The sequence below is a fragment of the Erythrolamprus reginae genome, chromosome 1 (genome assembly GCF_031021105.1).
Source record: "Erythrolamprus reginae isolate rEryReg1 chromosome 1, rEryReg1.hap1, whole genome shotgun sequence".
Taxonomy (NCBI): Eukaryota; Metazoa; Chordata; class Lepidosauria; order Squamata; family Dipsadidae; genus Erythrolamprus; species Erythrolamprus reginae.
Window position 1 is genome coordinate 326,745,706 of NC_091950.1, and position 143,681 is coordinate 326,889,386.

Sequence of the window (143,681 nt, forward strand, 5' to 3'; positions counted from 1 at the left end):
TATCAGAAACTACACAGATACTCAAAAAACAGCTCAAAGAGCCCAAAAAACAAAGATGAATCAAGTTATTATGAAATCTGGGGAAAAATTTATACTTGGGTGGATAGTAGGAGAGATAATAGCTGTAAATAAAAATGCTACATTCCTAGAAATAACTTTATTCATAAAATTATGACACATAGTAATAATGTGACCTTGGTTTTACTAAAAACTATAGAACAACCGTATAATAACCGCTGATGTTACAGGCCGTAAAAGTGAACAGTTTAGATAACAGTTCAAGTCGGAGGGGGGGTTGTGTTGGCTTATGTTGTGCTGTTTGTCTTATAAGAGGTAAGTACAATACTCAAACAAGTATGCTGTAAAAGGATGGATCATGTACTGTCTTAGAGGTAGATTGAGGATAAGTTTTATAGTAATAAAATGAGGCAGGTGTGACAAGGGATTCAACAAATTACCAACCATTAATCAAAAAATGTAAAAAGTGTTTCAGAGGGATTCAACACTTAAATTGCTAAGATATTGAAATGTGGTCACAGAACCATCAAACATTTTGTTACAAATAGACAACAGGGTTACAAGAAATGTGTTGAGAAAAAATGATGCATATTAACTGCCAAAGATTTGAGAAGACTCAAACGTGAAGCTACCAGGAACCTGTTATCCTCCAGTGCTATCATATACCAGAACTGTAACCTACCTGGAGTGCCCAGAAGTACAAGGTATTCAGTGCTCAGAGACCTGGCCAAGGTAAGGAAGGTTAAAACCTGACCATCACTGAACAAAGAACACATGAGTTGAAATGGCAAGCTGGGCCAAAAAATATCTGAAGATGGAATTTTCAAAGGATTTATGGACTGATGAGAGTGACTCTCGACAGACCAGATCAGTGGTGGGATTGAAAATTCTTTACTACTGGTTCTGTGGGTGTGGCAGGGGAAGGATACTACAAAATCCCCAATCCAGGAGAAGATTACTGCAAAATCCCCATTTCCTTTTAAGCAGCTGGGACTTGAGAGATAGAAAATAGATGGAGGTGGGGCCAGAGATATTTATTGGTTCTCCAAACTTCTCAAAATTTCCACTACCGGGTCTCCAAACTACTCAAAATTCCCACCACCTTCTCCAGAACTGATCAGAAAATGAGTGATTTTCCCTTTTTCCTTCCTGATCCAGTCACGGCAAGCAAGCCTGCTTCAGTTGCAGCATCTTTGTGGTTTTTGTTTTTTGTCTCTGTTTTTGCAGTTTGCTTTTGAGGGTGAAACAGGAATGCTAGTACTAATAGACAATATTTATAGGTCAGGATTAAACTGCAGACTTTAGTGCTCTTTATTTGATTAAGGAAAGGTCAGAGCACCAAATTTCCCCACAGGAATGCTAGTGCAGTCCATTTCTGTCTCAGTATTTTTGACTCTGGGCCATCTCATTAAAACAAATATTAAAATAAAAAGGGAAAAAGTAATGAACATGTCACTGTCAGGTGGCCAATAAACAAAAAGGTCACTGCGGTGCCAACCAAAAATAAAAGTTGTTGGTTCCCTGGCCAAGTGTGTTCTATTGTCTTGGTTAGTATAGATTTGAAGGATAAGTACTGTAATTACAATTAGTGCACAAACATGAGTTAGTGTGCATTAACAATATTACTGATCACGTTGGACAAAAGTATTTCCTCCATGTAATCCTTAGTATATCTGTCCTGCTAACCTTAAAAAAAAACAATTCTAGTTGATTATGAGAAATTTCTATATGTCATTAAATGGAACTCGATACATGCTATAGTGATAGTCCTAGACTTAGCACCATTCATTTAATGACTATTCAAAGTTACAATGGCACAGAAAAAAAGTGACCTGGCCAGTTTTCACACTTAAGATTGCTGCAGCATCCCTGTATTGTGATCAAACTTGGTGTGTTTGGTAACTACCATGTATTTACAATGATTCTGCATCTTGGGATTGTAATTACTGCATTACATGCTGCATTACAATTACTATTAGTCTTCTCATCGTTTGTATCACCCATCTCCTCCCACTTATGACTGCGTGATATTAACTTGTTGCTTGTGTCCTTACGATTTATATTAATATTTTTCCTGATTACTTATTTGTACCCATCGACAATCATAAAGTGTTATATCTCATGATTCTTGACAAATTTATCTTTTCTTTTATGTACACTGAGAGCATATGCACCAAAGACAAATTCTTTGTGTGTCCAGTCACACTTGGCCAATAAAAAATTCTATTCCATTCTATTCTATTCCAATTTGCAACATTCCTAGGAAGCTTTTGACACAAGGGGAAGCCATAATTGCTTATTGAGCATGTCTTGCTTAATGCGTGATTTGCTTAATCATGGCAAAAATTATTATAAAACAGGTTATGACTCCCTTGACTACATTGCTTAGCAATGGAATTTTTGGGTTCAATTGTGGTCATAAATAGAAGACTGCCTCTAAAATCCTTCAAGTGGCCTTAAATAGAGAATTAGCCATATTTACAAATCCTTTGAATTGGAAACACCTTAACCAGTAGTTTTGCACCAAGCACTAAGAGAACTACTGAATTAAAGAGTAATCCCAGGATATATAATTTGTAGCAACCACAAATCCTAAAATAATTTTTAACAAATTAAAACTTCAATGCTATGGGAGTGATTGATATTTCATTGAGTGCTGTGATTTATGCAATTTGTGATTTATAACTATGGTTTATTTTAAGATAGATTTTATACTGTTTTCCTTATCATTTAATAAACTATAGTAGCAGAGTTCTAATATACTTTAAAAATTCAGGGAGATACTCAGACATGTATCTGTCCAGAGAGTAGCCCATGTTGAACTGTATAGCACAGTAAAACATCAGTTGATCACAAGAAATGTTTTATGACCACAAGAAATGTTTGTGTTTTCATAAAATGCCTTATGATCATTTTTCTCTCATGAAATTTTTATAATTTTGCCAAACATCAATACCACAGGAGTCCTGAGTCCCGGATTTGGGATCCATTCTGTATGTTATCTCATTTTTAGTATCTTGATTAAAAATCTTTTAGCCTATGATGCACATATTTGCCCAAAGTTTATAGAGACAAGAATTTTAATAGATGTTCCAAAACTGCACTGTGGGGCTGTTGCCTATAAAGCAACTTTCCATTTCTGATATGTTAAACTACAATACAAACCTGATTTTCTCTGCAAATGTAAAAGCCTTCTTGGCCAGATGTTTTTTGGAGTTGATCTGGCACATCTAGAAGATATCAGATTGAAGAAGACTGGCCTAAAATCCTGCATATCCTATTCAGCATACCAAGAAACCATTTCTTCAAAGAAACTGTTTCCTATATTGAAAATTAGAATGGTTCCTATGGCAATCATTAAGTATTGTAACTCATGACTCTTGAGAGATGTATCTTTTCTTTTATATACACATTATGTACTCTAGTTTTACAGAGGAATCATTGAGTCTGTCATCTGCACCTCTATAACTGTATGGTTTGGTTTTGCAACCCAACAAGACCGACACAGACTTCAGAGGATAATCAGAACTGCAGAAAAAACAATTGCTACCAGCCTGCCTTCCATTGAGGACCTGTATAGTGCACGAGTCAGAAAGAGGGCTGTGAAAATATTTACTGACTCCTCACATCCAGGACATAAACTGTTTCAACTCCTACCCTCAAAATGTCGCTACAGAGCACCATGTACTAGAACAACTAGACACAAGAACTGGTTTTTTTAGTATTCTGCTAAATACTGTCAAACTATTTACTAAGTCTGTACTACTATTACCACTAGTTTTTTTCATCATTCCTATCATCCAAGTCCTCCCACTTATGACTGTATGACTGTAACTTTTTGTATCCTTAAGTTTTTTATTAATATTGATTGTTTCCTGATTGCTTATTTGACCACTATGACAATCATTAAGTGTTGTACTCCATGATTCTTGACAAATGTATCTTTTCTTTTATGTCCACTGAGAGCATATGCACCAAAGACAAATTCCTTGTGTGTCCAATCACACTTGGCCAATAAATTATTCTTTTCTATTTGTAGCTCTGTGGCATTTATCAACCCAAATAAGGCTTTTGTTGGAACTTATAGCCTGGGTTAAAAGCTGGAACCCAAAGAGGCCCAAGGATGTTCATGTAAATCTGAGGACAGAGACAAAAAACAACAACTATTTGCACTTAAAAAATGGAGGGGACGAGATGTGACCCTCAAAATAGTTACGTTGATATCTGTATGGAGTTCAAATAAGTTAGGCAATATTTATTCGTTCGTTCATTCATTCATTTATTCCGAACATATTACAGTACAAGTATAAATGGGTATACATGAAATGGATACGAATAAAAGGGAACATTAGGACAGGGACAGTAGGCACATTGGTGCATGTATGCATTCTCCTTGTAGACCTCTTAGGAATAAGTAATAATAAAAATAAAAAAAGAGTAAGGGGCATGCATGAGTGCACCAAAGTGCTTTCCATCCCCTATCCTAATGTTTCTGTTTTACTAGTATCATGTATATAAATATTATATCTTTGTATACCACCAATGCATATTTGACAAAACAAACAAACAAATAAATAATGGGGTGAGGGCAGCAGTAAACAATCTAAGGTTAAAGGTTTTTTTTTGGGGGGGGGGGGGGAATAGTATGCGTGTTGGAGGGAGAAAATATGCCAGGTAGGAAAACTGACATTAACGTTTAGGACGCTTGTCTGAGAACATATTTCATGGAGATAGATTTAACACCAGGCACTTTCTACTAGGGAAGGAGACAATCTAGCCCAGTGTTTCCCAACCTTGGCAAATTGAAGATATCTGGACTTCGACTCCCAGAATTCTGGGAGTTGAAGTCCAAATATCTTCAAGTTGCCAAGGTTGGGGAACACTGATCTAGCCTCCCCCAGGGCAAAATAGATGGTGGGTGACGCCCGGGGTTACCAATGAGAATTAGCGTGAGCCTGGCTACGTGAGTATAAAAGGGAGGCGCGAGACAGTTTGTACCTGCAGAGAGCGCGGCTTGCGGGAGCGAAGGTGTGTTCTGCCTCATGGATCGCGGGGACGATGTCGTCGTTTTCGTTGCCGCTGCAAGGACCCCGGTCGGTGAGTAGAAGTTATTCCTTGGGGTGGGGCTGCCTCCATCACGTGCTGCTCTCAAAGGGGTGTTTTCATGGACTGACATCCCGCTTGCGCTCCCAACCTTGAATGGGTCCATTCGTTCTGATGCCTATGGGAAATTTGCCTTCACCCTTTTTCAACTTTCATGCTGCCTGGTATAGGAGGAAATCCTGTACTTTTTCTGCCCGTGACAGAAAGGTAAGAAAAGGAGCCCAGCTGGATTGTGGTAGGCAAGCTTGGAATTGTATTGTGAATGTACTTGGGGTGGGTGGGTGGGTGGAGACTATAGAACTGTCGGGGTGGGGGTGGGAGGCATACAAATCTAATAAATTATTATTATTATTATTATTATTATTATTATTATTATTATTATTATTATTATTAATTATATAGGGCTTGTTAAATGCTTAGTTAACGTGCATAAATGCACCAGCGTGCCTTCTGTCCCCTGTCCTTACTGTTTCTTTATTTTTACTAGTTGCATGTACTGTATATGAATATTATTATTTCTAATGCTTTTTTTTTTCAAATTTTTGACCTTTACTACTATCATGTAAATATTATTATATCTTCAATCTTGGACTTCAACTCCCAGAATTCCCCAGCCAGCAAATGCTGGCTGGGGAATTCTGGGAATTGAAGTCCAGATATCTTCAAGTTGCCAAGGTTGGGAAACACTGATCTAGAGCACACATGTGCTCTGGAACCCAGAAGTTCAGGTTTTCCATAGCGTGGCCCTTATGAGTGTGTGCGACCTTTTCAGCACTAATTGCTGAAAAGGTTTACCATCACTAATATAGATATAACTTAACTCCTAAGTGTACCCATGAAAATGTTATACAGTGGTACCTCTACCTAAGAACATCTCTACTTAAGAACTTTTTTAGCTAAGAACCGGGTGTTCAAGATTTTTTGCCTCTGCTTAAGAACCATTTTCTACTTAAGAACCCGAACCAGAAAAATTTCCCAGGAAATTTGAGAGTGGCATGGAGGCCCGGCCAGTTTCCTGTCATTCCCCCTGGGTTTTTTCTCTCTGGCGCAGTGTATGGGAGGCAGCCTCGCGCCGGGTGTATGGGAGGCGCGTGCTCCTCCTAGCCACTTCAGAGTCCCTCTTTTTTTTTTTTTAAAGACTTAAAGTTTTGGATTTTTTTGATTCCCCTCACCTCACCTTCTTCCTTCAACAATGAGTGTCCTCCTCCTCTTCTTCCTCCTCCTCCTCCCACCCAAATTCCGAGCTTTAATTTCTTTCCTAATGGGTTTGCACGCATTATTTGCTTTTACATTGATTCCTATGAGAAAAATTGCTTCTACTTTTCTATTTAAGAACCTGGTCACGGAACGAATTACGTTCTTAAGTAGAGATACCACTGTGTTTGTTTTTCTGGAATTGTAATCTTTATGTGTTACCTAGAATGCTTAAAAGAAGAATAGAATGAAAGTAAAGAGGGAATAGAATAGAATTAAAACACACCTTTTTCTTATTTTTATATTTTATCTAGGATCCTTCAATGGTGCCTTGTCAACCCTGCATGCCCATGAATTGGCTTCAATAGTCATTAGGGAATTGTTGGGGAGGACAAAAATCGATCCTAAAGAAGTATCTGAAGTTATACTTGGACAAGTATTGGTTGCAGGTATGATCTTGATGAAACATTTATCCAGGATTTTGATCTGGATCCAATTGATGGCATCTTTTCTAGCATTTTTGTAATGTAGAAACTACACACACATAAAGAGAAAGAGAATATATTATAGCTCTTTAGTTTTACTTATTGGAAATTGTTCTTTCTTTCTTTCTTTCTTTCTTTCCATATCTTCAAGGTTTCAATCTTCCAAAGTACAGTAGCAATTTGTGTAGCAATGTCTAATGATCCTGGAAATAGCAGATAAAACAATTTTGACATTTCCTCCATATTCTTGCATTGATTCTCCTTTTGCAGTTCCCATTACTAGTTGTAAGAGAAGGGCTTCCATGTATGCACGCATAAATCAGAGAGAAGAGTGGGTGATGGCAAACAAGGACAGGAATGTAATGAAGATGTCATGGTTCTTCCTTTTCCCACAATTCTGGGATTGTTAAATAACCCACGTGATAGTTTGTTCTAACTGCCTGTATTGTTGCCCATACTTTTACTGCTTCAGATCCCTATTGGTCATCTCCCCTTCTAATTTAGTCTTCTCTGGTTTTATAACCTGCATATATGCTTCTCTGTGAGAGTCAGTATGGTGTAGTGATTAAGGTATTGCATTAAGAGTGAGGAGATCCACCTGACCTAGCCGTCAATTAGAAACAATATATTTGGGTGATGTTGATCCTATGAATGCAGACCAGCCTTAAAACAAACATTCACATCATGCCGAAAGTTAAAAAGAAAGACAAAACCATACACTACCTTCACTTGTCCAGAGCAGTGTTGGATATAGCCCAAAGGCAATGGAGGTCAACCTAAGAAAACAGTGAACTAAAGTAACTTGAGCAACTAAATCATGGTCATTGAAATGAAGAGTGAAACATTCATTTTTACAAAGCAGCACATGGAAACAACAAGTGGGTTGTCAATTTGAAATGAGTAAATAACATGGGCACCCATCTGTCTGTCATGAAATGAGGTGGAAGAATGAGGTTAAAACAATAGTCTTTCCTGTGTTTTTATTTCTGTAGGTGCTGGCCAGAATCCTGCTCGACAGGCCAGTGTCGGGGCAGGGATTCCATACGTGATACCAGCTTGGAGTTGTCAAATGATATGCGGATCAGGCCTGAAAGCCGTATGTCTCGGGGCTCAGTCTATTATGACAGGAGATTCCAGTATAGTGGTGGCTGGTGGTATGGAAAACATGAGCATGGTAAGGCTGATCTATGTTCCCAGAGTTTAAGGTTTGCTGCTCTAAGATGCTTATGCTGAAAAAGATTGGAAGGATGATTCCCATTGGAGAATCATAGCACTAAAGAATACACAAGCTGTACATTGAGCCTTTATGAAGAGCAACCTCTTCTTCATCAGCTACATCTGCAATAGTAGTGGGTTGCCCCCGATTTGTCCTGGTTCGGTGAACAAGTAGTGGCGACTTTGGGGGGTTCCACCCACCCACCTGGGATGCTTCTGTGCATAGGCAGAATCACTGCATGTGCACGAGCAAACCAGTAGCAACAGGATTTACAACCCACTACTTATTTGCAACCATAACAGCTTCAGCTTCAGTGTGCTGAGGCTTGGTCCCTTCTAAGTTGCCTCCAAATCCCATTATTCCATAATTGCACTGTGTCCAGCTCAGTTTGAGATGTTACACAGGACATGACTCGATGCCAAAAAACAAATCATACATGGACACCACCAATATCTAAAACTTTGAGTGATGGAATTGAGCGGCTCCATACAACACTAGGAGATTGAGTAATCATGCTTTCAACCAGGTAATTTCTTCAGAAGAATTAGCACTTTGTGCTAAAAGTTTGCTTAGCACTTTATGCTCACCCCAAAACAAGTAAGAACTCTTAGGGCTTTGGGTTACCTTATATTTATGGCAGAATGTCCAAAAAAACTCGTAGGGCAGGAGTAACATCATTTTACAGGAAAAACGGGTTATTGCTAAATCTTGAAGAGAAACTACATTGAAATAGATCCAAGTATTCATTATGGGAGCGAAAAGGGGATTGTGCAACTGGTTTAAATGACACTGAATAACATCATTTTACAGTGATGGCTTCTTCCAATTGCGTCAGCGGAATCCCACCCGGCCGCTCTGTTTAGGGTGATCCGCTCACTTCTTAACCAGGGGGGAGTTGGGGAGCCCTTACAGAGTAGTGCCGAGGATTTTAACACGTTTTTCGCTGATAAAATCGCTCGAATCCGAGCAGACCTCAACTCCAATTGGAAAACAGAGTCGACTGACAATATGTCAGTCGAGGTAACTGGGACCCGTACTTGTCCACCTGTCTGGGAAGAGTTTGATCTGGTGATACCTGATGAAGTGGACAAGGCCATTGGAGCTGTGAGTTCCGCCACCTGTTTACTGGATCCGTATCCCTCCTGGCTGGTTTCGGCCACCAGGGAGGTGACACGGAGCTGGGTCCAGGAGATTGTCAACGCTTCTCTGGGGAGGGGGTCCTTCCCAGCTCCCTACAAGGAGGCACTTGTGCGCCCCCTCCTCAAGAAGCCTTCCCTGGACCCAGCCATTCTCAATAACTATCGCCCAGTCTCCAACCTTCCCTTTATGGGGAAGGTTGTTGAGAAGGTGGTGGCGCTCCAACTCCAGCGGTCCTTGGATGAAGCCCTCTAGGCCCTCAACAGTCAGGATTCAGGCCCGGCTACAGCACGGAAACTGCTTTGGTAGTTCTGATGGATGATCTCTGGTGGGCTCGGGACAGGGGTTTATCCTCTGTCCTGGTGCTTCTTGACCTCTCAGCGGCTTTCGATACCATCGACCATGGTATCCTTCTGCACCGGCTGGAGGGGTTGAGAGTGGGAGGCACTGTTCTTCAGTGGTTCTCCTCCTAACTCTCCAGTCGGTCACAGTCGGTGTTAGTGGGAAGTCAGAGGTCGACCTCTAGGTTGCTCCCTTGTGGGGTGCCTCAGGGGTCGGTCCTCTCCCCCTTGCTATTTAACATCTACATGAAGCCGCTGGGTGAGATCATCCAAGGGCATGGGATGAGGTATCATCAGTATGCAGATGATACCCAGCTTTACATCTCCACCCCTTGTCCAGTCAGTGAAGCAGTGGAAGTGATGTGCCGGTGTCTGGAGGCTGTTGGGGTCTGGATGGGTGTCAACAGACTCAAACTCAACCCTGATAAGATGGAGTGGCTATGGGTTTTGCCTCCCAAGGACAATCCCATCTGTCCGTCCATTGCCCTGGGGGGGGGAATCACTTACCCCCTCGGAGAGGGTCCGCAACTTGGGCGTCCTCCTCGATCCACAGCTCACATTAGAGAAACATCTTTCAGCTGTGGCGAGGGGGGCATTTGCCCAGGTCTGCCTGGTGCACCAGTTGCGGCCCTATTTGGACCGGGAGTCACTGCTCACAATCACTCATGCCCTCATCACCTCGAGGTTCGACTTCTGTAATACTCTCTACATGGGGCTTCCTTTGAAAAGTGTTCGGAAACTACAGATTGTGCAGAATGCAGCTGCGAGAGCTATCATGGGCTTTCCTAAATATGCCCATGTCACACCAACACTCCTCAGTCTGCATTGGCTGCCAATCGGTTCCGGTCACAATTCAAAGTGTTGGTTATGACCTATAAAGCCCTTCATGGCATCGGACCAGAATACCTCCTGGACCGAATCCCAGCAACCAGTTAGGTCCTACAGAGTTGGCCTTCTCCGGGTCCCGTCGACTAACAATGTTGTTTGGCGGGACCCAGGGGAAGAGCCTTCTCTGTGGCAGCCCCGGCCCTCTGGAACCAACTTCCCCCAGATATCAGAGTTGCCCCCACCCTCCTTGCCTTTTGTAAGCTCCTTAAAACCCACCTCTGTCATCAGGCATGGGGGAATTGAGATATTCCCTTCCCCTAAGCTTATAAAAAAATTATGCATGGTATGTCTGTATGTATGATTGGTCTCTTAAATTGGGGTTTCTTTTTAAAAATTAACTTAAATATTAGATTTGTTTATATTGTTTTATTACTGTTGTTAGCTGCCCCGAGTTTGCGGAGAGGGGCGGCATACAAATTTGATAAATAGATAGATAGATAGATAGATAGATAGATAGATAGATAGATAGATAGATAGATAGATAGATAGATAGATAGATAGATAGATTAATAAAATAGATTATTGCTAAACCTTGAAGGAAAACTAAATTGAAATACAGTGAACCCTCGATCATCGCGAGGGTTCCGTTCCAGGACCCCACGCGATGATCGATTTTTAGCGAAGTAGCGGTGCGGAAGTAAAAACACCATCTGCGCGTGCGCAGATGGTGTTTTTGCTTCCACTGCCGCCCGCCCTTCGCCCGCCCACCCCATTGCTCGCGCCTGGGGTGCGCGCGCGCTTGGGGACTCCCTAGCTCCGCTTCCCAGCTGGGGAGCGGAGCTGGGATGTCCCCAAGCGCGCGCGCTTTCCCCAGCAACGCGCGCGCGGTGGGGACTCCCTAGATCCGCTTCCCAGCTGGGGAGCGGAGCTGGGATGTCCCCAAGCGCGCGCGCTTTCCCCAGCAACGCGCGCGCAGTGGGGACTCCCTAGATCCGCTTCCCAGCTGGGGAGCGGAGCTGGGATGTCCCCAAGCGCGCGCGCTTTCCCCAGCAACGCGCGCGCGGTGGGGACTCCCTAGATCCGCTTCCCAGCTGGGGAGCGGAGCTGGGATGTCCCCAAGCGCGCGCGCATTCCCCAGCAATGCGCACGCGGTGGGGACTCCCTAGATCCGCTTCCCAGCTGGGGAGCGGAGCTGGGATGTCCCCAAGCGCGCGCGCTTTCCCCAGCAACGCGCGCGCGGTGGGGACTCCCTAGCTCCGCTTCCCAGCTGGGGAGCGGAGCTGGGATGTCCCCAAGCGCGCGGGCACCGCCCGCCCGCCCACGCTGTTGCTGGGGCCGCTTCCCAGCTGGGGAGCGGAGCTGGGGTGTCCCAGGGAAGCCTCTGGGGGAAGGGGGAAGACCCAGGGAAGCCTCTGCCCGGCGGGGAAACTCCACCATCTATGCATGCGTGGAAGGGCACGCATGCGCAGATGGTGGAGTTTACTTCCGGGTTGAAAACTCGCGAAATAGCCCTTTCGCGATACTTGAGGACGCGAAACTCGAGGGTTCACTGTAGACCCAATAGACTACTGCCTGATGGGTTGAAGAAAACCTGTAGGGCAGGAGTAACATAATTTAACAGGGAAAAGGGGTTGAAGGAAAACAAAGTTGAAATAGACCCAAGTAGTCATTTTTGGAGGAGTAAAAGGGATTGTGCAGCTGTTATTTAAATCACACTGAATAACTAATACGTAGCTTGTTTGCTAGAGTCCTTCTGTTTTAAACTAATTTGAGTTATTCCAAACATGGTTTATCATGAATTGAACTTACTCACTCTCTCCTTTAAATCTCTAGTATATATGAGTTGAAGAAGTAGGGAAAATAGTTGGTCTTTTGAGACTGAAGGATGCCAGCGCAATATTCTTTCTTTCTTTCTTTCTTTCTTTCTTTCTTTCTTTCTTTCTTTCTTTCTGTATGTATGTATGTATGTATTTATGTATTTATTTATTTATGTATTTATTTATGTATTTATTTATTTATTTATTTATTTATTTATTTATTTATTTATTTATTTATTTATTTATTAGATTTGTGTGCCGCCCCTCCCCGTAGACTTGGGGCGGCTCACAGCAACAATAAAATGTACAACAAATCTAATAATTTAAAAAACACTAAAAACCCCATTATTAAAAGCAAACATACACACAAACATACCATGCATAAACTGTATAGGTCCGGGGAGATATCTCAATTCCCCCATGCCTGACGGCAGAGGTGGGTTTTAAAAAGTTTACGAAAGGCAAGGAGGGTGGGGGCAGTTCTAATCTCCGGGGGAAGCTGGTTCCAGAGGGTCAGGGGCACCACAGAGAATGCTCTTCCCCTGGGTCCCGCCAAACGACATTGTTTAGTCGACGGGACCCAGAGAAGGCCAACTCTATGGGACCTAACCGGTCGCTGGGATTCATGCGGCAGAAGGCGGTCCCGGAGATATTCTGGTCCGATGCCATGAAGGGGTTTATAGGTCATAACCAACCCTTTTGAATTGTGACCGGAAACTGATCGGCAACCAATGCAGCCTGCGGAGTGTCGGTGTAACATGGACATACCTAGGGAAGCCCATGATTGCTCTCGCAGCTGCATTCTGCATGATCTGAAGTTTCCAAACACTAGCCCCATATAGATAGCATTACAGTAGTCGAACCTCGAGGTGATGAGGGCATGAGTGACTGTGAGCAATGAGTCCCGCTCCAGATAGGGCTGCAACTGGTGCACCAGGGAGACCTGGACAAACGCCCCCCTCGCCACAGCTGAAATATGTTTCCCTAATGTGAGCTGTGGATTGAGGTCAATAATTACCCCCCCCCCCGGGGTTATGGACGGACAGATGGAATTGTCCCTGGGAGGCAGAACCCACAGCCCCTCCATCTTATCCAGGTGGAGTTTGAGTCTGTTGACACCCATCCAGACCTAACAGCCTCCAGGCACCAGCACATCACTTCCACTGCTTCGTTGACTGGACATAGGGTGGAGATGTACAGCTGGGTATCATCAGCATACTGATGATACCTCACCCCATGCCCTTGGATGATCTCACCCAGTGGTTTCATGTAGATATTGAACAGCAGGGGGGAGAGGACCGACTCCTGAGGCACCCCACAAGGGAGTAACCTTGAAGTCGACCTCTGACCCCCCACTAACACCGACTGCAACCGACCGGAGAGGTAGGAGGAGAACCACTGAAGAACAGTGCCTCCCACTCCCAACCCCTCCAGCCGGCGCAGAAGGATACCATGGTCGATGGTATCGAAAGCCACTGAGAGGTCAAGAAGCACCAGGACAGAGGATAAACCCCTGTCCCGGGCCCGGCAAAGATCATCCATCAACACAACCAAAGCAGTTTCCGTGCTGTAGCCGGGCCTGAATCCTGACTGTTGAGGGCCTAGAGGGCTTCCTCCAAGGACCGCTGGAGTTGGAGCGCCACCACCTTCTCAACAACCTTCCCCATAAAGGGAAGGTTGGAGACTGGCCGATAGTTGTTAAGAATGGCTGGGTCCAGGGAAGGCTTCTTGAGGAGGGGGCGCACAAGTGCCTCCTTGTAGGGACCCCCTCCTCAAAGAAGCGTTGACAATCTCCTGGACCCAGCTCCCTGCTAGATAAGAACCAAGTGTTCAAGATTATTTTGCCTCTTCTTAAGAAACATTTTCTACTTCAAAACCTGAGCCCGGAAAAATTTCCCAGGAAATTTGAGAGTGACACGAAGGCCCGGCCAGTTTCCTGCCATTCCCCCTTTAATCCCGGTCATCTTGGGCTTTTCTGGGCTGCCAGAGGAGCCTTTCAGTGGCGCTTAGGGAGGCTTTAACAGTCCAGAACAAACAAAGCATTTTCCTTTCTCTGGGCATTTGGAGATGGAATAAACCTCTGCCAGCGCCCAGAGGAAAAAAAAACACTCCCTTCGCTCTGCGCTGTGACTGTCCTCCTCCTCTTCTTCCTCCTCCTCCTCCCACCCAAATTCCAAGCTTTTACTTCTTTCCTTATTTGCTTTTACATTGATTCCTATGGGAAAAATTCCTTCTACTTACAAACTTTTCTACTTAAGAACCTAGTCATGGAATTAATTAAGTTCTTAAGTAGAGGTACCACTGTATATTTATATATATTATACGTGTGCGTGCGCATGCATGCACGCACGCACACACACACACACACACACACACATACAGTATTTTCACCTTCCTCCCAGCTAGAATACAGGAGGAAACAATATGGAAACTTATTTTTTCTTACATTTTTTTCTCATTCATAACTATCATGTCATTCTTCTAATGGGAAATATCAGGGATCAAAGCTGAGACCTCATGCACATAAAGCATTTGCCCCAAAACTGAATTGGGATACCTTCTCTATATTTACTTATGGCAGATGAATGGAAGGGTCATACAGTGAGAATGGACTGTTATTTCCATCCACCTCTAAAGAAAGTTGTTTTCAATATCCTAAATATGTTAAAATATTTTTACCCCCCCCAGGCTCCTCATGTCATTCATCTGCGTGGTGGGGTGAAGATGGGGGAAGCCTCTTTGCAAGACACTGTTATCATAGATGGCTTGACGGATGCCTTCCACCATTACAACATGGGTGTTACAGGTAAGCCGTGTGAAAATAGCATTTTCAAGATGATTGGATGAAAATGTGTCCCAGCTTTATTTCACAGAAAAAGGAAGAGTAGTCAGAAAACAAGAATTATAAGGATGGGAGGAAAACTATTGAGCAATGTGCAGGTTCAATGTTGGCTTGTCAGCTGTAATTGAAATGAATCCCTGTACCTGCAAATGCATGGAAATACCTGCTGACTGACAGCTGGCAACTGTTCAGCAATTTGATTCTTATCAGCTGGAGGTTTACACAGCTTTCCATCCTTCTGATGATGGTAAAGTAAGAATCAAGATTGTTGGGGCCAATATGCTGACTCTGCAAATTGCTTAGAGGGAATTGTAAAGCACTGTGAAACGGTATATGGTGTCTAACTGCTATTGCTATGTCCATACATGTATGATCTAGAAAAAAAGTAAAGATAAAGAAGCCATTTGCCAGGTAAATATCTTTTAAAAAAAAAAAATATTATACAAATAATACAAAATATAACATAATATACAAAACATAAAACAATGATCGTAACAATCAAGAACGATCGAATGGCATGTCGATTGACAAGATACAAATTATGAGCTAGGAAAGGGGAGGGGAAAAAGTAGATAGGGAGAGGGTAGAGAGAAAGAGGGAAAAAGATAGAAAGGACAGAGAACGTAGAAGGGATAGAAAGGGTAAAAGGTTGGCGAATGTCCGGGGGAGCTGTACTGAGAACGAGAACTGTTTCCTATTTCATTAGCTTGTTACCATGGTTCGGTTTATTTATCAAGATTGGTTAGTGCAGGTGTTGAGTTAATCAAATTAAAGAGATTTTAGAGAGCAATAGTAAAGATACTGTCAATATATATATAAAGTCTCTTAATATTATATTAAGTATAAAATAGTTATACACCAGATTTGTAACTGGTCGTGCTTATATCAAACATATCATTCTTATGGCGTGTTATTCTCATTCTTTTTTCCTATCCAATTATAAAAAGGATCCCAACAGTTATTAAATATTTATTGTCTCGTTTCTTACTATTATAGTTAATTTCGTCATCTCTGCGCAGTATGTAATTTTTTTTATTATTGCATCATTCGGAGGTATCTCCTCATTCTTCCACCACTGCGCAAAGGTTAGTCTGGCTGCTGTTGTTAAGTGGACAATTAATTGTATTTGGGGTTTAAGTAATTTTTGTCTAATAATGCCCAAAAGAAAACATTCAGGGGGTTTTTCTATTGTTATTTTAAGTATTTCGTCAATCCAAGTTCCAATTTTATTCCAATAGGTTTTAGCTTTTGAGCATTGCCACCATAAATGGAAATAGGTACCTATTTCTTGGTGACATTTCCAACAGTAAGGTGATAGTTTATTATTTAATTTTGTTAATTTAATCGGGGTAATATGCCACCTGTAAAACATTTTAACTAAATTCTCTTTATAGGATGTGGCAATAGTCAATTTATAATTTCTGCTCCAGAGTGTTTGCCACTCCTCTTCTTTAATTTCGTTTTTGAAATCCATATTCCATTGTTTTACATTGATTTTTGTGTTAATATTATCCAATTCATTATAGTTTAGGTAGCAATAGAATTTTTTAATTAATTGTTCTTGGGCTTCTGTACATAGTTTGTCTAACGGGGCATTTTTGATTATTCCAGGGTTACTTTTGTCCTTGTTAAATTTAGTTTGTATCTGTAAGTATTCCCACCACTCCGTTTTTTCACCTAAATTTTCCAATTCTATTCTTGATCTAATTTCCCAGTTGGGATTTAATATATCCTTGTACCTTATTATTTTTTTTTTAAATGAAAATTTGGATGGACATATGCTTCTAATGGGGCATACCATGTAGGGATTCCTTTATATAGTTTAAACTTAATTTTTTTCCAGGTAAGTATTAAAGATTTCCTAATCAGATGGTTAGTAAAATATTTATGGGTCCTCGGCTTCTCATCCCAAAGATAGTAGTGCCATCCTAAGTGAAGGTCGTGACCTTCTAAGTTAAGTAATCTGGTGTTAGCTAGGCTCATCCATTCTCTCATCCAAGTTAGTGAAGCGGCAATATAGTAGTCTTTCCAAATTGGGAGTGCCAGACCTCCTTCATCTTTCCTATCCTGTAGGTATTTTAGTCGAATTCGAGGACGCTTGTTCTGCCAAATGAAGTTACTAGTAATTTTGTTCAATTTTATAAAGAATTCCTGTTTCAACTGAATTGGGATTGTTTGAAATAGGAACAATATTTTGGGCAAAATGCTAAGTTTTATAGCCGCGATCCTCCCAAGTAAGGAGAGTTGTAAATTTTTCCATTTCAGCAAGTCGAGTTGTATTTTATCTATTAGTTTATTGTAGTTGTTTTCTTTTAAACTGGACACTTTATTTGTCAAATTAATGCCTAGATATTTGATTTTTTTAACTATTTGGATACTGTATTAAGTTTGGCTGTTAAGATAGCTTTCTGCGGTTCTCTCATATTTTTGGTTAAAATTTGAGTTTTAGTTTTGTTTATTTTAAGACCTGCTGCTGTGCCATATTCTTCTAGGACGGCTAGTAGTTTAGGTCCTGATGCTAAAGGTTCTTCAATGATAAATACCAGGTCGTCCGCGAAAGCGTGTAGCTTATAAGTTTCATTTTTGCATTTTAGCCCTTTTATGTCCTCCTTCTTTCTAATAATTCTAGTTAGAACTTCTAATGTTAGGATAAACAGTAGTGGGGACAGCCAGGTAAATATCTTGAGCTATTGTGAAAAGGTTTGATATGAATAATAAAATAGTAATAAATAACTAGAGTTTATTATATAATCAATATAATTTCTGTTGTATAGTTTTAGTTATATTAAAAGTATATTACATGTAATATGTAATAAACGCTGTGTTATAAATAATTTTCAAAGGCATTTCCCATTTTTGCAGCCATTTGCACCTCTTGCTCAGTTGATCTTCAGTAGCTTCTTCTGTCTGAATCACTAATCAAATAGGATCAACCTCAAAGGCTTTTAGCATTGCATTTCTTTGCCTGTGGTGTTTTGCACTCACTTATTCAGTGGAAGTACAAAGCCCAATTCAAGACTGGTGTGAATGTGTGAACCTTACATGCTAGAAATAATGCATTATCTTATCAGTATTAGGAGAATTAGTGTAATAAATATATAGTAATTAAATTCTGACCCATTGTGATTAGAGCATCTACTGTATTTTTTAAATTGTTTCAGCTGAAAATGTGGCCAAACAATGGAAAGTTACTCGAAAAGAACAAGACCAACAGGCTGTAATCTCACAGAACAAGGCTGAAAATGCCCAGAAGGCTGGATATTTTGATAAAGAGATTGTACCTGTAGTTGTATCTTCCAGAAGAGGTCAGTAAGAAATTTGATATATAGTGAACCCTCGAGTTTCGCGTCCTCAAGGATCGCGAAAGGGCTATTTCGCGAGTTTTCAACCCGGAAGTAAACTCCACCATCTACGCATGCGTGCCCTTCCACGCATGCGTAGATGGTGGAGTTTCCCCGCCGGGCAGAGGCTTCCCTGGGTCTTCCCCCTCTTGCCCCCGTAAGACCCCAGCGGCGGCGCGAGCAACGGCGTGGGCGGGCGGGCGGCACGCGCGGGGACACCCCAGCTCGGCTCCCCAGCTGGGAAGCGGCCCCAGCAACAGCGTGGGCGGGCGGGCGGTGCCCGCGCGCTTGGGGACATCGCAGCTCGCTCCCCAGCTGGGGAGCCGAGCTAGGGAGTCCCCAAGCGCGCGCGCTTTCCCCAGCAACGCGCGCGCGGTCCGGACTCCCTAGCTCGGCTCCCCAGCTGGGAAGCGGCCCCAGCAACAGCGTGGGCGGGCGGGCGGTGCCCGCGCGCTTGGGGACATCGCAGCTCGCTCCCCAGCTGGGGAGCCGAGCTAGGGAGTCCGGACCGCGCGCGCGTTGCTGGGGAAAGCGCGCGCGCTTGGGGAATCCCTAGCTCGGCTCCCCAGCTGGGGAGCGGAGCTAGGGATTCCCCAAGCGCGCGCGCTTTCCCCAGCAACGCGCGCGCGGTCCGGACTCCCTAGCTCGGCTCCCCAGCTGGGAAGCGGCCCCAGCAACAGCGTGGGCGGGCGGGCGGTGCCCGCGCGCTTGGGGACATCGCAGCTCGCTCCCCAGCTGGGGAGCCGAGCTAGGGAGTCCGGACCGCGCGCGCGTTGCTGGGGAAAGCGCGCGCGCTTGGGGAATCCCTAGCTCGGCTCCCCAGCTGGGGAGCGGAGCTAGGGATTCCCCAAGCGCGCGCGCTTTCCCCAGCAACGCGCGCGCGGTCCGGACTCCCTAGCTCGGCTCCCCAGCTGGGAAGCGGCCCCAGCAACAGCGTGAGCAATGGGGTGGGCGGGCGCGAGCAACGGGGTGGGCGGGCGAAGGGCGGGCGGCAGTGGAAGCAAAAACACCATCTGCGCAAGCGCAGATGGTGTTTTTACTTCCGCACCGCTACTTCGCTAAAAATCGATCATCGCGTGGGGTCCTGGAACGGAACCCTCGCGATGATCGAGGGTTCACTGTATAGTACTGGAGAAGGGGCTGGAATATGTTTCTAACTATAATGATTCATCTTTGTATTCATTTTCATTTGCTTCAATTCTTCCTCCCTCATGTGTTACAATAATTGGTGTATTGGGAAGGGAGAGACACTTAGTAACCTCAGGCATAATTAGTTAGTCTTTATTGTTAGCTAAATATACTGCTCAAAAAAATAAAGGGAACAGTCAAATAACACATCCTAGATCTGAATGAATGAAATATTCTCACTGAATACTTTGTTCTGTACAAAGTTGAATGTGCACAACAGCATGTGAAATAGATTGTCAATCAGTGTTGCTTCCTAAGTGGACAGTTTGATTTCACAAAAATTTGATTTACTTGGAATTATATTGTGTTGTTTAAGCGTTCCCTTTATTTTTTTGAGCAGCGTATAAAATTGTGAATGTAACCATTGTGTGCTGCCAATTATAAACATCTAGACTTTGAAAAGAAAAGAATAATTACAAATCTGGAAATAATGTCATCTATCATTCACTGCTGCCACAATGTCAGTTTTGAACTGCTTTTTAGATTGAACCAAAATTTCTTCCTATTTTAGTAACAGATATTTTGTTAAAAAAATAATTCCATGAATAGTAATTTAAATAATAATCCACAAAAATTTGTCGTGAGTTAATTTCAAGACATACTAAATCAATTTTTGGGATCTTATTATGAGTTTAATATATTTTTCTATGCTATAGTTAGTTTAATAGTTATCTGTTGAATGAATCACAACAGATGGACTTTACTTCTCACGCTAACCCAAAATCAACCAAACAACATAGATTGGGTTCATACTGTACCTAAACCCCAATGGTTAACTCTATGGCTTAATTATATAAACTCAGTTTATCGCTCCTAGACTAGAATACAGATAATTAGGGAGTGTGGAAAATTGCTGTCTAAAGTTGGCTAATAATCATTGTCATACAAAGAGAGAAATAAACACGCTACCACTTTTTAATAACAAGAAGCACATAGCTCATGAACTGAAATTTCAAGATCCAGGATAAAATGCTACTGCAGATGACCCTGCTACAACTTTCTTTTGAAGAGCAGTGCATTAAAAAAAAAATCAATGAAGAATAAAATGTAAGAAAGAGAAAATAAAGTAGGAAAGAAAAAGTCAAGGGAACAAATGACTTGCTACTTTCTTTGGTACAGATACAAATGTGACCAGTGTTCCCTCTAATTTTTTTTTTGGGGTGGGCGGAAAAGTATAGTGTCTGAGCGGCAGTCCCTTCGGGACTGGGCGGCACAGAAATAATAAATAAACAAACAAACAAACAAATAAAAAACCCACCCTGTTTTGCCTCAGAGAATTTCAAAATAAAATACTGTACTGTGTGTCTATAACAGTGAGCTCATAATAGGGCAACTCTATCAATATCAAAATGCCACTTAAATAGTTAAACTAGTTTCAAACTAGATTTTGATTTTCTTTCTCTCTTCCTTACTCCCATTCTTTTTCTTTCTCTTTTCCTTCCTCTCTTTTTTCTATCTGTTTCTCTCTCTTCCTCTCTTCCTCTCTCTGTCCTTCCCTCTCACTCTTTCCCTCTCGGCTTCTGGGCAGGTTTGGAAAACTCTGAGTTGATGATGATTTTTAAGTGAGCGATTGCTCACTGCTCAGCTTAGAGGGAACTATGAATGTGACATAGTGTGACCACTTACTCCAAGATTAACAGTAACACACACTATTTCTATAATCATAAACAGTTCTGATCATCAAATGCCAAAATCAAAGTTTCATTTGTCTTGGTTTCAAGCAAATAAATCCAAAAGTGCTTTCCAAGTAGAAACAACATTACATAACAGTCGTTTCTTCGATCAAAATATTTTGCCATCTTCACTCCATTCATTGATTACACCATCAGTTCTTCCGTTGCTCGTATCTGTCTTGCTGATGTTATCATTAATAAAAACGGACCCATTTCCCCCCCAAGACATACATCCATCAAGCCTAAGAGAAAAATATCTGGTTTCAATTCTGCGTTCCAAAAATTATCTGACTCAAGTACATATCTTAGGACCAGGTTACTTATGGGACTGTCTCCTGCCTCATGTATCCCGGTGACTGGTCAGGCCCCATAGAGTTGGCCTTCTCCAGGTCCTGTCGGCTAAGCAATGCCATCTGGCAGGACCTAGGGGTAGAGCCTTCCCTGTTGCAACTCCAGCCCTTTGGAATCAACTCCCCCCAGAGATTTATACTGCCCCCACTCTCCTGGCCTTTCATAAGGTTTTAAAAACTCACCTTTGCCGGCAAGCTTGGGGCTGTTGAGTATCGGCATCTTGCTCTGTCTGTATGTACAATTGTGATGGAATGAATGATGGACGATTGTTTTTTAATAACAGGGATTTTTAACTAGATTTAGAGGTGCTTTAACATTTGGGTTTCTTACATGTTCTGTTTGTATTATTCTTGTTTTGTAAGCCGTACTGAGTCTACGGAGAAGGGTGGCCAAGAAATCCAAATAATAAACAAATAAATGAACAAATAAACAAATAAACAAATAAATAAATAATATCTGGTCCCAGTATTACTTAACCTTTTTACATTTCTACCAAAGATGATAAAAATGGTACCTTCAGGCTTATTAGATTTCCAACATATGTTTGACACGTGCATATACATTTTTTGACTGTTTATCAGATGTTAAGATGCCATCGATAAGGGCAGTGCATATCATTGTTGAAAAAGCATGAGAAGTAGAATTGCTAATAGGGAAATTCCACCTTTCCTTTTTGGCACCAAGTATAAAATGTCTGCTGCTAAAATACTCGTTTTTGACAGGCCCCACAGAAATTAAAGCTGACGAACATCCTCGCCATGGGTGCAACATAGAAACAGTGGCAAAGTTGAAACCTTGCTTCATAACCGATGGGACAGGCACCGTGACTGCAGCAAATGCCTCAGGTTGGTTTGTTGAGCAATTGAAAGAGAAGCCATAAAATCAGATATGTTCCGGGTTTAGCAATCTGATTTTATTAAGGATGAAGAATTAAGGAGATGGGGCCATTTTTATAATTCAGTTGGTACGATTTGGACTTAGCAGAAGAAACATGAATTATTGGAGTGTGATGTTGTATGAGTAAGGTCTTGGATGAAGAATGCAAAGGACCAGATAGAAAGTACATTAAAAGAAAAACACAAAAAAAACATTCATGCTAAGTCCATCTGCCTCAAAATGGAGGAGGAGGAGAAAAGAAGAGAAACAATCATGCTACTGATCCTTAACTATAAGTGCAAAAGTTTTGATTTTGGTACTATGTACTCAATTAAATATGAATTTTCCATTTTAAAAAAAGCATCTATATACTGTATACAGTATATAAAACCTAAAAAGTTAAAGAATTGTTTCAGAGGTAAAACATGTTAGCTCAAGGGAGAAAATCTTAAGATCTTTTCCAGAAATTTCTTTTTCTCACATGCCTCATCCTGGCCAAATTGAAAAAATTCCACTGGAAATGATTGTTTTATTATGGAACTATCCATGAAGATATAACTGGGCAAAACTGATGTATCCGGAGAAATATCAAGCTTTGTCAAGACACTTTAAAGCGAGGTTTAGTTGTTTTTCTCTTCAGGTATAAATGATGGTGCTGCTGCTGTCATTCTTATGAAAAAATCAGAAGCAGTTAAAAGAAATCTCATTCCTTTGGCACGGATCGTGTCTTGGGCTCAAGTTGGCACTGATCCTTCAGTTATGGTATCAGCAGCCATCACGGCAATAAGAAAAGCTGTAAGTAGGAAACAGGATCCATTCCACAATCAATGTGTTAGTTCTGAAAATCAAACTCTTTTTTAAGCATAGAATATAATCAGATAGTAAGTATAGCCTGTTCCAGTTGTGTTGAATCATGGCAGCTTTGCTAATAAATGCTTCATTAACTCTCTCTGTTAATGATTTTTTTAAGATACATTTTTCTGGATATTAACTATGTTTGTGTGTGCTTTTATGGAAAAAAAAACAAATGCATTGGTCATTAGGGAAGATTGAACTCTCAAGAGTTAACTGAATTGTGCATTTTTATCATAGTTATTGGAGGGGATAATTCCAGCATCAGTGAAGACATTGGAATTGTATGCATTTGTGGCCCTACCCCCTTATGTGTGTTCAAATTCCAGATTATACTTTCTGTTAGTACCATATCTTAAATACTGATATGAGCATTGATTTTTTTTTTTTACAAACATTGTGTTTCTATATATGTTGTATCCTGAAATGGCTACCTTGTAACGCTGTAAATAGTTTGTTCCTCTTTTCCAGCGCTGTCTGAGCCCAAGCAGGAAGTCGCTCCTGATTGGCTCAGACGCGGCCGGCTCTCGCTTTGGCGGGAACCGCAAAAGTATAAAAGAAGCGGCTTCTCCCTGCAGAGCCAGTCGGTACTCGCTGAATCGTCACTTTACCTTGCTGAGCTGTCACTTATTCTCTGAGCTGAATAAAAGTACCGATTGCTCAAACCCTGTCTCTGGGTCTACTTCACTGGCGACGAACGAACGGAAGAACTTCGCGTGCAACATGGACAAAATCCAGATCGGCCAGGCTCCAGAACTTTTCGATGCCGAGAAAATGACTTGGGACGAGTACATGGCCACCTTCGAGATATTCCTCGAGGCGGCGGGAATGCAGGACGCCGGAGCCGATCGCAGACGGGCTATTTTTCTAAACTACTGCGGCGCAGAGATCCGTAGACTTGCCCAAACTCTCACCGAACCAGAACAAGCAAGAGCCACAGCGTGGGACGTCCTTCAACAGAAACTAGCGAGCCATTTTAAACCAACCAGACCAGCCGTGGTTTACCGGCATCAATTTCACATGATGGCTCAGAGAGAAACCGAGTCGATAAGCCAATTCACAACGCGGCTTCGAACGGTACTCGCTCAATGCAAGTTTCAAGATCCGGAAGCTCGCCTCACCGACGCCTTGATTTTCGGCATGAAGAACCACACAGTGAGAAGTAAACTCCTCACCGAAGATGAGCCGACTCTACAAACCGTAATCAAATTAGCGCAAACCGCGGAAGCAGCCGACGCAGCGGCAAGAGAATTAAAAGAGCACGGAAGGCGAGAAACCATTGCCAAAATCGACGCCGAGTCTCCCAGCGCCATGGGAACAGACGTCCGCGGCCAGCTAACTAGCAACGGGGACGACTGCCTCCTCCTGCAAGACCAACCGAGACACCCTAGAGCTACTCATCCAGCCCCCTGCGCGGGCTGCCGGGGAAATCACCAGCGCCATCGATGCCCGTTCCGCGACACCACTTGCCGCCGTTGCAACCGGAGAGGCCACATCGCCATCGCATGCAGGGCAACGGCACCAGAAGAAACTTTTGCCACACAACAATACCAGCGACCCCAAAACCACCCCCCCCAATCGCGAGAAAGGAGACCGTTCCGCAACTCGGGTCAAAGGAATTACCCCACCGCTAACCGAGACTACAATAGAGGTAACTCTCAATATTCCGTGAATAACACGGCAACCAAAAAGGGGGCTAAAATTGTTATCTCGTTGTTGCTAAATAACCAGCCTTGCTCAATGGAGCTAGATACGGGTTCGAGATATACCATCATGCCCTGGGAAAAATTTAAGCTATATATGCCTAATGTGTCTGAGGCTGACCTAATTCAAACCTCTTTGGTGATCAGAGACTTCCAAGGGGGGGTAATCTCGGTCCTGGGAACTGCAAATGTACCTATTGTATTTAAGAATGTCAAATGTACCCTTCCCATGCTTATTGTGACGGGGGCCAAACACTCCCTGCTAGGGCTAGCATGGATGGAACCGTTGGGGATTGAAATTTCGGGTGTGTGTAATGTAAACTGTGATATTATGCCTAACTTTGTGAAAGAGTTCCCTGAAGTGTTCAGCCCCACCTTAGGATTGTATAAGGGAACCCCCATATCTTTCTCTATTGACCCCAAGGTCCCACCAGTTAGACTGAAACCTCGCAGGGTTCCCCTCCCGCTTCTCCCCAAGCTAGACTTACAGCTGGACAAACTCATTAGTCAAGGTATCTTGGTCCCTGTGGAACAGGGGCCATGGGAAACTCCCATAGTGACACCCCTGAAGCCAGATGGCTCCTTAAGAGTTTGCGCTGATTACAAATCAACCCTGAATAAGGCACTCCAACACCACCCCTACCCCATTCCGGTTGTGCAACAACTCTTACACTCCCTGGGGGAGGGGAAAAGGTTCGCAAAGATCGACCTGGCGCAGGCTTACCAGCAACTTCCGGTCGATGAACAAACAGCAAACGCTCAAACAATTGTAACGCACAGGGGGGCTTTCAAATGCACGAGGTTACAGTTTGGGGTGAGCATAGCCCCAGGGATATTCCAGAGCATCATGGAACGCCTATTGTCAGGGGTAAATGGGGCCATCCCATATTTTGATGACATCTTAATTGCAGGGGAAAACCAGGAACAAGTGAACAAAAGAATAAGGGAAGTACTTAAGAGGCTACAGGACAAAGGGTTACGAATCAAGCCTGATAAATGTGTCTGGGGAACTAACAGTATTGAATTCCTAGGATATAAAATAGATAAGGAAGGTATCCACCCCACAACTGAGAAGCTGAGAGCAATTAGAGAAGCCCCAGAGCCACGAGATAAGAGTGAGTTGCAAGCATTTTTGGGCCTCCTTAATTTTTATTCCGTTTTTTTAAAGCAGAAGGCAACAGTAGCAGAGCCTCTCCATCGTTTACTCCAGAAGGAAGCCCGCTGGACATGGGGGAAAATTGAACGTGAAGCCTTTGCTCAAATAAAAAATTTACTAACTTCTAAAAGTGTAGTAGTCCAATATAGTGCCTCACTACCCATTAGGCTCACGTGCGACGCTTCGCCGTACGGCATAGGAGGAGTCCTAGCTCACGTTCTACCTAATCAGACAGAGGCCCCAATAGCATTTTTTTCAAGAACCATGACCAGCACGGAGAGAAATTATAGCCAGTTAGACAAGGAGGCTCTGGCATTAGTGGCAGGGGTAAAGAAGTTTCACAATTACATTTTTGGAAGGAATTTTGAGCTAGTCACTGACCACAAACCCCTACTAGGCCTGCTAGCCCCCAACAAGCCCACTCCACCTTTTATGTCTCCAAGACTAATCAGATGGGCCCTTTTCCTCTCTGGGTATCAGTATGAGCTCACCCACAAGGGGGGGAAGGAAATCAATCATGCAGACGGCCTCAGCAGATGCCCCATAGCAGACTTGGTAGAAGACCCTGTTCCAACCACAGACGTGCTAATGATAGAACTCGAGGAAAACCCACTAACCACAGCAAAAGAGGTAGCTGCACACACGCAGCAAGACCAAATCCTGAAACAAGTAGTGAACTGTGTTCTAAAGGGATGGCAAAATGATATTGTTAAACCTGAATTGTGTGATTTTAAGAACAAAAGGCTTGAATTGTCATATGTAAAAGGTTGTTTGCTGTGGGGGGATAGAGTGATCATCCCCAAACGCCTAAGGGAAAAGGTACTCAGAATGTTACACGTGGGCCATCCTGGGATTGTCAGGATGAAGAGCCTAGCAAGGGGGCATTTATGGTGGCCAGGGCTTGATGCTGATATTGAAAGTTGGGTTTCAAAGTGTGACCCGTGCCAAGAGTCTAGGCCCAATCCCCCCAAAACAACTCCGGCTGAGTGGGAACAGCCTGCTGGCCCTTGGTCTAGGATCCACATTGATTTTGCTGGCCCAGTGGGGTCTCAGTATTTCCTAATAGTGGTTGATGCTTTCTCCAAATGGTTGGAAATAATAGCAATGAACAACATAACCACAAGTGCCACTATCAAGGTATTGAGCAGACTGTTTGCATCCCATGGTTGCCCTGATCTATTGGTGTCTGACAATGGACCACAACTAACAGCCAGGCAATTCGAATTATTCCTAGATGGCCTGGGGGTCAGACATGCCCTCATCTCGCCTTACTCGCCCTGGGCTAACGGGTTGGCAGAACGTTACGTAAGGGTGGCAAAAGAGGCATTGCACAGGTCAGGCCCTGGAGATGTGCAACAGAACTTGGACCAATTCTTATTAACCCAGCACATTACCCCTAACTCGCACACACATGTAAGCCCTGCAGAGTTATTGATGGGGAGAAAGTTGAGGTCACCACTAGACAGGTTAAACCCAAGGTTCTGTTTGAATAATAACCAAATGTGCATAAAACCAGAAAGAGAAATGTATTTGGGTCAAAATGTATATGTAAAATGCTTTGATGGAAATGTAAACTGGATGAAGGGAATTATTGTTAAGCAAAATGCACCCAAGACTTATATTGTTAAACTGGAGGATGGTCGTTTGTGGAAACGACACATAGACCACATTCGGAAACGAACTGAAAACCAATTACAACAACCCGCTGACTCGGACTCTCCCCCCTCAACAGACTTTTATACATTGCCCGAACTAAGAAACACGCAGAGAGACTTATCGGGCCAGGGGGAACCATCCAGCGACGCCGAGCCATCCTCGTCCTCCGAGGCCTTCGTTGGGCCCGCCAGGCCTAGTCCGCCGCACCGGGAGAACAGCGGCGAGCCATCCTCCACAGTCAGTGGCGAAGGAGAAAATGGACTGCGCAGGTCAGCGCGAGAGTCTCGAAGGCCTCACCGATTGGACGACTTCGTCACGTGGCTTTCTTGATGGATGGGTCCAACTATGAGGGGAGGGGTGTTGTATCCTGAAATGGCTACCTTGTAACGCTGTAAATAGTTTGTTCCTCTTTTCCAGCGCTGTCTGAGCCCAAGCAGGAAGTCGCTCCTGATTGGCTCAGACGCGGCCGGCTCTCGCTTTGGCGGGAACCGCAAAAGTATAAAAGAAGCGGCTTCTCCCTGCAGAGCCAGTCGGTACTCGCTGAATCGTCACTTTACCTTGCTGAGCTGTCACTTATTCTCTGAGCTGAATAAAAGTACCGATTGCTCAAACCCTGTCTCTGGGTCTACTTCAATATAAACAAGACAGTGTCTCATTTATTTCTAAATATTGCAAAATAATTATTGGGGGGAGGAGTAATAGAGCAGAATTGATTATTTTCTAACAGAATTCAGCCATGATTTTTAACCATGTTAACTGAATGAGCTTGTTGAACTTTTGAAGATGGAAAAAGCTGGTTGGACATTGGATCAAGTGGATCTGTATGAAATTAATGAAGCTTTTGCTACCGTAGGTGTCCTAATAACAAAAGAACTAAAATTGAAACCAGAAAAGGTATGTTTAACATTGTCATAAAAGCACGATAACCTAAATACTGCAGATTTCTTATAGCCTGGAATACAAATACTTCTCCAGGTGAATATAGCACTGAAATGTGTTTTGTTTGATGCACACATGCAATATTTGCTAGGTGGAATGGGAAGGGTAACATTCAAAATAGTCATCTGAAATAAATTGCAGGAAATTTGACAAACTATGTAGATGGGGGATTTATTCTAATGCAAATTGGTACTTAAGTGATTTAAAGCTTGTCTTTCTGTGTGCTGTGATCCAGAACTTCTCAGAATCTTATGTTCACTTTTTAAAAATCTGCTTATTAAATGTAAAGACATATTAGAATTCTTTATTGGCCAAGAGCAATTAGGGTGACACACAAGAAATTTTGATTTGATTGGACACAGACGGAATTATTGAACACCAGATATAATTTGGCACTCAGTGATGCTAGTAAATAAAATTTAATTGACTTTGGGAAACAAAGCTTATGTTGAGTGTAGACTTTTAGTAGCACTTCCAAAGGAATTGCAATCCAAAAAAGGACATAAAAAATTAATGGAAACCAGAGAACAAAGTTCTACATGGAACGATTGAAAGAATTGGATATGTTTAGGCTACAGAAGATAAGATTAAAGGGGTGTATGATAAGAATCTTACCTAAAGGGCTGTCCTACAAAGGATTGGATTTGTTCTTCATTTCCCTAGGGGGTGGAATTAGAATTAGTGGATGTAATTGCTGGCTAATATTCGGGCTGGATTTCAGAGTGATTTTACTGAGTGTTAACCAGTAAGTTTACTTCATGACATAGTATAGCAACAGCATTAGTGATAGCATTTAGACTTATACTACTTCACAGTGCTTTACAGCCCTCTCTAAGCGGTTTACAGAGAGTAAGCCTATTGCCCCCCACAATCTGGGTCCTCATTTTACCGACCCTGGAAGGATGGAAGGCTGAGTCAACCTTGAGCCTACCGAGATTCGATCTGCCAATGATCAGCCGATGATCAGCCGATGATCAGCAGAAGTAGCTTGCATTACTGCACTCTAATCACTACACTACTGAGTATGCACCCTTTCTCTGGAGATTTCCTGTGATCTCAGCATGAAAATGAGTCTGGCCCACTTCACTATGAAATCTATTGTCAGAGGTTTCCAATCCTTGCTGTAAACAATAGGTTTACAGCAAATAGAAAGGAAGATTTCTACATTTGATTTAACATATATGCTTCTGATGTTTTATTTATTTATTTATTTATTTTGGCAGGTTAACATTGAAGGTGGGGCTGTTGCTCTTGGCCACCCTCTTGGAGCATCTGGTTGTCGAATCCTAGTTACACTTCTGCACTCACTAGAGCGAACAGGTGGAAAACGAGGAGTAGCAGCTTTATGTATTGGAGGAGGAATGGGCATAGCTATGTGTATAGAAAGATAAAGGAAAATTTGCTTTGATTTTATACTAATTTGTAATATGACTCATCTTTATTAGTAAATAATAAAGAAACAATATTAGCCAATAGCTATATATTGATACTAGGTAAGCTCTAAGAATCCTGCTGTCAGTTTAAATAGAACTTTCTTCAACAATCTAAAGAGTCCTTCAGGAGTTGAGTTGGCATATAAATCAATCAATCAATCAGATAAATAAATGCTTGGTCTCTTGCCTCTCATTTTTTTCTTTTTTAATTGGTTTTTTATTACACACGCATAACAATAAACATAAAAAAAAACATAAAACAGACACATGGGGCATTTATGGCTCCCTATCAATCATAAGCTATTATCGAATGTAATAAAATATTAACATTTTCCACATATATTTATATTAATCTCTGCATATACAGCATGTTTTACCTGTTTCTATTTTTAATTAATATTCTGCCTTGTGTTCTTTCCTGCTGCTCGTATTTCTTTTATACCTCCTTTTGTTTCTCGGTCTCTTGTACTGACTCTTCTTCCTAGATTTTACTCTCCAATTCCTTTCTACTTGCTCTACTAGCTTGTTCTTCTTCTAGTTGGCCGTATTGGTCAAAAAATTCTCGAGCTTGTTCACTCAAGTTGATTTTGAACTTCTTTCCCTGCCATGTTATTAGACTTCCCTCCGGCATCAGCCACCTAAACATAGTATTGTCTTTTATCAATCGATTTGTTGAGAATTGGTATTGTTTTCTATTATTTCTAATCCTGCGAGGAACTTGTTTTAGTATAATAATTTATTTGCCCTTGTATGAGATTGCCTCATTCCTGAACCATTTATATACATCATCTCACTCTGCTCTTTTTGTAAATTTCATATATTTGGCACGTGGTGTCTTTTTGCATAGTTTAGGTTTAGGTTTAGGTTTATTGGATTTATATGCCGCCCCTCTCCGCAAACTCGGGGCGGCTCACAACAATAATAAAAAACAGTACAGTACACAATACCAAATCCAATGCCCACCCATCCAGTTCCAATTTAAATTAATAATCTCATAAAAAACAGTATATATAAAAAACAGGCACACAGTCAATCAATCAACAAAACAACATGGGCAAGGGGGAGGTGTTTTAGTTCCCCCATGCCTGACGGCAAAGGTGGGTCTTAAGGAGTTTACGAAAGGCAGGGAGGGTGGGGGCAATCCTAATCTCAGGGGGAGCTGGTTCCAGAGGGTCGGGGCCCCCACAGAGAAGGCTCTTCCCCTGGGTCCCGCCAGACGACATTGTTTAGTCGACGGGACCCGGAGAAGGCCAACTCTTTGGGACCTAACCGGTCGCTGGGATTCGTGCGGCAGGAGGCGGTCCCGAAGATAGTTGGTATGGACGTGATAAATTTCATCAGTCTCTCTTCTCATTTCTTGCGGGTCAATTTGCAGAATTTCTGCCATTTTTTTCTCCCAGGTTTCCCCCCTTCTCTTCCATGATGTCCTATTGTATGAGGCATGTTCTTTTTTTCCTGGCAGTTTCTTCAATACTGTCAACTTTTTGTTCTACCAATTCTATCTTATTTTCTATTGTTTTTATCTTTTATTCATTTTCTGCTAGCATGTGTTGAATATTTATAATCTTATCATCTATACCTTTCACCTCATCTTTTTTTTTTACTTCCACCATTTGTATTCTGATTTCTTTGTGATGTTTTTTAGCTTCTTCCCTAGTATTTTCTAATGCAATTTGGGTTTTTGTCATTGAATTCCTGCATGAAAATTAGCGTCTCTTGAATAAATTGTAGGCTTATGGTTGATCCGGATTTTTCCTTTGCTAATATACTTTCAATCAATCTTATGGATTATTTATTATATATTATAGCAAAAAAAGGTTCACTAGCTCTCCTATATTATAATTATATAAAAATAGATCAATTTGAGATTAATATAATTATTTATACAAGTGAAAATATTATACGAAGCAGTATAGCACAGAACTAGGGGTATATAGGCTGTTATAAATATTGTTATTGTAAATACAATAAATGTAAGTAAGTATAAGTAGGTACAGCTATATTGATATAATAATCCAATTCCTTATATAATTTTCTCTATAGATATAAATAAATAGTTAACTGAACTAATTAATCAGATTAATAACAGCACACTATGTCATGTTTTGTGTAATAATGATAATTACAATACTTATCCTATAAATCTATATTAACCAAGACAACGGAGCACACTTGGCCAGTGAACCAACAACTTTTATTGTTGGTTGGCATCACAGTGACCTTTGTGTTCATTGGCCACTGACAGTGACACGTTCCACTTATTTTTTTCATTTTTATTTTAATATTTTTTTAAAAAATGAGGTGGACCAGTCAGAGTCAAAGATACTCCATGTAAGAAAGAGAAAGGTTGAGCTTGATGTACTCCACTGGCATTCCTCTGAGCTCCCCTTACCCAAAGAAACACCTGCAAATAATATTTATTTATTTATTTATTTATTTATTTATTTATTTATTTATTTATTTATTTATTTATTTTGTCCAATACACAATACATACAGAAGAGAGTAGACATGTAATAATATCTATAAAGAAAAGGATAGAAAAAAAGATATAAAAATAGAGGAGATATATGAAAGGAAGAAAAGATAAATGAGATAAGGAGAGACAAATGGACAGGGGACAGAAGGCAAATGGAGAGGTCAATCGAGAATAGTCTAAGGGAAAAATGTTGGGGGTTAGGGGTTGTTACTACTGAGTCAGGTAATGAGTTCCACGCTTCGACAACTTGGTTGCTGAAGTCATATTTTTTAGTCATGTTTGGTTTTTTTATATATTATAATAATAATAATAATAATAATAATAATAATAATAATAATAATAATAATAACCAAGAGCACTTAAAACACCACAGATTAACTCTGAGTTACAAATATTGTCTTCTATTGGTGCTTGTATTCCTGTTTCACCCTCAAAAGCAAACTGCAAAAACACACAGAAAAAAAAATAGAACCACAAAGATGCTGCAACTGAAGAAAATTTGTTTTCAGCTGCTTCTGCTTGCCATGATTGGATCAGGGTGATAAAAGGGAAAATCACTTTTTTCTACCAAGTTCTGATGTATGAAGTGCCATTAAGTAAAATTATTACAAACCTACAACCATAAAAATAAATGATATGGCTGTCTGCATATCAAGCTAAACTGAACTTATACCAACACTTACTTATCAGGCAAACCATTTTCTATATTTCACAAGAGAGTTCTTACTCATGGGTATTTATAATTAATTCTTATTACCATAAGGCGGACATGTTGAAACCTATTACACAGTAGTTCAAATTATTTCTCCTCTATGTACTTCAGTATAGGCCTTAAATAAACAAAAGCCTGTCAACTTACAGTCCCAATTTGCAGTATGTAACCTGATTCTAAAGTATAAAGATATCACGAGTGAAACATCAAACATTTAGAAAGGTTAGTAAATCAGCAACCTTTTTTGAACTAAATGCCAACAAAATGTTGAAATAATCAAATACTGTACCTTCCAACTTAAAGTCCCAACTTGTAATATATAACCTGATTCTAAAGTATAAAGACGTCACGAGTCAAACACCACACATTCAGAAAGCAGTGAGGGCCCACCCGCTATGGATGGGATTGGTGATCCTTAGCAGTTTTTGATGCACAGCCACGTGTGTACGTACCTCCGTGTGAGATTTCGCTTCTGCGCATGCGCCCGAAGTGAAATCTTGCACGAGGACCCTTGTGCGGGTGAGATTTCAACACTTTTTGCCCCCTTTTTGCTTCTGCGCATGCATTGCTAATTAGTGATTTTTGTATTTTACATCGGCTAACCCTACTTGAGATCTTTAATGTAGATAAATAAGATTTGGGGTATTTCTGTAATGACCACACTGAAAGTATTCAGAACTCCTGGTTTTATAAAAGGGAATGATTTGAACTCATCTTTTTAGTCAGAAGTCATAATATGAATATAAGGTTTACTGCAAGGGGCTTCTTATATTTTGTTGTATCATCAGCGGAATGATAAAAATAGATGTGCAGTATTGTAACTGGTGCTGTAGACTTCTCCAGAAAAACAGAAACTTTAAAAGCATGGCTGCTTTGTTTACATTTCATCATCTTAAAAAAAAAATAATTATGTCCCTTTCTTGAAGTTGTTTACAACCCTTCCTGTCAGAGCTCACCTGCCAAAACTCCTTGGCTTACTACGTTGGGTGAACCTAGCTGTCAATGTTTGAGAAACACGATTTGTGCTTTAGCATTATAAACCCAGTTTATCCCAGAACTTCAACATTATTCAAACTACCTGTGCAGTACTGGCCAACATATCCTGTAGAAAAAGATTTTGTTAGTAATGACTCTTACATTAGTCAATCTTGAAACATTTTCTTAATAGTTTTCTGGCTGTTTCAGAGCGACAAAAACATGCAAAATGCTCCATTACAAACAAATCGATAATGTTGAAAAAAAGAGATCATCACTCCCATGCAAGGGAAAGCAACCTTTACTCCAATTTCAGATAACCCCTTTAGATAGTTCTGCTTTCTGCGCAGTATTGAACTGAGTACCTAGGTAGGAGAAATCATTTTGCAAAAACCCACCTGAAATTTTTTTTAAAAGCAGAAACGGCAAAAACATTTTAGACTTAGCAGTTAGACTAGACATGAAAATTTAAAGGCCTCCTCCAGTCCCTGTGACGATATCAATCAGGATGGAGTTCCAAGAAGTTGGGCAATTTGTTTTTTACTATGTATTCGGGAGGGAGACTCCAGCACAAAATGTTCCAGGTAGGAAAATTGGCATGAACTTTTAAGGACGATTTTCTGATAACCCATTTCATAGAGATTTATTTATTTTTATTTATTTGTTTTGTCACGTACAGATATAATATTTACATACATGATACTAGTAAAAGAAAAACATTAGGATAGGGGGCAGAAGGCACTCTGGTGCACTCATGCACGTCCCTTACTGACCTCTTAGAAATTGAGAGTGGTCAACAGTGGATAGTCTAAGGGTAAAGTTTTGAGGGTTAGGTGATGATACTACAGAGTCCAGTAGTGAGTTCCATGCATGAACTACTCGGTTACTAAAGTATTTCCTGCAGTCGAGTTTAGAGTGGTTTACTTTAAGTTTGTAGCTGTTGTGTGCTCATGTGTTGTTGCGGTTGAACCTGAAGTAGTTGTTTAATTCCTCATCCTTACTACTAGGGACAGAGAGAGTTACCTTGTTATCAGTGGCCAGGGGTGGGCTGCTGCCCGGAGTGGGGGGGATGCAGTGGGGTAATGAAAATGAAGCTCCACCACAGAGCACCCAATTTGCACTGAAAGATATTGAAAGAAGATGCATAAGCCCCATAAGCCACGCCTACAGTGTGGTAGTAAACATTTTGGTAGCCCTTCACTGCCAGTGATCTATATTATTCATTACAAACCGTTGACCTATCTAGATTCCTAAGAGGTCAGTAAGGGGCGTGCATAAGTGCACTTCCATCCCGTCCTATTGCTCTCCTATACCTTTCTTCTATTCCTATATCTCTTCTTCTATTCTTTCTTAGATATGTTTTACTATAAGTATATCCTCTATAATCCTCATTATGTATTTTATTATGTGTATACTCACTAAAACCCTCATTGTGTATTGTACAAAATCAATCATCATCGCTGCAGGAGCACCAACGCCACACCGCAGGTATATGACCTGCGCCCCTCCCCCCCATCTGCTGTCTGCGACTGAAGCGTCCTCCGTCAGCCGCAACCTAGTTTCTGTCACATGAGGACGACGACGGCCGCCCTGCCAATGGAAGCCCTGCCAGATCAAGTAAGAAGTGGGCGGGGACAGGGGCAACCAATGAGAAGTAGGGTGCGCGTAGCGGCCTGAGTCTAAAAGGAGGCGCGAGCCGGTTTGCACAGGCAGAAAGCGTGCCTCCGCCTCTTTCGAAGCATCATGGATCGCGGAGACGAGGCCGTCGTTTTCGTGGCCGCTGCAAGGACCCCGGTCGGTGAGTTTGAAGCCATTCCCGGGGGGCCATTTGCCTCGATCTCGTGTTGCTCTGAAAGGGGCGTTTTCGTAGGCTGACATCCTGCTTGCTCCCAAACCTTGAACGGGTCCATTCATTCTGATGCCTGCGGGGAATTTGCCTTCGCCCCCCAAGTAGGATCGTGGTAAAGCGAGCTAGGGAATTGTCCTGCGAGAAAAATGTTGGAGAACCGCGAGGGCGGGAGGCTACAGGGCTCGTGAAACTGCTTAGTTAACTATTAATTGTTCGGGGGACAGCTTGGAAACGGTATTTTGGGGCAGTCCGGTGGAGTTTTCACAAGATTTTAACGTTAGATGCAAAATGTGCAAAGTAGCAAGCTCGATCGTTCTTTTCACACGGAGAGGCAGATATTCTTTTAATTTTTTTATTATTTTATTGTTTTGTTTTTTGAGAGGCAGATATTCTTGATCATGATTCTTGATCAAATGTATCTTTTTTCTTTTATGTACACTGAGAGCATACGCACCGAAGGCAAATTCCTTGTGTGTTGCAGTCACACTTGGCCAATGAAGAATTCTATCTATACAGGGTCTCCTGTTTGGGCAGGGGGGGCGGACTAGATGACCAGCAAGGTCCCTTCCAACTCTGTGAATCTGAATCAGATTTACTTAACAACACCCCCCCCCCTCACACACACACACACACACACACTACGCCGACATTCCTTCTTTACAATCTCGTCCTTCCCCCAAAGCTGGAGACGGCTTGGCATCTTCGTTTCTTCGCGTTCCCTTTTATTGATCTGTAAAAAAATAACTGTAGAGATTCATTAGGGAGAGCGGTTTGAAATTCACGGGAAATGATTACCAAAAGCGGGTGAGGGAATCTATTGGCGTTTGTCAGTCTTGAGCTTCAGGTAAACCTTGGGTGGAATCTCCCCCACCCCCGCTTGGTTTATTTACCAAATTTATTCATATTTATACCCCACCTTAGTGTCTCTAGACGGCTTGTAATATTAAAAAAGGGTTGGTGGTACTACGGCAGAAGAAACGATACGAAAAAAATGGGGGGGAAATCCTCCTCGCTTGCCCATTCACAGCCGTGGCTTTGTTTGTTTTTTTGCGTACTCCTCGAGGCTACTCCCTCGCCTGTACTCTTCTCGCAATGATTGGACCGTGGGTTATAGAACCACCACGTGAAGATGCGCTGATTGGTTCGCGACTCTTGCTGAGTGATCCCTCTTGCTCCGATTGGCCGCTTGGCCGGTAGAACCAGGACCGTCTGGTCGGCCGGCTCTTGCTTTTCCTGCCATGAATTAAAACCCAACTCCTGGTCTTCCATCTAGAAGGGAATCTATGTTATCACACGCCTGGTTCCTTTTATCATATGTGGCAGAAAAAAATATTGGTCTAAGGTTCAAACATGGATCGAGAAGCTATTAAAATATTAAATATTAAAATGTTAAAAATATTAAAACCTGATAGATTTTTATTAGGCATATTGCCAGAAAAAAATAATAAAGAAGAAATATATTTAATTGTTCACATAGTGACTGCCACCAAATTGTGCACAAAATTGGAAGTTGAATACCAACAGAAAAAGAAGTACTAAGGAAGATTATGAACTGTGTGGAAATGAACAGATTTGACAATGAAAATTAAGGATAAAGAAGACTCGGAGTTTTTTTTTAAAATGTGGGAAATTTTATGCATGGATTGAAAATAAACATGAATAAAATAGTTAATGTAAATTTAATGTAAAAGAGATAAAGATATGAGCAATATGGTTCAGAGAACCCGGTTGACAAAAAGAGAAACGGAGTAACACATACTTAAAATTACTCTAGGTTGGAAATGGAATTTAAGATTTGACAATACTGTATGATTATTAGAATTGAAAAGTGAAGAAAAATTGCTTAGTCTGTCATTTATTAAATTAAAATTAGCTACAAATTATATCTTGGGGGGGGTTGTTAGGCTGAATAATTTGATTTGAAATGCTATTTAGGATACTTTACTATTTTTTATATAAAACTTTTTATATAAAACTTTTTACAAACATTATTATTCATTGTATGCTTTTAAGGTGGAGAAAAAAAATCATTAGAAAGGAATTAGACTGCCTTGGAGACTTGGCTTCCAAACACAATATTGCATCTTAGCTTAGGATGGTTGTTCCCCCTTCCACTTTGATCTTTTCCTCTTCTGATTAGTTGTTCCACACAGTTTTATTTATTTATTATATTTATTAACAAATCCACCAATCTCACTGTCAAGTGACCATGGGTGACTTACTATATCAAAACAAAAAATTAAGTGTTAAAAATGCTTAAAAATGAGCACGCTACAATCTAACAAACCTGTATAAAAGGGACGAATATGTAAATTGGATCTTCTAAACAATTCAGGAGTAGGATGGTCTCCATTGGGCCCCCAAACCTTTGGCAGAACAAGGTTTCCAGAGCCTTTCAGAAGGCCAAGATGGAGGAGCAGACCTGACATTGAATGGCACAATATTTCAAAGGCTGGAAGTCGCAGCAAAAAAGTCCTTTCTTTTCCTGGACCCCACCAGCCAGAATTCCTTGCCTGATGGTGTTAACAGCTTGCCTTTCTGTTGGGAGCAAGTACAGTTAGTCAGTCCTATTTTATAAAGTCTTTCCTAAAATTTTGTATGACAAGAATAAAAAAACCCCTTCTTAAATCAGTTTCTTAAACATCCATGTAAGATATCATAGTTGAGAGATACGAATAATTCCTGAGTATATCCAACAAGAAAGCAGTGGAGACTCTTGTATGTATACTTTAAAAATTAGGCTGCCCAAGTTTTTCTAATTAAAAGAACTTTAATAATATAGTTTAGAGTTCTATTTAGTATAAGGAGGTAAAAAAATAGATACACAAAATGCATTTATTGAAGTTTACTAGGTATGACAACTGGAATAGTGCTCTTTGGCAGAGCAAGAAAATGCTACCATATTTGAAGAACCAGTTCTCAAATTGTTTGACAGTACATTACATCAGATAATAAAACAAAATGCCACTTTTAATGAACAAAATAGCTATAACTTAACTTTTAAGTACACCAATGAAAATATATTTTATTTTATATTATATTTATGTTTATTTTTTCTTTTATGTACACTGGGTATGTACACTGATGTACTAATCATAGTATTAAAAGTATTAATGTACTTTTATGTACATAATGTATCTTTTCTGTTATGTATATTGAGAGCATATTCACCAGTGACAAATTCTTTGTGTGTCCAATCACACCTGGCCAATACAGAATTCTATTCTATTTTCCTAGAATTGTAATCTGCATGTGTTACCTGGAATGCTTAAAAGAATAGAATGAAAGAAATGAGGAAATTGAGTGGAATTAAAACACACCTATTTCTTATTTTTTATATTTTACCTAGGATCTTTCAATGGTGCCTTGTCAACCCTGCATGCCCATGAATTGGCTTCAGTAGTCATTAAAGAATTGTTGGGGAGGACAAAAATCGATCCTAAAGAAGTATCTGAAGTTATACTTGGACAAGTATTGGTTGCAGGTATGATCTTAAGGAAGCATTTATTTAGAATTTGGATCAGGATCCCATGCAAGACCTTTTCTCTTGCAAATTTGCTATGCAGAAACTAAACAGAGAGAGAATGAATTATATAGTTCTGTGGTTTTACTTAATGGAAATCATACTTTCTTCCCACATGTTCAAGGTCATTTTCCCAAAGTAGCAATTTGTGTAGCAGTGTCTAATGTTCCTAGCAGATGGAACGACTTTGACATTTCTTTCATATTCTTGCATTGATTCTCCTTTTGCAGTTCCCATTACTTGTTGCAAGAGAAGGACTTCCAAGTATGCACGCATAAATCAGAGAGAAGAGTGGGTGGTGGCAAACAAGGACAGGAATATAATGAAGACATCATGGTTCTTCCTTTCCCCACAATTCTGGGTGTTTCACATCAACTATGTGACAGTCTAACTACCTGTATTGTTCCTGCTTCTGATCCCAATTGGTTTTTTCTCCTTCTAATTTAGTCTTCTCTGGTTTTATTACCTGCATATGTGCTTCCCTGTGAGAGTCAGTATGGTGTAGTGATTGAGGTATTGTTCCAAGAATTGAGGAGATCCACCTGACCTAGTCTTCAGTTAGAAACTATTTGGGTGATTTTGCTCCTATGAATGCAGGCCAGCCTTAAAACAAACATTCAGGTCATGCCGAAAGTTAAAAGGAAAAAACTATACACTACCTTCACCTGTCCACAGCAGTGCTGAATATAGCCCAAAGGCAATGAAGTCAACCTAAGAAAACAGGGAACTAAAGTAACTTAAACATTTAAGACATGAGCATTGAAATGAAGAGTGAAACTTTCATTTTTACAAAGCAGCACATGGGAACAAGAGGTGGGACGTTAATTTAAAATGAGTAATTTACGGGCAAACAGCACAGGCACCCATCTGTCATTAAGAAATGAGGTGGAAGAATGAGGTTAAAGCAATAGTCGTTCCTGTGTGTTTATTTCTGTAGGTGCTGGCCAGAATCCTGCTCGACAGGCCAGTGTCGGGGCAGGGATTCCATACGTGATACCAGCTTGGAGTTGTCAAATGGTATGCGGATCAGGCCTGAAAGCCGTATGTCTCGGGGCTCAGTCTATTATGACAGGAGATTCCAGTATAGTGGTGGCTGGTGGTATGGAAAACATGAGCAAGGTAAGGCTGATCTATGTTCCCAGAGTTTAAGGTTTGCTGCTCTAAGATGCTTATGCTGAAAAAGATTGGAAGGATGATTCCCATTGGAGAATCATAGCACTAAAGAATACACAAGCTGTACATTGAGCCTTTATGAAGAGCAACCTCTTCTTCATCAGCTACATCTGCAATAGTAGTGGGTTGCCCCCGATTTGTCCTGGTTCGGTGAACAAGTAGTGGCGACTTTGGGGGGTTCCACCCACCCACCTGGGATGCTTCTGTGCATAGGCAGAATCACTGCATGTGCACGAGCAAACCAGTAGCAACAGGATTTACAACCCACTACTTATTTGCAACCATAACAGCTTCAGCTTCAGTGTGCTGAGGCTTGGTCCCTTCTAAGTTGCCTCCAAATCCCATTATTCCATAATTGCACTGTGTCCAGCTCAGTTTGAGATGTTACACAGGACATGACTCGATGCCAAAAAACAAATCATACATCATCATCATCATCATTATTATTATAATATATTAGATTTGTATGCCGCCCCTCTCCGTAGACTCGGGGCGAATCACAACAATAACAAAGACAATGTAAGAACAAATCTAATAATTAAAAAAAAACACTTAAAACCCCATTATTAAAAGCAAACATACACACAAACATACCATGTATAAACTGTATAGGCCCGGGGGAGATGTCTCAGTTCCCCCATGTCTGACGGCCGAGATGGGTCTTAAGAACTTTACGAAAGGCAAGGAGGGTGGGGGCAGTTCTAATCTCCGGGGGGAGCTGGTTCCAGAGGGTTGGGGCCACCACAGAGAAGGCTCTTCTGTGTCCCGCCAAGCGACATTGTTTAGTCGACTGGATCCGGAGAAGGCCAACTCTGTGGGACCTAACCGGTCGCTGGGATTCGTGCGGCAGAAGGCGGTCCCGGAGATATTCTGGTCCGATGCCATGAAGGGCTTTATAGGTCATAACCAACACTTTGAATTGTGACCGGAAATTGATCGGCAACCAATGCAGACTACGGAGTGTTGGTGTAACATGGGCATACCTTGGGAAGCCCATGATTGCTCTCGCAGCTGCATTCTGCACAATCTGAAGTTTCCGAACACTTTTCAAAGGTAGCCCCATGTAGAGAGCATTACAGTAGTCGAACCTCGAGGTGATGAGGGCATGAGTGACTGTGAGCAGTGAGTCCCGGTCCAGATAGGGTCGCAACTGGTGCACCAGGCGAACCTGGGCAAATGCCCCCCTCGCCACAGCTGAAAGATGTTTCTCTAATGTGAGCTGTGGATCGAGGAGGACGGCCAAGTTGCGGACCCTCTGAGGGGGTCAATAATTCCCCCCCCCCAGGGTTATGGACGGACAGATGGAATTGTCCCTGGGAGGCAGGACCCACAGCCACTCTGTCTTATTCAGGTTGAGTTTGAGTCTGTTGACACCCATCCAGACCCCAACAGCCTCCAGGCACCGGCACATCACTTCCACTGCTTCGTTGACTGGACAAATCCCATTACAGTAGAACCTCGACATACGAATTTAATTGGTGCCGGGAGGAGGCTCGTAAGTCGAAAAGCTCGTAAGTCGAAACATTGTTTCCCATAGGAATCAATGGAAAAGCGATTAATGCGTGCAAGCCCAAAAGCGTCGCGCCCCCCTGACGGCGTTCGGCGGCTTCCGAAGCGGCGCTGGGCGAAAGAGGGCGGGCAGCAGCAGAAGGCGAGAGGTGCCTCTTCGTGCGCTCGATCTGCAGCAGGGGCGTTCTCGGCCCAAGGACCTTGGGGGTTGGGGGCGAGCTTTGCCAAGAGGGACCGGGTTGTGACTGCACCGGGCTCGGCTGGAGGGGGGGGTCCTTGGCTTCTGCTGGGGGGGGGGGGGTCTGGACGCCCCCTTCTCCGGCTCTCCGGCAGATCGAGCGCGCGAAGAGGCACCTCTCACCTTCCACCGCTTCCCGCCCGCCCTCTTTCGGCCAGCGCCGCTTCGGAAGCCTCCGAACGCCGTCAGGGGGGCACGTGGCTCTGCAACTGCATCAGCGGCGGGAGCCGGACCCGGCCGCTGCCCCCCCCGCTAGCTCCGAGGCCAGGAACCCGCCACCGTCGAGAGGCCGGTTGGGAAGGAAGGAAAGCAGGAAAGCGGCTGCTGCCCGCCTGCTTCTCTCCCTCCTTCCCCGCGGCACTTGGTGAGCGGAGAGGCGGTCGCCTCGCCTGCCACCCCACTCTGGGGGTCCTTGGCTTCTGCCTCTCCGGTGCCACCGACCAAGCGGAGCAGCGGCGCGGACGGCCCGCAGCCAGGGTGGGGGAGGCGGGGCGTGCATCGCCGGCTTGTCCCGTTCTGCGGCGCACACAAGGTTGACAGGCATGCAGGATGACAGGCGAGCAGGAGGACCTTCCTAACTCCCTCCCCCCAGCCGAAAACCCAAAGGCCTCGGCTTGTATCCCGAATTTGAGCTCGGGAGTCGAACAAAAATGTCTCTCCCCTCCCAGCTCGTATCTCGAAATCCTCGTATGTAGAGCAGCTCGTATGTCGAGGTTCTACTGTATTCTATAATTGCACTGTGTCCAGCTCAGTTTGAGATGTTACAAAGGACATGACTCGATGCCAAAAAACAAACCATATATGGACCCCCACCAATATCTAAAACTTTGAGTGATGGAATTGAGTGGTTCCACACAACACTAAGAGATCGAGTAATCATGCTTTCAACCAGGTAATTTCTTTAGAAGAATTTGCACTTTGTGCTAAAAAATTGTGTAGCACTTTATGCTCACACAAATAGAAGTAAGTATTCTTAGGGCTTTGGTTTATCTTATATTCATGGCAGAGTGACCAAAAAAACCCGTAGGGCAGGAGTAACATCATTTTACAGGAAAAACGGGTTATTGCTAAATCTTGAAGGGAAACTACATTGAAATAGATCCAAGTAGTCATTATGGGGGAGAAAAGGGGATTGTGCAACTGGTTTAAATGACACTGAATAACTAACATGTAGCTTGTTTGCTAGGGTCTTTCTGCTTTAAACTAACCTGAGTTATTCCAACCGTGGTTTATCATGAATTGAACTTACTCACTCTCGCCTTTGAATCTCTAGTATATACGAGTAGAAGTAGTAGGGAAAGTAATTTGGTCAGAGAGAAAAATAACTGGAAAGTGTCTGTTTAATGTACATTTATGAGTGTGTACTGTATAGGATAGGATAAGTTTTATTTTTTATTAGAAACATAGAAGACTGATGGCAGAAAAAGACCTCATGGTCCATCTAGTCTGTCCTTATACTATTTCCTGTATTTTATCTTTTATTATTACATGTGTTCACACGCACACACACACACGACAGAATCACAATCAAGAAAGAAAGACAGAAAGAATGCCATTTTGGGGCTTTCCTTCATGTTGATGGCATTTGGACATTGGCCTGACATTTCATATCTGAATGGCACAATTTCTTCTAAAACTTACATGGCTTGAGGCCAAAGAATTCTTCTGATCCTTTTGTTTTACTGTTGTTTCTAATTAAAAAAAAATAGCGGGGAGATTATTTTGCAAATAATGGATTTAGCTGCCTATGCCTCTGGTCATAAAGCAAAATATTATTTAGTTTATTTCCAGCCTTCACCTTCATCCCACGTAGAATCCAGGAGGAAACAATAGGGAAGCTTGTTTTTTCTTACACTTTTTCTCATTCATACCTACCGAGTCTGCGGAGAGGGGCGGCATACAAATCAAATCAAATAAATAAATAAATAAAATTAAAAATAATAATAATAAATAAATAAATGTCATTCTTCTAGTGGGAAATCTCAGAGATCCAAGCTGAAACCTTAACCAAAAGCAACATGAGAAAATATTATTTTACTGAAAGAGTAGTAGATCCTTGGAACAAACTTCCAGCAGACGTGGTAGATAAATCCACAGTAACTGAATTTAAACATGCCTGGGATAAACATATATCCATCCTAAGATAAAATACAGAAAATAGTACAAGGGCAGACTAAATGGACCATGAGGTCTTTTTCTGCTGTCAGACTTCTATGTTTCTATGTTATGCATACAAAGCATGTACTCTACAATTGAGTTGGGATATCTTCTCTATATTATATTTATTTATGGCCGGTGAATGGAAGGGTCATATAGTGAGAATGGATGCTCAAGAGGTTATTTCCATCCATCTCTAAAGAAAGTTGCTTTCAGTGTCCTAAAAGTATTAAAATGTTTTTTTCCTCCCAGGCTCCTCATGTCATTCATCTGCGGGGTGGGGTGAAGATGGGGGAAGCCTCTTTGCAAGACACTGTCATCGTAGATGGTTTGACAGATGCCTTCTACGGTTATCACATGGGTATTACAGGTAAGCCATACGAAAATAGCATTTTCAAGATTTATTTATTTTATTTATTTATTATTTGTTTGTTTTGTCCAATACACAATAATACACAGTGAAAGTTATAGGAGATATATTCAAGTAGAATGTATTAAAGAAAGAATAGAAGAGAAAATATAGGAGTAAAATATAACTAGAGAGAACAGCAGAAAAGATATAAGAGGTATATAGAGATAGAAGAGATATAAGGGATAGAAGAGAAGATATTTGAGGTGTAGCAGAGACTATAGGACAGGGGACGGAAGGCACTCTGGTGCACTTACGTACGCCCCTTTCTGACCTCTTAGGAACCTGGTGAGATCAACTGTAGATAGTCTAAGGGTAAAGTGTTGGGGGTTAGGGGATAATACTACGGAGTCTGGTAGTGAGTTTCACGCTTCGACAACTCGATTGCTAAAGTCATATTTTTTACAGTCAAGCTTGGAGCGGTTAATATGAAGCTTGAATCTGTTGCGTGCTCTTGTGTTGTTGTGGTTGAAACTGAAGTAGTCTTTAACAGGCAGGGCGTTACAGCATATAATCTTGATTGGATGAAAGGGTGTCCCAGCTTTATTTCACAGAAAAAGGAAGAGTTGACAGAAAACAAGAATTATAAGGATGGAAGGAAAACTATTGAAGGAAAGCTAGTGCAGCTTTAATGTGGGCTTGCCGGCTGGAATTGCAATGAATCCCTGTACCCACACTCTGTAAAAGCATGGAAATACAGTGGTACCTCAAGATACGAACCCCTCGTCTTACGAACAACTCGTGATACGAACCCGGGGTTCAGAAAATTTTTGCCTCTTCTTACGAACCTTTTTCGAGTTACGAACCGGAGTTCGGAGACTGCTGGGAAGCCACGCGGCTGTTTTAAAAGGTGACAGCCGGGCGGCGGGGCTTCCCAGAAGCCTCCCGAACGCCGGTTCGTAACTCGAACAAAGTTCGTAAGAAGAGGCAAAATTTTTCTGAACCCCGGGTTCGGTTCGGGAGGTTGCTGGGAAGCCCCCCAGCCCGGCTGCGACCTTTTAAAACAGCCGCATGGCTTCCCAGCTGTCTCCCGAAGCCGAATGCGGAAGTTCGGCTTTGGCGTTCGGCTTCAGGAGACAGCTGGGAAGCCGCGCGGCTGTTTTAAAAGGTCGCAGCCGGCCTGGGGGGCTTCCCAGCACCCCCCGAACCCCAAACCCGGGTTCGGGGGGGGTGCTGGGAAGCCCCCCAGGCCGGCTGTCACCTTTTAAAACAGCCGCGCGGCTTCCCAGCAGTCGCCAAAAGCCGTTTTTTTGCGGGTTTTTTTTTTGGTTGCACGGATTAATTGACTTTACATTGTTTCCTATGGGAAACAATGTTTCGTCTTACGAACCTTTCGTCTTACGAACCTCCTCCTTGCACCAATTAAGTTCGTATCATGAGGTATTACTGTACCTGCTTATAGAGCCGTGGTGGCACAGTGCTGCAGACTACTTCTGCTGACTGCCAGCTGCCACCAATTTGGCAGTTCGATTCTTATCGGTTCAAGGTTGACCCAACCTTCCATCCTTCTGGTGTCAGTAAAGGAAGGATCCAGATTGTTTGGGGCAATATGCTGACTCTATAAACCACTTAGGGTTGTAAAGAACTGTGAAGCGGTAAATGGCGTCTAACTGCTATTGTTATGTCCATGCATGTATGAGCTAGAAAAAAAAAGTAAAGAAGCCCTATTTAGAGTCACATTTGCCAGGCAAAGTGCTTCTTCCAGGTTCATCATTACACATTGAAAGGTAGATTGGCACAGTGGTTAGGATGTTGCACTGGATGCAGAAGGCCCAAGTTCTAATTACCCAGGAAAATTCACTGGAGTTCAGGCCAGTCTCTCTCTTTCTCCCTCAGTCCAATCTACCAAAAGAGGAGGAAGGGGTGTTGTTTAAAATATCTGGAGCTGTTGCCAAAAGGTGTGATATAAATAATAAAATAGCAATAAATGACTAGATTTATTATATAATCAATATAATAGCTGACAGTAGATCTGCAGGTCAGCGGTTCAGATCTTATCACCGGCTCAAGGTTGACCTATCCTTCCATCCTTCCGAGGTGGGTAAAATGAGGACCCGGATTGTGGGGGCAATAGGCTGTCTCTGTTAAAAAGTGCTATTTGCTAACATGTTGAAAGCCTCCCTGAGTCTAAGGAGAAGGGCGGCATTAAAAAATTGAATGAATGAATGAATGAATAAATAAATATATTTAATGTATATGACATATAGTCTGTAATAAAAATGGTGTTATAAATCTTCAAAGGCATCCATCACTATGCAGCCATTTGCACCTCTTGCTGAGTTGATTTCAATAACTTCTCTCCTAATCACCTAATCAAGTAGGATCAACCTCACAGGATTTCAGAACTGCATTTCTTTGCTTCTGATATTCTACACTCATTCAGTGGAAGTACATTTCCAACAAAGTACATTTCCAATTCTAACAATTCAAAACTGATGGGAATGTGTGAACCTTACAGTATTAGGAGAATCAGTGCAATAAATGTAAGTAGATAGTAACTAAATTCTGACCCATTGTGATTAGAGGATCTACTGTATTTTTCAATTGTTTCAGCTGAAAATGTGGCCAAACAATGGAAGGTTACACGAAATGAACAAGACCAACAGGCTGTAATGTCACAGAACAAGGCTGAAAATGCTCAGAAGGGTGGATATTTTGATAAAGAGATTGTACCTGTTGTTGTACCTTCTAGAAGAGGTAAGTTGGTTTGACATATTGGATAAAGGGCCGGGATATGTTTGATTCATCTTTGTATTCATTTTTATTTGCTTCAATTCTTCCTCCCTCATGTGTTAGATAGAATAATTGGTGTATTGGGAAGGCAGAGATACTTAGTAACTTCAGGCATAATGAGTTAGTGTTTACTGCTAGATGAAGATAAAATTGTGAATGTAGCCCTTGTGTGCTGCCAATTATAAACATATAGACGTTGAAAAGAGAAGAATAAGTACAGATCTGGAAAGAATGTTGTGTATCATTCATTGCTGCCACAATGTCAGTTTTGAACTCGTTCATAGCTTGAATCAAAGTTTCTTCCTGCTTCAGTATCATGTATTTAAAAAAAATAATTGCATTAATTTAATAGCAATTTAAAGAATAATCCCACTGAATTTTAAAATTTCCCATGAGTTAATTTTAAGACATACCAATTTTGGGAACCTTATTATGAATTGAATATATTTATGCTATAGCTTGATTAATAGTGGTCTGTTGAATAAATCAAAGCAGATTACTTCTTATGTTAGTCCAAAATCAAACAACAGATTAGGTTCATACCGTACTTAAAACCCAATGTGGAATTCTATACTTTAATACATTAACTTAGTTTATCACTCCTAGGCTGGAATACAAATAATTAAGGAGTGTGGGAAATTGCAGTAACTGAAAAGTTGGCTAATAGTTGTTGTCATATAAAGGGAGAAATGAGCACGCTACCACTTTTTAATAACAAGAAGCTTATAAACTGGACATTAAAGTTCCAGGGTGAAATGCTACTGCAGATGATCCCTCTAGCACTCTACAGAAGGGCAGTGCATTTTTTTAAAAAAAAATTAAATTTTCAACAAAGAATAAAATGTAAGCAAGAGAAGTAGGAAAGAAAAAGTCAAGGGAATGACTTCCCACTTTCTTTGATAGTAATACAAATGTGACATAGTGTGACCTCTTACTCCAACGCTAACAGTATTTCTATAATCATAAACCAGTTCTGATCATCAAATGTCAAAATCAAAGTCATTTGTTTTGGTTTCAAGCAAAAAATCCAAAAGTGCTTTCCAAGCAGTCGTTTTTTGGATCAAAATGTTTTGCCATCTCCGCCATCAGTTCTTCTGTTGGCGGTATCTGTATGTCCTTCCATCCCTCTGGCATACAAAAGTCTTGCCGATGTTATACATAAAAACAGACTCATTTTTTCCCAAGACATTTACCCATCAAGCCTAACAAAAAAAATATCTGGTTTCAATTCTGTGTCCCAAGAATTCTTTGAACCAAGATACATATCTCATCCCAGTATTTCTTAATCTTTTTACATTTCTACCATCTAAGATTGAAAAAAAAAAGGTACCTTCAGGCCAGGGGTGGGTTCTAACTTACCTCTCTGCCAGTTCGCTTCCCCCTGTGCCACGTGGTGGTGTGTGCTTTGCGCATGCATTGAGTGGCAAAAAATGCCAAAAAAAGAGCTGAAAACCAGATGGCGATCGCATGCATAGTGCTGGATACTCAGCTTCTGTGTATATGTTGAAGAACATAAAAACCTGGGGGGGGGGGAACCCCACACCTCCCAAAATAATTTTTTTAAAAAAAAAAATCCCCCCAAATTTAAAAAAAAATGATTTTGGCACCCACAGACCAGTACCGACTGAACTGGTTCCATGATATTGGGTAGCTATTGGTTCGGGTGAACCAGGAAGAACCCGCCTCCGCTTTAGGCTGATTACCTTTCCAACATATGTTTGACACATTCGTATACGTTTTTGACAGTTTATGAGATGTTAAAATACCATTGATACCCGCAGCACACATCTTTGTTGAAAAAGCATGAGAAGTCGAATTGCTAATAGGAAAAATTTCACCTTTCCTTTTTTGCACAATGTATAAAATGTCTGCTGCTAAAATACTCGTTTTTGACAGGCCCCACAGAAGTCAAAGCTGATGAACATCCTCGCCATGGGTGCAACCTAGAAACAGTGGCAAAGTTGAAACCTTGCTTCGTAACCGATGGGACAGGCACCGTGACTGCAGCAAATGCCTCAGGTTGGTTTGTTGAGCAATTGAAAGATAAGCCATAAAGTCACCTGTTCCGGTTTTAGCAATCTGATGTTATTAAGGATGAAGAATAAGAGTAGGCGGGCATTTTTCTAATACAATTAATACAGTTTGGATTTAGTGGAAGAAACATGAATTATTAGAGTGTAGTGTTGTGTGAGTAAGGCCTTGGCTAAAGAATTCAAAGGACTGGATAGAAAGCACATTAAATTGAAGAAAAACACACAAAAAAGCATTCAAAAATTATGCCTAATGCTAAGTCCTTCTCTCACAAAATGGCAAAGAAGACGAAACAACCACGGTACTGATCATTAACTTCAACTGCAAACGTTTAAATTCTGGTACTACAGGTGGTCCTTGAGTTACGAATGTAATGGACCCTGCCCATGCCGTTCATACCTCGAGGATCTTGTACCTTGAATGACTCCCTGCTTTCACCCATGCATTCGCAAATTTAAGGCATGGGTGAATACAGTGATCCCCCGGTTATTGCGTCCCCAACCATTGCGAACAGGGTAATTTGCGATTTTTGAACCCAGAAGTCATCTACGCATGCGTGCCCTTTTTTCTATGGGCACGCATGCGTAGATGGGGCCCGGCAGATCAGCTGCTGGGCGGCTTCCCTGGGTCTTCCCCCTCTTGCTGGCGGGAGGGCGAGCAGCGGGCATCAGCAAGGAGTTTCCCCACCGCCCACGCAAACTCCTCGCTGCCGCCCGCCCTTCGCCCGCCCACGCCGTTCATTCTCGCCGCTTTCGAGCTGAGTCCTGAAGCGAATTCGCTCCAGGACTCAGCTCGAAAGCGCCGAGAGCCAGTGGGGACAAGCCGTTCGCTGGCGCTGGCTATCGGCGCTTTTGAGCTGAGTCCGGAAGAGAATTCGCTCCCGGACTCAGCTCGAAAGCGCCGAGAGCCAGCGTGGACAAGCCGTTCGCTGGCGCTGGCTATCGGCGCTTTTGAGCTGAGTCCGGAAGAGAATTCGCTCCCGGACTCAGCTCGAAAGTGCCGAGAGCCAGCGTGGACAAGCCGTTCGCTGGCGCTGGCTATCGGCGCTTTTGAGCCGAGTCCGGAAGCGAATTCGCTCCCGGACTCAGCTCGAAAGCGCCGAGAGCCAGCGTGGACAAGCCGTTCGCTGGGCCGACATGGGGGGCTTGCCAGCACCCCCCGGACCCCCAACCCGGGTTTGGGGGGCTGCTAGGAAGCCCCCCATGCCGGCGGCAAACAGCCGCGCCGCCCCCAATCTTCGGCTCCTCGCTAGCGCTGTGGGAGTAAAAACACCATCTGCACATGCGCAGATGGTGTTTTTACTTCCGCAGCGCTACTTCGCGAAAACCCGCTCGTTGCGGGGGGTCCTGGAACGGAACCCTCGCAACGAGCGGGGGATCACTGTAAATGGTTCATTAAGTGCACATGAGGTGAGGTACTTCTCTCCCCCCCTCCACTTCCCCAATTCCTTCCCATCACCACCAGCTCACTTTGCGCCCGGACGGAGACCGGATGCTCCAAATGGGGACTTTATTTATTTTATTCGACTTCTATGCAGCCCATTCCCGAAGGACTCGGCACGGCTTACAACAATATAAAAATACAAATACAGTAAAAAAGAAGTCAAATATGGAAAATCTAAAACTATACTGCTCAAAAAAAATAAAGGGAACACTCAAACAACACATCCTAGATATGAATGAATGAATGAAGTATTCTCATTGAATATTTTGTTCTGTACAAAGTTGGATGTGCATAACAGCGTGTGAAATTGAATGTCAATCAGTGTTGCTTCCTAAGTGGACAGTTTGATTTCACAGAAGTTTGATTTACTTGGAGTTATATTGTATTGTTTAAGTGTTCCCTGTATTTTTTTGAGTGTATAAACCCCACTTAAAGAACCATAACTCAATCAATCCAGGCAAGACATACATACCATTCAATGTAATTTGGCCATGACAGATGTCAGTTTCATGGCCCCCAGGCCTGCTGGCAAAGCCAGGTCTTCATGGCCTTTCGGAAGGCCAGTGGGGTGGAAGCAATACAGACGTGGGGGGGCCGGGGGGTTGAAAATGGAGGGATTTTCTCCCTTTTGAAACACCCCAAAGATATGCCTATAAGGCCTCAGGGATTTGCTCCATTTTCAAAGGCCTCATAGGCATCTATGGGGTGTCTTAAAGTTAGCTTAAGGGAGCAAATCTTAAGATCTTTTCCGAGAGAAATTTCTTTTTCTCTCAAAATTTATCCTGGCCAAATTGAAAAAATTCCACTGGATATTACTGTTTTATGATGGAAATATCCATGAAGGTATAACTGGGCAAAACTGATGTATCTGGAGAAATATCAAGCTTTGTTAAGATACTTTAAAGCTAGATTTAGTTGTTTTTCTCTTCAGGTATAAATGATGGTGCTGCTGCTGTCATTCTTATGAAAAAATCAGACGCAGTTAAAAGAAATCTCATTCCTTTGGCACGGATCGTGTCTTGGGCTCAAGTTGGCACTGATCCTTCAGTTATGGGAATAGCACCCATCACGGCAATAAGAAAAGCTGTAAGTAGGCAACAGGGTCCATTATATTGAATTAATGTGTTAGTTCTGAAAATAAAACTCTTTTAAGCATAGAATATTCATATCATAAGAGGTATAGCTTTGCTAATGCATGCTTCATTAATTCTCTGTGTTAGTGAATTTTTCTAGATATTTTTTCTGGATATTAACTCTGTGTTTGTGTATGTACTTGTGCACGTGCACATATGCTTTTGTGGAAAGAATACAAGTGCATTGGTCATTAGTGAAGATTGAACTCTCACAAGTTAATTGAATTGGGCATTTTTATTATAGCTACTTGTTCCTGCCCCTTATGTGTGCTCAAATTCCATCTTAAATATTGACTTGAGCATTGAATTATTTGTTAGAAAACCGTACTTGTAACCAGAGCCTCATTTATCTTTAAGTATTACAAATTTGGGGAGGGGGGATAGAACAGAACTCATTATTTTCTAATAGAATTCAGCAATGATTTTTAACTATGGTTAACTGAAGGAGCTTGTTGATCTTTTACAGGTGGAAAAAGCTGGTTGGACATTAGATCAAGTGGATCTGTATGAAATTAATGAAGCTTTTGCTGCCTTAGGTGTCACAATAACAAAAGAACTAAAACTACAGCCAGAAAAAGTATGTTTAACTATGCCATAAAAGCCCAATATTCCAAATACTTCAAATGTTTATTTATAGCCTGGAATGCATATGCTTCTCCAGATATAGACCACTGCTTGATCAAAACATATTGTATGCAAACATACAATATTTGCTAGGTGGCATGGAAAGGGGTAATATTCAAAAGTTTTGTATTATGAAATAAATTGCAGGACATCAATCTGGGGAAATTTGACAAACTATATAGATGGGGGATTCCTTCTAGTGCAAATTGGTACTTTAGTGATTAAAAGCTTATCTTTGTGTGCTGTGATCCAGAACCTCTCAGAATCTTATGTTCACTTTTTAAAAATCTTCTTGTTAAATATAAAGACATATTAGATTTACTTATTGGCCAGGAGCAATTAGACAGACACACAAGAAATTTTGATTTGATTGGACACACAAGGAATTAATGAACATCAGATATAATTTGGCACTCAATGATGCTAGTTAAATAAAATTTCATTGACTTTTAGAAACAAAGCTTATATTGAGCTGTAGACTTCTACTAGCACTTCCAAAGGAACATACCTAAGCATTGCAATCCAAAAAGGACATTAAAAAATTAAAGGAAATCCAGAAAACAAAGGAATGATTGAAGGCATTTGGTATGTTTAGGCTATAGAAGATAACATTAAAGGGGTGTACAATAAGAATCTTACCTAAAGGGCTGCCCTATAAAGGATTGGATTTGTTCTCCATTTCCTCAGGAGGTGAAATCAGAATTAGTGGATTGTAATTGCTGGTTAATATTCATGCTGGATTTCAGAGTGATTTTACTGACAGTAAACCAGTCTCTGGAAAGGGGCGGCATACAAATCCAATAAATAAATAAATAAATAACCAGTAAGTTTACTTGATGAAATAGTATGCATCCCTTCTCTGGCGGTTTCCTGTGATCTCAGCATGAAAGTGAGTCTTGTCCACATTTATAAAATCTATTGTCAGGTTTCCAATCCTTACTGTAAACAATAGGTTCCAAAATAGAAAGGAAGATTTCTACATTTGATTTAACATACAGTATATGCTTCTGATGCTATTTATTTATTTTGGCAGGTTAACATTGAAGGTGGGGCTGTTGCTCTTGGCCACCCTCTTGGAGCATCTGGTTGTCGAATCCTAGTTACACTTCTGCACTCACTAGAGCGAACAGGTGGAAAACGAGGAGTAGCAGCTTTATGTATTGGAGGAGGAATGGGCATAGCTATGTGTATAGAAAGATAAAGGAAACCTTTTTTAAAATTTTATATAAATTTGTAACCATGACTCATCTATTAGTAAGTAATAAAGAAACAGTATTTGCCAATACTGGCAAGATCTAAGCATCCTGTCGTCAGTTTAAATAGAACTTTCTCCATTAATCTAATGAGGACAACAAGGGATCCACGGAATCTTTTAAAATTGTGATGGCGAACCTATAGTACGTATGGTAGAGGTGGCATGAAGAGCCCTCTCTGGTTACACATGCCATCACCAACTGCTCTTCTGGTTTCCAGTGCGTGCATGCGCTCTGGCCAGCTGGTCTTTATGTGTGCTGATGTGGCGAGGGGGGTGTTTGCCCAGGTTCGTCTGGTGCACCAGTTGCGGCCCTATCTGGACAGGGAGTCCTTGCTCACAGTCATTCATGCCCTTACACCTCGAGGTTCGACTACTGCAACGCTCTCTACTAGGTGTACCTCTGAAGTGTTCGGAAACTTCAAATCGTGCTGAATGCGGCCACGCAAGCCGTCATGGTTTTTTCCAGATACACCCATGTTTCTACAAAACTCCACGGACTGCATTGGCTGCCAATTGGTTTCCGGACACAATTCAAAGTGTTGGCGATGATCTATAAAGCCCTACATGGCATCAGACCAGATTACTTATGGGACCGCCTTCTGCAGCATAGAACCCAGCTTCTGATTAGGTCCCAAAGAGTTGGCCTTCTCTAGATCCCGTCAACCTGACAATGTCCTCTGGTGGGACCTAGGGGAAGAGCCTTCTCTGTGGCGGCCCCAGCCCTCTGAAATCAGCTTCCTTTAGAGATTCGCACTGCCTCCACCCTCCTTGCCTTTCACAAAACCCTTAAGACCCATCTATGTCACCAGGCCTGGGGCAGTTAGATCACACACCCTCTTCTTTCTGATCATTAAATGTTATGAGTGGATGTGATTGAGTGAATTGACTGTTTTTTAAATGTAAAGGGATTTTAACTATTAGATTTGTACACGTTATTTTATTGAATTTTGTGAGCTGCCCCGAGTCCTTGGTAAAGGGCGACATACAAGTCTAATAAATAATAATAATGTGTGCATGCCCACACTGGAAACCCAAAGACCAGGTGCCTGGCACATACACCGCCCAACTGGTCTTCCAGTGCTCCAGCACATGCATAGACCAGCTGGCTGGTGCACATGCATGTGCCAGAAACCCAAAGACCAGCTGGCTGGCACACACATGCACATCAGCCACCTGGTCTTCAGGTTTCTGGCACTTAACGGACACATGTGCACATACCAGGTGTGGGTTCTAATTTGCCTCACTGCTAGTTCACTTCCTCCCGTACCACCTGGCTGTATCCTATGGGCGTAGGTGCACTTTGCGCGCCAAAAGAAAATTTTAAAAAAGAAGTGAAAAACAAGATGGCGCATGGTCAGTGCTGGAAACTGCACCTGCACAGAAGAAAAAAAGATGGCGGCATCCACAGACCAGCACCAACAAAATTGGTTTGCTATAGGAGGAATCCAACTCTGGCACATACGGATGTTCCAATTTGGGCAGTGTCAAAAAGGTTCGCCATCACCGTTTTAAAATAATGCAGCCTATTCACACCCACCCTAATATTAATCTCTGCAGAAAACTTCATCCTGCCTTTAAGAAAAAGCCATTTAACACCCCCCCCCCCCCCATTTCTAATACTAGCATAAAGCTACAGCCAGTTGTGTGTACAAACGGGAGGGTTTTTGCATTCTGCATTATTCCCAATGCTAAAATACTTACAACAAACACTATCCAAAAGCTAAGTGTTTGGCTGTAATTTGACTTCGTTAGTTGTAGCTACTGCTGAAGCCTTCCATTTCCCCCCTACCTCCTCCCCTTTACATTTTGCAATATAGTACTAATACAAATTATGGCCATTTTTCATTTATTTGCTAGTTATCCAGAAGTCTGACAGCTTGCTTTATCAACATACTAGTTAATACAGACTTGAGAAAATTTCACCAATAGTCAAATAAAAAATCATTTAGTCTTCAATTGCTCCAGATTGAACTGCATCTTCATAGCATCCTCCTTTTTCACCTTTAACTTCAGGGTGCAACTTAATAAGATCATCAATTCGAAGGATAGTAATTGCTGCTTCTGTTGCAAATTTTAAACTCTTTGTTTTGACTACAGTAGGTTCATATACGCCAGCTTGTTTATTGTCACGTGGTTTCCCATTGATTAAATCAAGACCGATCCTTTAAAAAAAACAGGAATGTACAATTCAAATGTCTTTGGTTTCAGGTTCAGGGATTGAGAAAACAGATCAACTTCAAATTTTCCAACATCAAATGCAACAGAAATTAAATAGTACCTAGTAGTTCTCTGCAAATACCCAACCATTCTATCATATTTTTATTTCTTAAATTTATATGCTGCCATCTCACCAATCAAGCAATTTTGTGAGACTTACAAAATGGGGGGAAAAAAGAGTTAAAATTAAGAAGCCTTTAACTCAAGGGTCTTCGTTATACCATATACCACCTCCAGTGGATAGGGCTATTGAGGCCTAAGGCATCTGGCCATTCCAGAAGGCCAAAAGGTGGGGGCTGATCTCATTTCAGGTGCCAGAATGTTCAACAAAGTAGAAGCTGAAATAGATACTAAGAATAGGTAAAATCTAACATTTAAAAAATGGAATATTCCAAACAATGGCAATTTCTGGTCAGGGCATGCCAATTCTGCTAAGATTCACCTGTTTTGGAAGTTAATCCTCCAAACTGAAAATTATTACATAACAAAACACTTCTATTTTGGAGGGATTAACTTCTGGTAAATTGCCAATCTGTGCACAAAATTATCCGGAAAGAAAGTAGAACATTCTGGCATTATCAAGAATATACCACACATAATGAAGATTTTGCACACCTGAAATTCCTATACTACTCCATTTCTTTTGATAAGTAAAGCTATAAGCCAACTATTTAAGACTAAGCATCAACGCTTACTACTTCCAATTGTATGCTAGCATCTTAAAGCTAGGAATCATTTTTATTTAGGATGCTGAATATTCATGCCCAATTCTGATTCATTCAACAAGATTAAGCAAAAATGCATAAAGCAAATCAATATGCTGACGTTGCCATCCATTCTAGGCACACTTACCACTTCAAATTTTTGCGATCTGGATTAACTTGTGCTTCATTGTGAAATGCTCTGAGTTTTGCAACAAGATCTATAGCATCTTGAGCAGCATTAACTGCTAACGTATTTGGAATAACCAGAAGAGATCTTGCAAATTCTGCTATTGCAAGCTGTTCCCGTGACCCCTAATTCAAAGAAAAAATATATTAATATTTAAGTTAATGTATGATAAAATAGTACAGTGATCCCTCGATTAGCACGGTCTCGATTAGTGCGAAACGCTGCAACGCGGTTTTTCAAAAAATATTAATTAAAAAATACTCCACGGTTTTTTTGCTATACCACGGTTTTTCCCACCCGATGATGTCATACGTCATCACCAAGAGTCACTTCTCTGTCTTTTTCTCTTTCTTTCCTGTCACTATGCTTCAATCATTTTCTCATTTCTCTTTTTTCTCCCCTTTTTTCTATCATTTCTCTCTCTCTTTCTTCCTCTCTCACACTCTCTTCCTCCCTTCTCTCTCCCCCCCTCCACTTGCCCACGAGAAGAAAAAAAGCAACCTCTGCCGGGCAGCTCCCCTTGTGCCCCCGCTTTGTGCCTGCCTCTTTTGGGGATTTCTTTTTCTTTTCTTTTTTGCGCTGGCAGCGGGAGCTGTTGGGGAGGGCTCTGCCGGGAAGGCCTCTCAGCTGCAGAGCCGAATGGGGGCGGAGGCAACAGCGGAGCCCGGCGCTGGGGCCATGCGAGGCTGTTCATCCAGGGGGGCGTGGACTGGCAAGTCGCCCTCCTTTCTCTCTCTTTCTCAAGATCGCTTGCCGCTTGCCTATTGCAGCGAAGGAGGCGAAGCAAGGCTCCAAGCTGCAAAGCGGCAAGCGATCTTGGAGTTTCCCCTTTGCCTGGGCGGCAGGAAGACCAAGGGAAGGTTCCTTCAGCCGCCCAACACCTGATCCGCTCCGCAGCGCGGCAGCAGCGAGGAGCCGAAGATGGGGTTTCCCCTTTGCCTTTACCCCATCTTCGGCTCCTCGCTGCTTCCGCGCTGCGGAGCAGATCAGCTGTTGGGCGGCTGAAGGAACCTTCCCTTGGTCTTCCCCGCCGCCCACACGCAAACTCCACCATCTGCGCATGTGCGGCCATGAAAAAAATGGCGCACATGCGCAGATGGTGGTTTTTACTTCCGCATCCAGTATAACGCGGAAATCGGTTAGCGCGGGAGGTCTTGGAACGTAACCCCCGCGCTAACCGAGAGATCACTGTACAGGCAATGTAGCTACACTTGCTGGATGTGCTGAAATGAAAACTGGACAAACATCATAGAAAAGGCTTCAATATGGTCTGCACCAAGCAGGAAATAGGACTTGATAGTTAAATGGCCCTCTCCAGTTCCAATTCTATAAACTTTTCAGATATATTGTAGCACTGAATGTTAATAGAAGTTTGATTTCCTAAGAAAAACATAATCTTTAACTAAATACCTACCATGCTAGTTGCATAATTTTCTAGATAAATGGAAAGAGCTGCTTCAACTGCACCACCTCCTGGTACAACAGACTTTGACTCTAGTATTCTTTTGACCACACAGAGAGCATCATGCAAAGACCTTTCCATTTCATCACACATGAAATCATTTGCTCCTCGTAATATAATTGCAGCTGAGGTCCGTGCCTTAGTACTGTTTCAGAAAGACAGAAAAAAAAATACTTGTGTAATAATTATCAAACTAAATCTGTAACCTTAAGGGCAGGGAAATGCTAGAATTGTGTGTGTCCAAGTCCACCAACAAAGTCAAAACATTTACTGTTTCAACATTTATAGAGGGACTAAAAGTAATCTATCCCACGCGTATAACTGCTCATACGATTTGAAAATAGCATGGCAGCAATTAAATGGGAAATATTTACAAAGGTTACAACAAAATGTGCCCATTACAAATTATATAAGTTATTTACTTACTTTTTAATTAAAATCAATTCATCATCACATATTCGTTCTTGAACCACCTCTTCTGCTTGTCCCAGCATTGATACTTCAAAAGTTTCTTCACCTTCCAGATTTGCCAGAGTAGGACAGACGGTGGCTAATACAAGGTAAAAAAAATTGACAAAATCACCTCTATTTTATATATCTACTACCGTGTTTCCCCGATAATAAGACCCCCCCGATTGTAAGACATATGGGGGGTTTCAGGGGGGTCGGCTAATATAAGCCATACCCCGAAAGTAAGACATATGTCTTACTTTCGGGGAAACATGGGGGTATTGCCGGGGGGGGCCCGATGACGTCGGGAAGAACAATCCAGGCTCGCCAACCCGGAAATGCGGGGTCACTCGGAAAAACGGAAGTTCTACAACTTCGGACCAGCGCCGTCCTTCGCCTCGCATTTCCGGGTTGGCGAGCCTGGATTGTTTTTCCTGCGAGCGAGAATTCTCCATCTTCCGCTGAAGGGGTTGTGGCGTTTCGGACCAGCGCCATCCTTCGCTTTGCCAAGCCGGGGAAGAGGCGGTGGCGGCGAGGCAAAGGACGGCGCTCCCCTCCGCTCGGCTCGCTTCGGACCAGCGCCGTCCTTCGCCTCGCCGCGGCGCCACCGCCTCTTCCCCGGCTTGGCAAAGCAAAGGACGGCGCTGGTCCCCGCTAAGCCTTCTGCGCCTGACTCGGCGAGGCGAGGGAAGAAGGAGAAGCGCAAGTGGATGCGGAGCGCCAGGGAGGCATTTATCCGCCCGGGAGGCATTTATCCGTCCTTCGCTTTGACGGCGCTGGTCCACCCGCTCGGCTCGCTTCGGACCAGCGCCGTCAAAGCGAAGGATGGATAAATGCCTCCCGGGCAGATAAATGCCTCCCGGGCGCTCCGCATCCACTTGCGCTTCTCCTTCTTCCCTCTCGCCTCGCCGAGTCAGGCGCAGAAGGCTAATATAAGCGCAAGTGGATGCGGAGCGCCCGGGAGGCATTTATCCGCCCGGGAGGCATTTATCCGTCCTTCGCTTTGACGGCGCTGGTCCGCCCGCTCGGCTCGCTTCGGACCAGCGCCGTCAAAGCGAAGGACGGATAAATGCCTCCCGGGCGGATAAATGCCTCCCGGGCGCTCCGCATCCACTTGCGCTTCTCCTTCTTCCCTCTTGCCTCGCCGAATCAGGCGCAGAAGGCTTAGCGGGGCTCCCCGGGCAAAGGCCGGGGCGCGGCGGGGGGCAAGGCGTGTAAGAAAACCCCGGGCAAGAAGAGCCCTCCGGGAACGGCTACCTTCACCCTGTCAATTTGGTGAGTGGAGGCGGGAAACGGCGGGGGGGTCTGAAAGGACACGCGCGCCGTGACGCTCGCAACTGGCTCCGCGCCTTCCCGGCGCCCATAGTTCCCTTCACTTCCTTTGCCTCGAGCCCCCCCCGCCCCCCAATCGTCTGGCCCGTAAAGCGGTACGGGGCTGGGTGGACGCCTAACGCCGCCCGCCCGGAGGAGAAGACGCCTCGCCCGGGCCAAAGCCCGAAGACGAGCCGGCCCCGGTGCCCGGGACAATATAAGACATACCCCCAAAGTAAGACACAGTGGGGCTTTTGGGGGTAAAAAGATAGTAAGACACTGCCTTACTATCGGGGAAACACGGTAGTCTGAAGGAACATTAACAATTTTTTATTTTTTATTTATTTATTAATTAGATTTCTATGCCACCCTTCTCCTGAGACTAGTCTGAAGGAACAGTAATGTTCCAACCTTTCTGGATCTGCAGACAGGCAGCAACAGCAATGGTGGGGTGGGGTGTTTAATGCATGTCCACCCATTGTGCAAATGTGCCTGTGCGCTTGTCCACTGCCTGTGAAGCCCATTTCCCAACAGGCTATGGACCAGGAGTTCGGGATCCCTCTTCTATATAATTAAGCTATGTATTGAATAGGCATATAAATCAAGATCATATTTAGCGGTGTTTGCAATTACCTCCAGAAGCCTTAGCAATGCGTTTAAGGTCTCTCTTTAGAACTCTGCGTACTGCCATAGCCCCAGCATCCACAAAGTATTTCATACACATATCATCAATGCCTCCAGTGGTCAAAATAACATTTGCTCCTGTAAGCAAGATCTTCTGAATTTTTTCTTTAGTGATATCAGCTTCTCTGCATAAAAAAGTGCACACTGATTAGAAATGTAAACTTAAAATCAAGAGAATCACAAAAGTTTTTAATTAAAACAGCCAAGTGTGTCAAAATAATACTTTAATCATGCCTCCCTCAAAAATCAAGTGTAGATGACATATATTTCTTCATTATTACACTGGATCTTTTGGTTAATTTTCAAGACTAATTTAAGTGAGATATTTCAGGGTACTATCAGTAAATTAGAGAGGCATTACTAACTTTTAAAAATGCATTTACCAGGGACAGGAATGATAAATTAAGCTTAACCAGATCTTGCAAATTACAGATTAATACACCTATTCAATATAGAAAGAATGATATTAGAGAGCATACTGTCATGTTCTTAGTCAAAATTTGTATTTAAGATGCCATTCTCTTAGTAACTGGGACAAATAGAAATATATATACAGTATGTGTGTACATATACATAAATATACATATATTTATGTTTCCTATTTCAAAGCTGCCCATCTGCATCATTTAGTTAAAAAAGCTGTCTATAGAATACCTCTGTCTAATCTGATCCATTTTTTCTGGGTCTGTGATCACCACCTGAACACCAAGCTTCATTTTAGATTTCTGTAGGCTGAAATCAAGGCATGCAATTTTGGCATTAACTATTCTCTTAGGCATACCTAAAAGAAAGAGAGAAATGTTTTTAGTATTTTATATAAAACTTTAATGCATCTAAGACAGTGATACTTTTCTTTCATAGATATCCCTCAGTTACTTTGATTCACTTTAGTAAGTACAGTTTGTAAAAATTAACTTGTATATACTTTCCCAAATGGGAAAAAGGTCCCAGTGAGACTAGACCAGGTGTTAGCAACCCGCAGCTCTGGAGCCGTATGTGGCTTTCATCCCTCTGCTCGACTGAGTAAAACAACTGGCTCAATGGGGGATAAGGAGGCATGGCCGGATATTTCTTACTCAGTCCGTGGCTAACAGACAAGAAGTTAACCCATGCTTGGACAATCCAAGGAGCGCATAAGATAAATACAATTTCTAAAAATTTGTTTATATGCATATATAAAATTGTGTTAACTTTTAAAAGTATGTCCGTTTACTGCTTTATAGGGTAGGATGGGATGATGATCTTACCTTGAGAGCCCACAACGCAGTTTAATGCATAGCCATTTACAAGAATACTCTCTCCCTGACTGCGACCATGTGCCTTCAAAACATTGATAGAGCTGATAGGGTAATGTGGTTGTCCCTTTTGATCTGTATATTTTACTGCAAGTACAGCATCTACTACCATGTTGGCAAAGAAGTCACTATCACTACAACAGAATACTGTTAAGGTTAAATAATCTAGTACATGAAATGTAAATGCCTCACACAAATGCCTCACTGAGATTTATTTATTTATTTTATTCAACTTCTATTTTGCCCAATCCCATTGGGACTAAAATGCAATACAACAATAGTAAGAAGTCAAATATAAATATCAAACTACAAAACCCACATTATAATCCATTATAAAACCCACCATACAATCCTATCAAGCAACAGGCATACCAATCAACATATATTCACAGTCCTCAGGCCTGCCAGCAGCTTTCCGGAAGGCCGGTGGTGGTAGTACAGATTTTGTGTGTGTGTGTGTGGTGGGGGGGGGAGAAGAGAAAGGAGAGCTGGTTCCATAGAGCTGGGGCAGCCACAGAAAAGGTCCTTCCCCACGGACGATAAGCCTGGGGAACTCCACTGCTACTGCCTCGAGCAGTGCAGGCAGGGCTGCTGCAACATAGCTAGGAGGCAGGTATGTTAAATGCAAGGCCACCTGAACCCAAATCTAGTCTTAAGAGGAGAGACTCACACCCAACAATCTTGGAGGCAGGGACCCTGTGTGGGCCAAATATTTTACGGACGATGACTGCCACTCTTCACTCCTTCCCTGGTGTCGCGGCTGATGCAAGACCGGAAACCTGTCTGGCCACAATTCCAAGAGGGGAACACCCACCTTAGGTCCAAGCAAGGTTTCGATCACACAATTACAAATGCTAATAAAAATGCTATTTTTCTTTAGAAACTTCAGTCAGTAGCTGATTTTTATACAATATCCATTCCTAATTTTTCCTCTGTGAAAGGATACACTCCTATGATTTTGGATGACATTGATGTTTTTGCTGCATTAATAAGACAGTCTTTTCCCAACTCATCTGAATTAATAACCAAATTTTCATTGATGTAGCGAACTGCCTCTCTGTTGAAGAAAAGAATATCAGTATTTTCACAGAATCATCAGAATTTAAACTGAATGCTTTCAATATAGAAATGTTGATTAAAATACATATAATAGGAGTGTGCAAAACTTTACTATTCAGGGATTGTCATACGTTCTATTTTCTTCCAGAATATACTGTTCTAGCCGTTCTGGTGAGTGGATCAAGTATTTACTTCTGGAATTTTCCAGAAGAAAACAGAACCAGAATGTTCTGTCCCCCGAACAGTAAATTGAGTACAAATTAGAAAAATAAAATATCTTAAATTTACATTTTTAATGGCCCTGCATTTCCATGCTTTCTAATATTTTAAGGTATCACTAAACATTTAAAAATACACATCTAAATTTTTAAACAAAGCATATTTTATCAATAGTACAACTAAATCATTAAACATAAAAGCTTCGAACAATTTAAAGATTTCATGGGCTATATAGAACAGTGATTTTCAACCTATTTTGAGCCGCGGCACATTTTTTACATTTACAAAATCCTGGGGCACACCACCAACCAAAATGACACTCTAACGCAGTACATATTATACATATAGTTAATAATATAGTTTCTAAATGTATTGATATTCACAGTGTGAAATCTGGGCCTATTTCAATGAACACAAAAGGGATATCCTGGCAGGAATGGTAGTTTGGAGACCCATGTTTAATTTCCCCACGGCACACCTGACCATGTCTCACGGCACATTAGTGTGCTGCGGCACACTGGTTGAAAAACACTGATATAGAGCAATTCTATGATCCCTGTTATGATGTCAAGATTGAGATATGCTGCTATGACAGATACATTAACAAAACATCTAGATTAGTTTTATTAATTTTATATGCTGCCCGTCTCACTGACAAATGACTCTGGACAGTTTATAAACATCATAAATACAGAGGTATAAAATATTAAAACATTAAATAAGAAGTAAATCAAAATTAAGTTAGTCTGCATTGGTTGCCGATCAGTTTCCGGTCACAATTCAAAGTTTTGGTAACGACCTATAAAGCCCCTCATGGCATCGGACCAGAATATCTCCGGGACCGCCTTCTGCCACACGAATCCCAGCGACCAGTTAGGTCCCACAGAGTTGGCCTTCTCCAGGTCCCATCAACTAAATAATGTCGTTTGGCGGGACCCAGGGGAAGAGCCTTCTCTGTGGCGGCCCCGACTTCTGGAGCCAACACCCCCCCCCCCCAGATCAGAATTGCCCTCACCCTCCTCGCCTTTCGTAAGCTTTTTAAAACCCACCTCTGTCGTCAGGCATGGGGGAATTGAGATATTTCCTTCCCCCTAGGCCTATACAATTTATGCCTGGTATGTTTGTGTGTATGTTTGGTTTTTTAAATAAGGGTCTTTTAATTATTTTAAATATTAGATTTGTTATATGTTGTTTCATTATTGTTGTTAGCCGCCCTGAGTCTACGGAGAGGGGCGGCATACAAGTCTAATTAATAAATAAATAAATAAATAAATAAATAAATAAATAAATAAATAAATAAGCAAGCAAGCAAGCAAGCAAGCAAGCAAGCAAGCAAGCAAGCAAGCAAGCAAGCTAAAAACCTTGGCCAAAATACTATGGGGTAGTTATAGACTGATTTATATAAAGATAAATATTCATTTGGCTAAAGTCCAAATGATAAAATGGGGATGATACAAAACTGTTGCCTGTCAATGAAATCCAGATGGTTAGCTAACTTGCCCCCAAACCCTTATGCTTTAATTGAACCACAACTGGGATATAGGTAGCACAAAGAATTCTAACAAATCTCAAATTGTGCTATGGCTCTCAAACATCATTACAGTAACAACAATCCTTTTTCCCATTGATGAAGGGGAAAATCTGTACTGACAAAGCACTGTGCACTTCATCCTTTACATGCTAACTTATAAAAACCTGCTTGCATCTACCTCCAAGACTAGCTTTCCAGTTGCTTGTTATGGGGGCGGATAACAGCACTCCCAGACCATAAAACACAGTGAAAGAGCTCTCTCTATTTGTCAATTACCTCATCAATATTTGAAAAATAATTATGAGGATCATCGATATTTGAAAAATGCTAAATTAATGCATTAGCTGAAACTGTAAAATTTTCCCATTATATTTATACAATTTCTCGCTTGAAATAAATCAATAGGTCTTACTTGCAAGCAAGACGATATCCACTAATGACAGAAGTTGGATGAATTTTCTGTTTTACCAATTCATCTGCATTTTTCAAAAGTTCTGCAGCAACAATTACCTATGAAAAAAAACATTTAATTTAAAACTACTGTGAAAAAGTTGATACGAACAATAAAAAACAAAACAAAAATAAAAAACCCACATAAATTTCACTCCATAAAAAGACATTCTTGAAAAGTTTACAAGTTGCATTTGCTTCCGGACAGAGATATTCAATTTACTCTAACATATGGTCCAAGTTGCAGGTGTACATAACTTTTTGTTTTAAATACTGTTGAGCCTGAAGCTGTGCAGAACATCTCAACTCCCTATGATCATGGAACATAATCGGCAATTAATCAGAAGCCAGGGAGGTAGGATGAACTAGCCAGGACAAAAAATAAACTGAAAATTTTGTCACATTGAAGGCAAGGATGCACACAGGCATTTAGTTGACATTTTAGATGCTGTTGACTGCAACAAGAATTTAATTTGTGTATAGGCAGAGCTTTCTTATTAATCTTGCCACCCTGCTAAAAGAAATGCAAAACTTGAGGACAAGTAATCAATTGTTTTAAAATCTAAAGATAAGATTAAATAGTTTGTGATGCCAGAAAATTTAAATCCAGAAAATGTTCTTAGGTTTCCTAGGTAACTCTAGAATACTCCTCCCAAGAGAGATCCCCTTAGGATATTTTTACAAATACGTGCCAATGTTCTTGGCTAATCTATTAGTTGCTCACATTTGTCACAATTAAATTGTGATGCTGATCACATCACAATTAAACACATGTCTCCTTTTTCTGAAAGTAGCTCTTCATTAGCTATAGTAACAGCTACCAGTAACACTGTCATTAAGTGATGTGGTCATAAAAGCACATTTCCAGCTGCAGTTGTTAGGGGAATCTCATGCAGTTAAGTGTGATCACCATTTGCAATCTCCTGCTAACTTCTCCACTGACTATGGGTATAGAAGCCAGCAGTGAGGATTATAAATGGTAATCATGTAACTCCAGAACCCTGTGATCATTGTAATAGTGAATCAGTTGCCAAGGACCCAAATCATGATCACATGGTTCAGGGGACACTGTGGTCATCACAACTTGAAAACCTAGCCGTAACTCTCCTTGTTCTGCATCATCATATCTTGAACAGTCACTGAACAAATGCTTGAGGACTACCTGCATAGTTAAAATTATTAAATAATATGTTCTGCCACTTCATATAGGAAAAAGATATTGTTAGTCTCCTCCTTCAGACTTTGGCAGTTATTCCTTTATCCCATAAGCATAGCCATTTATTTTGTAGAGGAAATAAATGGTAGTTAAATGGGAAAGTTTTTGTTTCATCTTTTCCAAGCAAATTTAGCCCTAAAAATGGATTTAGAATTGCAGCTTCTCTGATGATACATACCCGTTCTTCGTATCCAAGTGAAACTGTATTTTAACTGAAGATAGTGGCAGAGCTAATGCTGTTTTGATACACTAAACTATTAAAAAGGCACAGGTTAATTTCACATACTTGCATTATAAAATGTAAGTTTTAAATAGAATTAATGCTACTTCAATGTTGATATGGTCACGATAGCATACAATATAACCATACATACCACAGAAGTAGTCCCATCTCCAACTTCTTTGTCTTGCAATTCTGCTAATTCACACAGTACTTTTGCAGCAGGATGTTCTACCTCCAACAACTTCAGGATAGTTGCACCATCATTAGTAATGGTCACATCCTAATATTCCAAATACACAAAAATCATTCATGCAGCTTAATATGATTGGATCACAGAATGTAATAAATAATTGTCTTTCAACTAGTGATTTATTCAGCTATTTAATAACTAACAATCCAACAGTAGGTGCTACTAAATGACACCTTTCTTTGCATAATGTCCTAAAAATCATGGTTTTCTCAATGGGGCCTGGTGACTATAAATGAAAACATACCCAATCAAGTGGCTGATTTGATTGTGTTGTTGATGTTAGGGGTGGTGGGTAACTGTGGAGGGGGTTATATACAGAGGTGGGCTGCTGCCATAACAGCTAATTGCGCGCAGCTCTGCGGCTCTGGAACGTGAGTGTGGGATCGAGGGCAATTATGCTTCCTGCATTTCACCTGTGGGGAAGCAAAAAACCCTCACAAAAACGCATCCACACGTGCATCCCTGTGGACCATTTTGCTACCTGGACAGGCGCAGGAAGCATAATTGCGCTGGATCCCATACTTGCGTTCCAGAGCCGCGGAGCTGCACGCAATTAGCCGTTCCGGCAGCAGCCACTTATGTGAGTTGGGTGGCTACATAATGTGTAATAGTATGCTACTGTCCTTATTAAGTACCTCTATGAAACTGAATCCGATGAAGCAAAGGAAAAGAAATGGAAGGAGCATGCATGACATCTTTGGCTAATGCCTGGAATACTATTGGCCTAAAGTTTTTATTTTATTTTATTCTATTTATCCTGTTTTTGTTTATTCTGTTCCTATTTCTTTTTTATTTTAGAAATACAGTACAAAGTTAAGAAGCAACTAGGTTTGGCTATGTATGATAGATTTCTGAGTATCCTAGACTTTTTTGACATCTGTGGGTAAACAACATATATAGAGGGGTAAGGGATTTTCTTCTTTTCCAGATCAGTAGGATGTAAAGAAGAATGCTGAGATGGAGGAAAAACCTTGCCTATCCATCCTCCCACCATATTAATGGCTATCTTGAATAGAATGATTACTCAGGTTCCTGCTTTTAAAATTAAAATAAATTATTTACTACTGGTAGCTTCAAAAAGGAAGATCTACTTACACCAATGTCATCCACCAGCATTTTATCCAAGCCAACTGGACCCAGTGAACTCTTTACAATATTGGCAATTGAAGCGGCAGCCATAACTGTTTCAACAAAACAGATTTTTTTTTCTTTATAAGCAAAATTGTTTTCTAATATTTTAACTGATATAATGCAAATGCAATGCTAAATGTATGCTTTTAAATATTTTAAGAATAGAAAATAGATTTAGGCAATAAAACTGGCAATTACTGTACTTTGTTTAGGATTTAACTCAGAGGTCTTCAAACTTGGTAACTTTAAGACTTGTGGAGTTTAATCCCCAGAATTCTGGGAACTGAAGTCCACAAGTCTTAAGGTTGCCAAGTTTGGGAATCCCTGATTTAACTACTATCTAATTTACACACAAATGTATTTTGTTGTTGAATTTGAAAACAGACTGTATACTGCAATTTATACAAAGCAGGAGTTTTATACATAGACCAGTTTGTGATCCAACCATTCACTTATCATCAGCAAAATTTAAGCCACTATGAAGAATTTTATACATAATTAACTTCAGGTTTTTTTACATCTACCAACATGATTCAGTATACTGTGTTTGTTTTTGTAATGCTTTGTTCTGCCATTTCATATAGAAAGAAGCTGACATTCATTCTTCTCCATCAAAATATGACAGACATTTATGTATCCCATATGGATTATCTCTTATTTTGTAGTGCAAATAAGAGGCAGTACAATGGGATATGTCTAACACCTAACAATTTCTTTTGGAATTATTTAACAAGAGAAATATATGTATGACAATCCCATAGATTGAAATATAAGACAAACAAAACAAAAACAAAAAAATGTCATACATACTTGGATAATCAAACTCTACTTTTACACTGTCTCTTAACACTGAAACAAGAGGTGCATAAATGCATATTGCCACAGGATCCAGAGTAAAAGGAACAGCATTTACGGAAGCTTTATTCTCTAACATGCAAATAAGTAAAGCAGTTCCATAGTACTGTACAGCTAGACTCTTGGTAACCACATGGCAACATGCTGTTTGCTTACCAACATAAAAGTGGTTTGTCACTGTCTTTGTCCTAAACTTTAGAACTTTAACTGCAATACAATACTGAGATTTAATAATAACCCAGTCCAGTTATTTTCTACAATAGCCTGCTTTACATATTATTTCTTGCAGGAGCAGAAAGCAAAAGACATAGATATCTGTAGCAACTGTGGCAAACCCCTTTACAGAAATACAGTGATACCTTGTCTTACACACTTAATTGGTTCCGGGACGAGGTTCTTAAGGTGAAAAGTTTGTAAGACGAAACAATGTTTCCCATAGGAATCAATGGAAAAGCAATTAATGCGTGCAAGGCCAAAATTCACCCCTTTTGCCAGCTGAAGCGCCCGTTTTTGCGCTGCTGGGATTCCCCTGAGGCTCCCCTCCATGGGAAACCCCACCTCCGGACTTCTGTATTTTTGCGATGCTGCAGGGGAATCCCAGCATTGCAAAAACGAGCGCGGAAGTCTGAAGATGGGGTTTCCCAGCGAAGGGAGCATCAGTGAAATTGCAGCATCGCAAAAACACCGAAGTCCTTGAAACCCCACCTCCGAACCTCTGTGTTTTTGCAATGCTGCGATTTAACTGATGCTCCCCTTGCTGGGAAACCCCATCTCCAGACAAAAACAGGTGCTTCGCTGGCAACGGAAGTCCGGAGGCAGGCCATCCCGGTGGCGGCGGCGGGTTTGTAAGGTGAAAATAGTTTGTAAGAAGAGGCAAAAAAATCTTAAACCCCGGGTTTGTATCTCGAAAAGTTTGTATGACGAGGCGTTTGTAAGACGAGGTATCACTGTATATATTTCAGAAATCAAGACATTTAATTTAAACACCTCTAACTTCAACAGAAGAACTAACATTCTTCATGACATATTTTAACAGGACATAAAGAGTATCAGACTCTGGAAAAAAAGGTGTAAAAGGAAACACTTCAATTTATCAAGCTTACTTTTAAACTGTTGAATATATTCGCTATGGTTTCTACAGTAATTTTAAAGCACTCACTGATAACTTAATTCCCCCCAAAGAGATTCTGCAATCATCTGGGATTAACAATGCTGATTCTCAACTGCCAGTATATTACAGGTAGTCCTCCATTTACAACCACAATTGAACACAAAATTTATGTTGCTAAGGGAAAAAATGAGCTTTGCCCTATTTTTTTGACTATTCCTTTTAAAAGTGAATCACTGCAGTCCTTAAATTAGTGACATGGTTGTTGTGACTCTGGCTTCCCCTCCTTGACTTTGCTGGTCAGAGGGTCGCAAATTGGGATCACATAAACCCAGGGCAGTGCAACCCTCACAAATGTGGGTCAGGATGGCTCAGTGATTAGAGTGCTGCACTGCAGGCTACTTCAGCTAACTGCTAGCTATAGTTCACCAGTTCAAATCTCACCACCTGCTCAAGGTTGACTCAGCCTTCCATCCTTCTGAGGGGGATAAAATGAGGAGCCAGATTGTTGGGGGCAATAGGCTGATTCTGTAAACTGCTTAGAGAGGGCTGCAAAAGCACTAGGAAGTGGTATGAAAGTCTAAATGCTATAGCTATTTTGCCAAGCATCCAAATGTAAATTCTCCTAATAAAGGTCACAGGTGTGAAAAAATGGCCACAAGTCTTTTTCCCCCCCAGCCCCTTCATTACTAAAACCCTCATAATCATTCATATGGGGCGTGGCTCAAGTTCTTCCACGTGGGAATCAGGGATAACACTGTCAAATTATTTACTATATCTGCACTATTACTAGTAGTTTTTTTTCTCATCATTCCTATCACCCAGTTTCCTCCAACTTATGACTGCATGACTGTAACTTTTGCTTGTATCCTTAAGATTTGTATTAATATTGTTTCCTGATTGCTTACTTGACCCCTGTGACAATCATTAAGTGTTGCACCTCATGATTCTTGACAAATATGCAATCACTCTAAGCCAATAAAGAATTGTATTCTACAGTATTCTATTCTATAAATACACGTCGGTTGCAATGCGGGCAGAATCGGTCCGCGGTTTTGTCAGGTCTAAATGGAGCCCATCCAGAACGGAACAGGCATAAAATAAAAGGATCATATTGTTCCTAACGCGGCCCCTTCTTAATCATCCTCTCTCCGGTAATTTAACGAGGCGGCGCCTCCACCTTTCTCTTCCCTTTCGGATTAATCAAGTTACACGTGCGCGCCGGCCGGCCGGCCAACACTAGGGGCCGACTTCGCACCCAAGACCCGGCCGGCCCCATCGTGCTCGGGGATCGCGAGCTTAGTTAGGCACCACGGCCGGCCTCGTGGGACGCCCACGCCCCGCTTTCCACGCGCCACAGACGAACGGCGAAGGGTGAACCGTTAAACTCCCGAGCTGTGGGCGGCTGAAAGGCCCCTTCTCGAGGAGAAGCTTTTCGAAGAGTTTACCGTTTTGCGTCCGGACGTTCTCGCCGGTGCTCCGCTCCCCAAAAATCGCCAAAGGCCCCTCCAGCGCCATTTTCCCGGACAAAAGAGAACGAAGGCGGCCACGCGCGCGAGCCTTGCAGGGATTGCGGACGGCGAGGCGAGGCGAGGCCTTGTGGGAAGCTCCGCCCTTCGGTGGCTCGGTGGATTAATAAGAGGCGAATCGGCCGCCCGAGACTGTCGTAAAACCAGCGTGACTTGAAGGAAAAAAAGGAAACGGACACCGTTGGGTTTTTTGGATGACGATTGGTGATGGGGCCAAAAACAACCCGCCCCCTGTTTTCGCGGAACAACCAATGAGAATAAGGCGGGTGGGGTCAATGTGTTCTAGAAGATTCTAGCGATGCTCAAGAGGCTCAGTGCCTTCAAAGGGTGTGTTGATCGGTGCAAAGGATGTGTTGGTCGGTGCTGCCGAACTGGACGGTTCGCCGCTTAAAACGAAACAAAATTATTTAGTTATTAAATTTATTATTGTTTATCAATTACATTTATTATTTATTAATTAAATATATTATTTATTAAATTTATTATTTATTAAAATTGTTATTGTTTATCAATTACATTTATTATTTATTAATTACATTTATTATTTATTAATTACATTTATTATTTATTAATCAAATTTGTATGCTGCCCAACTCCCGAAGAACTTCTTTAAAAATTGATAGTCAATAAAAAGGAACGGTCAACGTCGTCTTTGTTTCTTATAACAGCTGATCAAAGGGGGGCCATTACACAAAGGCTTTTTTAAAACTGAAATCGGAGAAACTGTACATGACGCGTTAAAACATGCGTGTTCTCGTGGTTTGTCGAGAGGTTGCAAACCTGGTTACTTGCTATTGTCCCTCCTTTTCTCCATTATGTATCCAAATAGCTTTGCATCTTAAGCCAAAGTTTCCCGCTTCAGACCTGAGAAAACGGGTCTCAAAACCCTTTTTTTAAATCAAACTGTAAAGCTAGAATTAATATCAAGCTTAAAAGATATTTATATCACGCCGTAAAACTAGAATTAAATTGACAGGATTTTTAAACCGACCGTCATCCTTCATACTCGGTTTGTCAAGCAGTACATACACGCCATCAATGACAGCTTGTTTTTTTTTCTTCCTTTCTCAAGCCTGTGTTGAATCACTTGAGGATATTTTGATATCCCCTCCCCCCCTAAGAGCATGTATGACAGTGCCATTCTTGGAACTGTGCTGATTTGTCTTTTTTTTTTGAAAACCTGAATGAAACATTGAACTATAAAACATGGTGAAAAAACCAAAATTAAATGATATTTAATTTAATTAAACGATATTAAAAATGATAGCCAATAAAAAGGAACGATCAATGTCGACTTTGTTTCTTATAACAGCTGATCAAAAGGGGAGCGAAGGGGTCCATTTCACAAAGACTTTAAAAAGGGCGAGTACAAGTGCACTAGAGTGCCTTCCGTCCCCTGTCCTATTGCTCTCCTATACAGTACAGTATCTCCTTTTCCTTTCTTCTATTCCTATATCTCTTCTATTCTTTCATTGATATGTTTTATTCCTATATCTTCTCTTCTTAGATATATTTTACTATGAGTATATCCTCTATAACCTTCACTATGTATTTTACTATGTGTATAGCCACTACAGTACAACCCTCATTGTGTATTGGACAAAATCAATCAATAAAATAAATAAATAAATCGGAGAAGCTCGGTACATAACGCGTTAAAAAAAAGCGCATTCACGTGGTTTGTCTCCAATTCGATCTTGCGCCGGATAAGGATGAAGCGTTTCCTTTGAATCTCAAACTCACGGAGATTGGGGGGGGGGGAGCTGCAATTCAACAGTTACGTCCTTAAAGATCCTCAAAAGTTTTATTAGTCTGATATATTTTGAATGTTTGCAATTTCAGCTGACGCGGTTATTCTTGGGCAGGGGGAGGGAATGTTGGCTCTTCTATGACTTGTGGACTTCAACTCCCAGAATTACTGAGCTAGCACGATTAGCTTAAGAATTCTGGGAGTTGAAGTCCACAAGTCATAGAAGAGCCATCTTTGCCTACCCGTGATCTTGGGGAAGTCGTAAGATGGTATACCATAGGTTTGTGTACCCTACTATACAGACCCACCAGAACCACAGAGCCAGCTTTTTCTGGCTCAGAATTCCTGCCCGATTAAGATAACATTGGACGATTTTCTAATATTGTGGGGAGGGAAAACAATGCTGTGTCTCAGCGGAATCACTCAATATTACAATTTTTTTTATTTCTTTAAAAGGACCGTTCGCATAAAACAAGGCACTAATTAGAAAAGAACCTTTTTTAAAGATACCTCCGTGGATTCCTAAATTCTTGGGCGCAGAACAAAGGAAATAGCATAGGAAAACTTTGCTATAGTAAGCAATGAAAAAGCGCGCGTTGCTGTCTTACTGTCCGATTGTCCTCTTTTATCGTTACTTTTTAATTATGTTTATACAAACTACTACTATCCTACACATGTGTGGCAAATAAATAAAGTAAAAAAAGTATAGAGCAGGGATCTCTAACCTTGACAACTTTAAGACTTGTGGACTTCAACTTCCAGAATTCCTCAGCCAGCTTTGCTTGAAGTCCACAAGTCTTAAAAGCTGCCAAGTTTGGAGACCCCCGGTATAAAGATTCTTGATTTAAAAAGCAGAAACTTTCCCATTCCTCTATAGGCACATTTTTCAAACATGCAATTCTAAGAATTAAAGTCCTTAAAAGTCGGCAAGTTTGAAAAAAAATGCTGCTCTGCCTTTACAAATCTATAGCCACATTCACCCGCAAAGTAATTGGCTTATAGAGCCATTCTGGAGGAAATGAAACAGGTCGACCAATCAGCTTTCAATTTGTATTTCTTTTATTTTTTTTGTGTGAGGACGGAAAGAGACTATGGGGGGAAAACTCGTTAGTTCAACAGAAGGAAAAAAGGTGGCGCCCCCCAGCGTCTTGGAGGACCGGCTACGTCCCTTCCTGATAGTTTTCCCAGGCGTGATGGCGTTCAGGAGGCTGGCTCCGCCGCTGAGCAAGGTGGCTAAGACATTCGGGGAATACGAACACGGTAAAGGAGTCCTCGAGACTCAGATTTTTAATGAAGCATCAAAGACAGGGAAGGAGGCTGAAGGATTAAGTCAGCGAGAGAGTCTAACTCTGTTTTTTTCATGGGTCTTTTTGGTACAGCAATGCTATTTTTTTGAGGTTAAATATACGGAGAGGGGCGGCATACAAATCTAATAAATAATAATAATAATGATGATAATAAACCTGCCCTCTTGTAAATCTGCACAAGAACGCAGCTTCTGCGATTACCAAAATATTTTGACAGACAGCTATCCTTTATCTGCTTACTGCCCAGATGGTGGACAGTAAGCAGCTAAACTTACTTAACTTGAAGGCAAAATGCTGATTTATAATTGTGATAGTTGTACTTCGGGGAGTATTAAGTTAGGGGAAATGTATTTGTTTGGCTGTTGGTGGTAGGGATTATACTCTATTGTCAATCTAAACATTTTGCAGTTAAATAAACATTTAAGGGACATCTCTGCAGTCTTTCTAATCCATAAATTAGAAGCAATATTGTGCCAGGTATTTTTTTTAAAATAAATGGGAATACAAAATGTATTAATAATTTATTGAGATTCATCTTGCTTAAATTAATAATATCAAGCATTTTTATCTATTTTCCTTATTCCCACTTCACCATCAGTCTATGACTCCAGTACATTTTCATTTATATACAGTATTATACTGATAATCTTTTTTGTATTCTTGGTTGTTTTTCCAAGCATACATTTCTTTTTTTAAGCAGACATTTGTTTTTCTTTATTCTCTTGAAGGAGTTAAATTTAATTCTTCTGCTCCCAATCCCATACCTCTTCCTGATGAAGTGGATACAAGAGAAAATGAGATTGTTGCTCCGGAGTTCACAAATAGGAACCCAGTTAATTTGGAAAGATTGGCTATAGCAAGAAAGGATCTAGGTTGGAAAACCTCATGGCCAAAACGGGATTATTGGTACAGGTAAATTAGAAAAATGCAAAATAACCTATATTCAATAATATAGAACTCAACTTAATTTTGAATACGGTAATTCTTATCAAATATTCTATTCTGAAGAGGGCAAGTATGTTGTGATACTGATGATGTTGGCTTCTCAATCTTTTCTATCTTAGTATTCATAAAAAACTGCAACAATTCCAGTTTGCTTTTTGACTGAGTCCAAATTCCCAATATTGAGATTTGAGATTTTTTGACTACTGGTTGTAGAAGTGATGTGCCTGGAGGCTGTTGGGGCCTGGATGGGTGTTAACAGACTCAAGCTCAACCCGGATAAGACGGAGTGGCTGTGGGTTTTGCCTCCCAAGGACAATCCCATCTGTCCGTCCATCACCCTGGGGGGAGAATTATTGACCCCCTCAGAGAGGGTCCGCAACTTGGGCGTCCTCCTCGATCCACAGCTCACATTAGAAAAACATCTCTCAGCTGTGGCGAGGGGGGCGTTTGCCCAGGTTCGCCTGGTGCACCAGTTGCGGCCCTATCTGGACCGGGACTCATTGCTCACAGTCACTCATGCCCTCATCACCTCGAGGTTCGGAAACTTCAGATCGTGCAGAATGCAGCTGCGAGAGCAGTCATGGGCTTACCTAGGTATGCCCATGTTTCACCATCACTCCGCAGTCTGCATTGGCTGCCAATCAGTTTCCGGTCACAATTCAAAGTGTTGGTTATGACCTTTAAAGCCCTTCATGGCATTGGACCAGAATATCTCCGAGACCGGCTCCTGCCGCACGAATCCCAGCGACCGATTAGGTCCCACAGAGTGGGCCTTCTCCGGGTCCCGTCAACTAAACAATGTCGGTTGGCGGGCCCCAGGGGAAGAGCCTTCTCTGTGGCGGCACCGGCCCTCTGGAACCAACTCCCCCCGGAGATTAGAACTGCCCCTACTCTTCCTGCCTTCCGTAAACTCCTTAAAACCCACCTTTGCCGTCAGGCATGGGGGAACTGAAACATCTTCCCCTGGGCATGTTTAATTTATATATGGTATGCTTGTGTGTATGTCTGTTAGTATATGGGGTCTTTTTTAAATCTTTAATATTTTAAATTGTTAGATTATTTATGATTTGTTTCTACGTGTTGTGAGCCGCCCCGAGTCTTCGGAGAGGGGCGGCATACAAATCTAAGTAATAAATAAATAAATAAATTTATATCGGGCCCAATGCCTTGGGTGGTTTACAAGTAATTTAAAACATGAAGAGGATGACAATAAAAACAACAAGAAAAACTGAAAGAGTAGACGTGGCAGAATAACAAACAAGCTGGGGGGAAAAGGCAAGCAGCCTAGGATAAAAGGAGATTCCCAAAGGCTTGGATAAAGACCTGCTCCCTTGGAAACACCAGCAGGATGGAGAACATTCAAATCTCAGAGGCAATCTCAGGGTAAGAGTGCTGTGACAAAGAAGGTGCACTTCCAGAGGGTGGCATTATTTAATTAAAGGACTTGGAGCATGTCAACCCTGCCAGATCAAACTGGCTGGCTTGATATTATGGGGGACAGATGAACCTTCATGTAACTAGTCCGTATGCTATATAGGGCTTTATAGGTAACAAATACAGGTAACAAATACCACTAGAATAGCGCCTTGAAGCAAACTGGCCCCAATGCAGCTCATGAAGCAGAGGTATTATATGGGCATACGGAGATACGCTCACCATTGTTTGTGCACCCGCATTCCATTAGTTGAAGCTTCTTGATGGTGATTGATTGATTTGATTTGATTTGATTTGATTTGATCTGTATGCCGCCCCTCTCCACAGACTCGTGGCGGCTAACAACAGTAAAAAGACAATATAAACAAATCTAATATTAAAAGTAATTTTAAAAAAACCCAATTTAAGGAACCAATCATACATACAGACATACCATGCATAAATTTTATAAGCCTAGGGGGAAGGGACTATCTCAATTCCCCCATGCCTGACGACAGAGGTGGGTTTTAAGAAGCTTACGAAAGGCAAGGAGGTTTTCAAGGACACTTCCATGTACAGCGTATTGCAGTAGTCCAGCCATGAAATGACCAGGGCACGAGTGACTCACTGAAGAATTATTGTACTGTATTCTATTCCTCTATCAGTTTACATTACACAGTTCCCTACTTTTTTCTACCTATTGACGGCAATGCCTTGTGTGAATATAGTAAGTTATAGAGCAACTCACAAGGGAAACCAATATATCTAATTTTTAATTCCCTGGGAACTTCTGCACTTGCTTTATAGCATGGTGGTTCTCAAATTGTGGTCTGCGGAGGGTCTGCAAAGGCGTGAATAAATGTTAAGATTTAAATCTTGAGTTAAATCTTGAGGGTCCATGGCAACAAAAGGGGGGGACGTGGTGAAGAAAAGGTTGATAACTACTGTTATAGTGCAAAGCATTTAATATTTTCATAGCCTGTGGCACCTGCCATAGCATGGAGTCTAGTGTAGTACATATAGTCCTCGACATATGACCATAATGTTGCCCAAATTTATGTTGCAAAGTGAGAAACTTGTTAAGTGAGCTTTACAACCTTTCTTGCCATATTTGTTAAGTGAAACTTAACAAAGCTGTTAAGTTAGTAACATGGTTGTTTAAGTGAATGTGGCTTCCTCGTTGACTTTGCTTGCCAGAAGGTCGCAAAAGGTTAAGGCATAACTCTTGGATGCTGCAATAGTCATAAATATGAACTGGTTGCCAGGCACTCAAATTTAGATCACATGACCATGGGGATGTATCACATGACCATGGATCATAAATATGAAAAATGCTCATGTCACTTTTTTCCAGTTACCATTGTAACTTTAAACAAATTTGTAAGTCAAGGACTACCTATATTCATTAGTTTATAGTATATGTTTGTAGACAAAATTGAAGATTAAAGTCAATTTGTTGGTACTTGAGATTTCTATCAGGAGACAGAACGTACAGCCTGTAATAGTCCATATGTTATTTCACCCACAATGTTTTGAAGTTATATTTATTCTCTTGAATTTTTTAAGTTCTATTTCTGATTATGCCCTCTTTGTAGATGCATTAATGGGATATCTATGGTTGGAAAATATAGTTTAGGGGAAAGATTAGTGCACTAAAAATGGAGTTTTAAAAATAAAGATTAGTTGTTTTGGGGGGGATCTACAAGAGCAAAGAGACTTGGAGCTCACCTGAGTTAACAGAGGTGGGTTGTTGCCAGAACGCCTAATTGCGCACAGCCCTGCAGCTCTGCGAGTGCGGGATCGAGCGCAATTACGCATCCTGCACCTGTGCAGGTACCAAACTCATGCACAGGGATGTTTCGGCGAGGTTTTTTGCTTCCCCGCAGGCGTGTCCCTGTGCGCAACTTTGCTACCTGCACAGGTGCAGAACGCGTAATTGCGCTCGATTCTGCACTCACATTCCAGAGCCGCAGGGCTGCGCACAATTAGGTGTTCCAGCAGCAGCCCACCTCTGCCTGAATATCTACCATCATAGAAGTTTCCGCAGTAAATCCTATACTTAGCGGGGAATGATTCTATACCTACCAGAGGAATCATCATTGTTTTCATCAATGCAGCATGTATGCATATTAATTCATTTGTAATGGCTTTTATGCCACTTAGTTGCCAAAAGTTTTAAGTAGCTTACATCCATCAACACACAGAATTAAAATCAATAAAACAAAATGAGCAAGAATTGTAATATTTGATATACTATCAGCAAGGGATAGATTTGTATTTTCGGGATCGCCTCTTGCCGCATATCTCCCACAGACCAATAAGAGCACACAGACTTGGCCTCCTCCAGGTCCCGTCGACTAAGCAATGCAGGTTGGCGGGGCCGCGGGGGTGGGCTTTCTCTGTTGCTGCCCCAGCTCTATGGAATCAACTCCCCCCGCCGCTGCTGATGTCCATACTGTTCCCACCCTGGTGGCCTTCCGTAAGCCTACATAAGACCTGGCTTTACCGGCAGGCCTGGGGGCCATGAACTACAACCATCATGGCCAAATTGTATGAGTGGTATTTATTTATTTATTTATTTATTTATTTATTTATTTATTTATTTATTTATTTATTTATTTATTTATTGGATTTGTATGCATGTATTTATTGGTATGTATTCATGTTGTCTTAATTGTTCAATTATGGGGGTTTTTAATGAGGGATTTATTGTTTTAGATATTATATTCTACTGAATGAATGAATGAATGAATAAATAAATAAATAAATCCCTCAAGTGTTGTGTTAAAAAGCCATATATGTTTGACCCTATGAAAGCCCAATAAGAGGATTGTGGTCCAGAGACAGGCTGTTCCACATAAAGGTAGCCCTCATTGGGAAAATCCAAGCATGAGGATTGTGCAGATTGCATTTTCTCAGAGACAAACTTTTCACTCCAGGAAACATCGTTCACATCCTAATACAGATTTGTTTTCTGTTTATAATTAAAGTTTGAACACACAGAGAGAAAGAAGTTATTATACAAATAATCTGAGATATGTAAAATTTCAAATATGATACATAATATTTAGAAGCATAGAACTACAGGAACTTTTGTGATTGTGAGTGAATTTCTCTGATAGTAAAAGAAAATGAATTTCTCTGATAGTAAAAGAAAACAATATTTTGTTTTTTCATATTTAACAATTCAGGTTACGATTAGAAAAAACCCAAAAACATGTGACGGGCTACGTTGAACATTACAGCGGTGATATTGTAGTCTCTGCTTCCACTCGCGAATGGGCTATTAAGAAGCATCTTTATAAAACAACCGGTGTGGCAGCATGTGAGAATGTGGGGCGTGTATTAGCACAACGTTGTCTCGAAGCTGGAATCAACTTTGTGGCTGACAATGTTGTCATTACATGGGAAAAACGTGGCGAAGGGGCAAGTTGATTTTGTTTTTCTTAACTTTGATTGCTACTTATCCTACGTTTTATGTTCTTGAACGCAATATTGTACAGTTTATTTATAGCATGGCTTTATGGCATTAAAAATGTAAATGATTAATGTTAGAGTTGGCATATACTCTTAACATGAGAATTGCATTCTTTGGGAGGAAAAAGGAATTGAGAGAACTGTAATTCACTGTATATACATATGCCACCAAGCTTGGGGTCATTAGACTCTGTCCCTTGGCCAATGAATATATAGTAAGCTTGCTGAATGGGATGTGTGCATGTTAATAGGCTTTTTAGTTTCTTTTTAAATGTAACTCTTAATTTTAACTTATTTTTATCTCGATGTATACTGGTTTTTTATATGTTGTGAGCCATCCCGAGTCTTCGGAGAGGGGCGGCATATAAATTTAATTAATAATAATAATAATAATAATAATAATAATAATAATAATAATAATATTGTTGTACATACTCCTGGTCAGTTGTAGGATGATGAAGAAATTGAGGACTCTGATACAGATAGTGTTTATGAATTAGTGGTGGGCCCAGGGTTACAGGTAGTAGAACAGGTGGGAGGCCAGCCACAGGATGTGGCTATTAGTCCAGAATCTAGTGAGGAGGAATCAGACGTTCGCTGGGTCAATCCTAAATTCAGAAGGGTCCAAAAATGTAAGAAACAGATGTTTGGAAGAAGATATTAAGGGGAGGAATGGATTAAATACTGGAGTGATGTATTTGGTACGTCAGGGGGTCAGTGGGGAAGAAGGGTGGAGTTTCAATGTTGTAGGGCTAAAAGGAAAGGTATTTCGTTCAGCTCCCAAGCAAGCAAATGCATTGTGTTATTTTACAATCATTTCTGCTGTTTTTGAATCATGCTGTGAGTACATAAATCTTGTTAAACGGAGAAGGCTGGGAGGAATGTATGAGGAATGCAATTAAGAAAGATAACGGGAGGAAGAAGAATTTGCTAGAATGAACTGAATTTTGAATATGGAAGGGAAGAGAAATAAAGATGGAGTTTCTTTGTTTATGAAATGCTGCATTTAATAAGAGTTATATGTAATAGCTAAAGTTCTACCAGAAACCAGAACAATAATGATAATAATAATAGTAATAATAATAATACCGAATGTACTAATGGAACTGACAAAATTAACAGCTGTGTCTTTCTTTTTAAACGCAAATAGCTGAAACGTTTCAAGAAGATGATGACTGAAGGTGGGGTTGAACTGAAAGAACTTGAAAGGATTTATGATAAGTATGGTAATAAGAAATGGCCCAAGGAAGAGTCTCAGAAGCCTGCAGTTCCAACCTTGGAAGACAGTCGATCACATACATAATACATAATACCGTTGAATCTTTTTATATTAAATAAAAATCCAAAAGATGTACAACCTGCAGGCGACAGTTTTTGGTTTGCTTTCTTGTTAACTGTTTTCATAAAATATTACAACAGCATAAAACAATAACCTGCTACATACAGGTGGTTCCCTGGCCAACGTACCTACATCTGTTTTTAAAAAATAAACCAGCCTATATTATTTCTCTTTAAAAATAAATGGTAGGTCTGATGTGCATTTACCCGCAGTAACAAAAGGCTCTTTTATTTCCTTTTGCTTTTTAAAATAAACCACTTGATTGTGATGAGTGATTTCTTTTAATAGTAGAAACCATTGTTTTGCTGCAAATATGTATATATATTGGATTTCTTTTGACAGTGTTTAAACTTTTGTTGGTCCACAAAAGTGGTTAATATATTATGATCTACTTAATGGAAAATGTTGGAAGTTGATGTTCCAAAATTTATTCTGGACCTTGAGCCATGTGGGATTAATTAAATTTTAGTAGAGTCTGGCACAGTGATGGGCTACCAAAATTTTTACTACCACACTGTGGGTGTGGCTTATGCATTTTGTTTCAACATCTTTCAGTGCAAATTGGGTGCTCTGGGGTAGAGCTCCAAATTTTGCTACCGGTACTGCGTTCCTGACCGTACCGATAGGAGCCCATCATTGGTCTGGCAAATTTTCTGTTGAGTCTGGAAGCTCTTCTCTGTAATAGAATTTTGATTAGGACCATCAACAGGCCTGCTCGGCAGTATCTTGTCTCTTTTCGAGCAAACATTTCCCTCATAAAACAGGATAAGAGATACACAGCATAAAGAAAAGAGATTTTATTTATTTATGTGTTCTGTCGGGCTCTCTGGTAGACTCCTCCCAAAAATTCACAGGTACAAATTTCAGACACACACACGTTTGAAAATTCAAAACAATGTTCTTTATAAGGAAAGTTCACTTAACCTAAGCCCTCTTTTGGTATAGCAAAGAGCACTCGTCTCCAAACAAACTGGTAATTTGTACAAGTCCCTTATCAGTTCTGTGATACTTAGCTTGCAGCTGTGAGGCAATTCACAGTCCTTCTTTCACAAAGTGAAACACCCTTTGCTCTGGTTTAGTTTCAAAGCCGGGGAAAAAGCAGCACACAAAAGGTCAAAGTCAGTAAAGCAGTCACGAAACACAACGATCAGATAATCCTCCACAATGGCCAAACCCACAGGCTGCTATTTATAGCAGCCTCACTAATCACCACAGCCCCACCCAACCACAGGTGGCCTCATTTTCTTTGATAATAATCTCTCAGTTGTTGCCTATGCATCGCTCTCCGCATGTGTGGCTGTATCATTAACTCTTGTTCCGAATCCAAGGAGGAGCTAGATAATTGATCTCCTTCTGAGCTGTCTGCCACACTCTCCTCCTCCCTGTCACTCATGTCTTCTTGGTCAGAGGAGCCTTCATCAGCAGAATCCACCGGGGGCAAAACAGGCCTGCAGCATGTGGATATCTCCCCCACATCCACAGTCCTTGGGGCAGGAGCTGGGCCAGAGCTAACCACAACAGTTTCCGGCCTCCAGAGGAGTGTGGGAAGCTGTTTTCGCCCTCCCAAGGCATTGAATTATGGATGTGGGCACTCGCACATGTGCGATAGCACGCAACCACACTTTTTTGGCACCCGAGGCAAAAAAGGTTCACCATCACTGTACTAGGGACTCAGGGCAGCTCACAATTTGTATTATACCATCACATCAAACTGCTTTTATCTTGCTCTTTGAGGGGTGGGGGATCTCACAGCTATTTGCCAAGATTGCTCATCTTTGTTACTATGGCTTTCTGGTCTACTCAGAAGATATCATTTAAGAGACCTGCTGCAACAAGAGAAGTTGGTTAAAGAAAAGTCTGTACAGGACCACTGACCCTGAGGACATGGATAAACCTCCAAGTGCTTCAAGGACCCTATAAAACGGGTGTAAAATTCACAACATGTCATCCTGTGACACATGGCAACATTTGCTCCTTTGCTAAAATGGGTAGGCAGGGCCGCATCCAGCCTAGGGCCATTAGTTTGACATTCCTGCTCTAAAAGGAGGCAAATGACCAACTCTCTGCAAGACATATACTGTAAATCCTTCCATACCCCACTATCTGGTCACAGCTGAAGATGCTTTTTGGATGAGAAGTGAAATGTCTTCAAAAAAAACAACAGGAAAGTCCAGTTGACTTCTGAAAAAGCATCTTTAGTTAAAACAAAGTACAGTACATATCTTTTGTCTGTCTGTCTGTCTGTCTGTCTGTCTGTCTATCTATCTAATCTACCTACCTACCTACCTACCTACCTATCTATCTATCTATCTATCTATCTGATTTCTATGCCACCCTTCTCCTGAGACTCAGGGCAGTGAAGTTTTTATTTTAATAATTAAGCAGCTCTTAGCTGATCTTATAGTACCATTTAAACCCATACCTATAAAAGGAGAAAAAACCCCTGCAAGAATACGACTGCAATTGAGCCCAAAATTTATGTTGATAAGTGAGAAATTAGTTGAGTTTTGTCCCATTTTACAACTTTATTTGCACCAGTTGTTAAGTGAATTAATAATACAGTTACGGTAAGTAAAACAAACAGAATAACAGTTGGAAGGCACCCTGGAGGTCTTCTAGTCCAACCCCCTGCTTTGGCAGGAAACATTACACTGCTTCGGACAAATGGTTATCCAATATCTTCTTTAAAACTTCCAGTGTTGGAGCATTCACAACTTCTGGAGACAAACTGTTCAATCTGGTCGCATTATTTTCCAAGGCACTAAGTGGCCAGACCAGGAGCAATGGATGGAAACTGACCAAGGAGAAATTCAACCTGGTTAAATAAGGAAGAACTTTCTGACAGTGAGAGCGATCAACCAGTGGAACAACCTGCCAGCGGAGGTTGTGAACGCCCCATCACTTAACACATTCAAAAGGAAATTGGACTGCCATCTGGCTGGGGTGGTGTAGGGTTTCCTGCTTGAGCAGAGGATTGAACTTGATGACCTGCAAGCAGGGCCACCATCAGGAATTTTGGGGCCCCATACAGCCTAAGTGTCTGGGGGGCCCCCGGCCATTTTAAAACTACTGCCCCCCAAATCCCGTGCTATGCCACCATGGCCACACACCCTGGGCAAGCCCTCCCCCGGCCCTCTGAGGTCAAACACAGTCCTGATGTGGCCCTCAATGAAATTGAGTTTGACACCCCTGGCCTAGAGGTTAAATCCTATGAACAAGGGCTAAGAGAAAGAGTATGTTTAGCTCAATAAATAGAAAACTGAGGGGGAATATAATAGTAGTTTCCCAATCCTTAAAGGGCTGCCACATAGCAGATGGCATCTATTTATTCTCCATGCCACCTGAAGGTAGTACAAGAAGCAATGGGCGGAACCTAACCAAGAAGAAATGCAATCTGGAAATAAGGAAAAACTTGGGACTGGGCGGCATAGAAATAAATAAATAAACAAACAAACAAATAAATAAATAAATAAATAAATAAATAAATAAGTCCCTTCTTTTTTATTAAAAGAAATTAATAGAAACATAGAAACATAGAAACATGGTCCATCTAGTCTGCCCTTATACTATTTCCTGTATTTTATCTTAGGATATATGTTTATCCTAGGCATGTTTAAATTCAGTTACTGTGGATTTACCAACCACGTCTGCTGGAAGTTTGTTCCAAGGATCTACTACTCTTTCAATGAAATAATGTTTTCTCACGTTGCTTTTGATCTTTCCCCCAACTAACTTCAGATTATGTCCCCTTGTTCTTGTGTTCACTTTCCTATTAAAAACACTTCCCTCCTGGACCTTACTTAACCCTTTAACATATTTAAATGTTTCGATCATGTCCCCCCTTTTCCTTCTGTCCTCCAGACTAGACAGATTGAGTTCATGAAGTCTTTCCTGATACGTTTTATGCTTAAGACCTTCCACCATTCTTGTAGCCCATCTTTGGACCTGTTCAATTTTGTCAATAATAATTAAAAAAAACCAAAATCCATTACTATTAAAACTAAAACAACCAGCAAAACTATTAATAAAAACAGGTGAGGGCTGGGTTTTTTTCTCTGTTATTATTTAAGGCTTTTACCATATGGCTTTTACCATATGCTTTAAATCAAGAGTCACTTCTCTCTCTGTTTCTCTCTCTTTTCTGTCATTCTCTGCCTCAATCATTTTCTCATTTCTCTTTTTTTCTCCCCTTTTTTCTATCATTTCTCTCTCTCTCTTCCTTCCACTCTTCTCTCTCTCTCTTTCTTCCTCTCTTTCACTCTCTTCCTTCCTCTCTCATCTCTTTCTTTCTTTCTCTTTCTTTCTTTCTCTCACTCTCTTCCTTCCTCTCTCATCTCTTTCTTTCTTTCTTTCTTTCTCTATCTTTCTTTCTTCCTCTCTCTCTCTTCCTTCCTCTCTCATCTCTTTCTTTCTCTCTCTCTCTTTCTCTATTTTGCTTTCTTCCTCTCTCTCACTCTCTTCCTAGCTCTCTCATCTCTTTCTTTCTTTCTTTCTCTCTCTTTTTATCTTGCTTTCTTCCTCTCTCTCACTCTTCCTTCCTCTCTCATCTCCCTCTCTTTTCTTTCTCTCTCTTTCTCTATCTCTCCCCCTCTTTCTCTTTTTCTCACTTTCCCTCTCTTGTTTTCTTTCTCTCTCTCTTGCTTTCTCTCTCACACTGTTTCTCTCTCTCGTTCTCTTTCTCTTGCTATCTCTTTCTCTCCCCCTATTTTTCTCTCTCTCTCTCTCTCTCACTTTCTCTCTATCTTGTTCTGTTGTCGCTCTCACTCTCTCTCGTTCTCCAGAGGCTGGCGAAAGTGATTTTCAATGTCGGGCGCGCAGGCTGACGCGCGCTCTCCCCATTCCCCTGCTGCCAGCCCACTTCGCTCTTACTTTGAATGTTCCGGGCAGGCTGGCAGGGAGATGGAGAGAGCGCGCGTCGGCCCGCACGCCCGACATTGAAAATCGCCTTCGCCGGCCGGCGGCCCCCACTATGAGAATGCCTGCCCCGCCTCTCTTGCAGCGGAGAAGAAAGAGAGGCGGAGCGGGCGGGGGCAGCGGCAAGTAGCCAGGGGGGCGCAAGGGGGCTAGAGGCGTGGGGGGGCGGGGGCGGCCGCAGCTTCGTGCGCGCCCTTGGAAAAGGGTGTGCGGGGGGGGGCTTTTGGGGGATGCTGGCTCACGCGTGCGAAGCCTACAACTTGCGCTTGTGTTAAATTTTGTTTCTTTCCTAAGCAGCCTTCTGTATAAAAAAATCCATTTGGGAACGACTGCTTAGGAAAGAAACAAAATTTAACACAAGCGCAACTAACACAAGCGCAACTAACTAGCGTCGCCGCCACCCCGAAGGGACTCCTACCTTCGCCGCATGCTTTATTCCGGGACTGGGAGGACTGCGCTGCCAAAGGCTCCGTTGGGGCTTTGAGTCCTGCCTCGCGAGGGCCAGAGGGTGCGCCTTTTTCGTTGGTGAGGCAGGCGGCCGGCAAGAGAGGGCCGGTACTGCGTATGTGCGAGGAGCTGCTCACGGGGCACAAATTACTGCAGGTGCCAGGAGGCCGGCATATGGGTTTTTTTAAATATTTAAATATTTTAAATTTGTCTGATTGCTTATGATTTGTTTTTACATGTTGTGAGCCGCCCCGAGTCTTCGGAGAGGGGCGGCATACAAATCTAAGTAATAAAAAAAATAAATAAATAAATAAATAAATAAATAAATAAATAATAAATAAAACCGGGCCCCCCCTCATTTTTCAATTTGCCCGGGCCCCTGACGCCACTCCCAGTAGTACCGCCCTATCGGCGGCCCTGCCTGCAAGGTCCCTTTCAACTCTAATAATAAGTAAGTAAATAAACAAGCAAATAAATCTGGCTTCCCTATTACTTTGCTTGTCAAAAGATCACAAAAGAGGATCACATGACCGCAGGACACTGCAATGGTCATAAGTATGAAACAGTTGCCAGGTATCTGAATTTTCATCATATGATTATGGGGATGTTGCAAAGATGGCAACTGAAAAACTGTCATAAGTAACTTTTTTTTAGTGCCGTTGTAATTTTAAACAGTCACTAAATGAAGAGTCCAAAGAGAATTGGGGGCCTATAAGTGTACAAATAATAAACTTGTAAATTTAGGACTACGTGTGTGTGTGTGTGTGTGTGCGCGTGTATACACACACATATATACATATACATGTAATATATATTAACGGTCAAGAGTAGCTGAGAGTCATGTGACATAGAAATTCAATCAGTATTAAGCTTAGTCCAGGGATAGGCAAAGTTGGCTCTTCTATGACACGTGGACTTCAACTCCCAGAATTCCTGAGCCAATCATGCAAGCTCAGGAATTCTGGGAGTTGAAATCCACGTGTCATAGACGAACCAACTTTACCTACACCTGGCTTAGTCTTATTCCGGAGTTAAAATGCTATCTACAAGGCAAAAAACAACCCTTATTTTATTTTTATTTATCTTGCCAAGCATGTATTAGATAACAAATATAGGTATAAACATGGTTATATATGGGGGGGGGCGCAGTGGGGTAGCAAAAATGGAGCTCCCACCTCAGAGCACCCAATTTGCACTGAAAGATGTTGAAAGAAAATGCAGGGTGTCCTGCGTAAGCCACACCCACAGTGTGGTAGTAAAAATTTTGGTAGCCCTTCACTGTTATTAATACATAAAAATTGGGTTAATTTCTAAATAGCCAGTCTGAATCTTAGCCAATAAACTTTTGTTCAAATCGTTCCTCAACTCCTTGTATTACAACTCCTTGTAATAAGCGCACTATTGTGCCTACCGTCCTTCTTTTTTCTTCGTATTTTTAAAATATATTTATATATATATATATATTCCTATTATTCTTTTTATCACTTATTTATACATTGTTATGTCAATACAAACTATAACTCTATACTTGTTTGACAAATACAGTATAATAAATAAATAAAATACAGTACAGTATATCATTGACTGAGTCCAGGCATTCTAATCCTTCCCCAAGAGGGTTGGCTTTGCTAAGACGGACAACGAAAAGGACCAATGATCAGATTCAGACAATCGATTCCAGGGACTGGGGAATGCGGACGATGAGGGGGGGAAAGCCTTTAAATGCGGAGGGTGGGCGGAGTAGCAAATGAGGCTGGCCCCGCCCCCTTCAGTCAGGGAAGCGGGAAGTTTCCCGTACCGCACAGGCAGGAATTGGCGAATTCAGCCGAGAGAAAGCAGCCAGGGCGGGCGGGATGGATGTGGGCGCCGCAGAGTTTCCAAAAATGTTGCCTCAGTTAGAGGAGCTTGTCCTGGGCTGCGACTTCGTTGGTGAGGCACGGGTGTGATATTGAAGGGCGAAACCTTTTCCCATCTTTAATATAGGTTTAACTACGAAAGAGGGGGAGCCCTATTGTTCACACGCGCCCACCCTTATTTATTGCCTGCTAACTTTGGTCTCAGCTGCAGTGTGGCTGGCGTGTTCCTCCTTCAACTTTGGGAGGCGTTTTAAATGGAAGAAAGCTGTTAATGATCCCAAGGAAATTGCTGAATCTACTTCAGGGGCTTGCCAGGATCTGCTTACTGTAGATGGGGTGGGGGACTGGATCACTGATAAGATTCCCATTTGGCCCTTTGGATGGCCAGTTGGGTTATGGAGCCAAAAGATGAGTCTTCGATCACCCAGCCAGTGTAATTTGTACATCATGGTTATGTTAATTGTATAACTCTGGCCTGTTAAATAGCTGATTAAACAAATAATGATTTAGTAATTTAATTTAATTTAATTGACTCATATGCTGCACTATTCCATGGGACTCAGGGTGGATAAGTTACTGTTGTAAGAAAGATAATGCATTCAGTTTTGGTTGCCACGATGCAAAAAGGATATTGAGACTCTAGAAAGAGTGCAGAGAAGAGCAACAAAGATTATTAGGGGATTGGAGACTAAAACTAGGAACTAGACATAGCTAGTTTAATGAAAAGAAGGATCAGGGGAGACATGATAGCAGTGTTCCAATATCTCAGGAGTTGCCACATAGAAGAAGGAGTCAACCTATTCTCCAAAGCACCTGAGGGTAGAACAAGCAATGGGTGGAAACTAAACAAAGAGAGAAGTAACTTAGAACTGAGGAGAAATTTCCTGAAAGAATGGTTGATAATGGAACAGTTTGCCTCTAGAAGTTGTGAATGCCCCAACACTGGAAGTTTGTAAGCAGATGTTGGATAACCAACCATCTCTGAAGTAGTGTAGTCCAAGGTCCCTTCCAACTGGTTATTGTTATTATTATTATTATTATTATTATTTAAGATGCTGTTGGCAAACATGGTGAATTTTATGAAAATAGCTAATGTTGCTATATATATTATGCCTTCTGATTTTTGAAAGATCATAATTTAGAATTATTTTGAAATCATTGCAGAGCTCTTTTATTTCCATCCTAGCTAATATGGGATTTTGAGAGTTGTAGTAAGATTGGTATAGTGTTTCCTTAACAGACTTTTAAGCATTTGATTTCAAAAAAGCTTCCAGGATTATACTAAGTGAATAGTGCCATACTTTGTGCAAGAGGAGCAAAAACACAACTGTGTTTTGTGGTTTAAAAATAAGTTATTTACTAGGGCAAATTTGTAAAGTTTGCAGTTCCTATTCCCCAGTGAAATAAACCCTTTAGTCATATTTTTTCCCTGATGTGCTTATTTGAAGAGCTCAGATCTGGCATCCTTCCTTCTCTATAGTATTCCATAATCTTATGGTTTATAGTAGAAATGTTGCTAATGTTTAAATTGATAAAGACAATTTTGCTTCAACTGATAAAAAAATATAAAGCATATTGAAGGGTGTATTAAATGCATTAGTATAGCATATGATAGGTGAGAAAATACTGCAAATTATGGACAAAAATCTGTGTAGTGAATTATAATGTAACTGAAATAACTTTACTGAACAATTATAAATGTTTAAATCTCTTGGGTTTGTAAAAATCAGATCTAAATTACTTCATAATTTGTAACAAGTTAGAAGGCTGCTATGGTAGTGGATAATCCTTTGGCTCTTCTTTTTGACATCTCTTTCAACTTCACTTAGATTTCATACTTTCTCATCAGCAAAGTGATGAGAAAATTATTGAAATGTGGGAAGGTAAAATCTTATTATCTCAAAAACTTTAGGATTGCAGCTGTAAGCATCCTGAAATGCAAAATGAAATTCAATGGCGAAAAAAGTAAGATTCTACATTTAGACAAGAATAACAAAATGGATAGGTACAACATATATAGTACCCTGCTCAGTAGTAACTGTGAGAGGAATCCTGGACTCCTAGTAAACAGTCATTTAAATATGATTCAGCAATGTGCAGCAGCTTCCAAAAAAGCCAATACAGTTGGCTTATGCAGCAACAAAGCTGCAAAAAAAGAGGGATAGAATGAAGATCACGTCAGGTTTTTAAACAAGATATTGAGACTCCAGAACAGGGGTGAGCAATTAATTTTGCCATGGGGCTGCATGAGAAATTGGGATGGTTTTAGAGGGCCGGACTAATATACAGTGGTACCTCGGTTTTCGAACGCTTCCTTTCTCGTACATTTCGGATACCGAACAAAATTTTCTGCAAAAATTTGCTTCAGTATCCGAACAAAAATTCGGATACTGAACAGAAAATTTTGTTTTCTATCCGAAATGTAAGATCTGAGGGACGAGGTGAGAGGGAATGGGAGTCGGAACGCCCCTCCTGGCCGCCCTCTTAATAGCCTTCCAGTCTCTACCTTGTAACTTCTCTACGCAGCAGGAAGGGTAGGGCTGGCTACAATACCGGCAGCTTCGTGGGGGCTACTTTCCTCAGCGTTCAGTCGGTTACCTACAAGCAGCTGCACCAATTTTTTCCCCCCCGGCGGTGGCGGCTCCGTCGGCTTCCCTTCGAGGAGCAACAGCAGCGTCAGGAACGTCACGTGAAGGGAAGCCGCCGGAGCCGCCACGGGGAAAGAAAAAGTTGGTGCAACTGCCTGGAGGTAACCAACTGAACCGCGCGACATTCCCAACGCTGCTCCTTAGAACTAAGGAGAAATTTCCTGACAGTTAGAACAATTAATCAGTGGAACAACTTGCCTCCAGATATTGTAAATGCTCCAACACTGGAGGTTTTAAAGAAGAGATTGGACAACCATTTGTCTGAAGTAGTGTAGGGTTTCCTGCCTAAGCAGGGGGTTAGACTAGAAGACTTCCCAGGTCCCTTCCAACTATTCACTCCTCTCCTCTCCTCTCCTCTCCTCTCCTCTCCTATATTCCATTCCATTCCATTCATCATGAAGAAATCCCCCAATCCTTGTTTTAAAGTTTAGGAGCATGTTACTACTATATATATATATTCAACTCATTAATATTTTAATATGAATTAGGAATAGCATGAAAATCTACACATGTAAGATTGAGATATATGAATTAAATAAAGCTTTGTATTCATTCTTTAATAATAATGGAAGGCACATATTTGGTATTTTGCAGGCCTTGATATGGAATTCACAGGATTGCATTCTGACAATCAGCCTAGGTAAGCATGTTGAAATACAGTGATACCTCGTCTTACAAACGCCTGGTCATACAAACTGTTCGAGATACAAACCCGGGGTTTAAGATTTTTTTGCCTCTTCTTACAAACTATTTTCACCTTACAAACCCACCGCCGCCGCTGGGATGCCCCGCCTCCGGACTTCTGTTGCCAGCGAAGTGCCCGCTTTTATGCTGCTGGGATTCCCCTGAGGCTCCCCTCCATGGGAAACCCCACCTCCAGACTTCCATGTTTTTGTGATGCTGCAGGGAAATCCCAGCAGGGGAATCCCAGCAGTGCAAAAATGGGTGCTTCGCTGGCAACAGAAGTCCAGAGGTGAGGTTTCCCAGTGAGGGGAGCCTCAGTGAAATCGCAGCATCGCAAAAACACAGAGGTCTGGAGGTGGGGTTTCGAGGACTTCAGTGTTTTTGCAATGCTGCGATTTCACTGATGCTCCCTTCGCTGGGAAACCCCACCTCTGGACTTCCGTTGCCAGCGAAGCACTCATTTTTGCGATGCTGGGATTCCCCTGCAGCATCGCAAAAACACAGAAGTCTGAAGGTGGGGTTTCCCATGGAGGGGAGCCGCAGGGGGAATCCCAACAGTGCAAAAACGGGCGCTTCGGCTGGCAAAAGGGGTGAATTTTGGGCTTGCACGCATTAATCGCTTTTCCATTGATTCCTATGGGAAACATTGTTTCATCTTACAAACTTTTCACCTTAAGAACCTCGTCCCGGAACCAATTAAGTTTGTAAGACAAGGTATCACTGTAAATATATTTCTAGTGATGTCCCCATGGAAATTAGCAACATGATGAACAACATGGAAATCCTTCATATCTTTCTTTTGCCTAGTCTCTTTGATTTACCTGCTGAGTGGTATCGGAAGGGCAGACAGCATGTTCAGCAGTTTACCGTGAATCAACTTGGTGAGCTCTTCTACTTTCTAAAAGATAGGTTTTAAGATAGTTTAAAATGTGGCAATTAAAAGCTAGAAATTGTATCTCAATAGTATCTAGGTCATCTTAATTTCTCTTTTCTGTTGTTTTTATCTTTAAAAAGAATACATGTTCTCTTTCCTCTTTCCCAAATGTATTTTGAGATATATCAATTAAGGCAGTGATTTTCAACCTTTTTTGAGCCGCGGCACATTTTTTACATTTACAAAACCCTGGGGCACATTGAACGGGGTGGGGGTGGGGGCTAAAAAAAGTTTGGACAAAAAATTCTCTCTCTCTCTCTTGCTCCCTTTCGCTATATTTCTCGCTCCCTCTTTCTCTCCCTTCCTCTTTCTCTCTCTCTCTCCATCCCTCTTTCTTTCTCTTCCTTTCTTCCTCTCTTTTTTGCTCTCTTTCTCTCTCCCTCCCTACCTCCCTCTATGTCTTTCTCTCTCTCCTTCCCTCCCTCTCTTTCTCTCTCTTGCTTTCTTTCTCTTGTTCTCTTTCTCTCTCGCTCGCTCTTTCTCTCTCTTGCTTGCTTTCTTTCTTTCTCTTTCTTTCTCTCTGTCTTTCTTTCTTTCTCTCTCTGAGCTTCGCGGCACACCTGACCATGTCTCACGGCACACTAGTGTGCCACGGCACACTGGTTGAAAAACACTGAATTAAGGAACTGGGGTGTGGGAGAATGCTACATACAAGATTAGAGTGTAGTGAATGAACAATCCCTGTGAAGGCTCATGGAAGACAAACTACCTCCACATTCACCCAAGATGTTGATTCACAAATCTCTTACCAACACATTTACTCCCAAATAGAATATATCTGATACTGTATATACAAAGGGGATTGATCCATAATGTAGAAGTTGTGGGGAAAATAACAAAGGAGACCCTATGATCAGCATATTGCTTTGCAATGAACTGCATTTTTTTTCTTTTAGGTTTGTCCATATTTTACAAGGGGATGTCAAATCAGTAAGTAAATTGTTTTATTGTCAATTATATTTACCTGATAACTTTCAGGTCTTCCCTGCCAGGTGGCTAGCCTTAATTATTTTTGTTAATTTTTATAGGTATATCGCTCATTCGTATAACTTCTTCCTATTCCCTGCCACATTTGGCCAAATGGATTCCGAGTTCTCCTGCCAAGCATCTAGTATTCATTTCCTGTCTCATTATGGCTTTGACTATAATAAGGTATATTTTATGTTATTTAGTAGAGTAGTCAAGCATTTAAGTAGGGAAGAAACTAGAATTGGCCTTTGCGTTTAAAGCGCTGTTGAAATGCAATATAATAAAATATATTTTCAACATTTCATTTCCAGCAGAATGATATAATTAATTTTTATCACTGTCAATATCCCAGGACCCCTTGAATTGCTTCATTCTTTCTGTGAGGTCAGGACAGGGCTCCTGGTTCAGGGGGGAGAAGGTCCAGCATTTGATCACGATTCCTCGGTAGGTTTGTAACTGGCCAGTTCCCCAGAAAGATGTCTGGAAGTTGAGTTAGGGCAGTGCTTATTTATTTATTTATTTATTTATTTATTTATTTATTTATTTATTTATTTATTTTGTCAAGTACGTATTGGTAGTATACATAGATATAATGATTTTTAATGACTGAGATTCTTCATCAACATCTCCCCTCCCTCTCAAAAGCCCATGGTGAATGTAGAGTAGAGGTTAGTATGGGATGGAAAGTTTTGTATGGGAGGTGAGAGATTTTAAGGGTTTTAATTCTCTTATCATTCTAAGTAGAATAATTTAGACCAGCCTTTTATATCTATATCCATATCTCTATGTCTCTCTATGTCTCTCTCTCTCTCTATCAATCTATCCATCCATCCATCCATCCGTCCACAATGTTATACTAATGGGAGCTAAAGGAATAAATGGTTCTTTTTGTCAACAGCTTGCAACATCTTAGAGTTTTCAGATTACTTGACAGTAGGATGAATTGTGCATATCACCAGAGTATTGAATTGGCATCCCTCAGTCCCGAAAGACCATGGTATCATGCTCTGGATTTCCCAGAGTATAAGTATAGGGGGTCCTCGGGTTAGTCCCGAGTTACGATGTTTCGTGGTTACGACACATCTCCCGGCAGAGCAGCTCTGCGCTTCTATTACCTATATTGCAGAGTTTCATGAAGGTCCGCAGCTCGGTTAACTTCTGTGGCTCCATGGCCGGCCCCCCTCCTCCAGCCACGCCGCACTCGCTTGGCTCGTTCTCACCATGGGAGGAAGAGCCGGGACCCCCCAACCTGTTCCCCTCCCCTCAAAGCAGGCCTCGCAAGTCACGCACTGCACTGCGCAATGGCTCCTCCATGCCCTCTGGCAAGCTTCCCGTGGGGGGGACAGTGACTCCCGCTCTTACCGTGCTATTTACTCCCCCTCCCCCTCTTCTAGAAATGAAAGTGGTGCTGCCCTCGACAATGCCTCATTCGGTTGCCTTTGGGCTTGCGGTTTTCTCCTTCGGTTCTGGCCGCGAGAAGACGCCAGTGAAAAGCCCCTAGCAACGCATTCGTTGACTCCGGTGCTTTCTGAAGCGCGGGGGTGGAAAGAAGGCTCGAATGAAGCGCTTTAGCAATCAGGCATTTCTTTAGTCACTTGCTGGGATGCAAATGGGAAGTAGCTGGTTACGTGTGGTGGTGACGTCATGATGTGGCGACCCGGGGCAACAAGGCCCTTCAAACATGCGAAGTAGAGGAAGATCAGGAATGTTCCGATTTACACCGAAAAACGACATATGATGTGACGTAGGAACGGATCAACATCGTAAGTCGGGGACCTCCTGTAGTTGATAAATAGTTCAATTTTTTCAAAAAATCTTGAATTTGTCATGAATACCTTATGGTTTAATATATGAATATGTCCATGTTGTTATTAGAAGCCAAGTTGAGAGAACCTTTACTTTTTTTTTACTTTCTCCAGTACTATACACAATTTTCTCTTTAACTCACGAGAAAATAAGTCAGATGCCTAAATTCCATACTATGTAGCACTATCTATTTGCCTTTAGTTCCTTAAAGATGGAATCCCTTATATGAATGAAACACAAGAGAAGAAGCTTCAGCATCTGTTATCTGGTAATTGGATGGTCCAAAGGTAACCCTCTTCCACACTATTGTTTCTATAGTAATGTTGGGAGTTTTTTTTTTCCTCCTGTGTTTTTTTATGGACAAGTAACTGGAGTGACAGGATCCTGTTCTTCAAACAGTGGCTGTTAACCAATGTTACAAGAACTGAAATTCAGAAATAGTCTAAATGAGACTTTGGTTGCCATTTAAAGTCTTTAAAATGTGGAGGATTAACATCACAAAAGGCCTCTAAACAAACAGAAATCCTTTCTTGAAAAAGTTTTGTTTATACTGTATGACATTCAGATTTATTGGAAGCCCTTGGGATGAATTAAAAAGCAATTCCCTAATAGATAAAAGACCCATGGCCTTAATTTCAGACATCCTCTCTTCACAGTCTTTCTCTAATTGTCTGCCATTTTTTCTGAATTTTTGTCTGTGTTCCTTCTCACATGTCTGTGGCAGAGGTGGGTTCCTCCCAGGTGGGACTGGTTCCGCCGAACTGGTAGCAACCCGCTGGTGACATCACAATGACACCACAGGACTGGTTTGGTTGGTGTCGGTCTGTGGGCACTGCCAACTTTTTTTAAAAAAAAATTAATCTCCCCCCCCGATTTCCCTCTACCCCCCCCAAGTTTTTTTCTTCTGTGCATGCAGTTTCCAGCACTGCGCATGTGTTGCCATTTTGTTTTTGGCTTTGGGGGGGGGGATGATGGATTTTTTTGTACTTTTTTGCCCATGCGTGTGCGCGCGCCCACGAGGTGCAGCCACGCAGCTTGGGAGGAAGCGAACCGGCAGTTAGAACTCACCCCTGGTCTGTGGCCATTTTGCTTTTCTAGACTTGTGATTTGCATAAAACGTATCAGGAAAGACTGAATGAACTCAATCTGTATAGTCTGGAGGACAGAAGGAAAAGGGGGGACATGATCGAAACATTTAAATAGGTTAAAGGGTTAAATAAGGTTCAGGAGGGAAGTGTTTTTAATAGGAAAGTGAACACAAGAACAAGGGGACACAATCTGAAGTTAGTTGGGGGTAAGATCAAAAGCAACGTGAGAAAATATTATTTTACTGAAAGAGTAGTAGATCCTTGGAACAAACTTCCAGCAGACATGGTTGGTAAATCCACAGTAACTGAATTTAAACATGCCTGGGATAAACATATATCCATTGTAAGATGAAATACAGGAAATAGTATAAGGGCAGACAAGATGGACCATGAGGTCTTTTTCTGCCATCAGTCTTCTATGTTTCTATGTTATCCTTTATTTAATTTCAAATTCACAGCATCAGTTCTTTCTCATCTTCAGTGTATGTTTTGTGCTGCATTAGGCAGTTTACTGCTCATATATTTCCCACTTCTATCTATAGGCTAACCTACCTGCTCTGTTTTTCTCCTTTTTGTTCCAATTTTGCTAGAGATGGATTTAGTTTTCCTCGCTGCAGATCCATAACATTTTAATTAATTGTCGACATCAAGAAAAGTAATTGGGCTGCTAATAAAAATTGTGAAGCATTGTGAAGGCATCTTGTTGTATGAGAATTGTCATCTACTCAGCATTCTGACTATCAAAGGCTGCTGTGGGAAAAATGGGAGGCAGGAGAATGAGATGTGTTTGCTGCCTAATACATCCATAGAAACAGACAGATATGAAACTTTTGGGATGATACAAAAAATCATTGGGCATCTAAGTTATTACAGTGATGCCTTGTCTTACAAACTTAATTGGTTCCGGGACGAGGTTCTTAAGGTGAAAAGTTTGTAAGACGAAACAATGTTTCCCATAGGAATCAATGGAAAAGCGATTAATGCGTGCAAGTCCAAAATTCACCCCTTTTGCCAGCCGAAGCACCCCACCTCCGGACTTCTGTGTTTTTGCGATGCTGTGATTTCACTGGGGCTGCCCTCGCAGGGAAACCCCACCTCCGGACTTCCGTTGCCAGCGAAGTGCCCGTTTTTGCCCCTGCTGGGATTCCCCTGCAGCATCACAAAAACACGGAAGTCCGGAGGTGGGGTTTCCCATGGAGGGGAGCCTCAGGGGAATCCCAGCAGCGCAAAAACGGATGCTTCGCTGGCAACGGAAGTCTGGAGGTGGGGCATCCCAGCAGTGGCGGTGGGTTTGTAAGGTGAAAATAGTTTGTAAGATGAGGCAAAAAAATCTTAAACCCCAGGTTTGTATCTCGGAAAGTTTGTATGATGAGGCGTTTGTAAGACGAGGTATCACTGTATTTGCTTTGGCCTCTGGAAGGCATCTTATTGAGAAGCTGGGTCTTTTCAGAAATTTATTATTGAGAAATAGCTTTAATTTTCTGAGAACCTGAAGCTACTAAAAAAGCTGGGTTGGACAATAGTGTCATTCAATTGTCTTACTCTGCTTACTGTAGTTTTGATAAAGACAAGGTGAAAAAAGTGATTGATCAAGTAACTTGCTGGATATCCTCAGCAGAAGAGGAAGATTCTATGGTTCTGCATGATATATATGGTATGAATTAATTAAGCTTCTTTCATTTTTAAAATTCTTGTTTATTGGTGCCTTGAAAGGGGAGCAGTGTTCACTTTAAAGGGGATAATTATACACTGCTCAAAAAAATGAAGGGGACACTCAAAGAACACATCCTAGATCTGAATGAATGAAATATTCTCATTGAATACTTTGTTCTGTACAAAGTTGAATGTGCACAACAGCATGTGAAATTGATTGTCAATCAGTGTTGCTTCCTAAGTGGACAGTTTGATTTCACAGAAGTTTGATTTACTTGGAGTTCTATTGTTTAAGTGTTCCCTTTATTTTTTTGAGCAGTATAGTTTCAAACCATTTGAATGAGGTGTTAAAAAGACTTTTGCAGATTGATTTGCTTTATGGTATGTGTTGCAAAGATCTTGTCATAACCATTCCCCCCAATCAAATTCAAGAGTATCATTATAATTATTGATAGCATCTTTATAATTCTTCTGCCACCATTTGTCTTTCAGGAACTGCCTCACCTGGCTTCCTACTCAAACTCTGGACAGTGAGACAGATGTATTTCAGAGATAAAAATTAAGAAGTTCAAATTATATCTGCAAAGCCATTTTATGGTCACAGAATATGCAAATATGGGGCTAAAGGATTCAGTCTTTTTCCATATCCCCCTCCCATTAGGAATTGGACCATAAGAGAGAAACAAAATCTATAGTTTAGTTTAGTTTAATTTATTATTTATTATTTATTTATTTATTGGATTTACATTCTGCCCTTCTCCAAAGACTCGGGGTGACTTACAACATATATAAAAAATAAAAAAAATCCTGAATCCAATTTAAGTTAAATTAACTAATCTAAAAACTCGAGTTTGTTAAAAATAAATCATTCTTATTCAAACAATCAAGCATACATCAGCCAGGGGCTAATATCTAGTGGCCCCAGGCCTGTCGACACAAATAGGTCTTCAAGCTCTTGCAGAAGGTGAGGAGGGTAGAGGCAGTACGAATCTCTGGGGGGAATTGGTTCCAGAGGGCCGGAGCCCCCACAGAGAAGGCTCTTCCCCTAGCCCCACCAAGCGACATTGTCTAGTTTATGGGACCTGGAGATGGCCGACTGTGGGACCTGACCAGTCATTGGAATCTGGAATAAGCAAAGAGAATATTGCAGTTCCCAAGGCAAACAATTTGGTCTCTGGATGGACCCCTTTGCATTCCTAAAAGTGATTGAGGAGAAAGCTTTGGTTTATTTAAGTTAGATCTATCAATATTTACTGTGTTAGAAATTTTAAATTATTTATTTTGTTATTTGATTTTGCAGACCACCTGAAAGGTCTTGAAAGGGTCTTGGGGAATCCCCGGTAATCCTTAGACCATACTTTGAGAAGTACAGTGGTGCCTCTACTTAAGAACTTAATTTGTTCCATGACCAGGTTCTTAAGTAGAAACGCTCTTAAGTAGAAGCAATTTTTCCCATAGGAATCAATGTAAAATAATGCGTGCAAACCCATTAGGAAAGAAATAAAAGCTCGGAGTTTGGGTGGGAGGAGAAGGAGGAGGAAGAAGAGGAAGAGAACAGTTGCTGCCGAAGGTAGAAGGTGAGGTGAGGGGAATCAAAAAAATCCAAAACTTTAAGGCTTAAAAAAAAAAAGAGGGACTCTGAGGTGGCGAGGAGGAGCACGCGCCTCCCATAACCCGATGCAAGGCTGCTTCCCATACACTGCGCCAGAGAGAGAAACCCAGGGGGAATGGCAGGAAACTGGCCAGGCTTTGGTGTCGCTCTCAAATTTCCTGGGAAATTTTTCCGGGGTCGGGTTCTTAAGTAGAAAATGGTTCTTAAGTAGAGGCAAAAAATCTTGAACTCCCGGTTCTTATCTAGAAACGTTTTTAAGTAGAGCTGTTCTTAAGTAGAGGTACCACTGTATTAGCCTGGAGAAAGCAAGTTTTTATTTTGGGCATGCCTTCAGAATGCATAAATGTAGGCATTATTTTAAGAGAAGTACAGAGAAATAAAAATGACTTTAGCACAACAAAAGAACATAAGCCAAGAATGTAGTACAGTGATCCCTTGATTTTCACGATCTCGATCTTCGCGAAACGCTATATCGCGATTTTTCCCACCCGATGACGTCACTCTCTTCCTTCCTTTCTCATCTTTCTTTCTCTCTCTCTTTCTCTATCTTGCTTCTTCCTCTCTCACACTCTCTTCCTCCCTCTCTCATCTCTTTCTTTCCTTCTCTCTCTTTCTCTATCTCTCCCCCTCTTGCTGGCGGGCGGTGGGCGGTGGGCGGGCGGGTGGGGGCATCAGCGAGGAGCCGGGGTTTCCCCTTTGCGTGGGCGGCGGGGAAACCCCGATCTTCGTCTGTTCGCTGCTGCTGCAGCAGCAGCGAGCAGACGAAGATCGGGGTTTCCCCGCCGCCCACGCAAAGGGGAAAGGCCGATTCGGCTCCTTGCTGCTGCCGCCGAGCAGATCAGCTGCTAGGCAGCCGCAGCAGCAGCGAGCAGCCGAAGATCCGGGTTTCCCCACCGCCCACGCAAAGGGGAAAGCCCGATTCGGCTCCTCGCTGCCGCCGAGCAGATCAGCTGCTGGGCGGCCGCAGCAGCAGCAGCGAGCAGACGAAGATCCGGGTTTCCCCGCCGCCCAAGCAAAGGGGAAAGCCCGATTCGGCTCCTCGCTGCTGCCACCGAGCAGATCAGCTGCTGGGCGGCCGCAGCAGCAGCGAGCAGACGAAGATCGGGGTTTCCCCGCCGCCCACGCAAACTCCACCGTCTGCGCATGCGCGGCCATGGAAAAAGGGCACGCATGCACAGATGGTGTTTTTACTTCCGCAACCCTACATCGCGAAAAATCGATTATCGCGAGGGGTCTTGGAACGGAACCCTTGCGATAATCGAGGGATCACTGTATATATTCTCGGTTAAAGCATTTTGTTTCTACATAACAAAATCCCCCTTTACCTCAAATTCTGCTTTTCTTTCTTCTGAATTTGAAACAGGCTTTGGGGGAATGGCAAACACTCTCTTGTTTCCCAGCCGTAATTCAGTGATATTATATTATATTATATTATATTATATTATATTTATTATATTATATTGAATTATATTTATTATATTTATTATATTTATTATATTTATTATATTATATTATTTATCAAAATGTGTAAATATAATAGATATGATATAAACATAAACAAAAGCAAAATAGGTATAGGTAAATTTGGACAATAGAACAGTAGGACAGGGATGGTAGGCACAATGGTGCACTTATTCACACCCCTTACAGACCTCTTAGAAAAGGGGAGAGGTCGACTGTAGACAGGTTGTCTTAATATACATATCTTTTCTCTTTCATGGGTGTGTGTATTGGTAGTGTGTATGAGAGACTCTATTTCAGGGAGCTACAATTATTAATATGTGTATAATATACATATCTATGTGAAATAGTTCAGAAAAAGTATAACTCCATTCATGAGTACAATCTTTCAACAAAAAGGTCAGGGTTTTTGATATGAGATTTCTCCTAAACTGTTTGGACATGGTGCAGGGTTTTTTGCATGTGGGGAGAGGCTATAGTGTTGAAAGTTGTTTGGTTTGCTATATAGTTTTTGTAGTGATTAAGGTGCTGGGCTAAAAACCTGGAAACAGTAAGTCAATAGCAATAGGCAACTTGCGTGCACTTCCAAACATTTGGAGCACCACTTAAACAATCACCACCAGTCAGTTGCAAAAGGAAGCTTTATATGGAACGGTATCTGTGGTGATAACTTTAGCCCCAGCAAACAATAACGTTGGCCTATCCCAATAGGCGAATAAAAATTCCAAATCCGGTCGAAATATTTGGTTGATTGTGCGACCAACCATAATAATAATAATAATGTACTGAAAAAGGGATAAGAAAATGTGTATGAATCTCATTTCTATTGGTATGTGTGTTTCTTATGTTCTTATTTGTGTTTTTTATGTTTTGTTAATATTTTTCTTTGGTGTCTTCGCATCTCACAATTATATAACAGTGTGATGAATTTCTCATTTAAATGCTTTAATGCAAGGCTGAAGAACCTTTTTAGTCACAGAAAAACATGTAATTATACTATTTTCAATTTGCCATTATGCTATTTGCACTTTGTCTTACAGGCTTTCAAGTGATTGAACTACAACTCATTCTAAGAAAATCTTTTCCAGATATTTGGACTATTCCTTTGGAAGATGAAAAAGTGGGTTTAATATTGTAGGATGTTAGATAAGATTGGTATATGTGTTAAGATCCTCAAAGTCAAGCTACCCCCTCCCACTGTACAGGTTTCCATGTTTCTAAGGTTGAGATTGCTGACAAAGTTTTAGTTTGGATTGTACAAAAGTAGTTGTTAAATTAGGCTTGCCATATCACTAGGCACAGAACAAAATTGGCTTATGATACAGCTTTGCAAATTACATAATTTTTTTCTCTATTAGCAGCTTATCCTATATTTAAGACATGGGCATACATGGAGCTTCATTTACTTCCTGCCAAATTATTAAGGAATAATACTTTTAAGAATGGATATTTGTTTATGGAAAATTATGTGAAAATACTGAATACTTTGAAATATACAAGAATAATAAAGATAGTGATTGTCTTAAGGGAAGATTTGCAGTATAATTTTATGAAGAATTGTTGGGACTCCTGTCCTTGGACAAATAGAACTTGATTAAACCGTGAAATCAGGTAGCATGAAATGAAAATTGATCATTAGAACAGGAAAAAAAGAAGAGTAGAAAGTAATAAAAGTTGGCATAGAGTTATTGTTTTCACTGAACGAGCAACAATAGCAAAAGTGAATTATTTTGTGACTCATTCTGTAGAAACTGTGAAGTCCATCTATATATGTTCTGATACTGTGTTTCTTGAGAGTTTTAATAAAAATAAAAAAGATTAAGCATTTGTGTACTATACATTTTATTAATGGAATACTAAATGGAGCTAAATTATATAGATATAATTATTCATATACATTTGGTTAAATAGTCTTTTATTCTTCTTTAGAAAATTTCCTTTTTACAGTATTTATATTTTGCTCAAAGGAAATGCACATAGCGGTAGATGCAACAAGGGGAAAAACCGATGCAGTTAAAACAGACTATGACTAGAGCAAAAAATATTTCCCTGCTCCCTAAATCAGTGGTTTATTGCCTAGATTTTCCTGCAGTCATTGTAGACTGAAAAATTATCTCTGCTATTGTATAATAAATGTACCATCAGTTTGAACAGACAAATATGTTTTGACAGTTAAAAAGGCTGAGTATATTAAACATTTACCCAAGCAGATGTAACAAAAGAGAATGGGTTACTGACAACTGCTCTTCTTATCTCTTAGTTGATGGTTAAAAAGATGAATCCACAGTACCGATGGGTCCTGGATAACACTGCTTTTGATCCATGTCAAAGAGAACAAATTCTTTATTCCGCAAGGGGCTTCACCAATATTTTCCAGACACTTGTGAGAGCTAAGAAGGTAAAGCCCAGTTTTCTGTTAAAAAGTCCATTCATGATATAAACCTGAGCTACAAAATACTTATTTATTATTAAATTTATTTATCATCTAAAAGCTGACAGTCTGTCTGTCCCTGGGTTTGGAAGGTTCCCCTCTGCAAGCAAGCAAATTGCCCTAGCAAGTGGTTTTAAAGGAGCAATGCAGAACCGCAATGATGTACCTACAATCTTACCAAGTTTTGCTTTGTCTTGTTTTTATTTCCGCTATCTGTAGCCGCTTGTGGGACACAATATGCTGATGGATCTTCTGTACCTGCACGAGAAATTTTACAAACCCCTTCCTGGTAAAGTCATTTCAAATACCAATTGTATACGATGCATTGTATCCCTCTTCTATCTCTTAAGCAATTGCCCTTGATCTTTGCTATCAGAAAAAAGAATTGGGATGAATTTTTGGTCTCTTGCAAGTTTAATGGCGTTAGTTTAATAAATTTGCGAGTAAGTATTATAGGTAGTCCTCAACTTGCAACCCTAATGGAGTCTGCCCATTATGGTCATAAAACATTGATGGTCGTAAAGCAGGTCACCCACAACCCAATTTTACAATTCCTTGTTTATGGCTGTCACTAAACAAATCATAGTTGTTAAGTCAACCCATTGTTCACTCTGGCAGCATCCTCCAATATTTTGGGTGCCAGAGACTGGTTCCACGGAGGGCAGCTTTTTCACAGATTGGGGGGGGGGGGGGGGGGAGACGTTGTTTTGCTTGCTGCCTGGATCTTGCATGTGTGTGAATGGGGCTTTGCTCAGACCTGGGCCGCATCAGGCCTGCCAGCTATCTGTGAGTGGCCCACCTGCTGTCTGTGACCGGTCCACGGAGGTCGGGGTCCGCTCCAGTGTGAGGATGAAAAAGCTCACTGCATCTGCCAGGACTCCTCCAGTTCTTGCTTTCATGAGGAAACCAGGAACCGGAGGAGTCCCGGCAGACGCGGTGAGCTCTTTCATCCTCGCACTGGAGCAGACCTTGACCTCCTACCGAGAGCAGCAGAGCCCAGAAACCATGCAAAACTCCAGCGCAGTGACTGTGGTGCACCGTGTTGCCCTAAAGCAAACAATTAGGGGTCTGTAGAGTGGGTCTAGGTGTTTAGGTCAGACCAGGGTCTGGGTCTTTACAGTATTGGGTAGAACTGAATTAATTATATTAGTCCGGCCCTCTAAAACCATCCCAATTTCTCATGCGGCCCCATGGCAAAATTAATTGCCGACCCCTGGTGTAGATCGTCTCCTGGAGGTCCACGAACTAGTCCAGTGATGGCGAACCTTTTTTGGTTTGCGTGCCAAAAGGCTATGTGTGCGTGTGCTAGTTTGCACGAACGTGCCCACACCAATTTCCCCCACGCATGTACAATCCCCTCATGCAGCCGCTGTGCATGCACACAATCCCCCCCGTCCCCACACATGCGCATAGGCCTCACTGAAGCCTGGGATGGTGAAGAAAACTAAAGCCTCTGGAGTGCGGAAAACAGCCTAGCGGGCAAACCGGAAATCCATTTTTCCAAACTTCTGGTTTGCCCATTGTGCTGTTTTTCGCACTCCAGGGTTTTAGGGAAGCTTCCCTGAAGCCTCCGGAGGGTGAAACTACCTTCCCCAAGAAAATCAGCTGGCTAGTGCATGCTTTCGTGTTGGAGCTCACATAGGGCAACGCTTCATGTGCCCTCCGATAGGGCTCTGCGTGTCACCTATGGCATGTGTGCAACAGATTCACCATCACTGTACTAATCCATGGCCTGGGGGTTGCGGAACCCTATTCTACAGGACATTTTAACTGGAAACTAGAAGTAAATGCAGGGCTATTGCTGACCATGTGACCATTTGCATGTGGAGAGGACATCCTTTGGATCTTCAAAACCAGATTACTTGCGACTGGTGAGGTCCCACAGAGTTGGCATTCTCCAGGTCCCGTCAGCCAGACAATGTCGCTGGCTGACGGGGAAGAGCCTTCTCTGTGGGAGCCCCAGCCCTCTGGAATCAGCTCCCCCTGGAGATTTGCACTGCCCTCACCCTCCTTGCCTTCTGTAAGAGTCTGAGGACTCACCTATATCGCCAGGCTTGGGGTGAAGAGCTGGGGTGGCGCAGCAGGTAGAGTGTTATACTACAGGCCACTGAAGCTGACTAGATCTGTAGGTCAGCGGTTCAAATCTCATCACCGGCTCAAGATTGACTCAGCTTTCCATCTTTCCGAAGTGGGTAAAATGAGGACCCGGATTGTGGGGGCAATACGGTGGCTCTGTTAAAAAGTGCTATTGCTAACATGTTGTAAGCCTCCCGGAGTCTAAGGAGAAGGGCGGCATAAAAATTGAATAAGTAAGTAAGTAAGCAAGTAAGTAAGTAAGTAAGTCTCAGCTCCCTGGCCAACGAAATGAGATACAGTGATCCCTCGAGTTTCGCGTCCTCGAGCATCGCGAAAGGGCTATATCGCGAGTTTTCAACCCGGAAGTAAACTCCACCATCTGCGCATGCGTGCCCTTCCACGCATGCGTAGATGGTGGAGTTTCCCCACCGGGCAGAGGCTTCCCTGGGTCTTCCCCCTCTTGCCCCGGTAAGACACCAGCGGCGGCGCGAGCAACGGCGTGGGCTGGCGGGCGGCACGCGCGCGGGAAACCCCAGCTCCGCTTCCCAGCTGGGAAGCGGAGCTAGGGTGTCCCCACCGCGCGCGCGTTGCTGGGGAAAGCGCGCGCGCTTGGAGACACCCCACCTCCGCTTCCCAGCTGGGAAGCGGAGCTAGGGTGTCCCCACCGCGCGCGCGTTGCTGGGGAAGGCGCGCGCGCTTGGGGACACCCCACCCCCGCTTCCCAGCTGGGAAGCGGAGCTAGGGTGTCCCCACCGCGCGCGCGTTGCTGGGGAAAGCGCGCGCGCTTGGGGACACCCCACCTCCGCTTCCCAGCTGGGAAGCGGAGCTAGGGTGTCCCCACGCGCGCGCGCGTTGCTGGGGAAAGCGCGCGCGGTGGGGACACCCTAGCTCCGCTTCCCAGCCCCACCTCCGCTTCCCAGCTGGGAAGCGGAGCTAGGGTGTCCCCACCGCGCGCGCGTTGCTGGGGAAGGCGCGCGCGCTTGGGGACACCCCACCTCCGCTTCCCAGCTGGGAAGCGGAGCTAGGGTGTCCCCACCGCGCGCGCGTTGCTGGGGAAGGCGCGCGCGCTTGGGGACACCCCACCTCCGCTTCCCAGCTGGGAAGCGGAGCTAGGGTGTCCCCACCGCGCGCGCGTTGCTGGGGAAGGCGCGCGCGCTTGGGGACACCCCACCTCCGCTTCCCAGCTGGGAAGCGGAGCTAGGGTGTCCCCACGCGCGCGCGCGTTGCTGGGGAAAGCGCGCACGCTTGGGGACACCCCACCTCAGCTTCCCAGCTGGGAAGCGGAGCTAGGGTGTCCACACCGCGCGCGCGTTGCTGGGGAAAGCGCGCGCGCTTGGGGACACCCCACCTCCGCTTCCCAACTGGGAAGCGGAGCTGGGGTGTCCCCAAGCGCGCGCGCACCCCAGGCGCGAGCAACGGGGTGGGCGGGCGAAGGGCGGGCGGCAGTGGAAGTAAAAACACCATCTGCGCATGTGCAGATGGTGTTTTTACTTCCGCACCGCTACTTCGCTAAAAATCGATCATCGCGTGGGGTCCTGGAACGGAACCCTCGCGATGATCGAGGGATCACTGTATACCGTTTGTTGTATGATTGAACTGGTATGATTGTTTTTAAATATTGGATTTTTAGATTGTAATTTTAAATTTAATTAGATTTACCATTGTATTATTATATTATATAGTGTGAGCCGCCCCGAGTCCTCAGAGATCTTGTTGCATACAAATGTAATAAATAAATAAATAAAACCAAGTCATAAGTACCTTTAGGGGGTGCTCCTTCGTAACTATGAGAAATCATTAAACAACTGGTTGTAAATAATTTGTTCTCCCTCCTTTTTTACTTACAATTTTCAGAAAAGTATGAGGAATTCAAAGATAACATTCACTTCCTGTTTCCTGTTCTTTTGGATACAAAGAACATTGCCAAAGCCACGTGGAAGGTAATTTTCATTCTCTACCACAATTAAAAATGTTCCAACTTGTTTTCATCTACAGTTCATTTCTTCCTCTCAAAGCGAGGGACTGTAGTTCAGCTGTTCCATTTTTTAAAAAAAGTATGCTTCACGTCTCAGTTTAAATAGCTGAAGAATCTCAGTTTGTGGCTAAAAACACCCACCCTTACATAAGGCAATAAAGTGCCATTGATATAAAGTGAACGGCAGTGGACTAGTAGGCTAAATGGATCAAGCTCTGTCACTTTTATATCACATTTTCTTTCAAATTCACTATTTAAATTTATTCAAAGAAATGTGCACACAGTCATTTTAATAAAGATCAAGAAAGCCTACCATTTAGTAATCCCAGAGTTCAGTAGAAATGACTTGCCAGCTTCTGCTCTACTTTATCATAAGTCCCGGGCTGCAGGAACTGCAAAAGGGCGTTGATAGGTTCCCGGGGAACCTGAGTATTGCATTTATTAAAAGTTGTACACTTTAAGGCTGAGTAAATAGAAACTTACGAGAAAATGAATTGGAAGCATGTAACAACTGGTTCGGCTCAGAGTGTCAGCCCTGATAGCCCTGCATGAAGGCAGCTTTGTAAGTTCCACACACTGATCTCAACAGTGCAGGCTGCTAAGAATATTGTTAATACTTACCCTCATTGTAGGAGCACGAGTAAGGCTGCCCTTCCTTGACTTTCGGCATAGGATCCTATTTCTCCAGGATTTCCATGTTTGGGAGGGGTAGCTGATGAGGATGAGATGTGTTTTAAGAGGAGGTAGAATAAAAATATGTTCGATCGGTTCTGGTGCATGTCAATTCCAAACTTATTTAAGGGTGTTGTGTTTATAGCCTAGAAAATTTAATCGTAGAAATGGGTCATAATCTCATTTTCCTGATAGGAAAACAAAGGTGAGAAGGGAAGACCAAGAGGATAGTACAGTGATCCCTCGATCATCGCGAGGGTTCCGTTCCAGGACCCCTCGCGATGATCGATTTGTCGCGAAGTAGCGGTGCGGAAGTAAAAACACCATCTGCGCATGCGCAGATGGTGTTTTTATTTCCACAGCAGCAGCGAGGAGCCGAAGATTGGGTTTCCCCGCCGCCTCGCTGCTGCTGCTTGTCCGCGCGCGTGCCGCCCGCCCCCTGCGCTGTTGCTGGGGCCGCTTCTCAGCTGAGAAGCGGCCCTGGGGTTTCCCCCCGCGCGCGCGCGCGTGCTGCCCGCCCCCCGCGCTGTTGCTGGGGCTGCTTCTCAGCTGAGAAGCGGCCCTGGGGTTTCCTCCGCGCGCGCGCGTGCTGCCCGCCCCCCGCGCTGTTGCTGGGGCCGCTTCTCAGCTGAGAAGCGGCCCTGGGGTTTCCCCCCCGCGCGCACGTGCTGCCCGCCCCCCGCGCTGTTGCTGGGGCCGCTTCTCAGCTGAGAAGCGGCCCTGGGGTTTCCTCCGCTTGCGCGCGTGCTGCCCACCCCCCGCGCTGTTGCTGGGGCCGCTTCTCAGCTGAGAAGCGGCCCTGGGGTTTCCCCGCGCGTGTGCCGCCCACCCGCCCACGCCGTTGCTCGCGCCTTACCGGGGCAAGAGGGGGAAGACCCAGGGAAGCCTCTGCCCGGCGGGGAAACTCCACCATCTACGCATGCGTGGAAGGGCACGCATGCGCAGATGGTGGAGTTTACTTCCGGGTTGAAAACTCGCGATATAGCGTTTAGCGAACATCGAGATCGCGAAACTCGAGGGATCACTGTATTATAAGAAAATTCAGAAACACAGTGGGTTTCACATTCTTACTTTATAGTAAGATACTATACTTACTATATAGTAAGTGTTCTGCCGGGCTCTCTGGTAGGAGCCTCCTGAAAATTCAAGGGTACAAATTTCAGACACACACATGTTTGAAAATTCAAAACAATGTTCTTTATCACAAAATTCAAAATAAACTAAGCACTCTTTTTATATTGCAAAGAGCAGTCATCCCAAAACAACCAGGTAGTCTGTACAATTTCCCTTAAGCAGTCATTAAGTACTTAGCTAGCAGCTGTGAAGAAACTTCACACCCCTTCTTCTTCCAACAAAGTGAGCACGTTGCTCTGCTTTGGTTTCAAAGGCGTGAAAAATCAACAAACAAAGTCCAGAAAACAGCAACACAGGATTCCTGAAGAACTGCGATCAGATACTGTTTCACAACGGCCAAACCCACATGCTGCTATTTATAGCAGCAGCCCTAATTACTGGAGCCCCACCCAACCACAGGTGGCCTCATTTTCTCTTGTAATAATCCTTCAGTTGTTGTCTCCTATGCATCACTCTACGCATGCGTAGATGTGTCATTAATTCTTGTTCAGAATCCAAGGATGATACAGATGATTGATCTCCTCCTGGGTTGTCTGCCAAACTCCCCTCTTCCCTGTCACTCATGCTTCCTTGGTCAGAGGAGGCTTTATCGGCAGATTCCATCGGGAGCAAAACAGGCCTGCGGCATGTGGATGTCTCCCCCACATCCACCTCCACATTCCTTGGGGCAGGAGCTGGGCCAGAGCTAACCACAACAGTAAGTATATACTTATTATATATAGTAAGTATATACTTGCTATATATAGTAAGTATATGCTTACTATATATTTATAGTAAGTATATACTCTTACTTTATAGTTTGCCAATTGATTCATATTCATGGCACCTAAAAAAAAATTGTTTCTTTTTTTGCCCCCCATCTTCAACACAGGAATTCCAGTTTCCTCAAGTTTCTCTTCTTTTGGAGTTTTATGAAACGCTGTGCAGGTCAGCCACATACCTCTTTCTTGAACTCTTCCTTGTTCAATAATTAATAAATATCTGATTAGTAATCTTAATAACTACAGTGTTCCCTCGATTTTCGCGGGGGTTACGTTCCAAGACCTCCTGCGAAAGTCGATTTTCCGCGAAGTAGCGGTGCGGAAGTAAAAACACAATTTTTGGCTATGGACAGCCAAAAACTACCCCCACGCACCCTTTTTCAAGGCAGCGCAAGGAGCTGGGCTTGAAATTAGGGCAGGGAGCGACGAAAGTGCGGAGGCCGGCAAAGATTGCTTTGAATGTCGGCTGCCCCTGCCCCCCCAGCGCCTCCGGCCCCCTCGCTGCTACCGCCGCCCGCCCGATCCACCCCTCTCACCGGCTTTCTTGGGACACGAGTCCTCCTGCAGCAGCGCTGGCGGCTACAGCTTCTCATCCTCCTCATTCGGCCGGTAGCTGCTCTGAGCGCTTTGAGAATGCCCGCCCCGCCCCTCTCACAGTCCCTTAGCTGAGAGCGCTTTCGTCCTAGCTATCAGCGAGGGGGCTGCAGGAGAGGTGGGGGCAGGCGTTCTCACAGAGAGGGAGAGAGAGAGGGAGAAAGAGAGAGAGAGCAAGAGGGGGGAGAGTGGAAGGTAGAGAGAGAGAGAAAAATTATAGAAAAAGGGAGAAAAAAAGAGAAATGAGAAAATGATTGAAGCAGAGAATGACAGGAAAGAAAGAGAAAGAGAGAGAGAAGTGACTCTTGGTGATGACATATGATGTCATTGGGTGGGAAAAACCGTGGTATTGTTTTATTGTTGTTGTGAGCCGCCCCGAGTTTTCGGAGAGGGGCGGCATACAAATCTAATATATTATTATTATTATTATTATTATCATCATCATCATCATCATCATCATCATCTCCATCCATCCATCCATCCATCCATCCATCCATCCATCCATCCATCTGTATATCCATTGATACATACACACACAAACACTTCAAAATAGGATTGAGCAGAACATGTTCATACTGTAGCCAATTTTACTAAAAGTAGGCCCACATTATGTTTGTGTCTTGCTCTGGTCTTCTTTATAGGATTGATGTATGCATAGTTTCTAACAATTTAGGAAGTTTACATAAATGGTGTGGTTGAGAAATAAGAGGAGAGCATAAAATAGCAGTATGAGGTTTTTACAGCCGACCTATTGTAGAAATTCTAGTCCCACTCAATTTCTCTGTTTCAAAGGAGCCAAATGAGTGAATATGAAGGGGGAGGGAGGAAAGGGATGCTGCTCCCTCGTAGGAAAAAAAAAGTTGCTATTGCAACATATTGGAGATTTTTCTCCATTGAAAAATAAACCAGAATCACACAGTTGATTGATTTTAGCTGAATTAAATAACTTCTTTATAATCGTAATAACAGCTATTTACAATACCATATGCTTGAGTATTTCTCTTCATTCAATTACAGAGAATTAGCTTCATGACAGCAAGTTCAGAGCAGAGACCCTACAGATTGAACACAGATTTAACAGAGACCTCATGGAGACTGGAACCACAACAGCCCTAAGCTTACAGTTTCTCCTGCAGACTCAGTAGCACTTAACTCCCATTGGCTGACTGAGTTGCTGTGCTATTAGCAGACCTTGTTATCCCTGGCTCTCCCAGCTCATGAATATCTCAACACAAAGCCCTACATAAAATGTTGCCCCAACTACTGGTAGTTCGGGGTAAGGAAGTGGAATCATTAGACCTGGTTTTGTTTCTTGCACCTACAATAAAATGCTAGCAGAATGGATACACACATACTATACATTCACTCATTCAACTGGCCTTTCTTGCTTCACTTTATTTTTAAAACGTCCACCTAGTGTTTTTTTTTTCAAGAAAAAAAGAAACCTGCAGGGATTAAAAATGATTTCTGCCTCTTAACAGTGTTGTGAATCCAACAGACCAGCTTTGTCCAGAAATCATTCATTCGGATAATTGTCTCAGATATGGTATGTCTCAGTGGTGAGATTTGATTTTTTTTTACTACCGGTCCTGTGGGCACGGTTTGGTGGGCATGGCAGGGGAAGGATACGGTAAAATCTCCATTCCCTCCCCACTCCAGGGGAAGGTTACTGAAAAACCCCATTTCCTCCCAATCAGCTGGGATTCGAGAGACAGAAAATAGATGGGGGCGGGGCCAGGCAGAGGTGGTATTTGAGTAGTTCTCTGAACTACTCAAAATTTCTGCTGCTGGTTCTCCAGAACTGGTCAGAACCTGCTGAATCCCACCTGTGGTATGTCTGGTTCACAATGAAACTCTTACCATGTAACCATTATCACTGGTAAAACTAAAAAAGGTCCTTTGCTTAGTTTGAAGAGATTTTTTCATACCTGAAAAAAAAATCACATTAGTATACATACATTTGAGAGATGTCACGCTGTTCAGTTGGCTTCATTGCAGGAAACACATTTGCTTTGAAAAGGAGTGTCGGCTACCCTGCTGCTCTTTACAATTACCTGTACTGTCTGCTGTCTTATTCCTTATTTAAAAGAGAATAGCAAGGCATATTCGGGTTTCTTCCCGTGTAGGATTCAGATATTTCTGGCAACATTTCGACAAGGTCCCACTCGTCATCTTCAGACTGGTGCTTCTGTCCTTGTTCTAGGGCGAACACAGCGAGACCTGAGCTGCCTCCCCTCTATAAACACTGGTGGGTGGGTGTGGTTTGATGGCTCAGCAGCTGCCACCATACAGTGGTACCTCTACTTAAGAACTTAATTCATTCCGTGACCAGGTTCTTAAGTAGAAACGTTCTTAAGTAAAAGCAATTTTTCCCATAGGAATCGATGTAAAAGCAAACAATGCATGCAAGCCCATTAGGAAAGAAATAAAAGCTCGTAATTTGGGTGGGAGGAGGAGGAGGAAAAAGAGGAGGAGGAGGAGAGTCGCTGCCGAAGGAAGAAGGTGAGGTGAATCAAAAAAATCCAAAACTTTAAGTCTAAAAAAAAAAAAAGAGGGACTCTGAGGCGGCGAGGAGGAGCACACGCATCTGATACACCCAGCGTGAGGCTGCCTTCCATACACTGCCTCCCATACACTGGCGGCTGCTGCTGCTGCTACCTGCTTCCTGTTCCTTCCCATGCTGAAGGGCTCCTCTCTCCTCTCGCTCGCTTGCTTTGTAGCCGGCGCCTTTCCTTCGCTGTGGTGACTCCTTGGCTGCCCAGAGCAAAGAGAATGTTTCTTTTCTCTGGGCGCTGGCAAAAGTTTATTTCCTGTCCAGCTCCCAGAGAAAGGAAAATACTTCGTTTGCTCTGGACTGCCAAAGCCTCCTTAAGCGCCACCAAAAGATTCCTCTGGCAGCCCAGATGGCCGGGATTAAAGGGGGAAATGGCAGGAAACTGACCGGGCCTTCGTGCCACTCTCAAATTTCCTGGGAAATTTTTCTGGGCTCAGGTTCTTAAGTAGAAAATGATTCTGAAGTAGAGGCAAAAAAATCTTGAACACCTGGTTGTTATCTAGAAAAGTTTTTAAGTAGAGGTGTTCTTAAGTAGAGGTACCACTGTACATACACACACACACCTTCCAATATTACAGAAATCATACATAAAAACATATTCCTTCATTTCTAACAATCTTACTCTTCAGTGCATTAAAATAATGTTGCGAAACTTTATGTCCTTTTAGTTTTTCTTTGTCCCTAGTCACAAGATTATTTTTGTAAATCCAGTGTGGAGAAATTATTCTGGGTACTCTTTTCATTTATGGTTCATATATCACTTTTAATTATTGAAACATTAACCGGCTTCTTTTATATGTCTAGTAGTGTAACATCTTTTTCCATGCTTTACCCTTTCTCTGCATTTTAACTCTTTCAGCAAGAAATAAGTTTCCTCATGAGGCCGCCTATGATGCATTCCTTTGTGGAACAGGTACGTGCTTTAGGAATATAATATCTTTCTTTTTTAGGCTTTGCCCAGTTGCAGATATGGACTACCCAAAGGGTGGCAAACTGATAGCTTTGCAGGTATAGCAATAGCAGTAGCACTTAGACTTATATACCACTTCACGGTGGTTTACAGCAGTGTTTCCCAACCTTGGCAGCTTGAAGATATTTGGACTTCAATTCCCAGAATTCCCCAGCCAGCAAATGCTGGCTGGGGAATTCTGGGAGTTGAAGTCCAGATATCTTCAAGTTGTCAAGGTTGGGAAACACTGGTTTACAGAGTCAGCATATTGCCCCCAACAATTTGGATCCTCATTTTACCGACCTCAGAAGGATGGAAGACAGACAGCTGGAGCCAGTGAGAATCAAACTGCTGGCAATTGATAGAATTGGCTTGCAATACTGCATTGTAACTGCCACCGCTTTATAGAATTATACTCTCTACTTGTTCAGATGCATCCAAGTAGCTTTGGTCCTATTTTCTCCCGTACTATAGAAAGGAAAACTTCAGCATAGTTAGAGCTTTCACTTTGCAGTTTTGCCTTCAGATAGAATGTCTGGATCCTGAATTTCACAGCTCATGAATACAGTGATACCTCGTCTTACGAACTTAATTGGTTCCGGGACAAGGTTCGTAAGGTGAAAAGTTCGTAAGACGAAACAATGTTTCCCATAGGAATCAATGGAAAAGCGATTAATGCATGCAAGCCCAAAACTTACCCCTTTTGCCAGCTGAAGCGCCCGGTTTTGCGCTGCTGGGAATCCCCTGAAGCTCCCCTCCATGGGAAACCCCACCTCCGGACTTCTGTGTTTTTGCGATGCTACAGGGGAATCCCAGCAGCACAAAAACGAGCGCTTCGCTGGCAACGAAAGTCTGGAGGTGGGATTTCGAGGACTTTCGTGTTTTTGCGATGCTACTATTTCGCTGAGGCTCCCCTCGCTGGGAAACCCCACCTCCAGACTTCTGTTGCCAGCGGAGTGCCCGTTTTTGCACTGCTGGGATTCCCCTGCAGCATCACAAAACACACGGAAGTCCGGAGGTGAGCCTCGGGAATCCCAGCAGCACAAAAACAGGCACTTCGCTGGCAATGTAAGTCCGGAGGTGGGGTTTCCCAGCGAGGGGAGCCTTCGGCTGGTAATGGAAGTCCGGAGGCGGGGCATCCCAGCGGTGGTGGCTTGGGTTTGTAAGGTGAAAATAGTTCAGAAGAGGCAAAAAAATCTTAAACCTAGGGTTCGTATCTCAAAAAGTTCGTATGACGAGGGGTTCGTAAGACGAGGTATCACTGTATATAAAATCTGTACATTTTCATTTGCTGCTAGTGGAATTCCATGGATAACTCATTTTTAAAAAATATGTATTTGTATTCTTTTCCTCTGAAAAGTAAATTCCCTGCTGGCAATTTCCCAATTTCCATTTACAGACAGTCCTCATTTAATTATCCTACTTGGGACCGGAATTTCTATTGCTAATTTGAAGCGGTTTAGAAACATAGAAACATAGAAGACTGACGGCAGAAAAAGACCTCATGGTCCATCTAGTCTGCCCTCATTTCCTGTGTTTTATCTTAGGATGGATATATGTTTATCCCAGGCATGTTTAAATTCAGTTACTGTGGATTTACAGTAGTTTCTTAGGTGAAGCATCACATGACTGCACCACTTGGCAATGGTAGTTCCAGGAGTCCCTTTCTTGGTTAAGGGAGGGCTGTACTGTTGTACTGTTGTTAGGAAAAGACCTGACACTTCTCTTAGCTGAGCAGCTGCTTCCTTTTACAATGCTTTGTGTGTCTCAATAGCAGAAGTAAGAATGTGGCAAAGGTCAGCAAGGGGCAAAAGGGGTAGGTTTCAGTGGAGTGCAGGGTGGTCAAAAGGCTAAAGGTGGTATGGGATAGGGAAGTAGGAGGAATTGAAGAGCACGTTCATTTTATTTATTTATTTATTTATTGGATTTGTATGCCGCCCCTCTCCGGAGACTCGGGGCGGCTAACAGCAATAACAAGACAGCGTACAATAATAATCCAATACTAAAAACGATTAAAAACCCATTAATATAAAAACCAAACATACATACAGATATACCATGCATAAAATTGTAAAGGCCTAGGGGGAAAGAGTATCTCAATTCCCCCATGCCTGGCGGCAGAGGTGGGTTTTAAGTAGCTTCCGAAAGGCAAGGAGGGTGGGGGCAATTCTAATTTCTGGGAGGAGTTGATTCCAGACGACCGGGGCTGCCACAGAGAAGGCTCTTCCCCTGGGTCCCACCAAGCGGCATTGTTTAGTTGACGGGACCCGGAGGAGACCCACTCTGTGGGATCTAACTGGTCGCTGGGATTCGTGCAGTCAGAAATAAGGGTGGACTGTCCAGATTTTGGAGTCATGGTGGTGCAGTGGTTAGAATGCAGTATTGAGACTAATTCTGCTGACTGCCAGCAGTCTGATCCTGGTGGGATCAAAGTTGACTCAGCCTTCCATCCTTCTGAAGTGGGTAAAATGAGGATCCATATTGTTGGGGACAATATATGCTGACTCTATAAACCACTCAGAGAGGGCTCTAAAGCACGATGAAGCAGTATATAAGTCTTAAGTTCTAGCTGCAGAGGCATTGCAATAATTTTGAAGTCCACTCATAACTAACTTTGAATGGTTGCTGAATGCTCATTTAGCAAAGACTACTCTTATCATTCTGTTCCTTCCATTGCTGTATTTTTAAAAATGGTAATGAAACAGTAATATTTGTGTCTCCTGGAAGAGTACACAAATTAAATTAATGCTTTATATGAACTATGGTAACCAGATCACCCGCACTGTTAGCAACCTGCTGACGATGTAATATTGGCATCACGGATCTGGTTATGTTGGGGCCGGTCCATGCTCCCCACCATTTTCCCCTCCTGAATTTTCAGCGGATTTTCCTATGTTTGAATGGCTTCTATTCCTTCTGTGCTTGGAAAAGAGCCCTCCTGCCCACCCCGGGGTTAATACCGACCTTTATTTCTTCGTCCGAAGTACAGCTGATGAGCTCCTCAGCTGTGTTTCAGGCTGAATCCACCTTCTGAGCATGTGCAGAAGTGTAATTGCACACGGGGACACGGGCGTGGGAGCGTAGCTAGCAGCGCACACAAAATGGTATTTATTTATTTATTTATTTATTTATTTATTTGATTGATTGATTGATTGATTGATTGATTGATTTATTATGATGCAAACCGGTGGTGAAGGTAAGTGGAACCCACCCCTGATGGTAGATTTAGATTTAGATTTAATTGGATTTGTATGCCACACTCAGGGCAGCTCACAGCATATACAAAAACCAGAAAACAGTAATAAACAATCCACTTAATAATACATTAAAACAATCCTTAAAATTCTAATTTAAAACAGCTATCATTACCATTCATTCAACAACCATACTAAAAACATTCATTGGTCAGGGGGCAAGATCTAAAAATCCCAGGCCTGGCCACAAAGATGAGTTTTTAAACTCTTTCGGAAGGCAATGAGGGTGGGGGCAATGCGAATCTCCGGGGACAGCTGATTCCAGGGGGCCAGGGCCCCCACAGAGAAGGTTCTTCCCCTAGGTCCTGCCAGCCGGCATTGTTTGGTCGACGGGACCCTAAGGAGACCAACTCTGTGGGACATCACCGGACCGCGGCAGAAGGCGGTCTTGGAAGTAGTCTGATCCTATGTCATGCAGGTCCTATGCCTTGCAGGTAGGGGAATGCCATTGTGGGATTCTCTTTTCACTTAATAGTTTCCCCATTTCTTTTTCCAATCATAGCACCAATAGTAACTAACAATGGGTATATAACTGTATACAGGGGTGGGCTACTGCCTGTACTGGGGGGAACGCAGTGGGGTAGTAAAAATGGAGCTCCACCCCAGAGCACTCAATTTACACTGAAAAATGTTGAAAGAAAATGCATAAGCCACACCCACAGTGTGGTAGTAAAAAATTTGGTAGTCCTTCACTGACTGTGTACATATCCTTTCTTCTAGTTTTTCTTAAAATAGCTCACTTGCTCCTCTGCAGAAAAACTGGGTAAGTAACAGTTTGACCTTTCAATGATAAGTGTGAATGGCAGTAATTAATGTTTTTAGTGGATGCTGTTTCATGTTAGAAGTTGAGGAACATCTATATTAACTGATAAAATATTCTGAAAGTCAGAGTTATTAGAGAGGTGAATAAATTTGCTAACCCCACCAAATTACTTAGAGTAGCTAGAAAAATTCACAACTCCAAATGTCATATTCTTCATTGAAGGAAATTTATAACAGGAGCCCAAATTCATAAGTAATCTGTCCCTTTTAGATTTTGAATTAATGGTAAATAGTCAGGAGGCCTTGGAATTTTGGATCGCTTGTTGAATCAGTTGTTTGATTGCTGTGGATAAAGTTAGATGTCACATCTTAGAGACTGAGATAAATCTCTCCATATTTATACTACACATGAAATGATACCCATATTTTTGGTAAAATTGGTAGGTATTGTAGGTTTGGAATAAATCAGTTGAGGTTACAGAAGAATGAAGCAACTTTTGTATAAGGGAAAGGTTAAGTGTTGGAGGTATTTTTGTTTGAAAAAGAAGCATTAAGCTTGGATTTGATAATTCAAAAACAAAAAAAATGAAACTGAAGAAGGCACACTGGGATACATAGCTCCCTCTAAGCTGAGCAGTGAGCAATCGCTCACTTAAAAATCATCATCAACTCAGAGTTTTCCAAACCTGCCCAGAAGCCGAGAGGGAAAGAGTGAGAGGGAAGGAGAGAGAAATGACACCAATCCCAGAAAACAACAAATATTTGTTTATTTGTTTATTTGTTTATTTGTTATTTCTGTGCCGCCCAGTCCCGAAGGGACTGCCGCTCAGACACTATACTTTTCCACCCCACCCCCCAAAAATTAGAGGGAACACTGCTGGGATATTGTATATGATGATTATTAGGCTAAAAGGTGCAAATTGTCTAATTATATTTTCTTCCTTTTTTTTTCAAAGACCAAACATTTTAAGCGGGACAAAAAAGCATTAAATGGGAATTTGGCATTTGTACATGGCAGTCATGGTACAGTATTTGTCTCCAATGTAACTTTGTTAATTTATTAAAAATTGACCTTATTTCCTTTCATTTAGTCCTCAAACAGCAGCACCTACTTTTTCTCAGTACCTTGATGTATTAGCTGCATATGTGAATCAGGTGAATTTGATTCGAGGCAGAATTCAGAAAATTGTGAGTATGAAATACAAAAGAACTCCATCAGCCAGTTATGAGAAGAGATAAACTAGCAAGTTGGGTTGAACAGCTTCAGATTTCCTTTAAAATGGCAGGGCTAACTATTGGAACCCTGTTTTGTTGGGAAATGGGGCTTGTAATGGATGTAGTATTTATTTATTTATTATTTATTTATTTATTGGATTTGTATGCCGCCCCTCTCCGCAGACTCGGGGCGGCTAACAACAACAATAAAACAGTATATAACAAAATCCAATACTAAAAATAGTTAAAAGCCCATTATATAAAAACCAATCATACATACAGACATACCATGCATAAAATTGTAAAGGCCTAGGGGGAAAGTATATCTCAGTTCCCCCATGCCTGGCGGCAGAGGTGGGTTTTAAGCAACTTTCGAAAGGCAAGGAGGGTGGGGCAATTCTAATCTCTGGGGGGAGTTGGTTCCAGAGGGCTGGGGCCGCCACAGAGAAGGCTCTTCCCCTGGGCCCCGCCAAACGACATTGTTTAGTTGACGGGACCTGGAGAAGGCCCACTCTGTGGGACCTAACTGGTCGCTGGGATTCGTGCAGCAGAAGGCGGTCCCTGAGGTAATCTGGTCCGGTGCTATGAAGGGCTTTATAGGTCATAACCAACACTTTGAATTGTGACCGGAAACTGATCGGCAACCAGTGCAGACTGCGGAGTAAATCTTTCATTAAGGCGATAGAACAGAACACAACAGGACAGGACAGAATTTTATTGGCCAAGTGTGATTGGACACATAAGGAATTCATCTTGATTCACATGGTCTCGGTGTACATAAAAGAAAAGATAGGTTTGTCAAGAATCATAAGTTACAATGCTTAATGATAGTCCGGGTATATGCAAGCAATCAAATCATATTAGGAACAAGTCAATATAAATTGTAAGGATACAAGCCACAAAGTTATAGTCATACAGTCTATGAGGAACGATGAGAAGATTAATAGTAATTCAGACTTAGTAAATAGTTTAACAGTATTTAGGGAATTATTTGTTTAGCACAGTGATGGTAATTGGGAAAAAACCTATTCTTGTGTGTAGTTGTTCTGTGTCCAGTGCGCTATAACATCGTTTTGAGGGTGGGAGTTGAAGCAGTTTGTGTCCAGAATGCGAGGTGTTTGTAAATATTTTCACAGCCCTCTTTTTGACTCATGCACTATACAGATCCTCAATGAAATGCAGGTTGGTAGCAATTGTTTTTTCTGCAGTTTTAATTATCCTCTGAAGTCTGTGTCGGTCTTGTTGAGTTGCAGAACCAAACCAGACAGGTATAGAGTTGCAGATGACAGATTCAATAATTCCTCTATAGACCTGGCACTAATTGTATTCCTTAAATCCCCCCATCTCCCATTCCCAAATTGGATTGGTTGCTATTGCACATTTGTCCCTTTAAGCCATATCAAAATAAAAAACTTAAAAAGGAAAAATCCTTGAATTTTAGATTGGCTGCCCGAATGATACCACAATATTACATTAAATATCCTCTGTGAGTCTTTAATCAGAGCACAAAAGCTGAGTTATGGGCACCCTCAATCCCAGGCAGGAAAAGGCTGTTCCCCCCTCATCTGCTAAAATCCTACGGGATTGATCTCTGACAGGGCTGAGAAGCTATGGCTCTTTTATAATCTGTGAACTAATGAACTCAATCTGTATAGCATGGAGGACAGAAGGAAAAGGGGGGACATGATCGAAACATTTAAATAAGTTAAAGGGTTAAATAAGGTTCAGGAGGGAAGTGTTTTTAATAGGAAAGTGAACACAAGAACAAGGGGACACAATCTAAGGTTAGTTGGGGAAAAGATCAGAAGCAACGTGAGAAAATATTATTTTACTGAAATAGTAGTAGATCCTTGGAACAAACTTCCAGCAGACGTGGTTGGTAAATCCACAGTAACTGAATTTAACCATGCCTGGGATAAACATATATCCATCCTAAGATAAAATACAGAAAATAGTATAAGGGCAGACTAGATGGATCATGAGGTCTTTTTCTGCCGTCAGTCTTCTATGTTTCTATGTAACTTCAACTCCCCGAATTTCTGAGCCAGCCATATTGACTCAGGAATTCTGGGAATTGGAGTTCACAGATCATAAAAGAGCCAGAGTTCCCTACCCCTGGCCTATGTAGTGGGCCTCAGGGAGAAGGAGTATGGGGGCAGGAGGCTTGTAATAGCTACAGAGCGAAACGCTGGGATGTTTGAGTGCAGAATTTGGGGTGGGGAGAGGAATTAAAACAATGACTTCATCACATCATCAATTGTTTATACCAGATTTCTGTCCCACTCACCTTTTTTTCTGTTGGGTAATGAAGAAACATGATTTTTGCAGCCATAGGGGCCTCTACCTTTTTCCTTTACAGAGCTTGTATCTGTTATGGGAGGAATTATGAAATTAAGGATCTCTCTTCCCCTGCTTCTTCTTTCCCTTTTTCCCTATACAGTGGTACCTCTACCTAAGAATGCCTCTACTTAAGAACTTTTCTAGATAAGAACCAGCTGTTTAAGATTTTTTTGCCCCTTCCTAAGAACCCTTTTCTACTTAAGAAACTGAGCCTGGAAAAATTTCCCAGGAAATTTGAGAGTGGCACAAAGGCCCGGCCAGTTTCCTGCCATTCCCCTTTTAATCCTGGCCATCTCGGGCTTTTATGGGCTGCCAGAGGAGTGGCGCTTAAGGAGGCTTTGGCAGTCCAAAGCGAAGAAAGCATTTTCCTTTCTCTGGGCGCTTGGAGAGGGAATAAAACTCGGCCAGAGCCTAGAGAAAAGAAACGCTCCCTTCAATCTGGGCAGCCCAGAGCAAACGGAGCGTTTTCCTTTCTCTGGGCGCTTGGAGAGGGAATAAACCACTTCACTGTGGTGACTCCCTTGCGCTGCCTCCCATACACCCGGTGCGAGGTTGCCTCCCAGAGCGTCTGGACGCAGAAAGGTAAAAGGGGGAGCTTCGCCCTGGCTGGGTCAACTCGGCTTCAGCCTAAACCAAGGAGTCACCACAGTGAAGGAAAGGCGCTGGCTACAAAGCGAGCGAGTGAGAGGAGAGCCCTTCAGTATGGGAAGGAAGAGGAAGCAGGTAGCAGCAGCAGCCACCTTTCGGTCAAAGGAGCAGGAGGTTCCCCCCTCTTGCCCGCCTGGGTTTCTCTCCCTGGCGCAGTGTATGGGAGGCAGCCTCGCCTCGGCTGTATGGGAGGCACGTGCTCCTCCTCGCCGCCTCAGAGTCCCTCTTTTTTTTTAAGCCTTTAAAGTTTTGGATTTTTTTAATTCCTTTCAGCTCACCTTCTTCCTTTGGCAGTGACTCTCCTCCTCCTCTTCTTCCTCCTCCTCCTCCCAACCAAATTCCGAGCTTTTATTTCTTTTCTAATGGGTTTGCACACATTATTTGTTTTTACATTGATTCCTGTGGGAAAAAATGCTTCTACTTACAAACTTTTCTACTTAAGAACCTGGTCACGGAACGAATTAAGTTCTTAAGTAGAGGTACCCCTGTATAGGCAAGGAGGCGAAATAGGGTCATTTACTTGTTATGGGCAGCATATGTGTTGTTCATATCATAGGAAAAAAGTAACTGACCAGCTTTTCTGATTAATAATCAGCAGCACAATAATAAAGGCAGTTGGCTGCATGTCCTAGTTTACCACATTTGACAAAAACGTTTTGCCCATGTGCATTGAGAAATATATCAAATTTAGTGTGATTCTCCAGGATCTTTTGAGTAAATATGTTTTCAGGGATCCACTTAAAATAGGCTATCATGAGGTTTGGGAACATCATTAATTCCCAATGTTGACAGCATTCTGTTTTCTCTAAATATGGGCATCTGAACAGCGTGTAGTTTCTTTGACCTTCTCACTGTTTTCTTTGACATTTTTGTGTGTCCTCGCCCCACCCACATGTCACTGGAGATTTGTTTGTTTGCTTTTCTCCATTCCCTGTTTGTTTTTGAGTTTTAATGTGGCTTGGCAAAAGTTTAGCAGTATACCATTCCCTTTGATATGATTTGATATGATTTGATATGATATGATATATAAGGAAAAAGAGGATAGTGATGATGACAGAAGATTCCTGTCTTGCTTTGAGGTCTCAGTATTTAATTTTCACCAGCTTCACTATATACCGTAACTTTTTTTTTAAATGGAAAGGATTAAATGATGGGAAATTCAGTGGGAAATATACTGATGCTACATTGCCATCCTTAGGCTCATGTGATTAGTCATTATTTAATCTCTAAAAGCAAATTTCCTTCAAACATTACTCCAAGAGCATTGATTGTTAATAGATTTAATGGCTTCAAATTTACATATCATTTTTCCAGGACCGTCTGTCAAGTGTGTTTTTATCTATCCTGAATATCAAATCCAGGATTCCCAATTGTTACATACGGACGGACGTAGTGATTAATTGTATAGCCACTGCTGATTGGCTAATCTAGTGGTGGGAGAAATAAACTCCTGAGAATAGCTAGCAAGCTTCAGGGAAGCCCTTAAAAGCGACTTCCCTGCAGCCTGCCGGTGGTCCAAATTAGTTGTAACTAATAGATTATAAAGGTGCTGAACTGCTCCTGTGCCTCTTCATTTACGTGCATACTAACACCAACCATGTAACATTAAAGAGAGTAAAAGCTCTGTGGTAATAGTAGAAACTCCAGTGGGAAAGGCGTTGGAATAGCTTCTCTGCAATATGTTTTCCAACTGTTGCAGTGTGTGATTCTATGATTGTACTCAATTCTTGGTGGTTTGTGCATCAGGCCATGCAATTTGTTCTGTAGCAATATTGCCAATATTGCCTCTGAAGCTGCCAACCTTAGAAAACAAGTATCACTTGGATTTCTGGATAAGATCTTTAATGCCAGTAGAATAATGGAACAGAACCTTGAAAACTTGCCAAAATAATTCTCCAGGTCAACTTATACCTAGTATAAAACCTAGTTGCATTGGAGGAGAATGTCTGAGGTACCAGGTTCCCTTAGTGATTTAATATTTATTTTTACTGTTGTTGTGAGCTTGCCCAGAGTTGTGTCTGTTAAGATGGGCAAAAAGGAAAGCTAATTACTTTTGAGTTTGTTTCTCACAATTCTGCCCTTCTCCTGGACACCAGAATCTCTTCTCTAATGATTCTGCTTCTCCCTTTTATTGCCTTGATGTGTTCCCAGGATCTTTTAAAACAACATTAGAAATTGGGTTACAGAACCGAACCAGACAGTTATAGAGGTGCAGCTGACAGACTCAATGATTCCACTGTAGAACTGTATCAGCAGCTCCTTGGGCAGTTTGAGCTTCCTGAGCTGGCGCAGAAAAAACATTATTTGTTGTGCTTTTTTGATGACGTTTTTTGATGTTAAATGACCAATTTAGGTCTTGAGATATGATAGAACCTAGAAATGTGAAGGTCTCTACTGTTGATACTATGTTGTCTAGTATTGTGCAGAATGCAGCTGCCAGAGCTATCATGGGCTTTCCCAAAAATGCCCATGTAACACCAACACTCCGCAGTCTGCATTGGTTGCCGATCAGTTTCCGGGCACAATTCAAAGTGTTGGTCATCACCTATAAAGCCCTTCATGGCACCGGACCAGGGTATCTATGAGACCGCCTTCTGCCGCATGAATCCCAGCGACCGGTTAGGTCCCACAGAGTGGGCCTTCTCCGGGTCCCGTCAACAAATCAATGTCGTTTGGCAGGGCCCAGGGAAAAAGCCTTCTCTGTGGCTGCCCCGGCCCTCTGGAACCAACTCCCCCCGGAGATTAGAATTGCCCCCACCCTCCTTGCCTTTCATAAACTCCTTAAAACCCACCTCTGCCGTCAGGCATGGGGGAACTGAGATATTCTTTCCCCCTAGGCCTTTACAATTTATGCATGTTATATTTGTTTGTAGGGATGTTTGGTTTTACAATAAGGGTTTTTTAGTTGTTTAAGTATTGGATTTATATGATGTTTTTATTACTGTTGTTAGTCGCCCCGAGTCTAGGGAGAGGGGCGGCATACAAATCCAATAAATAAATAAATAAATTGTAAGAGGTAGTAGAATGGGAGGGCTTCTCCTTAAGTCTATAAACATTTCTAAAGTTTTGAGTGTGTTCAGTTCCAGATTGTTCTGGTTGCACCATGAGGCTAGTTGTTCAACCTCCGGTCTATATGCGGTTTCATTGTTGTCTCAAATGAAACCAATCACTCTTGTATCATCTGCAAACTTCAGTAGTTTAACAGATAGATCATCTGAGATGCAGTCTTTGGACTATAGAGAGAAGAGAAGTGGTGAGAGCAACTCACCCTTGGGGGGGTTGGGCTGTGCTAATTGTACAGGCATCTGATGTGATTTTGCCTAGCTTCGCCTGCTGCTGTTAGGAAGCTTGTGATCCACTTACAAGTGTGTTCAGGTACCGTATCAAGATGTTATCAGTATATTTAATAAGCAAGACAACTTTTAAATATTATGATTATAGCTGTTTTTAAAAAATATTTACATTAATTCTAAATTCCCATCACTGTACAGTGTGTATGTGATTTGTATAGAATGCCATAATATTTCAATAAATAGCCTGAAACATCTTTCTGGTTTTCTTAGTAATTGAAAATCCATTATTTCCCCAGAATTTTAATGGTGCGGATGACCTAACATCACGTCCACCCCTCCTACTGGCCACTGTGAAGGGGTGGCATGGGGTAACTGAAGAGCAGATTTATCAAGAATTGAGGGCTTTCTGCAAGTTTGATGTTCGCCAGCTAAGAACGAACCAGTTTCTCCTGCTCTCCAATCATTTTAAAGAGTATGTGCTTAAAATCCTAATTTATGCCTGAATCTGCAATTTTCTGAGCTATCAGCCTATGGACCAGGCTGCCACTGTATATTCACTTTTGTTACGATTTTCAAAGTTGGATGATCATCTGTCTGTGATGTTCTAGTGCAGGGATGGCGAACCTATGGCACGGGTGCCACAGGTGGTACGCGGAGCCATATCTGCTGGCACACAAGCTGTTGCCATAGCTCAGCTCCAAGGTGCATGTGTCTGCTGGTCAGTTGATTTTTGGCTCGCACAGACACTTTGGGAGGGTGTTTTTGGCTTCCAGAGAGCCTCCAGGGGGATGGGGGAGGACGTTTCTAACCCCCCCCCAGCTCCAGGGAGGCCTTTGGAACACGAAACATGAGCCTACTGGGCCCACCAGAAGTTGGGAAACTGGGCATTTCCAGCCTCTAGAGGGCCCCCTGGGGGCAAGGGAAGCTGTTTTCACCCTCCCAAGGCATTGAATTATAGGTGTGGACACTCGCGCATGTGCGATACCACACACTCAAGCTTTATCGGCACCCAAGGAAAAAAAGGTTCCCCACCACTGTTCTAGTGGATCATGCATTGAGCAGGAGGTTGTACTAGATAACTTCTAAGATGCTTTCCAACTATGATTTTATGAATAATATTGTCTTCCTTCCCAAATAATATGAGAATTTACCTTTCAACCACATTTAAAAGATGGATGAACTATATCTTTACGTGCTCAAACACCTTGTGATCTGTTGTCCCATGTCTTGGTTTTCTTTAAAATAATCTCACGTTCTAGTTAGGCAGAATTTTATTTTCTTGTGCTAGTGAGACTGCTGAAACTGGGTGCAAGGATGTAAGTCAATAACTATAAGGGTCGTTCTTTGTCAAGTGGACCAGGTGAAATTGAAGCCTTATTTGAAAAGAAACCATCACAAAAACAACATGTAGGATAGAAAAAAACATGCTTTTTCTAATGAAATAAAAATAAAGATGATTGAAGGTGAGAAAATAGAGAGCGATAGAAAAAAACTTGCTCTTTCTAATGAAGATGATTGAAGGTGATGAAACAGCTCTCTGTTTTTTCACCTTCAATCATCTTCATTTTTATTTTGTTAGAAAGAGCACTTTTTCCCCCTATCATATATGTTGTTTTGTGATAGTTTCTTTTCAAATAAGGCTGCAAAAATCGGTCAAATAGACACCTAGTCCACTTGACAAAGAATGACCCTCAAATGTCTATAGAATGTTCAAATTATTAGACTTATTTTTTAAAGACTGATGTATTATTGTTCTAGACAACTTACCAAAATGAAGAAGCTTTTTTAAAATAAATACTTGATCTGAAGAGGCCCAGTGCTATTGTATCTTCTTTTAAACAGCAGAGAATAATGTATACTTGAAGAACGTCACATCAATTTTAACAGCATCTGTACTAGTATAATCTGAAATGTAACAGTGTTCTGTTTATTATTAAGGAAGCTGAGTTAAACCCTGACATAGTCTAGTTTGTAGTAGATCTATTTAAATAATTGGGAGGAGTTAGTGTGACTACATTTTCTGGCAGTAACATACTGCCATAATGTACATTTCTCCAATTCTTTGCTACTTCTATGGTTCAGGCACACGTGCACAGAAATACATAGCAAACAGTGGTTCAGGCACACGTGCACAGAAATACATAGCAAACAGTGGGTGCTGTTTGCTATTTGTTGGGAGGCAAATTACTGGGAGGAAGAAGCAGAGCTCCACACACCCCTTTTTTTCCCTCCCCCAAAACTAAGGTGCATCTTATAGTCCAGTACATCTTGTACTCCAAAAAATATGATACAGTGGTACCTCATGATACGAACTTAATTGGTTCCAGGAGGAGGTTCGTAAGGTGAAAAGTTCGTAAGATGAAACAATGTTTCCCATAGGAATCAATGTAAAAGCAAATAATGCGTGCAAATCCTTCAGGAAAATCCCAAACTTTAGAAGGGAGGCGAACAGAGGGCAGGGAGGAGCAGCTAAAGGGGGCGTGTGGAAGAAGCAAGGCTAGGCTAAAGGGTGAGTGGGAAGGAAGAAAGGCAAGGGGGGCGCCCCTCCCTTTTCTTTCTTCAAAAGACACCCTTTCAGTGCCTCTGCAAGCAAGCTGTTCTCTACAAAATCTTTCCTCCTACAAGCCGCCCCTCCCTTTTCTTTCTTCAAAAGACACCCTTTCAGTGCCTTTGCAAGCACATTGTTCTCTGCAAAATCTTTCCTCCTCCAAGCCACCCCTCCCTTTTCTTTCTTCAAAAGACACCCTTTCAGTGCCTCTGCAAGCACGCTGTTCTCTGCAAAATCTTTCCCCCTCCAAGCCTCCCCTCCCTTTTCTTTCTTCGAAAAAGGGGGAAAAAAGAAACCCCTTCATCCCAGCAGCAGCTGCTTGGGTTCGTAAGGTGAAAATAGTTTGGAAGAAGAGGCAAAAAAATCTTAAATACCGGGTTCGTATCTTGAAAAGTTTGTTAGAAGAGGCGTTCGTAAGATGAGGTACCACTGTATATACTATTGCTGTGCTTGAGCTTTTGATTATTGGCCCTAAAAACAAAATAGGGAAATGAAAATGGGCTTAAATGGAATGTGATGTTGTGCAGGAGAAATAAGATGAGAAGTTACTGTGGAATTATTCCTCTTGATGTTTTGCTTTGGCTCAGAAAGAACAGTTAAAAAGGAAAAGGTGGAAAATTGGGGGGAAACAAGGTGGGACCTTCTTTTCCTTAGGACAAAGGGCTAAAATACAAATCCTTTGCACTGTGAGAATGTGAGCAAGCAATAGTAAAATTGACATGGAGGTAAGTTAGGTGGCTGTAGATGGGCCATCAGCCAGAAAAAATTCAGTCCCTTCATTCTTTGACTGACTTTCTGTTTTCACTTCTTCCTGCTAAGAGTGTAAGCAAGAGGAATACTAGACAAATGTTTATGGAGATTCTCAGTCATCCAAATCGTGGTTGTTCCAAAGGTGCTTTTTCAAGAGGCAACTGGAGTTTTTGGCTTTTCTTTGAGGATGTTTCACTTCAGCTCTGAGTTGAAGAACTTTCTTGGATGAGAAGGTAAACGTCTTCAAAGAAAAACCGGAAAGTCCAGTTGCCTCTTGAAAAAGCACCTTTGGTATTATAGCTGAAGCAGCAGTTTCCAGCATTGATTAGTTCCTGCTTCTTCTGGTAGCAAAGCTATTACAGTAGTACCTCTAGATACGAGCTGCTCTACATGCGAGTATTTCCAGATACGAGCTAGGAGGGGAGAGACATTTCTGTTCTACTCCCGAGCTCAAATTCGGGATACGAGCCGAGCGTCCACTAGGTGGCGCAAGAATCCTTGCTTTTGGTTATCTCGGAGGGGAAAAAAGTTATTTGTTCCAGAATACGAGTTGCCTCGAGATACAAGCTCCCTTATGGAACGAATTATGCTCGTATCTAGGGGTACTACTGTATTTGGTTGTACGAAGCACTTTTCTTTACTGTATTATCCAGCAAGCTGAGTTTCCTCTTCAAATTATTCTTACAGCATCAGGATAGTTACGAAAGTATATAAAGACCATCCCAATCTGCAGATTTCCGTGTATCACCATTGGAAGCATTCTCCACGAGTGACTAGCTTCTTACAGTAAGTAAGCTTGACTTTATGCTACCTTTTGGAGTGGTAGTTTACAAAGCATAGCTTAATTCAGTCTGGGTGCTGATGCAGAAATCTACCCCTGCTTAAATACTTGAGTTGTTGCATTCTGCATCTGGCTGCAACTGCACAATTAGAAGTACATTCTTCAAAAGAAGTGTGCTACATTTGTCTGCCATGATTTCTTTTCCCTCATCTGTTGGCCCAGAATCAATTTTCAAAGTGTAGATGATTAAAAGCTTAGTATCATCCAGATTGACATTCTCAGGTGTTCATACCATTGGAGACAGAACAGCTACATATACTAGTATGACATACACTAGCCATATTATTATTATTATTATTATTATTATTATTATTATTATTATTATTATTATTTAGATTTGTATGCTGCCCCTCTCCGTAGACTCGGGGCGGCTCACAACAGTGATAAAAACAATACATGGTAACAAATCTAATAATTAAAATCTAAAATAACAGTTTTACATTACAAAGTCTAAAAAACAACAACAAGCCCAGTAGATAAAATACATACACAATTGCCTTTTCTGCCAGCAGGAACTATATGTAATAGTTAAGTTTTCATCCTGAATAGCATCATTTAGGGACTTAATTATTCAAGATGTTGAATTGATATATCAAAAACACTTCATTCTCCAAATTGCACTGTTTGTAGATTACAGTTGTGATCTTACTAGTGTAAAATCTGTCAGTCCTTAGTCTCAATGAGACAGGATGCCTTCCAAAACTATCGCAATTTTTTAAAAAAATAATTTATTGAACAGATTTGCACGAACACTTAAATTTTTTCAAAGTACTGTCCTTGGGTCTCTACACATTTTTTCCAGCGACTCTGCCATGACCAGTACACACCCTGGAAGGCATCTTTGGGGACCTCTCGCAAGGTCTTCGTCATGCCTGATTGGATCTCCTCTATGGATGAAAAACACACCTAGCCACAACACACTACAAATCCACGAGTTCCTGGTCAAACACCAGGTGCCAACGCTGCCCCCCCCCCCCATAGTCCTGATGTCACCCCAGCAGACTTCTTTTTGTTCCCATCCCTGAAAGGAACCCATTTTTGTCCATAGAAGAGATCCAATCATGACCGGTACGGTCATGGCAGAGTCGCTGGAAAAAATGTGTAGAGGCCCAAGGACAGTACTTTGAAGAATTTTAAGTGTTTGTGCAAATCTGTTCAATAAATTACTTTTTTTAAAAATGGCATTACTTTTGGAATGCACCCTGTATATAGTGCTTAAGTCTCTGAGTCTATGGAGAGGGGCGGCATACAAATCCAATCAATCAATCAATAAATAAATTAAAGCCATAAGAAGATAGAACAGAACCAGGGTTGAAAGAGTGCAGGATTTATTTTAAACTTTATTGATCATGCATTCTTAAGCACAGTCCCGGCCACTTTCTAATGGTCATTGACTATACAGACTGAGAAATGCAGTTCCCATCATCTCTAGCCCCCATAGTTGCACAGGCCGAGGATGGAGTGAGCTGTATTCCAACATACATGCTTGGAGAAGGCAGATGTAGGTCATGTTTTAGTTTTAGATATTGTTCGACTTCTGTTTTATTGCATTGTATCTATTTATATTGTATTTTTATTATTGTTGTAAGCCACCCTGAGTCCTTCGGAATTGGGCGGCATAGAAATTGAATAAACAAACAAACAAATAAATAAATGTAATCTTTTTATATATTTCATTTTGTTTTGCTACTTCAAGTAGTGAAGACCAAGACTGAGCAGGTAGAGAATCTGAGAAAGATTCCCAGGATTAACAAGATTGTGTTAGCAGGATACTGTATTTCATTATTTTATTTAAAATTGCTTGTTGAATACAGCTTAATATATTTGAAAGATTTTTATGCTATAAGCTGCTTTGGGAATTATGTGGTTTTACCAATATAAGTAAAGCATGGAGTATCTAAGCCATTGTGTTAATGCCCTTGTCATTAAAACTTCCCATTTTGAATTATGAATTCAGTTGAAACTGAATCTATGGCAGGTAGAATTGAACTTGATGTTAAACTCTTGATCTTGTTTGGCTTTGGAACAATTGCATTTATGTTTGTTTGTTTGTGCCCTTTCAGAATATGTGGCATTGTGGCTTCTTGGTCTCTGCTGGCTTTCTTTCTCGGAGGCTCTTATAGTTGTCGTGTACAACAGCTCATCCACTAGAAACGCTTGGTTTCTTTTCCCCTCAATGTAAGCTGCACAATAATAGATTAAAACACGTTGTAATGATCCCCAAGTTGCGTGGTTCCTGATATGGGAAGAAGGATAGGAAAAGAGAACTTGGTCAAATAGGATGCAGCAAAAAGCAAACTTCTTTATTGTAGGGGGGGGGGGGAATAGAAGAATGGAAAGTAGCAATGGAAGAGATTGCGGATTTTCTTAAAGCGTAAGTATTGCACCAAATATTTTGCGCTTGCTGCTTGTACATAACTTGTCTAGCACTGAGCAACTTTCCTTCCTTTCTTTTCAAGGGGGATTTGAAGCTTCCAGGGCAGTTCATCTAGAGAACTCAAAATAATTTGTTCACAAGCTACACAAATAGATATTAAATTCTGGAAGAAGTGGAATAACTTTGATATCAAAAAGCTAATTGCAATAGTAGGCAATTCATGTTACAGACTTGTATATTACAGACTTGTAACCTACAAAATACTCCAGTCACCAAACAATTCTCTTTTCATAATAAGATCCTCAGAAGATTAGCTCTATATACAGGAAAGGTGGCATAGGAGAAAAAATAGCATTAAGTATCTGGCTCCTAGGCTGTAAAATGCTCTAGAACAGTGATTTTCAACCTTTTCTGAGCCGCGGCACGTTTTTTACATTTACAAAATCCTGGGGCACACCACCAACCAAAATGACACAAAATGACACCATAAGACACTCTCCTCTCTTTTTCCACCCCTGTCTCCTCCCTACCCTTGTGTGTGTGTGTGTGTATGTGTGTACAGTATACACACACTCTTGAACCATTTCCAAAAACAGGTGAGGGCTGGGGGTTTTTCTCTCTTATTCTTTGGGTGCTTTTTATCATATGCTTTAAATCAAGAGTCACTTCTCTCTCTCTCTTTTGTTTCTCTCTCTTTCCTCTCATTCTCTGTCTCAATCATTTTCTCATTTCTCTTTTTTCTTCCCACTTTTGCTCATTTCTCTCTCTCTCTCTCTCTCTCCCCCTTCCTCTCCTTTTCTCTCTCTCACTCTTGCTTTCTCTTCCTTTCTCTCTCTTGCTTTCTCTCTCTCACTCTCTTTCTCTCTTTCTCTCTCTCACTCTCTTTCTCTCTCTCTTGCTTTCTTTCTCTCTCTTTCTCTCTTTCTTTCTCACTTTCACTCTCTCAGCAAAAAGCTGCGAGACCGGAACCTGAACTTCCTTCTTCGCGGCACACCTGACCATGTCTCGCGGCACACTGGTTGAAAAACACTGCTCTAGAAGACCCAGAATACATCCAAATGTAGAACAGCTATCGTCACTGCCCTATTAATTACTTTTTTTACTTCCAAATTTTTTCTCCAAGAACAAAGAGCTTCACTAACAGCCTATTCCAACTCTTCTTCTTGGTAATTCAGGGAATATGAAGAACTTTTGAAAAAGCTAATACTGCTTGAATGTATTTTCTTTCTATTTTTAGTTGAGAAAAAGTATAAATTCCTTTAATTATTTTAAGCTCCAATTTATGGCCCTGAACTCAGTTCCCAATGCTCAGGACAAGCTATCTTAAACCACCAATCATCATGGCTGCTGCAAAAAGCTTTAAATAAGATTTACATCTGTTTTTGGTAAATGGATATTTCCTAGTTTCATCCAACCTAAATGAGAACTGTTGATTTTACAAAACAAAGCAATTTGATATTGATACTCATGGCTCACTCTCAATTCATCATTCATTCCAGTCTTCATTAATTTTTCTTCAGAAATGGTACTAGCAAGAAGGAAACAAACCTTAATAAAAAAAAACTGGAAAAAGGATGTTTGATTGACACCCCTTTTCAAGTTTGTGTCAGTGATCTCTCCACACTGTCTTCAGAGCAGCACTATCATTGCGTCCCAAACTAAAGCCCAGAGTCTGTAACTTCCCACGAGCAGAAGGATCAAAATAAAGCATTTCGAGGTGCTGATTATGTAGGTTGAATGAATTTTCCAAACCCCAAAGTTAACATGGCACCAATTTATTGTTCTGCAGAAGGATGTGTCAAATCCAGTTTGGGTAGTTGCTTATCCACAAACTAGACCAGCCACCTTGCTTAAACAAAAATTCAAGATTATGACTTTAATTTAGAAATATAATATTAGTTTTTTTCCTTACTAAGAATATAGTAAAACCTTAAGATCTTGCTTTGAATTAAAAAAAACCAACACACCCTGCTATGAATATAATTGTAGCAGTGGATTTCAACTGTACAAAAACAAACATGGGGAAAAAGGGACAATAATTCAGAATATAACGTGTGTAATTTAACAGTCTTATTTATGGAAGACTGGGTATAAGGCAGTTTGTCAAATTGGATTAAAAATATACATGGAGAGGAGCAGCATACAAATCTAATAAGTAAGTAAGTCAGTCAGTCAGTCAGTCAGTCAGTCAGTAAGTAAGTAATCAATTTTCTTTGCAATCCCCAAAAGATGTGCCCATTGTTCCTTCTAGCCTCTGAGCTGAATAAGACTCAGGACCCAAAGGATTTCAAATTAGATTTCAATTGTTTTTAGTTCCTATGTAGAAAACAATAGATAATTTCATTTAAGATGCACCTAAGTAGAAAGATTAAAAAATGGATAAAAGTTATAATTTGTGTAATTCACATGCAGCCCCAGACACCTATGACTCACATATAACTTATTGGGAGCTGCTCATTCATGGAACTTTCAATGAGGAGATGGTCACCTAGCATACAAATCCAATAAATAAAAAATAATAAAAAATAATAATCTGTCAATGAGGAGTGATGATATTCAGTAGGGATTGGCAGCCAGGGGGTAGATCTTGGCCACCAAATTCACTCTTGTGAAAGTAGAGATCGTGAAATCATCCACATGTACCCTGGACAGCAACACTTCCTAAGTAGACTGCAGGAACTGAGGATTTTTGCAGTTGGCTGGTGGCATCTATTTATCTACTCACATTTGCCTGGTTTCGAACTGCTAGGTAGGTTGGAACTGAGGTAAGTAACAGAAACTCATCCCGTTGTTGGTTTTCGAGTCTCGAATCCGGGCTGCCAGCTTCCGGGTCAGGATTGAAATAACTTAAATAAGCATTCACAAATGGCATACTGGATTGGTTGGCCCTATAAAACCATTAAATAAATAATGTCCCAGTATCCAGTTTCATGATAATTGAACATAGCATCTGAGGGACATCTTTTTGTCAGAGTTCGTTGCATAAAAATCAATTCCAGAAGCACACACAGATAGCTGATTCATCTGGATTCATTAACTTCTTTCTAAACATAACATATACTGTATATATACAATACCACAAGTAGATTATTTCTTCAATTTAGCAGTTACAAGCAAAATAAAAGCAGTTTCTAGTTACGAATTCAGAGAGATACAAAGTGGATTGAGCCACACTCAATCTTCCAGTTTCAGTTTCGATTCTCTGCACAGACTCAGAAGTGTTTAGTTCTCATTGGTTGTCTTAGTTACTATACCTATTCATTGCCTGACCTTGTTACCACTGGTTCTCCCAGTCATGAATATTCTAACAATTTTTTTTCATAGCCGACAACTATATTCTGTATGTATCAAATGTTTTTAGTTGAATTTTTTTTAAATTAAGGGAGACTAGGATGGTACCATTTCGGCCTTGTTCTGACCTCATCAGCTAGCCACACCCTTCCTTACTGGGATTCGATCTGGCAGCCTCTGCCTTGTAAGGCAGAGAATTAGCAGTTGAGCCACCAGAACTTGATCCCTCCAGCTCTGTACTAGGGAGGGGCTATATGTTTTACAAGGCAGAGGCTGCCAGATCGAATCCCAGTAAGGAAGGGTGTGGCTAGCTGATGAGGTCAGAACAAGGCCGAAATGGTACCATCCTAGTCTCCCTTAATTTTAAAAAATTTCAGCTAAAAACATTTGAAACATACAGAATATAGTTGTCGGCTATGAATAAATTAACTGCCTTGAAATGGTCCTGGGTTGGGCCTAGAGGCAAAAAGGAGCTGTGACGTTCCTTCAATATACCAGGGTGATCCGACATAAAAAACACACACACACACACACACACACACACACACACACATACATATATATATCAACTACAACCATGCAACCAAATTCCATCTTATGATTATTACAACACATATCAAAAGGGGATGGGGCTTCAATTATATGATCACAACTGCCATTTTGACTTCATTACCACAACCCTTTGCAGACATTCCTGCTCCTGTTTCTCTTTTATGAAAGAATCACCCCTCTTTTCTTTAGAAAGATGGCAGAGGTGAAAGCCCCAGCTTTATTTGGGTTACAGCATTAAACTGTTTTGTGAAGTGTTTTATTTTGTCTCCTTTGGTCTTCCCAGAAATGGCTACCCAATACTCAATTTTGTTTTCCTTAGATTCTTTTTCCCCTGTCAGGTCAAGAATTGTTTTTAATTCTATCAGTTCATTTAAGAACTGTTTTATCCTGCCGCTTTTAAAATTATTATTATCTATTTTTGCTTCTGATTTTGAGCTTGATTTTTTTTTAAAGGGCACTGCATTGCTTACCATTTACTGATTTAGTTGGGAAAAAAATTCTTTAAATTTACATCAGCCAGAATCTTTTAGTACTATGTCATCATTGGTATAAAGTTTCAAATGAAGAAAAAGTGTATGACATTTGCAAAACATACAAAATCCAAAGAGTTTGGTGGTTCCTCTCCCTCCCCCTCCAGTTCTTGTTTGTGTGTTTGTTTGTTTATTTATTGTTAGAGTTGGAAGGGACCATGTGGGTCATCAAGTCCAAACCCCTACCTAAGCAAGAACCCTATAGCATCCTAGCCAAATGGCAGTCCAATTTCCTCTTAAAAATGTCCAGAGTATTGAACTCCAATACTCTAATTAAAGATCTTTAAAGCAGTACATTATACTCTAAAGATAAAGAGTTGTGTTTTATCAATGTATGTAACTCAGAGTCAAGATGCAACATTTGGTACCTATCAAAACCCTTAGAAAAATAGAAGACTGACGGCAGAAAAAACCCTCATGGTCCATCTAGTCTGCCCTTACACTATTTCCTGTATTTTATCTTAGGAGGCATATATGTTTGTCCCAGGCATGTTTAAATTCAGTTACTGAGGATTTACCAACCATGTCTGCTGGAAGTTTGTTCCAAGCATCTACTACTCTTTCAGTAAAATAATATATTCTCACGTTGCTTCTGATCTTTTCCCCAACTAACCTCAGATTGGGCCCCCTTCTGATGGAGATGTGGGATGAATACTCTTTGTGTAAACATAAACCTTTTCTGTCAGTCGTAGGGGATATACAAATGCCATTTTATTTCCATCTGTAGATTTTTCTTTCCACTGCTTCAAGGTTCCTTTGACACCATAGCTTTCTCTTCTGCTGCTGCCGCCGCCTTCCAATCTTCCATGTGCAGAGGCAGTCTACAGTTGCTTCTCCTTCCCTCTTGCTTCCTGCTTTAGGAGCTCGTGGTCTCCCAGTTCATAATTGCAGCAGAGTCTTTGCAGAATTAAAATTCTCTCTTCAGAGGAACCTTTCTTTCCTGGCCACCGAATTTTTTATTCTGATTTTTTGCATGGCAGGAATAGACAGGGAGTTGTGATCCAAATAAAGCATTTGGCTGATTTAATTAATGGACCTGGGTGATATATATGGAGTAATGAATACATTATTTTGGAATTGGGATTGTAAGCCAATCGTGTATTCTTCTATGGATATTTCTTTGGGTCCTAGGGTCCTTTGGAAAATTGTTTTTACTGCATTTGTGTTCCCTCCACTATTGTTCTTTCATCTTGCAAAGCGGTCTCAAGAAAAACCTCAAGAGGCACAGGACTCATTTTCAGAAAACATCCAATAAAAAAATACACATACGGTTTGACACTGCTGTTTATAGTGTCAAATGATACCGCCACTAAAAATGTTGGTACATGTATTGCATCAAACCAAAATTCAAGATTATTTAAAATTTTAACCGACGTTTCAAATAGAAGAAAAACAACAACACTAGCAATAATACACATATCAAGTGTTGCAGGAAGAGGTTTTTTCTGCGCTCTGATAAAAATAGCCAAAGTGTAAAAAACCATGATGGGAATAAAAATCAGGAACTCAATAAATATTTGAAATAGATTTGTGATTCCGCACCATAAATTATCTTCCTCCAAGAATATGTAGAACCTTGGATAACAAGAAAAGTATTTCAAAAGTGCTACCAGGCCAGAAAATGCCCACAATGTGCTGACAGAAACAAATGAAAGCTGTTCTGGCCAATGACATTGATACCAGGTAAAGTGAAAAATAGATAAATACCTTTCGAAGCAAAGAGCTGTTAACATATAGAAGCTGACATTGCATCCGATTGCATATACAAGTTCTATTACAACAGATATAGGTGCACTTAGAAAACTTGGTTTCAGAAATAGCATAAAATAAGTATATAGATAGATTAGAATACCAAGATCAGCAATAGTTATATTTAAGACATATACGAGAAACCTGGTCTTCTTAATCTTAAAGGAAATAAAAAGAATAACCACTATATTTCCAAATATTCCCAAAATGCTGATTGGAGTAGCAACGAGGAGGAACATTGCTTATGTCCAGATGGTAAGCTTTCTGGCCGACTTCAGTCTCATTTTCATTCGCTGGGTCAGCATAGATGGAATATCGCTAATATGTTCTGGCATAACACTTAACGTGTTTCAAAATTCTTCTTGACCTGTTTAAAAGCAAACACACGATTTCTTATGGTATTCCTCTCCTGCAGATCTCTTATGGGATTTTATATTGTAAAAAAACTCAGCAAATCATATTTATTTTCATATGTGACACAAAACAACAGGTAGTCCTTGATAAACATCACAAGTGGAATTGGCAGTTTGGTCGCTGAGCCAAATGAAAATACAGTGGTACCTCTACTTATGAACTTAATTCGTTCTGCGACCAGGTTCTTAAGTAGAAAAGTTTGTAAAAAGCAATTTATCCCATAGGAATCAATGTAAAAGCAAATAAAGCGTGCGATTGGGGAAACTACAGGGAGAGTGGGGGCCATGTCTCCTCCCAGCCGATTCCTAGAGAGGCCCCATGTAGGCTTCTCCCTGCCTTTTCCAGTCCTACTTCCTACCAGGCAATTCCTAGAGAGGCCCCACAGAGGCTTCTCCCCGCCTTTTCCGGTTACAGTTTTGGAGGCTCAGGTTTGTAAGTAGAAAACGGTTCTTGAGAAGAGGCAAAAAAATCTTGAACAACCGGTTCTTATCTAGAACCGTTCGTAAGTAAAGGCGTTCTTAGGTAGAGGTAGCACTGTACAACTATTCTTATGATGTTACTTCAGCTTTTCTTTGCTTTACCGACCTGCAAAGGTCGTAAATGTTAGGCTTGGCCGCAAGCTTTTTCATCACTCTTGTAAATGATCATTTTCTGGGGAAGCCATGCCCAGTTCTTGCAATCCTTCTTTATATGTTTTAGCCTCCAGTCCCCTAATTATCTTTGTCGTTCTTCTCTGCACTTTTTCTAAATTCTCAACATCCTTTTTGCATCATTGCGACCAAAACTGAATGCAGTATTCCAAGTGTGGCCTTACTAAAGCCTTATGAAGTGGTATTAACACTTGACGTGATCTCGATTCCATCCCTCTGTTATTGCATCTAGGTTTACAACATTATTCTGTTAATGTATCTAGGTTTATGCTTAAATGTTAAATGTTCTTTTTCATGCCCAATGATTCTCACACAAACCAGGGCAACCAGCAAACAACAGAAATGTTGCACGTTCTAGAGGTCAGATTTTAGCAATTTCTTTTACTGGACTGGGGCTAATTGAAATGATTATAATTACCTCTTTTACTACTGCTAAGGTAAGTAACAATAATCCTTTAGGCAGAGGTGGGCAGCAGGCAGGATGGGGTGGAACACAGTTCCACCGGTGGAAATGAGGATTTGTGTGCATCTCCAGCTGATCAGTGGCTGTCACTTCCTGGATTACTGGGCTTGGCTTGGCTCTCCTTTTTTCCCCTGCTGCTGCTGCTGCGTCTGCACTCCTTGCTTTTTTCCTCTTTCCTCCTTCCTGGCCTCGGATGAACTTCCCTCTCTCCTGCCCAGCTCCCCTCCAGACTTACCTGGCCACCTCCCACCTGAGGTGCAAGCAGAAGGCTTGGGTGGAAACGGTGTTGGCATCATTTATGCTTGTGGCAGCACCTGTTTGCCTAGCTACCCAGCCTGAGGCGAGCCAGGAAGGAGAGCGCGGGAAACGCGAAGCAAATTGTCACCCCAGCGAGCGACACTGGTAAGGTTGTAAGTCAAGGACTTAACAGTTCACTTGAACGACGATGATCGTTCACGCCATTCCCACCTGGTCACATGGCTGGCAAGCCACTCTTACCCAGTCACATGACCATTAAGCCACACTCACAAAATAAGCCACACCCACAATGGCAGTAAAAATTTTGGCTGCCCATTACTGCTTTTAGGTCTTATTAATTGGCAATACTGGCAATGGGAAGGAATGCAGGGACTTGCAGTTTGGGAACATTGGGAAGACTGCAGGATCTCCATTCGTAAAATCTTAACCTTTGCTGAAACTTTCAACAACCACCTACTAAGACACTGATTATGTAAAATAACTTCCATTGGAGCCTATCAGTATCTACTTAAAGATCACCTGGAGATCAAATTCTTAACTCTGTCTCTCTGAAACCAATACACAATTGCTCTTGAGTCATGAGGAATAACAAATGGGTTAGGAAAGACAGGAGTGGTCAACACATTAACCTTATTTCTGGAGAAAACACCAAAAGAGAACATAATTATTCTCATTTGTGTCAGTTCCAAACTTCTTTCCAGCTGTTATAAGGACTATTCTATTTGTAGTGCAGTGATTTCTTTCTAACAGTCTCATTACTGGTTAAGTATTACAATCAAATTATAAAATACCTTATACACAATTACACAAATTCCTAGAATGCCTCTAATAAATCTGTAAAGGCTACCATGGTTATCACCCAATTTTTTTTCAACTGTCTGATCAGTTTTTTGGTTCATCATAACCATCTAATTCTATGACCGAGGCGCCTGTGATGATATATGGAGCAACAGAATGAGAATCCTGTGACCTCACAGCAACTGTTAACCACAGTTTAATTATGCTCAAAAAAGCATCATCCTGAATCTGTTTCCATTGTAAATTTTGTCCTGGTTTGAGCACAGAGTGTCTTAATTTCCAAACAGGAATAGATGATGTATAATGTAAAAGAAGCAGGGTCGCCATGACTTAATTTTTATTTCTTTTTAAGCGGCATCTTCTCTGGTTTATCTATATGCAGCTTAGAAACCAGCGATAATTTGAAAGGAGGTTTAAATATATTAACAACTAGTACTTACACAATAACTTTTAAATTAAAGCATATGGACTAGTCTCACTTTAATCTGTGTTGCTTGTGTTGGATTGTATATATTACTTCATTTTTCATTCATTTTAATCTACATTGCTTTACGTGCAATTTCTTGTAATATACTGTGTGCATAATTATTAGGCAAGCTGTATTTTTGGAGGATTAGTTTCATTATTCAACAGCTACAGTGTTCTCAGTCTATCGAAAATGTTAATACTGCTAAGGTAAGTAACATTAATCCTTTAGGCAGCAGGCAGGATGGGGTGGAACTGTTAATACTGTATAACCTTAAACATTAATATTTAAGAAAGTAAAAATGTGGTTATAGCTTTTGTAGGAGGATATGCGTGCACAATTATTCGGCAACTATTACTGTGCAGAATTATCGAACAATGAACAATTAAAAGTTTCCCATCTCATTAATTTATTTTCTTATGTTAAAGTGATAACAATAAACAACTCAAAATTTATAAACAATTCTGACAGTTCAAAATAAATGGTGATCAATATAACCACCCTTCAATAATAGACATAAGCCTTCCATTCGTGGAGTTAGTCAGTTTCTTGATCTGTTGATGATCATCTTTTTGTGCAGCAGCAATCACAGCCTCCCAGACCCTTTTTAAAGAGGTTTACTGTTTTCCTTCACCATAAATCTTCCATTTAATAATAATAATAATAATAATAATAATTTATTAGACTTGTATGCCGCCCCTCTCCGAAGACTCGGGGCGGCTCACAACAACGATAAAAAACAATATACTGGCACAAATCTA

At 41.7% G+C, this 143,681-nt stretch overlaps 5 protein-coding genes, 2 non-coding genes and 1 pseudogene across 9 annotated transcripts; 4 read left to right on the forward strand and 4 right to left on the reverse strand.

The window, feature by feature from the left end:
• The first annotated feature begins 5,024 nt into the window (after positions 1–5,024).
• Positions 5,025–30,342, forward strand: LOC139157240 (acetyl-CoA acetyltransferase, cytosolic-like). The gene is made up of 9 exons (XM_070733797.1): positions 5,025–5,115; positions 6,630–6,764; positions 7,793–7,974; positions 14,828–14,945; positions 18,143–18,286; positions 22,257–22,379; positions 23,051–23,205; positions 28,561–28,671; positions 29,940–30,342. The coding sequence occupies exons 1-9, from the start codon at positions 5,061–5,063 to the stop codon at positions 30,105–30,107; spliced, it is 1,191 nt and encodes a 396-aa protein (XP_070589898.1). The 5' UTR covers positions 5,025–5,060; the 3' UTR covers positions 30,108–30,342.
• A 5,629-nt stretch (positions 30,343–35,971) lies between these two features.
• On the forward strand, positions 35,972–54,430 carry LOC139157239 (acetyl-CoA acetyltransferase, cytosolic-like). Its single transcript, XM_070733796.1, has 9 exons — positions 35,972–36,112; positions 39,513–39,647; positions 40,624–40,805; positions 45,016–45,133; positions 47,726–47,869; positions 49,802–49,924; positions 52,311–52,465; positions 52,979–53,089; positions 54,170–54,430. Exons 1-9 carry the CDS (start codon positions 36,058–36,060, stop codon positions 54,335–54,337), a joined length of 1,191 nt encoding a protein of 396 aa, XP_070589897.1. The 5' UTR covers positions 35,972–36,057; the 3' UTR covers positions 54,338–54,430.
• A 1,790-nt stretch (positions 54,431–56,220) lies between these two features.
• TCP1 (t-complex 1) lies at positions 56,221–74,996 on the reverse strand. 2 transcript variants are annotated; one of them, XM_070733792.1, is made up of 13 exons: positions 74,748–74,996; positions 72,192–72,658; positions 68,745–68,830; positions 67,551–67,679; positions 65,923–66,020; positions 63,648–63,758; positions 62,654–62,835; positions 62,061–62,187; positions 61,356–61,531; positions 59,388–59,511; positions 58,914–59,106; positions 57,461–57,624; positions 56,221–56,553 (listed from the first exon to the last, which is right to left on the reverse strand). In XM_070733792.1, exons 2-13 carry the CDS (start codon positions 72,259–72,261, stop codon positions 56,337–56,339), a joined length of 1,677 nt encoding a protein of 558 aa, XP_070589893.1. In that variant the 5' UTR covers positions 72,262–72,658; positions 74,748–74,996; the 3' UTR covers positions 56,221–56,336. The 2 variants fall into 2 exon arrangements, with proteins under 2 accessions (XP_070589893.1, XP_070589896.1); XM_070733795.1 differs by lacking the exon at positions 74,748–74,996 and adding an exon at positions 73,948–74,119.
• LOC139158215 (small nucleolar RNA SNORA29) lies at positions 67,143–67,277 on the reverse strand. The gene has a single exon (XR_011557617.1). It is a non-coding gene; the product is annotated as a small nucleolar RNA SNORA29 (small nucleolar RNA).
• LOC139158218 (small nucleolar RNA SNORA29) lies at positions 69,338–69,473 on the reverse strand. The gene has a single exon (XR_011557619.1). It is a non-coding gene; the product is annotated as a small nucleolar RNA SNORA29 (small nucleolar RNA).
• A 103-nt stretch (positions 74,997–75,099) lies between the features above and the next one.
• MRPL18 (mitochondrial ribosomal protein L18) lies at positions 75,100–82,525 on the forward strand. The gene is made up of 4 exons (XM_070733798.1): positions 75,100–75,282; positions 76,058–76,241; positions 80,879–81,113; positions 82,315–82,525. Exons 1-4 carry the CDS (start codon positions 75,114–75,116, stop codon positions 82,465–82,467), a joined length of 741 nt encoding a protein of 246 aa, XP_070589899.1. The 5' UTR covers positions 75,100–75,113; the 3' UTR covers positions 82,468–82,525.
• A 7,039-nt stretch (positions 82,526–89,564) lies between these two features.
• Positions 89,565–133,591, forward strand: PNLDC1 (PARN like ribonuclease domain containing exonuclease 1). Of its 2 annotated transcripts, none has more exons than XM_070740176.1 (19): positions 89,565–89,793; positions 92,963–93,008; positions 93,860–93,933; positions 94,883–94,916; positions 95,015–95,138; positions 96,963–97,048; positions 99,406–99,503; positions 103,616–103,695; positions 104,836–104,973; positions 105,226–105,295; positions 108,937–109,022; positions 111,735–111,790; positions 113,700–113,764; positions 115,632–115,685; positions 119,696–119,738; positions 120,829–120,925; positions 127,530–127,705; positions 131,219–131,317; positions 133,436–133,591. In XM_070740176.1, the coding sequence occupies exons 1-19, from the start codon at positions 89,718–89,720 to the stop codon at positions 133,521–133,523; spliced, it is 1,590 nt and encodes a 529-aa protein (XP_070596277.1). In that variant the 5' UTR covers positions 89,565–89,717; the 3' UTR covers positions 133,524–133,591. The 2 variants fall into 2 exon arrangements, with proteins under 2 accessions (XP_070596277.1, XP_070596286.1); XM_070740185.1 differs by having other exon boundaries at positions 89,620–89,793; positions 133,069–133,591.
• Positions 133,592–139,249: 5,658 nt separating this feature from the next.
• Positions 139,250–140,197, reverse strand: LOC139175950 (proto-oncogene Mas-like; annotated as a pseudogene).
• Between the last annotated feature and the right edge of the window lie 3,484 nt (positions 140,198–143,681).

Bases quoted from the DNA above. Each gene is read 5' to 3' on its own strand.
- LOC139157240 (XM_070733797.1), top strand. From the start codon at position 5,061: ATGGATCGCGGGGACGATGTCGTCGTTTTCGTTGCCGCTGCAAGGACC. The intron at 7,975-14,827 runs GTAAGGCTGATC...TACCCCCCCCAG, and splicing joins GTATGGAAAACATGAGCATG to GCTCCTCATGTCATTCATCT. The intron at 14,946-18,142 runs GTAAGCCGTGTG...AAATTGTTTCAG, and splicing joins TTACAACATGGGTGTTACAG to CTGAAAATGTGGCCAAACAA.
- LOC139157239 (XM_070733796.1), top strand. From the start codon at position 36,058: ATGGATCGCGGAGACGAGGCCGTCGTTTTCGTGGCCGCTGCAAGGACC. The intron at 40,806-45,015 runs GTAAGGCTGATC...TTTTCCTCCCAG, and splicing joins GTATGGAAAACATGAGCAAG to GCTCCTCATGTCATTCATCT. The intron at 47,870-49,801 runs GTAAGTTGGTTT...CGTTTTTGACAG, and splicing joins TGTTGTACCTTCTAGAAGAG to GCCCCACAGAAGTCAAAGCT.
- TCP1 (XM_070733792.1), bottom strand. From the start codon at position 72,261: ATGGCGCTGGAGGGGCCTTTGGCGATTTTTGGGGAGCGGAGCACCGGC. The intron at 66,021-67,550 runs GTATGTATGGTT...TTTTTTTCATAG, and splicing joins GAGATGGGACTACTTCTGTG to GTAATTGTTGCTGCAGAACT. The intron at 63,759-65,922 runs GTAAGACCTATT...TTTCTTCAACAG, and splicing joins GGATATCGTCTTGCTTGCAA to AGAGGCAGTTCGCTACATCA.
- MRPL18 (XM_070733798.1), top strand. From the start codon at position 75,114: ATGGGGGGAAAACTCGTTAGTTCAACAGAAGGAAAAAAGGTGGCGCCC. The intron at 76,242-80,878 runs GTAAATTAGAAA...TTAACAATTCAG, and splicing joins AAACGGGATTATTGGTACAG to GTTACGATTAGAAAAAACCC. The intron at 81,114-82,314 runs GCAAGTTGATTT...AAACGCAAATAG, and splicing joins GGGAAAAACGTGGCGAAGGG to CTGAAACGTTTCAAGAAGAT.
- PNLDC1 (XM_070740176.1), top strand. From the start codon at position 89,718: ATGGATGTGGGCGCCGCAGAGTTTCCAAAAATGTTGCCTCAGTTAGAG. The intron at 119,739-120,828 runs GTAAGTAACAGT...CCTTTCATTTAG, and splicing joins CTCCTCTGCAGAAAAACTGG to TCCTCAAACAGCAGCACCTA. The intron at 131,318-133,435 runs GTAAGTAAGCTT...GTGCCCTTTCAG, and splicing joins CGAGTGACTAGCTTCTTACA to AATATGTGGCATTGTGGCTT.